This window comes from Oryzias latipes, chromosome 1 (assembly GCF_053564925.1).
Source record: "Oryzias latipes strain Hd-rR chromosome 1, Olatipes_Hd-rR_3.1".
NCBI classification, from domain to species: Eukaryota; Metazoa; Chordata; class Actinopteri; order Beloniformes; family Adrianichthyidae; genus Oryzias; species Oryzias latipes.
In genome coordinates this window covers 29,272,780-29,381,307 of record NC_136237.1, presented here as the reverse complement: position 1 = coordinate 29,381,307, position 108,528 = coordinate 29,272,780, and the positions used below count along the sequence as shown (strand labels likewise).

General features: G+C 38.7%; 3 protein-coding genes across 41 annotated transcripts; 2 read left to right on the top strand and 1 right to left on the bottom strand.

Moving 5' to 3' along the window:
- Positions 1–9,307: 9,307 nt before the first annotated feature.
- LOC105358519 (uncharacterized) lies at positions 9,308–53,573 on the top strand. 39 transcript variants are annotated; one of them, XM_078952879.1, is made up of 68 exons: positions 9,308–9,494; positions 10,874–10,925; positions 11,033–11,065; positions 11,794–14,546; positions 14,758–14,822; positions 15,020–15,168; positions 15,247–15,315; positions 15,539–15,583; positions 16,162–16,416; positions 16,646–16,702; positions 16,897–18,411; positions 18,757–18,980; positions 19,145–19,209; positions 19,478–19,626; positions 19,704–19,751; positions 19,943–19,999; positions 20,166–21,431; positions 21,698–21,754; positions 22,634–22,693; positions 24,225–24,281; positions 27,340–27,548; positions 27,653–27,717; positions 27,902–28,050; positions 28,129–28,182; positions 28,692–28,748; positions 28,991–29,272; positions 29,560–29,616; positions 29,861–30,394; positions 30,682–30,738; positions 30,983–31,432; positions 31,720–31,776; positions 32,021–32,197; positions 32,366–32,638; positions 32,909–32,965; positions 33,210–33,398; positions 33,824–34,041; positions 34,324–34,388; positions 34,472–34,617; positions 34,850–34,912; positions 35,269–35,307; positions 35,498–37,198; positions 37,368–37,415; positions 37,609–38,118; positions 38,283–38,536; positions 38,620–38,684; positions 38,803–38,948; positions 39,061–39,153; positions 40,227–40,280; positions 40,468–42,882; positions 43,047–43,300; positions 43,385–43,449; positions 43,568–43,713; positions 43,826–43,918; positions 44,986–45,039; positions 45,227–47,935; positions 48,100–48,353; positions 48,439–48,503; positions 48,622–48,767; positions 48,880–48,945; positions 49,136–49,195; positions 49,283–50,779; positions 50,944–51,197; positions 51,282–51,346; positions 51,465–51,610; positions 51,723–52,063; positions 52,224–52,288; positions 52,368–52,504; positions 52,693–53,573. In XM_078952879.1, exons 2-68 carry the CDS (start codon positions 10,892–10,894, stop codon positions 52,794–52,796), a joined length of 21,963 nt encoding a protein of 7,320 aa, XP_078809005.1. In that variant the 5' UTR covers positions 9,308–9,494; positions 10,874–10,891; the 3' UTR covers positions 52,797–53,573. The 39 variants fall into 39 exon arrangements, with proteins under 39 accessions (XP_078809005.1, XP_078808980.1, XP_078808976.1 ...); XM_078952854.1 differs by having other exon boundaries at positions 11,797–14,546; positions 32,021–32,638; XM_078952850.1 differs by having other exon boundaries at positions 22,637–22,693; positions 32,021–32,638.
- A 15,913-nt stretch (positions 53,574–69,486) lies between these two features.
- On the top strand, positions 69,487–71,875 carry LOC144994579 (trace amine-associated receptor 1-like). The gene has a single exon (XM_078952843.1). The coding sequence runs from the start codon at positions 70,240–70,242 to the stop codon at positions 71,329–71,331; it is 1,092 nt and encodes a 363-aa protein (XP_078808969.1). The 5' UTR covers positions 69,487–70,239; the 3' UTR covers positions 71,332–71,875.
- Positions 71,876–78,649: 6,774 nt separating this feature from the next.
- LOC101157273 (alpha-1A adrenergic receptor) lies at positions 78,650–94,199 on the bottom strand. Its single transcript, XM_004065868.5, has 2 exons — positions 93,119–94,199; positions 78,650–79,908 (listed from the first exon to the last, which is right to left on the bottom strand). Exons 1-2 carry the CDS (start codon positions 94,062–94,064, stop codon positions 79,358–79,360), a joined length of 1,497 nt encoding a protein of 498 aa, XP_004065916.2. The 5' UTR covers positions 94,065–94,199; the 3' UTR covers positions 78,650–79,357.
- Positions 94,200–108,528: the final 14,329 nt, after the last annotated feature.

Below are 108,528 nucleotides of genomic sequence, written 5' to 3'. Positions count from 1 at the left end.
TTTCTTGCAAGATAATCAAATATAAATCACATATGTGTACAAACAAACACGTAAACAAAACTGAATGGCAAATCCATTCACATTTTTAGTTCCATAAAGTTCAGCCCATGTTTTTCCACATGAAAATAATACAAACAGAACATTATTGGAACATTCTAGAACACTGTAACAATGATGGCTTGATCATTTTTTTGCTGACATTACATGTGTGTTGTCCACTGTGATGCACTTGTTCATTTTTATTATTATAATAAACACACCGCCAATTAATATAGTTTTGAAACAATTTTTTAATGGCAAAGGTTGATTCTATTAACATCTTGCCTCAGACAGATCAATCTGGTTGGACTGTGAGATCATATGTGCTATCTTAGATGAACCCACCCTTACATTGACGTGTTCTCCCTACCATGACAAAGGTGGATAAAGGTGGAAAGATTTCATGTAATCCATGGACACCAGTGAGGTTCACAAATCATTGAAGAAAAAAGGTTCAGCGCACTGTCTAGTGGGTCTAGATGACCCAACTCCCAATGTTAAAGTGCCTAGGATAGCACAAGGGTTACGTTGATTCATTGTTACACCCCTACTAGATTGAATATTTTAGGTGAAATTTTTGTTCATTTACATTTTTAGTTGTGTTAAAAAGAACCTTTACATAGATCAGTACTATTATTAAATTGTAGTGTTAGATCTCCATACAGGAACTTAAAAATTTTAAATTGTGCAGTAAGTTTCCCCACACTGCTTTGCACCAGAAGTTCATGAGGAAGAAAAAAAAGAATGTGAACTGAGTAAGCCTGCATCTTATCAGCAACCACTCAATAGATGGTAATTACATCCTTGAGTTTTGGCACAATCGGTAGAGGACATTTCTGAAAAGGAAATTCTCTTCCTTAAACCTTTTCCAACCTGTGTTGTGAGTAAATTCACAGCACTTCTTCCTCTTCTGCAATTGCTCCAGTGTGACACGTTTTTCTGTTTTGGATTTAAGAGCGTACCAGAAGACAAAAGAAAGACCTTTAATGTCTATCCCAGTTAAGGCAACTGACTTTTTTGAACACCAATATTCCCTGAGCACATTAACACTTTTTGGTTGAAGTACTAAAAAGGGATCTCAACAAATAAGTATGTGCTGCAATGACTTGGGCATTTCACATTAAACCTCTGAAAAAAACATTTACCTCATGCATGACAGACTTCTGACACACTTAAGGGTAGCAGCTTGTTTCACTTGTTCCTGTTGTTTCAGTTTTTTATTTACTTGTCTTGTTCAGTTCTAGCAAAGTATAATTTTTTTTTCGTTCAGAAAGACACAGTTGAGAAAACAGATAAGACCAGAAGGCATCTTGTGTGGGACAGATTTTACTGTTACTTGCAAATGGTAAATGGTAAATGGCGTATACTTATATAGCGCTTTCTACCTTCTTATGAAGGCCCAAAGTGCTTTACAGTCACAGTCCCATTCACCCATGCACACACACATTCACACACTGATGGCGGCTCTGCTGCCAAACACTGGCGCCAACCTCCCACCAGAGGCAAGGTGGGGTTCAGTGTCTTGCCCAAGGACACTTCGGCACATGGGCGTGCAAGGCGGGAATCGAACCTGCAATCTTAGGATCATGAGTCGACCGCCCTACCGCCGCACCACGGCCGCCCAACAACAAGGGGGGTTAAGAATCTTCAGACATACAATATTTATTTTAGTGTAAACCCCTTTTGTATTTGAGGCTAAGCTTTATTTAAAATAACTATATTTATATGCATTTCCTGTTGGACCGAACAAAAAAAAAAGAAAAAGATTAAGATAGGGGAGATGGAAGGGGGTGGGAGCAGTTAGTTAATACATACATGATAGTGTCATAAGTAAATTGCATGACTTAGTTCTCACATACACACACTAACAAATAGTAGGCACACAACAATTTACTGGTTTTAAGTGTATCTCACAGGGCGCACTGACTGAAATTTAGTTATGCACAGAGACACACAAGATTTGCATTTCCAACATTATTGGAGAGGGGTGTTAAAAACATTACCCACCCAGTCTGGTGACCATCCCCCTCTCGCTGTGTGCATACATGATTGTTTACTAAAGAAGTGCTATTAAAATTGGTGGACCAGAGTGATACAGACTACTCTATTCTCCAACAGTGGAATCTGAACGCCTTAATCAGTTCTTGCCCTCATTCTCTCCACTGCATTACTTATTGTGTGCACGATAAAATACCCATTAAAATAAAGCAGTTTGCAGCTGTAATCCCTTGCACAATCTGTTTTAGTAAATATTCATATCCAAACTAAATACTTGTTGCATGTCCAAATAATTTTGCACTCATTATTTGGGATTTTAGTAAGTAGAGGACTGTGCTATAAGTTAAAATGATTTTATATAGCATTCGACATTTTATTGAAACATTCATTCATCATCTTCTTTACTGTTATTCCCTTTTGGGGTCATGGGGTTGCTGGAGCCTATCCTGGCCACTTGGGCGTAGGCAAGGGATGCCCTGGACTGGTCGCCAGTCTGTCGCAGGGCAGAATATCCTCAATCACACATCCATTTGCTCTCACACTCACACCTATGGACAATTTAGAGTTGCCAATCAACCTATGAAGCATGTTTTTGGATGGTGGGAGGAAGCTGGAGATCCCGGAGGAAACCCATGCATGCATGGGGAGAACATGCTAACTCCACACAGAAAGGTCCGCCATTGATGTTGTGTTTTTCATGTCCCCCAGCTGGGACTTGAACCAGGGGCCTTCTTGCTGTGAGGCAAGAGCGCTAAACACTGCGCCACAGTGCAGCCCTCTATCTATCTATCTATCTGTCTGTCTGTCTGTCTGTCTGTCTGTCTGTCTGTCTGTCTGTCTGTCTGTCTGTCTGTCTGTCTGTCTGTCTGTCTGTCTGTCTGTGGTTAAGTTTTGATTTTATATTTATGGCACATTTGTCAACTTGATGTTAAGTTTTGTTTCGAATTAAATTGTGTCTTTGTTTTTTTTGCACGGGTTTATATAAACATTATGCTTCTGCCCAGTACCTTTTGGATGTTGCTGATTATTGTCTAAAAGTATTAAAAATGTTACGTTTGTAGAACCAAATGAACTTCAATCGACAAAAACATATTTTTGTAGCAAGGAAGCATCAGCTATAAGTTTTTTATAAGAACATTCTATATTAACCTTTTAAGACCCGGGCACATTTTAGAGCTAAACTTTTAAACATGTGCCCCATGTTCAACTTTAACAACTTGTCCCCCAGTTCCGATTGTTCAGGATGAAGCCCATTTGCTACACTAATCAAACATGTAGTTGTAGAGTTGGATAAACTATTTTTTTCTTTAACAGTCCTGGTACATCGCCTGTCTGTCCTAGGAGAGGATCCCTCCTTTATGTAGAAATCTTTGAGGTTTCTTCTTTTATTTACCTTACCAAGAAGGAAGGTCTGAGGGCAGAAATGCCCAGTTTAGCTTAGTCTGTATAATTTAGTTTAGCAATCACCTTTTGTATTTTATGACTGATTTTGTTTTTTTGTACAATTAATGGTGTGAAGCCCATTGAGACAACTGAGTTGTAATATTGGGCTATATAAATAAAATTGAATTGAATTGAATTAAAAATGTTGTCACAGGGCCTAAGTTCAGTAGGATTAACCACTGTGATAATATAACCACATGTCCACGCATGTGAATGCCAGGTCTTAACCGGTTATTATTGAATTTATTTATTAAATTTCTTAATAGTATAAAACATTCTAAATATTTTTATTTTATTTTACAGAAAGAGATCCTCTGTAAAAACCTTCCTCCTTTCTGACATTACATTGCTGTGCAGGGTGAGATTGCTCTGTTAAAATGGGCAACTTAGTTGCTCAATATGCTGAGAATTTTGATACATCCAGCTTTTTAGATACTATTAAATCTATTAAACAAAACAGATTTCTAATCTGATGATTTTGTATTGAAGAAAGAGAACTTGATTGAATTTTTACTTACGGTTACTGTTTGTCAAACTGATCTAATTTCAGTGTCAATGACTGCTTCAACAATTTAGGGTTGTATAGATAACCAGTTCAAACAGATGCCATTAATCCAGGTAACGTGTGGAGGACAGAGGATTCTCTTATACAGAAGACATGACAGGTCTGTGAGAGCCAGAAATCTTGCTTGTTTGTATGTGACCAGAAACTGTGAGCCTTAGCTGAAGACCACTCTGCTCTTACTTTTCCATTTTATGCTGAGTTGCCTCTACTGTCTTTTAAAACTATAAAACAAAAAAATAACATAAAAGAACAAATACAAAAGCAAGCAGAAACATTGTATTTATTAAATTCCAGAAGTACTATACTATATATTTGGTTGTAATAAATCTACATATTTACCACCGGTGTTTCCTTGTGCTTTGAAGCTTACAGTTTTTCTCATTCGCTTTAGTACAATTCTCAGATCAGAATGAAATTCCCAAAACTATTTGTTCAATCTTCACATCATGATGTCACTTGTGCACATCATATAAGCAGTTTCTCACTTCTTTGAACAAGTTGCAATTGCTTTGGTACATCCATGCACATGATTATGTACAATTCTCTGCTCTTTGCTACATTATCAATCGTTTATGTCATGTTGATCAAAATGTCTTATATAGTTCACTGTGCAATAGTCTTACTCCTCAAAACACCTAGTCATTAGTTCATCGTATAAGTCATTAACTGCAAAATGGTTGACCAAGTTGGCATAATGTGACAAACATATTTCGCTGCATTCCAAGAGAGAAAAATTCGCTGTGATGTGGATGAGAATTTGTGGCCTAACATACAGGAACGACAAGAGGTGTAGGAAGACCACACCAATTCCTACTGCACTGCCTGTCCTGTTGGACAGAATATTGTCCTATTTTTTTTTTCCCTTTGTGTTACTGTTTGCAGTGGGTTTTTTCTATGTTGGTATGACATGGTCTGTCAACAAATTATAATATGAACAATAATAGTGTAAATGTGAATCTTGTCCAGTCTCTTGCAATCAAACAAAAAAGGTGTAACTTACATTTTACAATAATTGTCATCCAAACTTTAGCCATAGTTTCCATCAGAACCTCCCTCTAAAGTACACAGTTATATTGACAACATGACTAAGTCATTTGACTGTCTTGTTCGTAGACAATGACACAAGGACTTGACATTCTGATGGCACTGACATGTTCAATGACATAAAGACTTAGTTTTGAGAGATGAACTAAGGATTTTGAGAAAGTTACAGGCTTTTGCAAGAAATCCATAGTGTTTTGCTGTTTGTACAAATTGTTTGGAGAAATGCACACACGTATTTGCAAACTTCAATTCTGATCTGAGAATTGTACTAAAGTTACTGAGAAAAACTGTAATCTAACACGACCATTTCTGGAACTGCATTAGACACTAACTGGACCGGCTAGACTTGAGTCTTAAACAGCCTGTAATGGAATTAAGTCTTTTGTCTTGTAGGAGTTTTTTGTCAGTCACCATAACGCGAAAGGTACCACTGAGCGATTGCAAGCATAGTCTTTGGTAAGAGTGACTAACAACGTGCCTCTGGGATAACTGGATTGGGTGTGACACCAGCAAAGAATTTAAATTGCATATTAACAAAAGGTGATGATATAAACAGTAAGGGTTTCGTAAAGTAATACATCAAGTGAGAATAAAGCAAGAGATAGCGATATACTTGTCCACATTGAATATATATATTAGTTTTATTTTGAACCTTTCAGTTATAAAATGTAAAATATTGCCATTGTTCATTTTTAAATATAAACACATCAACATTACAAAAAATATTCATAAGAAAAAATTTTGATGCCGTTTTAACACACTTTTAATGAAGCTTTTAATCAATTTGATGAAGCTCAATGAAGCTGATTGAAAAAAGTTTGTTGATGTTTTTAAACCAACCTGCCATTGTAGTTCCTTATTGGCTAAACACACCTGCTCCAGGTAATCAGCAGCAGATAAAGCTGGGTTTCTGGAAAACCAGCAGGAGACGGGCCCTCAAGTCCTAAATTTGGGCTTCCCTGTGAGGGGTCACATGGTTGCTGGAGCCTATCCCAGCAACTCTTGGCTAAAGGCCGGTACACCCTGGATGGTTTGCCTCTCTACTGTAGGGCAACACAGAAGCAGAAGACGGCACACTCACATTCTAACCTAGGGGCAACTCAGAGTCACCAATTAACCCCTTGAAGCATGTTTTTAGACTGTGGGTGAAGCTGGAAGGCTTGGAGAAATCCAACATATGCACGGAGATAACATACAAACTCCACACAGAAAGAATCCAGCGGGGAATTGAACCAGGGCTTTCTTGCTGGGTGGCAAGAGAGCTAAATGCAATGTTATCATGCGGCCCGGTTAATGTAAATTAAATAAAAAGAATTTAGAAATTTAAAGAAGATCAAGGTAAAGATTTGTGACTCGATTTTTACATTAAGTAACAAATGTCATGTGTCTTGTTTTAGTTTAGTCTCAATAAGATGACACACATCCTGGAATGGCTCTTTAGGGACAACAAACAAAAAAAAGAAAGAAAAACTATGTAATGTAGTCAAACCAGTTCTTTTTTTAGACTCACACCCAGAGACTGGTAGAATTTCCAAATTTAAAGGGACCTGCAGGATAATCGATATCATATAACAACAAGATTTTGAATCTTAAAATTTGAACATTTTTTGTTGTCTCAAATAAAATGAGCACAGAATAAGTAATAAAATACACATTATTTATTCATTCATGTTTTGCACAAACTAGGATTAAATCAAACTTTATTTATAAAACACAACGTTCTTTGCAAAATAAATACCAAAACAAAGACTTTCATATAAGAAAAAAAAAATCGTGAAAACATACACAATGCTCTCACCCCCCTACCCCTACGTCCTGCACATTAACCAGTTACTGTTTGGTAGACCCTGGACAGGTCACCAGTCTGTCATGGTGCTGTTGGTAAACATGTTTTACAGAAAATCTAAAAGTAGGTGCATTTGTCAACATTTTCTTGTGCACAACTCTAAAAAGGTCCTAAAATGGAATCTAAATTAAACACAAGCTCTCTTTTCAAGTGTAATCGGGAAACCAATGAGACCCAACCGAAAGAGAGCGACTGGAAACATTATTTGTTGAAACAACACTTGGAAATGCGGCCTAAGATTAATCTGTTTTTGGCAGTTATTGTAGCGTTTTCCCTTAAATTTAAACATCGGCTAAACTTGATGATTGTACGAATGTCGACAGCATATGTGTGTCTGTTTTGGGCAAATAAGTGGCAATCTGGGTCTCTAAGCATCTTACTTCTTATTCTTAGCACATTAACAATTCTGAAGTTTCAGAGACATCTCAAACATAAGATGTTATAAATATATATAAAATATATATCAAATTCCCTAAATAAATAATTGTGAACTTTAACTGTAACTTGTAACTGAATTATGATTTTGTTTTCAGTCAGAAAGAGCTTTTTTCTGAAACCGTGTTCATCTTATAGACATTGCAGTGAATGGAGAATTATGTTCTTGCATTATAAACCACCCACCCATTATCTGGTGACTTGAATTGGCTCCAATTATGTTTTTTCATATCAGCCCCAAACTGCCTAATTCTGTTGGTTGATACACTGGTGACTGGACCAGGAGATGGCTTCATTATAGTCAATAAGCTTTATTCTATTAAACACCACACAGTAGAAAAAAGGTAGTAAAGGTCACAATACTTTTCAAAAAACACCAGTACACAGTAATTTAAGAAGAGTTATGCTGTCTTTCTCTTTGTGCAAGCTGAGCAGAATTTCTTTTGACTAGATTTGAAACCTTGGCTAGAGCAGTGTATATCAAATAAACAGATTTTTTTTTTCTTTGTTTGTCAGTTATTCTGTAGACAAATTGTCAAAGGTGGTCAACTTTATTGACCTCCCTGTCTGACCCACGCCTCTAGACATCATATTAGTAAGTTGCTGGCACAATACCAATTTGGCCATAGACTGGTTGCATCCGAAAGGGCATAAAACCTCTTCAGATTTATCTTCTAATTGCTTTGGTTTGGGTTACCATAATTGGGAGTTGTTGAAAGAAACTAGTTTTCCTAAGTTAGGTGACTAAGGAAAATTAGATTTGATTAGAAGTACTGGTATGGAAAGGTCCCCTAACAATGTAAAAAATGTCTGGCATGGAGTTGTGGTTGATAAATTTAATTTAACTTTCAAATAAACAAAATATCAGTCTTTTGCTTTTAAAAATCCCAAGTAATTGCAGAAAAACTGTTCTCTTGTTTGCATGTACATTTGGATTTAGGAAATCAGACATTGCAATCTGAAGTATATTTTATTAACAACTAAAAATGATTTTACTGCAAGCTTATATGCTGTTTTCAAAAACTGCAAGGCTTTCACCTGCTTTTCCATGAAGCTATACACATTCCCTGTCTATAATGCTAAATGAAGGTGATGTGCTGTTTCAGTGGCTCAGCCATGAGGTTTAAAATTGAACTTAAGAAGGAATTTCTGCACCCCCAACTGACGCAAGTCAATCAGACTGATTCCTTTTCATGGTCACCGTGTTTTATGTTGCTCTGTTCAGTTGGTTAAATGGTTGGTTAGACATAAACTTAAGCAATGAAAACAAATATTTGGTTATTGTGAAAACAGTTGTAAAGTATCTAGAAAATGTAAACTGCTGTGGCTTTTTTTTGTGCAGCTGTCAGTCATCTTTTGCGTCATGGTAGGTGTGACGGAGTGAAGCGGCCGCACTGTAATGCATCTCATTGGATCTCCCTCTAAAATTAGATCTGTTTGCTGCTCCTCACTAGGATTATGAATTCAAATTCAAAGCACATTTGCATGAAACAAATTCATTTTTGCCACCTATACATCCTGCCATAACTCTGTTGGTCAGTGAAAACTAAGTCTGTAAAATGTGAAAAAAAAGAGAGGCTGATGTTGTGCAGTATTGCAAAGCCTAGTTAAAGTATTTTCAGTCAAAAATCTGCAAAATGTCCTTGTTTTTAGTGTAAATTTATTTCTAATAAGGTCTAAAGATTTTCAAATAATTATTTTTATTTTTCCTACAATTTGCATTATAAAATGTATAATTTGATAAACTTGAAATATATCATGTATCCTTGAAATAGAATAGATGCCTCAATCATTACTCACTTCATTTGACTAGTTCACATCATTACCTCCCCCACACACGCACAAACACACCTCATACACACTCTCAGACTGCCCTAAACCCGGTTCATTTCTTTTTTTTTAAATTTTTTTCCACAGGAAATGATGTACAACAAAACAAGTCTTACAGGTTTTGTTGCACTTTAAATAAGACAAATTCCTAGCCTCCCCTTAACAGAACCCTGCAAGCTGATAGCTGCTCACTACATCTTTGGACTTCAGGAGTAAAAGCACCAGTTGTCCTGTTCTTTGCACTTTGGTACCTATTCCTGTGAGCTTAAGGGGGCAACTACATACTCAACAAGGGTAAGACAAAACTTTAATTAATTTTAGCTTATTATTTTCTTTTGCATATGGATATCTGTTCAGAAATCAAACAAATCATAAGAGGAAGTTGTGTCAATTAATGAATTTAAGGTTTACTTTATTTTTATACTTTTACTCATTAGGAACAACTTTTTTCTTTCTTTTCCACTGTTTGACAAACTTCCACATAGAATATATATCACTTTTTATTTAAAATAGATAATTATCCCTACAAATTATCACAAAAAATGTAAAAAGAACTTGTTTAAACTGAAAGTTTTATTTATCTGGCTTGAATTTTTTTGGGTGTGGCTCCACCATTTGAGCATCTGAGCATCAGAGGCAAAACTGCTGTAACAAAGTTGATGCAATATATATGTATATATATATATATATATATATATATATATATATATATATATATATATATATATATATATATATATATATATATATATATATATATATATATATATATATATATATATTATTTTTTCTTTTTTTCCGGGAAAACATATTTAAAAAATACTTGCAAAATGCTTTTTCTTATGAAAATATGTACAGATGAAGAAAACCTAATATTTTTTGATAGATTTCTAATCTAAATTTCAGATAAAAATAAGTTTATACAAAACAATATTGCAAAAAATTACTGAAAAAATGTTTTGAGCTAAGTGGGGAAAATATCAAACATATGTATGTTTAATTCTAACATGCTCATTCTTACAAAAAAAAATTATAATGAAACGCACTAAAATAAATACATTAATTTAAAGTGTATGGTCAGGCAAACAGAACAAAATGGAGAGATCTTGATTTTCTTTATGGGAATGTTCAGTCAAATTCTTGGTATCATGTGGAGATAGATACACCTGTGGATGGAATCTTTGACTGCAACTGGAAATGCAAGACTGCTTTATCTGGTTGAGAAAAGGTTTTACAGACTTGTCTCACTGGAATTTGGGAATACTCTATTTAGAGAATGTCACAATCACAGTGTGTGTTTGTGTAAATGCTCTTCTAAGAGTCGGATATAAGTTGTGAGTCAGTCATTTTAAGGACAAGGTAGGGGCAAGCTTTGGTTGTGGATGAAAGGAGCATTTGTTTTTTGTGACATTTTTAAAAACTATCAGCTGCTATTTTCAAGTCCTCAAGAAGTTACTTTTATTTTCTTCTACATTATAGGCAGGTTGCTATGTGATCAAACTGTTACAGAACGGCATGAGCAAATGGCCCTTAATTTTGTCATATTAGGTTTTAGATGAGAATGTGGAATACTATATTCAGCAAACATAACAGTATGTTATAACTTTCTTAAAAGAGCTCAGCAAGTGTATATGAAAAAGTATTCAAAATTTAATTGGTAACTGTTTTAACAGGAAGTGGACTCTCTGTGGATGGAACCTGTTACAGTCATTCTCCTACTAGCAGGTAATTGTTGGCAGTGTTGCTTTTCTGTGCAAGTGTTGTATGACAGTATTCTAAAACTAAAATGTTGGTTTAGTTATTGATCAGAAATATTATCTTCTTCTTCACAGGGCTAGTTGGATCACTTCAAAATGGGGTATCAGGTAACATATCTATATATCACAGGACTTAATACATTGAATTTGAAGTTTATGATGTATAAAATACAATTTTATGACTACAGCTAAACTAAACTGAATCAAAACAATGTCTCAAGAATGTCAGCATTAATTAGCCTAAGTTGCTAAAACAAAAAAAAGTTCATTTTCTGTTTTTTAAATATTTTTCGAAAAAAATGAGTTCAGAGATTTTTTCAATAGGTATTATTTGATGCTTTGAAATTTAAGCAGTATTTATTGTACATTATTTATATAATTAATATTATATTGCAGTTCACTACATGTGTCACCAGATGGCAGCAATATTACAAGAACTTGGATGCTGGGCAAATTCATTCCTCACATTCCTAAATTGTTAGACACATCATATCTATGTCTAGAGTTATTTACTGCAGGTCTCCTGATTTTATCTAAAACCTTATTTTGATCTAGCATGGCTTAACATGCAATAGGATTTCTTTAACCTGAACATTGATTACGCTTTTTAATAAATAACAGTCAATTACTCCACCGCCAACAACATTTAAATCAAATTTTAATTCTTTATTTTAAGACAAAAAATGTATAAAAGTTATAAATAAAAACTAGCAGTAAAAACGTCCTACCTTGTTACAATTAAATATAAGGATTATGATTCTTTAAGCTAATTCTTCTATGAAGACATGTTTTTTTTCTAGAACTTGTCAACATTCTTTTTATCCCTTTATTTCCAGAAGCACAAACAACTGACTCACCAGACAACTCTACAGCCACCACAACCTCACTAGAAAATATAGGATCAACTGCTGTCATGACTATAATCCCGGTCACAACACAGTCAATGCAGGATGTCTTCACAAGCAACACAACAATGTTACTGGTCACTGCAACCATAGAACCAGGTCAGGAAGCCTTAACAGTTGCTTCAACAGACACAGGGACTTCAGCACCCACCCAAGAAAGCTCAACAGCTGGAACAAACACACCATCCCAAGAAAGCTCAACAGCTGGCACAACTTCACCACCAGAGACAGTTACTTCAGCCTCTGCCCAAGAAAGCTCAACAGCTGGCACAAACACACCCGCCCAAGAAGGTTCAACATCTGGCACAAACATACCCACCCAAGAAAGCTCAACAGCAGGCACAAACACACCCGCCCAAGAAGGTTCAACATCTAGCACAAACACACCCGCCCAAGAAAGCTCAACAGCTGGCACGAACATACCATCCCAAGAAAGCTCAACAGCTGGCACAACCTCACCACCAGAGACAGTTACTTCAGCCTCTGCCCAAGAAAGCTCAACAGCTGGCACAAACACACCCGCTCATGAAAGCCCAACAGTTGGTGCAAACACACCCGCCCAAGAAAGCTCAACAGCTGGCACAACCTTAACACAAGAGACAGTTACTTCAGCATCTGCCCAAGAAAGCTCAACAGCTGGCACAAACACACCCGCCCATGAAAGCTCAACAGCTGGCACAAATACACCCGCCCATGAAAGCCCAACAGTTGGTGCAAACACACCCGCCCAAGAAAGCTCAACATTTGGCACAAACACACCCGCCCATGAAAGCTCAACAGTTGGTGCAAACACACCTGCCCAAGAAAGCTCAACAGCTGGCACAAATACACCCGCCCAAGAAAGCTCAACAACTCGCACAACCTCACCACCAGAAACAGTGACTTCAGCCTCTGCCCAAGAAAGCTCAACAGCTGGCACAAACACACCCGCCCAAGAAGGTTCAACATCTGGCACAAACATACCCACCCAAGAAAGCTCAACAGCAGGCACAAACACACCCGCCCAAGAAGGTTCAACATCTAGCACAAACACACCCGCCCAAGAAAGCTCAACAGCTGGCACGAACATACCATCCCAAGAAAGCTCAACAGCTGGCACAACCTCACCACCAGAGACAGTTACTTCAGCCTCTGCCCAAGAAAGCTCAACAGCTGGATCAAACACACCCACCCAAGAAGGTTCAACATCTGGCACAAACATACCCACCCAAGAAAGCTCAACAGCAGGCACAAACACACCCGCCCAAGAAGGTTCAACAGCTGGCACAAACATACCATCCCAAGAAAGCTCAACAGCTGGCACAACCTCACCACCAGAGACAGTTACTTCAGCCTCTGCCCAAGAAAGCTCAACAGCTGGATCAAACACACCTGCCCAAGAAGGTTCAACATCTGGCACAAACATACCCACCCAAGAAAGCTCAACAGCAGGCAAAAACACACCCGCCCAAGAAAGCTCAACAGCTGGTGCAAACACACCCGCCCAAGAAAACTCAACAGCTGGCACAAATACACCCGCCCAAGAAAGCTCAACAGCTGGCACAACCTTAACACAAGAGACAGTTACTTCAGCATCTGCCCAAGAAAGCTCAACAGCTGGAACAAACACACCCGCCCAAGAAAGCTCAACAGCTGGCACAAACACACCCGCCCATGAAAGCCCAACAGTTGGTGCAAACACACCCGCCCAAGAAAGCTCAACAGCTGGCACAACCTTAACACAAGAGACAGTTACTTCAGCATCTGCCCAAGAAAGCTCAACAGCTGGCACAAACACACCCGCCCATGAAAGCTCAACAGCTGGCACAAATACACCCGCCCATGAAAGCCCAACAGTTGGTGCAAACACACCCGCCCAAGAAAGCTCAACATTTGGCACAAACACACCCGCCCATGAAAGCTCAACAGTTGGTGCAAACACACCTGCCCAAGAAAGCTCAACAGCTGGCACAAATACACCCGCCCAAGAAAGCTCAACAACTCGCACAACCTCACCACCAGAAACAGTGACTTCAGCACCTGCCCAAGAAAGCTCAACAGCTGGCAAAGCCTCACCACCAGACACTTCATCACCCGCCCAAGAAAGCTCAACATCTCGCACAACCTCACCACCAGAAACAGTGACTTCAGCACCTGCCCAAGAAAGCTCAACAACTGGCAAAGCCTCACCACCAGACACTTCATCACCCGCCCAAGAAAGCTCAACATCTCGCACAACCTCACCACCAGAAACAGTGACTTCAGCACCTGCCCAAGAAAGCTCAACAGCTGGCAAAGCCTCACCACCAGACACTTCAGCACCCGCCCAAGAAAGCTCAACAACTGGCAAAGCCTCACAACCAGACACTTCAGCACCCACCCAGGAAAGCTCAACAGCAAGCACAACCAAATCACCTGTTGAAACAACTTTAGAACCAGCCAGGGAAACTTCGACAGCTAGCACAACTACTCCACCAGTAACCACAACAACAACCACAACTGTTGCAACGACCACAATATCCACAACAGCTATTAAAACTACTACTACAACTACAGCCAAAACCACAACTACAACTACTAAAGCTGCCCCAATTCCAGAGCCTGTAATCAAGCTAGGATTTAAGGTGGAAGAAAAGTTTACTTCAGACCTTGAAAACACAAGTTCACCATCATTCAAGAAATTGGAGATTGAAGTTACCACTGCAGTAAGTTTTTCATCTATTCTCCATTTATAATAAAGTATGTAGTAAGTATACTGCATTGTGTATATATAAAATGCATATTCTGTATATATATATATATATATATATATATATATATATATATATATATATATATATATATATATATATATATGGAGGGTACACTTAGGTGAATGGAAAGTCTCATTATTTTTTCTTTTCTAACTTTTAAAAGCTTGACAAGGTCTACACGGATAAATTTGGATCCCTCTTCAATAGAACGGTCGTCACGAAATTTAGGTATGAAACTTGCCTTTCACCAGTTGTTGATTTATTAACCTTTGTCCCAAATAGTAATTTGTTTGAGCATTTAAAACCATTTGTCTGTTGTTCATAGCTTGTCTAATGATCAAATGTGTTGAAATTTGAAGTCATTTTTTAATTTTTCTTACTTTGAAAAACTATAATGGAAAATAAAAGTACACTTTCTATTGCAGCCAAGGATCCATTGTAGTGGATGCTGAGTTGATCTTCAATAATGTGACAGCACTACCAAATTCTAGTTCTGTGACTGAAACCTTGACGGAGGCTGTAACCAGTCAAAACTTTTCCCTCAGTGTCAACACATCTTCAATTTCAGCAGCCCGTAAGACTTTTTTTGCTCACATAAAAGCATTGACAATTTATATGGCACAAGATCATTAATGGTATGTTTTATTTCCAGCTGTCTTCACAGAGCCTAAACAAGAAACCCTTCCTGAAACCACAACAATTAATTTAACTACCCTACCAGGTACGACAATGCCAAAATCATGTCATAAATGTTTACTTACCAAGTACAATAAAATGAGTCATTCAACTGCAAAACAATTGATAAATTGTTACAGTCAGTTGAAAGAAAACACAAGGTAGTTTTACAAAGTAATTAAAAAAAAAGAAAATTAATTGGAATGTTATTCCCCTCAATATGCAGTCTGAAGAGATATGACTGCATATACTTACTTATTCCGTTTCAGAACTTACAACAGCCACAATTGAAAGTTCCACAGCTCCAACAGCAGGTAAATCTACACCATATCTCAAATTTTTCACATGCAAAACATTTTTTTCCTCTCTACTAAAACATGGCTAATAAAGGAGTTATCAAAACACATTTACCTCATGTCAGCTAATTAGAAAACACAAAATATTACTGATTATTGTTTGTTACAGAAATTATTGATTAGTTATTTAAATTAACAGATCAGATTATTTCCTCTCATTAATATAATATTGGCATTTTAATGGTATTGACATTGAATATACAGATATACAGAAAATTGACTTGAAATAAAAAAAAATGCTTAAGAGGAACATTAACTTATTAATCTAAATATTTCATCACCATCCACCTCAACCTCAACAACACTACAGGCAAACTCCCTTTTAACATTAGTAATATTGACATCACCAACAGTCAGTGCAACCCCACATTTTGAAACCACAGCTTCTTAAGCAGACAGTGCAATCTCACCATCAATAACCATGACAACACCATCCAGTACAACCCTCCAGTCTGTCTCTGTGAATTCATCACCAGAGACTAATACTTTGCTATCGATGAGGCAGACAACAACAGCCACTATATTTTCGTCAACAGTTGGCACGTCTTCACCATTACCCACTACAACTTCAACGCCACTTGAAACAGCCTCATTATCAACCACCATGGCTCCCCAACCAGCCACTGAAACTACACCAACAGTCACTGCAACTTCACCTCTAGTCAGTTCATCTTTACCATCAGCCACCACCATGGCAGAGCGTGTTGAAGAAACTTCACAAACAATCAACATGACATCACCAACACTCAGTGTGGCATCAGCATCTACACTGCCCACATTGTCTTCACCCGGTAATTGTTTGTGTTTTGAGTGTTTTGATATTGACTGATTTGTTTTTTGTTTTTTAAAAAGGGGGATTTGAATATTAAAAAATCATTACATTTAAGCCCTTTCACACATTTGTCATATTAAGTATATTACAAAAGTTATCTTTGAGAGAGGAAAACTATTGACTAAGGTCACTGATTTTATGTCTATTTTTTTACTTTTATATATTAAAATTAACTATTTTTCTGGCAGACACTGTAGTACCAACAACAGCCTCTACAATATCTGGGATTTCAACTTCCACATCAGGTATAATTGTGTCCTTTATACCTTCTTTAAGTCTGCATGCAAATCAGAACATACATTAATCTTATGTGCTAAGTCGCATTTTTGCAAAAGTGTCTAATTGTGTATAGATGTTTCATTTCTTTTTATTTTTACATTTAAATGTATAATTAAATACCTAACTTATTTTTAATCATCGTTCATAATCTCACTGCTAGCTAACCCAGCAACAACACCATCAAACATAACCTCACCAGCTGGGACAATCACTTCAACACCAATTATTTCAACATCGCAACCATTTGTTGAGACTTCACCTCCAGAAAGCTCAAGTTCAACATCAATAAGCACAACCTCAACACTAATCAGTGCAACATCAACACCAGTCAGTTCAACATCAGCAGAAGCCAGTGGGACTTCACCTTTAATCGGTACATCTTCAGCACCAGAAAGTCTAGCTTCACAACCAGCCATAGAAGTGTCAACAGCAACTAGTGCAGTTTCAACACCAGAAAATACAACATCCCCAACTAACAGTGAAACTTCACCATCAATCAGTGCAACATCAACACCAGTCAGTTCAACATCAGCAAAAGCCAGTGGGACTTCACCTTTAATCGGTGCATCTTCAACACCAGAAAGTCTAGCTTCACAACCAGCCATAGAAGTGTCAACAGCAACTAGTACAGTTTCAACACCAGAAAGTACAACATCCCCAATTAATAGTGAAACTTCACCATCAATCATTGCAACATCAACACCAGTCAGTTCAACATCAGCAGAAGCCAGTGGGACTTCACCTTTAATCGGTACATCTTCAGCACCAGAAAGTCTAGCTTCACAACCAGCCATAGAAGTGTCAACAGCAACTAGTACAGTTTCAACACCAGAAAATACAACATCCCCAACTAACAGTGAAACTTCACCATCAATCAGTGCAACATCAACACCAGTCAGTTCAACATCAGCAGAAGCCAGTGGGACTTCACCTTTAATCGGTGCATCTTCAACACCAGAAAGTCTAGCTTCACAACCAGCCATAGAAGTGTCAACAGCAACTAGTACAGTTTCAACACCAGAAAGTACAACATCCCTAATTAATAGTGAAACTTCACCATCAATCATTGCAACATCAACACCAGTCAGTTCAACATCAGCAGAAGCCAGTGGGACTTCACCTTTAATCGGTGCATCTTCAACACCAGAAAGTCTAGCTTCACAACCAGCCATAGAAGTGTCAACAGCAACTAGTACAGTTTCAACACTAGAAAGTACAACATCCCCAACTAACAGTGAAACTTCACCATCAATCAGTGCAACATCAACACCAGTCAGTTCAACATCAGCAAAAGCCAGTGGGACTTCACCTTTAATCGGTGCATCTTCAACACCAGAAAGTCTAGCTTCACAACCAGCCATAGAAGTGTCAACAGCAACTAGTACAGTTTCAACACCAGAAAGTACAACATCCCCAACTAATAGTGAAACTTCACCATCAATCAGTGCAACACCAACACCAGTCAGTTCAACATCAGCAAAAGCCAGTGGGACATCACTGGCTACAACAGAAACACCGAACTCAGAAAAAGTCACAACAGCTTCACCATTTGTCAGTTCAGCATCTACAACAGAAAGCCAGGCATCAACTTTAGCCATTACAACCTTACCACCTGACAGTACAGCATCTACTATAGTAAACACCACAATAACAACAAAGTTTACAACCACATCAGGTACAGTAATGAAGTCTTAAGTTGAAATATTTTTTTTCCGTTTATTTTTATTGATATATACTATCAGATAATAAATTACCAAAACCTTTTGAAAATCTCCTACCCTATTTATGGAAATTTTTAAAATGAAGAAAGCTACAAATACATGTTGGTCAATCCCTGTCATACGCCACATTTTTAAAAAGTAAAATGTAGTTGTATTAGCAGCAGATCTCAATCAACCTCCTGACAATACAACAGCTGGACACCAAAAACAACCACTAAAGCCTGACGAATACACAAAGCATCCTCACTTTCTTTTACCAAGACCTCACCTCTATCTATTGGTCTTTTTCCCCCCGCTAGCAATTAAACCATCAGAACCAACTATAACAACAATGGACCATACAACAACAACAGCTGCTGTACAACCAACAACAACAACTACACAGACAACAACCACAATAGCTGCTCCAAACCCGAAACAGACGATTAAATTGTTTTTTAAACTGGAGGAAACATTTACTGACGACCTTCTGAACAATACCTCACCAAAATTCATCAGTCTCGCAGCAAACCTTGAAAACCAAGTAAGTGTGCTTAGTTGTTTTTTTCGTTTTTCTTTCATTTTCTTTGTGCAAAATTAAGTAAAATTCCTGGGTTAAGAGTCGATGGTTAACTTGTTTAAATGAAAAGCATAACAAGGAGATTTCTGAAACATTGCTCATGTAAATCTCCTTTGTGTTTTTTACAGCTTGACGGCATTTATAGGTTGAAATTTGGAACACGATTTCTGAGAGTGATAATCAATGGTTTCAGGTAAATGACAATGTACCACATTATAGGTTAGATATTGTTTATTAACCCTTTTAAACATTAGGATGCAATGCACGAACTTAATACTTCAGTGATGGGTAATATTGTGAAAGGATTCAGCATTTATGTCTTTTAATTATTTGATTCATCATTGGTGTGACTCGATTTATTTCACACCGTCTAAAAATTTGTGAAGTAACAATCAACAGTAACATTTTTTGGTGGTTTATGTGTGACAATAACAACTGTTATTCCCTCTTATGTCTTGCAGGAAAGGTTCAATTGAAGTAGATTCTGAGCTAGTATTTAATAATGCAACCTCAGTGCCACAAACTGCTGAAGTAGCAACTACCCTGATTGATGCATACAATAGTTCCAACTTTAACTTCACACTGAACACAACAAGCATCTCTGCTTCAGGTAAGCTGTTGTAAAACCTACTGAGAAACACAAAGGAAAGCATAGATACCTATATTTTCTAATATTTATTTTGACAGTTACTGAGACAACCACAGTTTCACCTGTGACGTTGGATACTACAACAGGTAATTGGATTCATTTATTTTTTACTCTAATACTGTTATTCAATTCAGAGCTTGTTCTACATCAAAAAAATCAAAAAAGTAAATTACTAAGGTATCTTTAAAAGAGAAAAAATATTGACTACGGTCACTAATTTTTTTTTTCTTTTTCTTTTTTTACATTTATATATTAAAATTAACTATTTTTCTGGCAGAAACTATAGTACCAACAACAGCCTCTACAACATCTGGGATTTCAACTTCCACATCAGGTATAATTGTGTCCTTTATACCTTCTTTAAGTCTGCATGCAAATCAGACCATAAATTTATGTTATATGCTAAGTTGCATTTCTGCAAGTGTCTAATTTTTTACATTTAAATGTATAATTAAATACATAACTTATTTTTTAATTATCTTTCATAATCTCACTGCTAGCTAACCCAACAACAACACCATCAAACACAACATCACCAGCTGGGACAATCACTTCAACACCAATTATTTCAACATCACAACCATTTGTTGAGACTTCACCTCCAGAAAGCTCAAGTTCAACATCAATAAGCACAACCTCAACACTAATCAGTTCAACATCATCAACAGTCAGTGAAACTTCACCTTTAATCAGTACATCTTCAGCACCAGAAAGTCTAGCTTCACAACCAGCCATAGAAGTGTCAACAGCGATTGCTTCAACTTCAACACCAGATAGTACAACATCTCTAACTAATAGTGGAACTTCACCATCAATTAGTGCATCATCAACACCAGTCAGATCTTCATCACCAACAGCCATTGGAACTTCAGCATCAAGTAGTACAATTTCAGCACCAGAAAGTCTAGCTTCACAACCAGCTATAGAAGTTTCAACACCAATTAGTACTGTTTCAACACCAGAAAGTACAACATCCCCAACTAATAGTGAAACTTCACCATCAATTAGTGCATCATCAACACAAGTCAGTACAACATCACCAACAGCCATTGGAACGTCAGAATCAATTAGTACAACTTCAGCACCAGAAAGTCTAGCTTCACAACCAGCTATAGAAGTGTCAACAGCAATTAGTCCAGTTTCAACACCAGAAAGTACAACATCCCCAACTAATAGTGAAACTTCACCATCAATCAGTGCAACATCAACACCAGTCAGTTCAACATCACCAAAAGCCAGTGGGACTTCACCTTTAATCGATACATCTTCAACACCAGAAAGTCTAGCTTCACAACCAGCCATAGAAGTGTCAACAGCAACTAGTACAGTTTCAACACCAGAAAGTACAACATCCCCAACTAATAGTGAAACTTCACCATCAATCAGTGCAACCTCAACACCAGTCAGTTCAACATCAGCAAAAGCCAGTGGGACTTCACCTTTAATCGGTGCATCTTCAACACCAGAAAGTCTAGCTTCACAACCAGCCATAGAAGTGTCAACAACAATTGGTACAACTTCAACACCCCTAACTAATAGTGGAACTTCACCATCAATTAGTGCATCATCAACACCAGTCAGTTCGACATCACCTACAGCCATTGGAACGTCAGCATCAATTAGTACAACTTCAGCACCAGATAGTACAACATCCCCAACTAATAGTGGAACTTCACCATCAATCAGTGCAACTTTAACACCAGTCAGTTCAACATCACCAACAGCCAATGAGAGTCTATTACCAATTGCCACAGGTTCAACATCAGGTAATCTTTTGTTGAAGTGACTCATTTAAAATATGATCTATGTCAACTAGTTAAAAAAAAAGTCTCTTACTACAACAAACACAATAAAAACGGGGATTTAGTTCATTCTTAAATTCAATGACAATGCCTGTAGGAAAAGGGAACTTTACAATAAGAACCACATTTTTTTAATCAAGTCTCTTGGACAAACAAACTTAAATGTGTCTCTGGAATTTATTTTGTTTATATTAATCAAATGTTGTTGCTATTTTTTATGTCTTCGGCAGAATCTGTACCACCCACAACCTCACCATTAACAACAAGTATTTCAACTTCAACATCAGGTAAAATTTTGTCCTTCTTACATTTTACGAAATTCTGCTTGCAAAAACCATTTTAAGATGTATTTATGTTCTTTGTTAAATTACATTTTTTTGTAGATTTTAATATTTAATTAATGCATAATGCGTAATTTCACTACTAGTTAACCCAGCAACAACATCAAATATAATCTCACAAGCTGTGACAATCACTTCACTACCAGTCAGTGCAACTTCAACATTAATTACTTCAACATTGCAACCAATCATTGGAACCTCCCCGACAGTGAGCTCAAGTTCACCTTTGTTTACTATAACTTCAACACCAGTTCCAACAGCAGTCAGTGGAGCTTCGCCTTCAATCAGTACATCTACAATACCAGCCAGTTCAACTTCACCAACAGTCTGCTTAGGTTCCTCATCATCTAGTACAACTTTAACACCAGTTACTCCAACATCACCGACAGTTGAACTTCACCTTTAATTAGTACAACTACAACACTAGTCAGTTCAACATCACCATTTGTCAGTGGAACTTCGCAATCAATCAGTACAAGTACAACACCAGTCAGTTCAGCATCACCAACTGTCATTGGTAGTCCATCACTACAAGTTTGACAGAAGGTTATATTATGGAGAAGTGACTTTTTTTTCAAATTTGATCTCCGTCAACAATATTTTAAAAAAATATTCTACCACGTCAAACACCATGAAACAATAGATTCAGTTTGTTCTCAAATCTGATCACACTGCCTGAAGGAAAAATCAGCTTAACAATATTTTTCCTATGATTTTTTTAATCAAGTGTCTAAGAAAAAAAAACATACATAACAATATGGCGTATGTCACTAGAATGTTATTTATTTATTTTTTTTAAACAATTAAAAACTTTTTTTTCTTCAGCAGAAACTGTACCACCTACGACAGCACAATTACCGACAGGGACTTCAACATCCACATCAGGTAAAATTGTGTTAACTTAAAATCCACTTTTGCTTTTAGTTATTTTATATTTGTTGAAAGTACATTTTTATTAAAAACTATTGTACATTGTTTTGTATTTTTAACATGAATGCTAAAAAATATATATTATTATTATTTTTAATACTAGTTAACCCAGCAACAACACCATCAAACATAATCTCACAAGCTGTGGCAAAAACTTCACAACCAGTTAGTGATGCTTCAACACTAATGACTACAACATCACAACCAACTATTTGAAATTAAGGACCGCTGAGCTCAAGTCCAAAATTGTCTTTTTACAACCTCAACACCAGTCAGTTCAACATTGACAACAGCTAGCGCAGGCTGTTGCCATTGCTGCTGCTGCAGCGAGGGTCTTGGTGTGGGGGTGACAGGGCACTCTCCCTCTTCTTTTTACAGTCAATCATCCACCTTAGAAGAACATAAACACTCACTTGAGCACAGGTGTTAGCTCACCTTTGCACAAATAGTTTGCGTGACTAATTGAAATGTTTCACATGTGTTGTTATGAAGGCGTAAGTATTTGTGAACATTAGTTGTATTGTGTACATGTTGACATGTTTGTGTGTGAAAATTTATTAAGCCGACAGGTATATCTATAGCATTTGAGTATGTGTGTGGACAGGCTCCACCCCTTTTAGCTTTGCATTACTTCTAAACCTAATCGTAATGATTATAATCATCCAGCAACTTGTTGCTTTATGCTTTTTTTACCCCCTTTCTATAATCATCCTCCCCCCTCCAACATCTCTCTTTCTTCTTCCCTCCTTTTCTTTTCCGTTCGGTCCAACTAAAACATGTTACAAATATAAGTAAGATGAAGAAACTTTAGCCTAAATTACAAAAGGGGTCAATTCAAATATACACCTAGTGTGAAAAGATTCACAACCCCTTTCGTGACAGTAAAATATGTCTAACACAAGAGGCTTTCAGCTCTCATCTGTTTGTTCAGCTGTTGGACAAGACTAGAAAAAAAACAGATAGTGCAACTTCACCATCAGTCAGTACAACTTCAACACAAGTCAGTTTAACATCTGTAACATTAGGTTCAAGCTCACCAGCGATTAGTTCAACTTCAAAACCAGTCAGTTCAACATCACCAACATTTAATGGAACCTCTCCATCAATCAATACAATAACAGCATTAGGCAGTTCAACAGTCAGTGGGAATGTACTACCAGTTGCTACAAGTTCAAGACCAGGTAATGCTGTCTTGGAGTGACTTGTTAAAATCTGATAACAAGTATATCAATCAGTCCGACCATCCAACCACACAGAGAGAGTTTGCCAAGCACAAGTCCAACGTCACCATCGGTCACTACAGTCTTACCAACAATTACTTCAAAATCCCAACCATTCAGTGAAAATTCACCACAAATTTTTTTTTGGCTACATCAAACACTGTAAAAATGTAGATCTTTTAAAATATTTTAATTCCATTTGTCAATAAAAGTCAAGGTCATTTGTTTTTTTCACTATTTAATCAAATCATTCTTTTTCATTGCAGAAACTGCATCAATTACAACAGCACCCTCAACAACAGGGATTACAATATCAACATCAGGTAAAATTATGTCCTGTTTACTCTTCTTAAACTATGCATTCAAATAAAACAAAAAACATTTTTGTTATGTTGCTATATATGAAAAAGTGCCTAATAGCACCCAGACAGAATTTTAGTCAGATTTAGTTGATTAATGAATGGCTAAATGATCTATTCTGACTTTCATCACTAGTTAGTCCAGCAACACCACCATCAAACATAACCTCACCAGCTATAACCATCACCTCACCATCAGTTAGTGCAACTTCAACACCAACCATTTTAAAATCGCAATCAATCAAATCCAGTTCACTGCCAGTCAGCTCAAGCTCACCATCAATCAGTACAATTTCAACACCAATCAGTTCAGCCTCACAACCAATCAGTGAAACTTCCCCATTGATCAGTGCTGCTTCAACACAAGTCAGAACATCCCAACAACAAGTGAAGGAAACTGCCATTGCAACTTTACCACCAATCATTTCAACGTCACTATCAATCACAGAAACTTCACAGCCATTCAGCTCAAGTTTATCATCAATCAGTACAACATCAAAACCTATTAGTGAAGCCTCACAACCAGCAGTTGAAACGTCAGCATCAATCAGTACAACTTCAACACAAGTCAGTAAAACCTCCCAATTAGTCAGTGGGACTTTACCTTTATTTAGTACAACTTCAATACCAGTCACTTCACCCTATCAACCTTTCAGCAGAACTTCACTTTTACTTAGTACAATTTCAAAACCAGTTACTACAGCCTCAGAAACAGTCATTGGGAACTCACCTTCCATCCATACAACTTCAACACTAGCTAGTACAGTATCTCAAGCAGTGAGTGAAACTTCACCTGTATTCAATACAATTTCAATACCAATCAGTACAGCCTCAAATCAAGTAAGTGAAACTTTATCATCAATAAGTACAACTTCAACACTAGTCCTTTCAGCTTCTTCATCAGTTATTGCAACTTCAACACCAACTAGTACAGCCTCACAACCAGTCAGCGGAGCTTCACCTTCATTAAGCACAACTTCAACACCAGTCAGTGGAAAGTCACCTCTATTAAGTACAACTACAAAAACAGTCAGTACTGCTTTACAACTAGTCAATAGCCGCGGTTACATGGGCAGAATATCTTGATCGGATCAATGGTCGGGTTAAAATTCACCAGTGCACATGGGCACAGAAAACCTTTTTCCGATTAGAACAAACGTTCCCATGGCTCATACTCTCGTTCGGAATGAATCATTTGGGCATGCGCAGTAGTGTAAAAATCACCCGGATGCGGATATAGGTCCCGTTGTAAACAAACCGCTTCCACAGACATTTATGCAGCAGCTCGGTAACATACGAGACGATCTTCCAAACGTGCTTTTATTAATGTCATGAATATTATGAATTGCCTGTTCGCTCATCGTTATATTTAATCTGTGTGGTCAGTGCTTTTTTTGTGGAAGAATTAAGCTGGACGAAAGCTTAGGACAGGCTAACACGGGCTAACATCATTAGCCTGATGGATGGACACAAAATCCAGGACCGTGCGAGAAACGCAGCAATCTGCAGCTTTCTAAGGACTGAGCGACATTTATTTCTGCTCTGAAAGTTCACACAGACCGCCCCAAAGCCACTCTGTGAGCTAGCGGCCCGAGCTCTGTTCAAACACGGTTCCTCCTGAGTCCTGCAGCCGCTAACCCAGAGCGGCGGGACGGCTCGCAGTCTGAATTCTCCCACACATAACAAAACAACAAAACGCACACGTAACCCCCCCCGACACAACATTATTAATCCAGCTGCTCTGCTCACTCGGGTGCCAGTGGACCGAGTGAGCGCTCCTCCTCCGAATCTCCCCCGTGAGGGGTGTAAGAGAGGGGAGAGCCAGCGGGGCGAGAGCGGAGCGGCGCTTTTCACGGGGTGTCCGCAGAGCTGGTCGGTCCCGTATGCGCTCCAAAGCTTTCTCTCAGCGAAACACCGTCTATGCGTGACGTAAACCAGAGCAGCAGTGACACACGATCGGAATGACCGTTTACATGCTCCACGATCGGATAAACGATCGGTATAACCCACCTATCTCGATCGGAAAGAAATTCTGATCCGAATGAGTCTGACCGGGGCAGAGTATTCCGAACGGCGCGTTTACATGACGCATTTTCTTTCCGATCAGGCGTTCATTCCGATTAGTTTTGCCCATGTAAACGCGGCTAATGTAACTCCTCCAGCAGCCCCATTAAGTTCTTCACTTAGTTCCATTTCAATGGCAACCAGTACATCACCTCTTGTCAGTCCAACTTTAACACCAACTAGCTCAAGTTTAACAAAAACTACCACTGCAACTTTAGCAACAGTCAACCCAACTCAGCTAATTAGTACAACTTCACCATCAGTGAATCAAGCATCAGCCACCACAACTTCAGCAGCATTTACAACAACGACCCCATCAATGACTGCATCCTCACCATCAGTCAGTCTGTCCTCGTCAGCATTTTCAACAACTTCACCAACAATTAGTACATCTTTTCCACCTGGTAGTACGTCTTCACAATCAGTCAGTCTGACCACACCATCAGTAAATTTGACTTCGGCAACATCATTATTGCTGACTCCCACAGCAGGTAATCACATGCACCTCAACAGATGACTTGGTAAATACAAAATAAAAAGAAAAGAAAAAAAGCAGTTTTATATATATATATATATATATATATATATATATATATATATATATATATATATATATATATATATATATTTTTTTTAAGTAACCATTAAGTACAGTCATTGGCCTCTTTAGAATCTTTAAAACAACTATCACCTTAAAAACTAGTTTTGTCTCAGGTAACTGCAATAAAACTAAGGTGTTTTTGATCAGAGCAGTATATGTAATCTTTCATACACACAATTGTGGTTTTATGTTTTCATGGAGCTTGGACACTTTTTAGACGTATTTTTCACCAAACAATCTACAAACTCTGTATGTTGTTGAAGGCAAGCAATAAAAATGCTTCTCAAATATTTCAAAAAGAAAACTTTTGTTAAAACATGTTTTGTCTATAAATATGTATTCATTTTTTCTCAACAGAAACTAAACAAACTTCACAACCAGTTTCAACAACAGCAGCAATTCCAACAACAACAACAACAACTGTATCGACAACAACTACAACTGCTGCTCCACAACCTGAATCAATAATTGTACTGGTTTTTAAATTGGAACAGACATTTATCCCTGCACTGGAAATCAATACCTCTCCAGAATTTATCAGTCTTGCAAGGGGCATTGAACAAGCTGTAAGTTTGCTGAAATTCCGTCATCTCTTGGAGTTGAATTTATCCTTGAAGCATTGCAGTGGTAAAACCCTGTCAAACTGACAATAAATTTTCTTTTTCCACAGCTTTATGCCATTTATTCAGAAAGATTTTCAGGGTTGTTCCGGCGAGCGAGAGTCAAGTATTTCAGGTAAATAACATATTGTCTTAAATGGTAATCATAAAACAGTTGTTTAATATGGTTTAACGATTTAAGGTGTATCAAAATTAATATATTTTTTCTTAGTTTTATTTTATGTTTTTATGTTACATATAGTACCTTGGCTATAAAATAACCCTGTTATGAAAGACAATTAAAACGTATTCTCTTGCAGACGGGGTTCAGTTGTGGTAGATTCGGAGCTGGAGTTTAATAATGCTACTTCAGTACCACCAGCTAACGCTGTAGAGACCACCCTGGTGGATGCATACAACACTTCAACCTTTAACTATACACTGAACACAACAAGCATCGCTGCTTCAAGTAAGCTTTACTTGATACCTACTTAGAGGTTGCTTTAAAACTTATTAAGAATAAATAACTAATATATTTATTTATCAGGAATTGAAACAACCACCCTTGCACCTACAACACCAATGGATTTACCTACAACAGGTAATTGTGGGCTTGAATCACTGTTTATAGATTTGTTCCGTTTAAATTGTTATTATTGTTATTTTGTCAAGACATATTTCACAGACTCCAGACTTACGTATATATTATGATTCTTGTGCATCCTTTGACAAAAACATTGAACAAAAGCTTTCTGCCGGTGACCAATATTTCATCAGCAGACACAGAAAATTTCATAGCAATCAGTTCAACCTCAATTGTGGTCAGCCTGGGTTCAATTAGGATTTTTTTTTTTTTTTGTTGGAGTGCCTCTCTATAGTGTGGTTCAGTGTGGTTTAGGGTTAGCGTAATCTTATAGAAAATAATATACGAAAAGGTTGAACACAGAAGCAGTTTTTCTTTTCACAAGTAACCATACAGAAAACTGCCAATAAGTACATGGCAGCCCCGAGAAGAGAACTATGAAAGATGAAATTAAAAACTGGTCAGAGGAACTTTAGGGAATCATTTTCTTTCTTCTTTTTAATACTTTCTAATACTTTTTGTGGCAGAAAATGCATCACCTACAACAACATCTTCAACATCAGCGATTTCAACTGTTACATCAGGTAAAACTGGCACCCAACTTTTTTTTATTCAGATCACTGTTTACCAAATCATATCAGAACCTTTAATGTACTAATCACTATTATACAGTAACTGTGCCGGCTGCTTATTGCACGAGATTCATGTTCTTTTTTTGTCAAGATGCATGCCTCTACAAATGTTAAAAACCTAAGACAGATATTAAGAAAAAAATATTTAATTTATTTGGACTTTTTACAAACTATCTATAAAATTCCACCACTAGTTAATCCACAAACAACACCATTGGACCTAACCTCATCAGCTGCAACCACCACTTCAACACCAGTCACTTCGACCTTGCAACCAATCAGTGAAAGTTCACCACAAACAAGTCCAACTTCGCCATCAGTCAGCCCAGCTGTAATACCAGTCAGTTCGACAGTACAACCAATCAGTGAAACTTCACCACAGACAATTCCAACATCACCATCAGTCAGCATAACTTCCACACCAATTGCTTCAACATCACTTACACTACCACCAGTCAGTCTGGGTTCAACACAAGGTAATATTTTGTTGGAGTGACTTCTTAAAAAAAAAATTCTTTTAGCAAGTTGAATCTTATATCTTATATAATCTTATATAAAGAACATTAAAAGATATAACATGAGCAGATTCTTCTGACATATACATTCAGCACACAGCCTATACATAATGACCTTGAGATAAGAGATTTTAAATTGTTCATGTATTTTGTTTTAATGGAAAGTGTTAACATAAGCTACTAGAACTTTAGTTAACTCATTTCTATCCCATTTTGTCCAATTTAATAATGTTACATTTTTTTTGCAGAAACTGCTTCACCAACAACTGCATTTTCAACATCAGTGATTTCAACTTCAACATCAGGTAAAATGGCTTCAAATCACCTTCTTTTAAGTCAGATCCCTATTAAGCAAATCACATAAGAACCTATATGTCAAATGTCAATATAGACTAATTGTGTCTTCTGCTTATGCAAATCCATGTAATGTATGTTCATTTTCAAAATGTTAGCATTTACACATTCTTAAAAGCCAAGACACATTTCTAAAAATATTGTTCCAATTTGATATGAATGTTTACATCATATTTATTAAAATTCCACCACTAGTCAAACCACCAACAACACCATTGGATATAACCTCATCAGCTGCAACTATCACTTCAACACCAGTCACTTCGACCTTGCAACCAATAAGTGAAAATTCACCAAATACAAGTCTGACGTCACCTACAGTTACCACAGCTTCACCACCAATCAGTTCAACTTCACAACCAATCAATGAAAGTTCACCACAAACAAGTCCAACATCACCATCAGTCACCACAGCTTCGCCACCAATCAGTTTGACTTCACAACCAATCACCGGAGGTTCACCACAAACAAGTTCAACATCACCATCGGCCACCACATCTTTACTTCCAATCAGTATAACAACACAACCACTCAGTGAAAGTTCACCACAAACCAGTTCAACATCAGCCTCAGTCAGTACCGTTTTACCTTCAATCACTTCAACGGCACAACCAGTCAGTGAAACTTCACCACAGACAATTCCAACATCACCATCAGTCAGCATAACTTCCACACCCAATGCTTCAACATCACCTACAGTACCACCAGTCAGTCTGGGTTCAACACAAGGTAATATTTTGTTGGAGTGACTTCTTAAAAAAAAAAATATTTTAGCAAGTTGAATCTTATATCTTTTATAATCTTATATAAAGAACATTAAAAGATATAACATGAGCAGATTCTTCTGACATATACATTCAGCACACAGCCTATACATAATGACCTTGAGATAAGAGATTTTAAATTGTTCATGTATTTTGTTTTAATGGAAAGTGTTAACATAAGCTACTAGAACTTTAGTTAACTCATTTCTATCCCATTTTGTCCAATTTAATAATGTTACATTTTTTTTGCAGAAACTGCTTCACCAACAACTGCATTTTCAACATCAGTGATTTCAACTTCAACATCAGGTAAAATGGCTTCAAATCACCTTCTTTTAAGTCAGATCCCTATTAAGCAAATCACATAAGAACCTATATGTCAAATGTCAATATAGACTAATTGTGTCTTCTGCTTATGCAAATCCATGTAATGTATGTTCATTTTCAAAATGTTAGCATTTAAACATTCTTAAAAGCCAAGACACATTTCTAAAAATATTGTTCCAATTTGATATGAATGTTTACATCATATTTATTAAAATTCCACCACTAGTCAAACCACCAACAACACCATTGGATATAACCTCATCAGCTGCAACCATCACTTCAACACCAGTCACTTCGACCTTGCAACCAATAAGTGAAAATTCACCAAATACAAGTCTGACGTCACCTACAGTTACCACAGCTTCGCCACCAATCAGTTCAACTTCACAACCAATCAGTGAAAGTTCACCACAGACAAGTCCAACATCACCATCGGCCACCACATCTTTACTTCCAATCAGTATAACATCACAACCACTCAGTGAAAGTTCACCACAAACCAGTTCAACATCAGCCTCAGTCAGTACCGTTTTACCTTCAATCACTTCAACGTCACAACCAGTCAGTGAAACTTCACCACAGACAATTCCAACATCACCATCAGTCAGCATAACTTCCACACCCAATGCTTCAACATCACCTACAGTACCACCAGTCAGTCTGGGTTCAACACAAGGTAATATTTTGTTGGAGTGACTTCTTAAAAAAAAAATTATTTCAGCAAGTTGAATCTTATATCTTTTATAATCTTATATAAAGAACATTAAAAGATATAACATGAGCAGATTCTTCTGACATATACATTCAGCACACAGCCTATACATAATGACCTTGAGATAAGAGATTTTAAATTGTTCATGTATTTTGTTTTAATGGAAAGTGTTAACATAAGCTACTAGAACTTTAGTTAACTCATTTCTATCCCATTTTGTCCAATTTAATAATGTTACATTTTTTTTGCAGAAACTGCTTCACCAACAACTGCATTTTCAACATCAGTGATTTCAACTTCAACATCAGGTAAAATGGCTTCAAATCACCTTCTTTTAAGTCAGATCCCTATTAAGCAAATCACATAAGAACCTATATGTCAAATGTCAATATAGACTAATTGTGTCTTCTGCTTATGCAAATCCATGTAATGTATGTTCATTTTCAAAATGTTAGCATTTAAACATTCTTAAAAGCCAAGACACATTTCTAAAAATATTGTTCCAATTTGATATGAATGTTTACATCATATTTATTAAAATTCCACCACTAGTCAAACCACCAACAACACCATTGGATATAACCTCATCAGCTGCAACCATCACTTCAACACCAGTCACTTCGACCTTGCAACCAATAAGTGAAAATTCACCAAATACAAGTCTGACGTCACCTACAGTTACCACAGCTTCGCCACCAATCAGTTCAACTTCACAACCAATCAGTGAAAGTTCACCACAAACAGGTCCAACATCCCCATCAGTCACCACAGCTTCGCCACCAATCAGTTTGACTTCACAACCAATCAGCGAAGGTTCACCACAAACAAGTTCAACATCACCATCAGTCACCACAGCTTTACCAGCAATCAGTTTGACTTCACAACCAATCACCGAAGGTTCACCACAGACAAGTCCAACATCACCATCGGCCACCACATCTTTACTTCCAATCAGTATAACAACACAAACACTCAGTGAAAGTTCACCACAAACCAGTTCAACATCAGCCTCAGTCAGTACCGTTTTACCTTCAATCACTTCAATGGCACAACCAGTCAGTGAAACTTCACCACAGACAATTCCAACATCACCATCAGTCAGCATAACTTCCACACCAATTGCTTCAACAACACCTACTGTACCACCAGTCAGTCTGGGTTCAACACAAGGTAATATTTTGTTGTAGTGACTTCTTAAAAAAATATATTTTTAATAAGTTGTTATATAGATATATAGAACACTAATATATCAAACATGAGAAACTTATTCTAACAAATAGATTCAGCATTCAGCCTATATGTATACTCTGACCTATAGATAAGGGATTTTAATTTTGTTATGTTTTTTATTTGAAAAGAAAGTGTTAATATAAGCTACTTTAGTACACTCATTTATATCCCGTTTTGTCCTATTTAATAATGTTACATTTTCTTTGGCAGAAACTGCCTCAGCAACAACTGCAATTCCAACATCAGTGATTTCAACTGCTTCATCAGGTAAAATGGCTTCAATTCACCTTATTTTAAGTCAGATGCCTGATAAACAAATCATATAAGAACCTATATGTCAAATGTCAATATAGAACAATTGTGTCTTCTGCTGATGCAATTCCATGTATTGTATTTTCTTTTTCAAAATGTTAACATCTGCAAATTCTTAAAAGCCAAGATAAATTTTTAAAAATAATCTTCCAATTTGATATCAGTGTTTACATCATTTTTATCAAAATTCCACCATTAGTCAACCCACCAACAACATCATTGGACATAACCTCATCTGCAACCATCACAACACCAGTCACTTCGACCTTGCAACCAATCAGTGAAAGTTCACCACAAACAAGTTCATCACCATCAGTCAGCACAACTTCCATGCCAATTAGTTCAACATCATCTACAGTACCACCATTCAGTCTGGGTTCAACACAAGGTAAGATTCTGTTGAAATAACTTTATAAAATGTACTCACTGTTTAACAGATCAAATGATGTCTTCTCATACATCAACCATAGAAAGCTAGAGCAATAGCCATAGGAACTTAAGTTGTTCTTCTTTTTTCTTTTAAATAACATTACACATGTGTGTCAGAAACTACACAACCCACAACACTGTCGTCAACATCACTAATTTCAACTTCAATTTTAACACCTTGTTTTACTAAGTTCAACTTCTACAATAGTTATTTCAAAGCCAATTATTTCTACAACTATTGAAGGTAATTTAGGTCATGAAAAATAATATTACATTGGATATTTGATCATAATTTATGTATTCTGTACATGTTATTTATAAAATTTTGCAACTCATGTTTCACTTATGAACCAGCAGTACTTATTTAACGTTTTTATCATTCAGCAGTGACAACTCTGACAGCCACCACAGCTGCAACCAGTGGTACATCTGGCACCACACCTTCTACTGTGCCAATCACTACTGCCCCACCAACCAATCCACCTTCACCCAATGAGGGAGTTCTGTATATTACATTCCGTCTAAGTGACACATTTACAGCTGAACTCTCTGATAATAGTTCTCCGGGATTTAAGTCTTTGGCAAACAAAGTGGTCATAGAGGTAAGACTATGTACATTTAAACGTTTAGTTTTTTCATGACAAATCTTCTAATAACAAACAAACTTACCTCAAAAAAATTATTCACATTTATTAGGAAAATTAATAAATACATACAACATAATAAATTTTTAAAAATTGATTAAGATTTCATAATTTTATGTCTGTTTCACTCTTACTGTTATAAACCAAGACCTATTTAATAAATATGGGAATGTTTATGTTTTTACATGTGCTAGCACAACACATGAACACAACTTCAACAGTTTTGATCCTATATTTCAGGTAAACAGAGTATGCAGACTTATCTTTGGACAATCTTTCCTGCGGTCTCTTATTAATGCATTCAGGTGAGAGAATATTTACATTTTTCTCTTGTACAGTTTCATTATTTTCAATCTAATTGTGTGTGTTTGTGCGTTTTCTGTTACAGGAGTGGCTCAGTGGTCGCAGATATGACTCTGGTGTTTCAGGATAACAACTCAGTTCCCAATGAGAACAATGCAACATTGCAACTTGACAATGAGCTTACCAGCAACAAAACGTCTCTCAATATCATAGATGGCAGTGTTGTAGCAAGTATGTATTAAGTAGCTGGTTAAATGATTACTCAGAGGTCACATTAAATGTTTTAAAATATTACCTTTTTATCATTACGCCACTAAAAAATGTTGGTTGTATTTATTTTATCTGGTTGTTCCTCAGAAATAAGCAAAGCACAATGGAATTTATTCTTGCAGGGAAAGCCAGGACAAAAGCTTTTTCGTTTTATTAATTTAAAATTGTGCTGTTTTTTCAATTATTTTTATAGATTTGACAAAAGATGTTTTAACAACTGTTCCCTCTACAACCGCAACTTTAACACCCACAACAGGTAATAAATATAGACAGTGACACTGTGTTTCTTTGGTGATTGTTAACATTAAGGGTCAAAGTTATGTATAAATTACATCCTAAAATGGTTACACTATGTGTGATCATAGATTATTGTGAAAACAATATAGCCAAGCATATGACTCTCAATATTTATTTCATGTTTTTTTAGTCTCTTTTGTCTTACCAATGACCAATTTCTTTGGAGACAAATGTCTATAGAAATCTTTTAATGTTGGAAAAGCGAAAAACATTAAGAAAATGTTCTCGTTCATGACATCAATTTATTTCTACAGGTAGAGCCAAATAAAATGATTGATCTTTTTATATTTAAATTTGATCATTTTCTCTATCTAGCAGGAGCTGCCACTACTGGAATTCAACCATCCACAACAGGTAATATTAAAACACAACCAGTTATATATACTAATTGTAGGTTTATTTTCAAATATAAAATATGTTTTTGTTATTTATCATCTGAAAACTGCTTATAACAAGATTATCAGTACTACAAAGTGTCGCACATTGTATTTTTTTTGAACAGAACACAATTCTTTTTAAATGACCAATTTGCTTTCACCATTAGTTTTCCCAACACCAACACTGAGCAAAACATCACCTATTGAAAACACATCAACAGTTACTGCACCCTCACCTCCTGTCACTGAGACTTCAGCACCACTCAATCCATCATCACAAACCACCAGCACAACTACAGCATCACTTAGTCCATCGTCAGAAAGTGCCAGAACAACTACAGCATCACTTAGTCCAACATCCGAAAGTGCCAGCACAACTACAGCACGACTCAGTCCATCATCACACCCTGTCAGCACAACTACAGCACAAATCAGTCCATCATCACAAAGTTCCAGCACAACTACAGCACCACTCAGTCCATCATCACACCCTGTCAGCACAACTACAGCACAAATCAGTCCATCATCACAAAGTTCCAGCACAACTACAGCACCATTTAATCCATCATCACAAAGTGCCAGCACAACAACAGCGCCACTTAGTCCATCCTCACAAAGTGTCAGCACAACTACAGCATCACTTATTCCATCATCACAAAGTTCCAGCACAACTACAGCACCATTTAATCCATCATCACAAAGTGCCAGCACAACAACAGCGCCACTTAGTCCATCCTCACAAAGTGCCAGCACAACTTCAGCATCACTTAGTCCATCATCAGAAAGTGCCAGCACAACTCCAGCACCATTCAGTCTATCATCACAAAGTGCCAGCACAACTACAGCATCACTTACTCCATCATCAGAAAGTTCCAGCACAACTACAGCACCACTTAATCCATCATCACAAAATGCCAGCACAACAACTGCGCCACTTAGTCCATCCTCACAAAGTGTCAGCACAACTACAGCATCACTTATTCCAACATCAGAAAGTGCCAGCACAACTACAGCATCACTAAGTCCATCCTCGCAAAGTGCCAGCACAACTACAGCATCACTTAATCCATCCTCACAAAGTGTCAGCACAACTACAGCATCACTTAGTCCATCATCAGAAAGTGCCAGCACAACTACAGCACTAGTCAGTCCATCATCACAACCTGTCAGCACAACTACAGCACCACTCAGTCTCTCATCACAAAGTGCCAGCACAACAACAGCGCCACTTAGTCCATCCTCACAAAGTGTCAGCACAACTACAGCATCACTTAGACCAACATCAGAAAGTGCCAGCACAACTACAGCATCACTTAGTCCATCCTCGCAAAGTGCCAGCACAACTACAGCATCACTTAGTCCATCCTCACAAAGTGCCAGCACAACTACAGCATCACTTAGTCCATCATCACAAAGTTCCAGCACAACTACAGCACCACTTAATCCATCATCACAAAATGCCAGCACAACAACTGCGCCACTTAGTCCATCCTCACAAAGTGTCAGCACAACTACAGCATCACTTAGTCCAACATCAGAAACTGCCAGCACAACTACAGCATCACTTAGTCCATCCTCGCAAAGTGCCAGCACAACTACAGCATCACTTAGTCCATCCTCACAAAGTGCCAGCACAACTACAGCACTACTTAGTCCATCATCACAACCTGTCAGTTCAACTACAGCACCACTCAGTTCATCAGTTCAACCTGCCAGCACAATTTCTACACCACTCAGCCCATCATCACAAACTGCCAGCACAACATTTGAAGCATTTAATTCATTTTCAACCACAGTTAAAACAACACCAGGAAGTTTATTTTCCATAATAGTTACTTCAAAGCCAATAACTTCTATAACCACAGAAGGTAAGTTAGGTCATGAAAATTAATATTACCAGTTTTTTCAGATGATTACTTTTTAAAATGTATTTTATTTCTTTTCCATGCATTACATCAACTCTTTTTTAAAAGTGGAGCCATAAGAAATATATTCCCTGTTTTATATTTTAATTTTATCATTTACATTTTGTGGCAGGTGCTGTCACATCTTCCTCTACAACAGGAAATGAGCCAACCACAATAGGTAATATTACAACTGAACCAGTTATACATAATTATATATATGTCTTATTTTACATGTGAAAAACCCTATTGTCATTTATCATCTGAAAACTGCTTCTGACGGGATTTACATAACTTACATAACATTTGGCATATAGTAATTATTTAAACAGAATGAAAAAATAAATAACTGAACCATTTGCTTTCACCACTAGTTTTGCCAACAATAAGCAAAATATCATCTACTGAGTACACTTCAACCGTTGCTGCAACCTCACCACCAGTCACTGCAACTTCCCCTTCAGTCACTTCAACTTCATCTCCAGTCACTGGAACGTCCCCTCCATTCACTGCAACTTCACCTCCAGTCACTGCAACTTCAGCACCAGTCACTGCAGCTTCATCTACAGTCGTTTTTACTTCAACTCCTGTAACTGAAACTTCACCAAATGTTACAGCATCTTCCCTGTTTGTGAGCACAACTCCAACACCAACCGCTGCAACTTCCCCACCAGTCACTGCAACTTCTTCAAACATTACAGTGTCCACACCCATTGTCAACACTTTTCCAACACTATCCGGTGCAACTTCCCCACCAGTCACTGCAACTCCCCCACCAAATAATACAACTTCAACACCAATTACAAAAACATCACCAGAGCAAAATACAACCTTCCAAGTCGAAACTACTGTATCTGGACCCACATCTACTACACTTTCACCAGGTAACATGGGCTATTTTAAAAAATGAATAAAGCAGACCCCCCTTTTTCTATACAGTATATTCATTTTTCAGTTGAAGGAATATCTTTTGAACATTTGCCATTCCTAATTCATGAACATATATAAAATTTTAATATTTTATTCTTCTCTGCCATTCTTCATACAGCACCGTCAACCATTGCTACAAGTGGAGCATCGGTTCAGACTACTCCAATTCCAACTACTAAACCAGTCACCACCCAACCTGATGTGACCACCCCAACAACTGTTGCACCCACAACCGTTCTCCCAACAGATCCTCCCACAGGCAATGAACGAGCAGTGAGCATTTCCTTCCGTCTTCTTGACACATTTACATCAGATCTTGAGGATAGGAACTCTGCGAGATTTAAACAACTTGCTCAAGTATTGATCATCCAGGTACAGTTTTTTTCCCTACACTATTATTCTTTTATATATATATTATACGTTTCTTCATTATTTTCCATGACATTTTGTTTTAGGTAAACATTGTGTGCAGAAAAATCTATGGAGTCTTATTCCTTCGGTCTTATGTCATTACGTTCCGGTAAGAGTGCATGCTTTTACATTAAAATCTATGTATTTTAAATATAGTTTATTGTTTAATAAATCATTTGGTCTTTGCTTACATTTCAAAAAGTGACTTCTTCTCTGTTTTATCACAGGAGTGGATCAGTGCTCCCTGAAATGGGTTTGGTATTTAGAGACAACAGCTCAATTCCCACAATGGAAAATGCAACAACAGTACTTAACACTGAACTTACCAGCAACAATACCGGTCTGAACATTTCAGCTGGCAGTGTTAATGCAAGTACGTATGCAAGAATACCGGCTGACTTGTTTCCTCATTCATTTGTAATGTAATGAATTGTATGCCTCCACATTTTATATCTGTAAAAACTGACAAATTGTTTTTGATGCAGCCAACTACATTGATCCCACAACTACAACAACCACACCAACTGTCCCGGCTACAACAATCTTAACAACTCTCCCTGCTACAACACCCACAGCAGGTAATAAAATATAGACAGTTAAACTCTTTTTCTGTGGCATTAAACAGACTTTTTTAAGGTAATATCAAACAGCGCTAGAATTACCTTTTCCAGAAGATTTGACATGTGACATCATAAGAATGTTTTAATGGGAAAAATGTAAAGCACAATTTTATTTAATTAACCATTAGTTATTGCAACTTCACTTACAGTTTGTCCAACTTCATCATATGTCACTGCACATACAGCATCAGCCAACACAACACCAACAAGTAAAACTTCATCAATAATTAGTCCAACTTCAATACCAATTAGTACATCTTCACCAAAGTTTAATACAACTTCACCTGCAGTTAGTACAACTTCATCATCAGTCACTTCATCTACACCATCAACCATAGCATCTCTAATACCAACAAATCAAACTTCACCAGCAGCATCTTCACCAACATTTAATGCAACTTCACATATATTTAGTGGAACCTCAGCAACAGTCACCGTATCAGCACCAGTCCAAGAATCTTTATCAACAGTTAGTGCAACATCAGCAACAGCTAAAGAAACTTCACCAGTTTTAACAATCTTACCACAGCAAAATATAACGACACAGCAAGTTAAACCAACCACATCTATGCCAGGTAAATTGTGCTCCAAAGAAACTGAGAGTTCAATAAATATTAAGCATCAAAGTTTTGTAGAAAAGTAATTTCTAATATGGTTACACCATATATGTTTATTAATTATTGTGCAAACATATAGGTTTTCTTACCACAGAAGTAGAAATTATTGAACCTTCCCATTTTCCCAGTCTTCAAAAGTGCACATAGTCAAGCATATTACTTTAAATTTCTCTATCATGATTTTTTAGTCACTTAGGTCTTACCACTTCCAGCAGTATTTTTTTTGTTATATTTTTTACATTTTATTTTATGTAATTGTTGTTTTGATTTGAAACACGACATATTTGAATTTGAATTGAATTTATGATTCCATTTCTTTCTAATACATGACATCAACTTATTTCTACAGGTCGAGACATAAGAAATATTTTTCCTGTTTTATGTTTTAATTTGATCATTTTCATTATGTTGCAGGTGCTGTCACATCAAGTGCTCTCTCTACGACAGGAAATGAGCCATCCACAATAGGTAATATTAAAACACAACCAGTTATACATAAATTTTGCTGTCTTCTTTTACATGTAGAAGACGTCTTGTTCTTTTATAATATACAAACTGCTTATAACAGGATTTACAGAACTGCAACATGTGGAACACTGAACTTATTTAAACTGAACACCACATTTTGAATTAACCAATTTGTTTTCACCACTAGTTTTGCCAACACTAAGCAAAACATCATCTACTGAGAACACTTCAACAATTACTGCTACCTCACTTCCAGTCACTGCAACTTCACCTCCAGTCACCGCAACTTCACCTCCAGTCACTGCAACTTCACCTCCAGTCACTTCAAATTCACCTTCAGTCACTGCAACTTCCTCCACATTCACTGCAACATCATCTCCAGTCACTGGAACGTCCCCTGCATTCACTTCATCTTCAGTCCCTTCAAATTCACTTCCAGTCACTGCAACTTCACCTCCATCCACCGCAAGTTCACCTCCAGTCCCTTCAACTTCACCTCCAGTCACTGTAACTTCACCTCCTGACACTTCATCTTCACCTCCATCCAATCCAACATCACTTAAAGTCACCGAAACTTTATCTCCAGTCACTGAAACTTCCCCTGCTTTCACTGCAACTTCATCTCCAGTCACTTCAAATTCACCAACAATAACTTTAACTTCACCTACAGTCACTGCAACTTCACCTCCATCCATTGCAACTTCACCTCCAGACACTCCAACTTCACCTCCATCCACTCCAACTTCACATCCATTCACCGAAACACCACTTCCAGTCACCGCAACTTCATCTCCAGTCACTGCAACTTCCCATGCATTCACTGCAACTTCATCTCCAGTCAGTTCAAATTCACCAACAGTAAATTTAACTTCATCTCCAGTCAGTTCAAATTCACCAACAGTAAATTTAACTTCATCTCCAGTCACTGCAACTTCATCTCCAGTCACTTCAAATTCACCTTCAGTCACTGCAACTTCCCCTGCATTCACTGAAAATTCATCTCCAGTCAGTTCAAATTCACCAACAGTTACTTTAACTTCGTCTACAGTCTCTGCATCTTCACTTCCATCCACCACAATTTCACCTCCAGTCCCATCAACTTCACTTCCACTCACTGCAACTTTACCTCCCGACACTTCATCTTCACCTCTATCCACTCCAACTTCACATCCATTCACCGCAACATCACTTCCAGTCACCGGAACTTCATCTCCAGTCACTTCAAATTCACCAACAGAAACTTTAACTTCACCTACAGTCACTGCAACTTCATCTCCAGTCACTTCAAATTCACCAACAGTCACTACAACTTCGCCTACAGTCACTGCAACTTCATCTCCAGTCACTTCAAATTCACCAACAGTCACTACAACTTCATCTCCAGTCACTGCAACTTCATCTCCAGTCACTTCAAATTCACCAACAGTCACTACAACTTCGCCTACAGTCACTGCAACTTCATCTCCAGTCACTTCAAATTCACCAACAATAACTTTAACTTCACCTACAGTCACTGCAACTTCACCTCCATCCATTGCAACTTCACCTCCAGGCACTCCAACTTCACCTCCATCCACTCCAACTTCACATCCATTCACCGAAACACCACTTCCAGTCACCGCAACTTCATCTCCAGTCACTGCAACTTCCTCTGCATTCACTGCAACTTCATCTCCAGTCACGTCAAATTCACCTTCAGTCACTGAAACTTCACCTCCAGTCACTGCAACTTCATCTACAGTGACTTCAAATTCACCTTCAGACACTGCAACTTCATCTCCAGTCACTTCAAATTCAGCTACAGTCACTGCAACTTCCCATGCATTCACTGCAACTTCATCTCCAGTCAGTTCAAATTCACCAACAGTAAATTTAACTTCATCTCCAGTCACTGCAGCTTCATCTCCGGTCACTGCAACTTCATCTCCAGTCACTTCAAATTCACCTTCAGTCACTGCAACTTCCCCTGCATTCACTGAAAATTCATCTCCAGTCACTTCAAATTCACTTTCAGTCACTGCAACTTCCCCTGCATTCACTGAAAATTCATCTCCAGTCAGTTCAAATTCACCAACAGTTACTTTAACTTCGTCTACAGTCTCTGCATCTTCACTTCCATCCACCACAATTTCACCTCCAGTCCCATCAACTTCACTTCCACTCACTGCAACTTTACCTCCCGACACTTCATCTTCACCTCTATCCACTCCAACTTCACATCCATTCACCGCAACATCACTTCCAGTCACCGGAACTTCATCTCCAGTCACTGCAACTTCACCTCCAGTCGTTTTTACTTCAACTCATGTAACTGAAACTTCACCAAATGTTACAGCATCTTCCCTGTTTGTGAGCACAACTCCAACACCAACCGCTGCAACTTCATCTCCAGTCACTTCAACTTCTTCAAACATTACAGTGTCCACAACAATCGTCAACACTTCTCCAACACTATCCAGTGCAACTTCCCCACCAGTCACTGGAACTCCCCCACCAAATACTACAACTTCAACATCAACTACAAAAACATCACCAGAGCAAAATACAACCTTCCAAGTCCAAACTACTGTATCTGGAACCACATCTACTACACTTTCACCAGGTAACATGGGCTATTTTAAAAATTGAATAAAGCAGACCCCTTTTTTTCTACACAGTATATTCATTTTTCATTTGAAGGAATATCTTTTGAACATTGGCCATTCCTTATTCATGAACATATATAAGATTTTAATATTTTATTCTTCTCTGCCATTCTTCATACAGCACCGTCAACCATTGCCACAAGTGGAGCATCGGTTCAGACTACTCCAATTCCAACTACTAAACCAGTCACCACCCAACCTGATGTGACCACCCCAACAACTGTTGCACCCACAACCGTTCTCCCAACAGATCCTCCCACAGGCAATGAACGAGGCTTGAGCATTTCCTTCCGTCTTCTTGACACATTTACATCAGATCTTGGGGATAGGAATTCTGCGAGATTTAAACAACTTGCTCAAGTATTGATCATCCAGGTACAGTTTTTTTTCCCTACACTATTATTCTTTTATATATACATAATACGTTTTTTCATTATTTTCCATGACATTTTGTTTTAGGTTAACATTGTGTGCAGAAGAATCTATGGAGTCTTTTTCCTTCGTTCTTATGTCATTGCGTTCCGGTAAGTGTGCATGCTATTACATTAAAATCTATGTATTTTAAATATATTTTATTGTTTAATAAATCATTTGGTCTTTGCTTACATTTCAAAAAGTGACTTCTTCTCTGTTTTATCACAGGAGTGGATCAGTGCTCCCTGAAATGGGTTTGGTATTTAGAGACAACAGCTCAATTCCCACAATGGAAAATGCAACAACAGTACTTAACACTGAACTTACCAGCAACAATACCGGTCTAAACATTTCAGCTGGCAGTGTTAATGCAAGTACGTATGCCAGAAAACCGGCTGACTTGTTTCCTCATTCATTTGTAATTTAATGAATTGTATACCTCCACATTTTATATCTGTAAAAACTGACACATTGTTTTTGATGCAGCCAACTACATTGATCCCACAACTACAACAACCACACCAACTGTCCCGGCTACAACAATCTTAACAACTCTCCCTGCTACAACACCCACAGCAGGTAATAAAATATAGACAGTTAAATTCTGTGGCATTTAACAGACTTTTTTAAGGTAATATCAAACAGCGCTAGAATTACCTTTTCCAGAAGATTTGACATGTGACATCATAAGAATGTTTTAATGGGAAAAATGTAAAGCACAATTTTATTTAATTAACCATTAGTTATTGCAACGTCACATACAGTTTGTCCAACTTCATCATATGTCACTGCACATACAGCATCAGCCAACACAACACCAACAAGTAAAACTTCATCAATAATTAGTCCAACTTCAATACCAATTAGTACATCTTCACCAAAGTTTAATGCAACTTCACCTGCAGTTAGTACAACTTCATCATCAGTCACTTCATCTACACCATCAACCATAGCATCTCTAATACCAACAAATCAAACTTCACCAGCAGCATCTTCACCAACATTTAATGCAACTTCACATATATTTAGTGGAACCTCAGCAACAGTCACCGTATCAGCACCAGTCCAAGAATCTTTATCAACAGTTAGTGCAACATCAGCAACAGCTAAAGAAACTTCACCAGTTTTAACAATCTTACCACAGCAAAATATAACGACACAGCAAGTTAAACCAACCACATCTATGCCAGGTAAATTGTGCTCCAAAGAAACTGAGAGTTCAATAAATATTAAGCATCAAAGTTTTGTAGAAAAGTAATTTCTAATATGGTTACACCATATATGTTTATTAATTATTGTGCAAACATATAGGTTTTCTTACCACAGAAGTAGAAATTATTGAACCTTCCCATTTTCCCAGTCTTCAAAAGTGCACATAGTCAAGCATATTACTTTAAATTTCTCTATCATGATTTTTTAGTCACTTAGGTCTTACCACTTCCAGCAGTATTTTTTTTGTTATATTTTTTACATTTTATTTTATGTAATTGTTGTTTTGATTTGAAACACGACATATTTGAATTTGAATTGAATTTATGATTCCATTTCTTTCTAATACATGACATCAACTTATTTCTACAGGTCGAGACATAAGAAATATTTTTCCTGTTTTATGTTTTAATTTGATCATTTTCATTATGTTGCAGGTGCTGTCACATCAAGTGCTCTCTCTACGACAGGAAATGAGCCATCCACAATAGGTAATATTAAAACACAACCAGTTATACATAAATTTTGCTGTCTTCTTTTACATGTAGAAGACGTCTTGTTCTTTTATAATATACAAACTGCTTATAACAGGATTTACAGAACTGCAACATGTGGAACACTGAACTTATTTAAACTGAACACCACATTTTGAATTAACCAATTTGTTTTCACCACTAGTTTTGCCAACACTAAGCAAAACATCATCTACTGAGAACACTTCAACAATTACTGCTACCTCACTTCCAGTCACTGCAACTTCACCTCCAGTCACCGCAACTTCACCTCCAGTCACTGCAACTTCACCTCCAGTCACTTCAAATTCACCTTCAGTCACTGCAACTTCCTCCACATTCACTGCAACATCATCTCCAGTCACTGGAACGTCCCCTGCATTCACTTTATCTTCAGTCCCTTCAAATTCACTTCCAGTCACTGCAACTTCACCTCCATCCACTGCAAGTTCACCTCCAGTCCCTTCAACTTCACCTCCAGTCACTGCAACTTCACCTCCTGACACTTCATCTTCACCTCCATCCAATCCAACATCACTTAAAGTCACCGCAACTTTATCTCCAGTCACTGAAACTTCCCCTGCATTCACTGCAACTTCATCTCCAGTGACTTCAAATTCACCTTCAGTCACTGCAACTTCCCCTGAATTCACTGCAACTACATCTCCAGTCACTTCAAATTCACCTTCAGTCACTGCAACTTCCCCTGCATTCACTGCAACTTCATCTCCAGTCACTTCAAATTCTCCTTCAGCCACTGCAACTTCATCTCCAGTCACTTCAAATTCACATTCAGTCACTGCAACACCACTTCCAGTCACCGAAACTTCATCTCCAGTCACTACAACTTCCTCTGCATTCACTGCAACTTCACCTCCAGTCACCGCAACTTCACCTCCAGTCACTGCAACTTCACCTCCAGTCACTTCAAATTCACCTTCAGTCACTGCAACTTCCTCTACATTCACTGAAGCATCATTTCCAGTCACTGCAACTTCACCTCCATCCAGCGCAAGTTCACCTCCAGTCCCTTCAACTTCCCCTGCATTCACTGCAACTTCATCTCCAGTGACTTCAAATTCACCAACAGTCACTACAACCTTGCCTACAGTCACTGCAACTTTATCTCCAGTGACTTCAAATTCACCTTCAGTCACTACAACTTCATCTCCAGTCACTGCAACTACATCTCCAGTGACTTCAAATTCACCTTCAGTCACTGCAACTTCCCCTGCATTCACTGCAACTTCATCTCCAGTCACTTCAAATTCTCCTTCAGCCACTGCAACTTCATCTCCAGTCACTTCAAATTCACATTCAGTCACTGAAACTTCCCCTACATTCACTGCACCTTCACCTCCAGTCACTTCAAATTCACCAACAATAACTTTAACTTCACCTACAGTCAATGCAACTTCATCTCCATCCACTGCAACTTCACCTCCAGACACTCCAACTTCAGCTCCATCCACTATAACTTCACATCCATTCACCGCAACAACACTTCCAGTCACCGAAACTTCATCTACAGTCACTACAACTTCCTCTGCATTCACTGCAACTTCATCTCCAGTCACTTCAAATTCACCTTCAGTCTCTGCAACTTCCCCTCCAGTCACTGAAACTTCCCCTGCATTCACTGCAACTTCATCTCCAGTGACTTCAAATTCACCAACAGTCACTACAACCTTGCCTACAGTCACTGCAACTTCATCTCCAGTGACTTCAAATTCACCTTCAGTCACTACGACTTCATCTCCAGTCACTGCAACTACATCTCCAGTGACTTCAAATTCACCTTCAGTCACTACAACTTCCCCTGCATTCACTGCAACTACATCTCCAGTCACTTCAAATTCACCAACAATAACTTTAACTTCACCTACAGTCACTGCAACTTCATCTCCATCCATTACAACTTCACATCCATTCACCGCAACATCACTTCCAGTCACCGCAACTTCATCTCCAGTCAATACAACTTCCTCTCCATTCACTGTAAATTCATCTCCAGTTACTTCAAATTCACCAACAGTAACTTTAACTTCACCTCCATTCACTGCTACTTCATCTACAGTGACTTCAAATTCACCTTCAGACACTGCAACTTCATCTCCACTCACTTCAAATTCACCAACAGTAAATTTAACTTCAACTACAGTTACTGCAACTTCACCTCCAGGCACTGCAACTTCACTTCCAGTCACTCTAACTTCCCCTGCATTCACTGAAACTTCATCTCCAGTCAGTTCAAATTCACCAACAGTAAATTTAACTTCACCTACAGTTACTGCAACTTCACCTCCAGGCACTGCAACTTCACCTCCAGTCACTCTAACTTCCCCTGCATTCACTGAAACTTCATCTCCAGTCAGTTCAAATTCACCAACAGTAAATTTAACTTCACCTACAGTTACTGCAACTTCATCTCCAGTCACTGCAACTTCATCTCCAGTCACTTCCAATTCATCTTCAGTCACTGCAACTTCACCTCCAGTCATTTCAAATTCACCAACAGTTACTTTAACTTCGTCTACAGTCACTACAACTTCACCTCCAGTCGTTTTTACTTCAACTCCTGTAACTGCAACTTCACCAAATGTTACAGCATCTTCCCTGTTTGTGAGCACCACTCCAACACCAACCGCTGCAACTTCCCCACCAGTCACTGCAACTTCTTCAAACATTACAGTGTCCACAACAATCGTCAACACTTCTCCAACACTATCCGGTGCAACTTCCCCACCAGTCACTGCAACTCCCCCACCAAATACTACAACTTCAACATCAACTACAAAAACATCACCAGAGCAAAATACAACCTTCCAAGTCCAAACTACTGTATCTGGAACCACATCTACTACACTTTCACCAGGTAACATGGGCTATTTTAAAAAATGAATAAAGCAGACCCCCTTTTTTCTACACAGTATATTCATTTTTCATTTGAAGGAATATCTTTTGAACATTTGCCATTCCTTATTCATGAACATATTTAAGATTTTAATATTTTATTCTTCTCTGCCATTCTTCATACAGCACCGTCAACCATTGCTACAAGTGGAGCATCGGTTCAGACTACTCCAATTCCAACAACTAAACCAGTCACCACCCAACCTGATGTGACCACCCCTACAACTGTTGCACCCACAACCGTTCTCCCAACAGATCCTCCCACAGGCAATGAACGAGCCTTGAGTATTTCCTTCCGTCTTCTTGACACATTTACATCAGATCTTGGGGATAGGAACTCTGCGAGATTTAAACAACTTGCTCAAGTATTGATCATCCAGGTACAGTTTTTTTTTCCCTACACTATTATTCTTTTATATATACATAATACGTGTATTCATTATTTTCCATGACATTTTGTTTTAGGTTAACATTGTGTGCAGAAGAATCTATGGAGTCTTTTTCCTTCGTTCTTATGTCATTGCGTTCCGGTAAGAGTGCATGCTTTTACATTAAAATCTATGTATTTTAAATATAGTTTATTGTTTAATAAATCATTTGGTCTTTGCTTACATTTCAAAAAGTGACTTCTTCTCTGTTTTATCACAGGAGTGGATCAGTACTCCCTGAAATGGGATTGGTATTTAGAGACAACAGCTCAATTCCCACACTGGAAAATGCAACAACAGTACTTAACACTGAACTTACCAGCAACAACACCGGCCTGAACATTTCAGCTGGCAGTGTTAATGCAAGTATGTATGCAAGAACACCGGCTGACTTTTTTCATGTTTCATTTGTAATCTAATGAATTGTATGCCTCCACATTTTATATCTGTAAAAACTGACATATTGTTTTTGATGCAGCCAACTACATTGATCCCACAACTACAACAACCACACCAACTGTCTCGGCTACAACACCCACAGCAGGTAATAAAATTTAGACAATTAAACTCTTTTTCTTTGGCATTAAATAGACTTTTTAAGGTGATATCATACAGCGCTAGAATAACTTTTTCCAGAAAATTTGACATGTGACATCAGAGGAATATTTTAATGGGAAAAATGTAAAGCACAATTTTATTTAATTAACCAGTAGTTATTGCAACTTTACTTACAGTTAGTGCAACTTTATCATCAGTCACTGCACCTACAGCATCAGCCAACACAACACCAACAAGTAAAACTTCATTAAGAATCACTCCAACATTGAACTTATTTAAACTGAACACCACATTTTAAATTAACCAATTTGCTTTCACTCTAGTTTTGCCAACACTAAGCAAAATATCATCTACTGAGAACACTTCATCAATTACTGATACCTCACCTCCAGTCACTTCAAATTCACCTACAGTCACTGCAACTTCACTTTCAGACACCACTACTTCACCTCCAGTCACTGCAACTTCACCTCCATTCACTGCAACTTCATCTCCAGTCACTTCAAATTCACCAACAGAAACTGCAACTTCACCTCCAGTCACTGCAACTTCATCTCCAGTTACTTCATCTTCACCAACATCCACTGCAACTTCCCCTCCAGTCACTGCAACTTCATCTCAAGTCACTTCATCTTCACCTTCAGTCACTGCAACCTCACCTCCAGTTACTTCATCTTCTCCAACAGCAACTTCATCTTCAACAACAGCAACTTCAACTTCATCTACAGTCACTGCAACTTCACTTCCTGTCACTGCAACATTATCTCCATTCACTGCAACCTCACCTCCAGTCACTTCAAATTCACCAACAACAACTGCAACTTCACTTCCAGTCACTGCAACTTCATCTCCAGTTACTTCATCTTCACCAACAGTAACTTCAACTTCATCTACAGTCACTGTAACTTCAACTCCAGTCACTTCAAATTCACCAACAGCCACTGTAACATCACCTCCATTCACTGCAACATCACCTCCAGTCACTTCAAATTCACCAACAAAAACTGCAACTTCACTTCCAGTCACTGCAACCTCAGCTCCAATCACTTCAAATTCACCAACAGCAACTTCAACTTCACCTCCAGTCACTGCAACTCCATCTCCAGTCACTTCATCTTCACCTTCAGTCACTGCGACCTCACCTCCAGTTACTTCAAATTCACCAACAGCAACATCAATTTCATCTACAGTCACTGCAACTTCTACTCTAGTCACTGCAACTTCACCAAATGTTACAGCATCTTCCCTGTTTGTAAGCACAACTCCAACACCAACCGCTGCAACTTCACCTCCAGTCACTGCAACCTCACCTCCAGTAACTTCAAATTCACCAACAGCAACATCCACTTCATCTACAGTCACTGCAATTTCACCTCTAGTCACTGCAACTTTACCTCCAGTCACTGCAACTTCACCTCCAGTCGTTTCAAATTCAACTCCTGTAACTGCAACTTTACCAAATGTTACAGCATCTTCCCTGTTTGTGAGCACAACTCCAACACCAACTGCTACAACTTCCCCACCAGTCACTGCAACTTCACCAAATGTTACAGCATCTTCCCTGTTTGTGAGCACCACTCCAACACCAACCGCTGCAACTTCCCCACCAGTCACTGCAACTTCTTCAAACATTACAGTGTCCACAACAATCGTCAACACTTCTCCAACACTATCCGGTGCAACTTCCCCACCAGTCACTGCAACTCCCCCACCAAATACTACAACTTCAACATCAACTACAAAAACATCACCAGAGCAAAATACAACCTTCCAAGTCCAAACTACTGTATCTGGAACCACATCTACTACACTTTCACCAGGTAACATGGGCTATTTTAAAAAATGAATAAAGCAGACCCCCCTTTTTCTATACAGTATATTCATTTTTCAGTTGAACAAATATCTTTTGAACATTGGCCATTCCTTATTCATGAACATATTTAAGATTTTAATATTTTATTCTTCTCTGCCATTCTTCATACAGCACCGTCAACCATTGCCACAAGTGGAGCATCGGTTCAGACTACTCCAATTCCAACTACTAAACCAGTCACCACCCAACCTGATGTGACCACCCCTACAACTGTTGCACCCACAACTGTTCTCCCAACAGATCCTCCCACAGGCAATGAACGAGCCTTGAGTATTTCCTTCCGTCTTCTTGACGCATTTACATCAGATCTTGGGGATAGGAACTCTGTGAGATTTAAACAACTTGCTCAAGTAGTGATCATCCAGGTACAGTTTTTTTTCCCTACACTATTATTCTTTTATATATACATTATACGTTTCTTCATTATTTTCCATGACATTTTGTTTTAGGTTAACATTGTGTGCAGAAGAATCTATGGAGTCTTTTTCCTTCGTTCTTATGTCATTGCGTTCCGGTAAGAGTGCATGCTTTTACATACAAATCTATGTATTTTAAATATATTTCATTGTTTAATAAATCATTTGGTCTTTGTTTAAATTTCAAAAAGTGACTTCTTCTCTGTTTTATCACAGGAGTGGATCAGTGCTCCCTGAAATGGGTTTGGTGTTTAGAGATAACAGCTCAATTCCCACACTGGCAAATGCAACAACAGTACTTAACACTGAACTTACCAGCAACAACACCGGCCTGAACATTTCAGCTGGCAGTGTTAATGCAAGTACGTATGCAAGAAAACCGGCTGACTTTTTTCATGTTTCATTTGTAATTTAATGAATTGTATGCCTCCACATTTTATATCTGTAAAAACTGACATATTGTTTTTGATGCAGCCAACTACATTGATCCCACAACTACAACAACTGTCCCGGCTGCAACAAACTCAACAGCTGTCCCGGCTGCAACAAACTCAATAACTGTCCCTGCTGCAACAAACTCAACATCTCTCCCAGCTACAACAAACTCAACAACTGTCCCTGCTACTGCAAACACTTCTGCAACCACAGCGTCTTCCACCACTTCTACTACAGCAACCACACCAGCAACAGACCCTCCAACTTCCACAGAGGGAACCCTTAGGCTTAAATTTCGTCTTGTCAGAGTGTTTAACCCAGATTATGCCAACAAAGATTCAGCAGCTTACAAGGCTTTAGCTTTAGAAGTTATCACTGAGGTAATAATCCAGCAAAGTGCAACTTTCTCCTATTGCAAACTGCCAAATACTAATAAAAAAAACCTAATTTTAGTAAACAAAAGAAAACAGGCAATTTCTTGTTTTCTCTCTTTGTTTTAAAGTATTTGCATACATGTCTGACACTTTCACTGTCTTTCAGATTAACAGAATTGGCAAATTGCTGAACCCATCAGCCTTCAAACGGTTCATTATTAATTCATTCACGTAAGTTATTACAGAAACAACTGTTTAAATGTCATTTGACTAGGTATATTAAAGAATTTCTATGTATTTTTTACTACAGGAGTGGATCCACGGTTATAGACGGGTATCTTATTTACTCTAAAACGTTAGTTCCAGATGCAGCCACGACTAATCGACTGTTTGAAACTCAACTGCAAAGCTCAGTCTTAGATTTCATAAAAGGCAGTGCATCTGTGGGTAAGTAACAACAATATTCTTTATGTAAATGTTTAAAAACTTTTTTGGGGAACTAATGGGAAAACTATAAAAATGTAGGATCAAAATATCATCATACAGACTTTAGTGCTGTTTCTTTAAATTTAAAGAATATTAGGCCTTAAGAATCATCTGAATTAACCAAAGGATCTTTTATTCAATTGTTTCAGAGTCAACAACAACATCAAGCAGCCCTCCACAACCCACCATGGGCACATTGGCCTTCTTTTCACTGACTGTGCTCGCTGTAGCACAGATGCTTATCAGCATATAGAACCAAAGCTTTGACTTCAACCAACTTATCCCACAGTCTTTTTTTGAAATGTATACAAAAGAGCAGAAGAAAATATGTGTGTTGTGAATTTTGCAACTGCAGCATATGGTAAAGGGATGAATGCAATCAGTCAGAAATCACGACAAATTAACAGTATTTTTTAGATTTAATATCATATGCTATTTATATTACTAATCAGTTCTCTGTGATAAAAAAAGTTCACATTATGTATTATTTTTTTGTTTTGAGAATGAAAGCTATTTCATTGAAAAATGCACATATATCAATGAAAGTGAACAAAATATTTATTTCTTATTTAAAAGGGCTTTGCAGTTAACTATCTAGAGGCATTGTGCACTCTGAAAGAGAACAGGAGTTTAGATTTGGATGTAGACTACAACATAACTCAAACAACTGATGCTAAAAACAGGGATGCCTGGAATTCCCAGACAACATCTTAGAGTAACTGTTCTCTTTGCTTTTTTCAAATATTTATTTTGAAGCTACATCCATAAAAAAGAGATTAAGTGAGTAAATAATTTTAAATATGTTGCTTTTGCAGGATCAAAGCAGTTTTGAAAGAATGTGCACTGCCTTTAAATCAGGTATTTATTGCTTGTCGGAAATGTCAGTGTACTGTCATTCTAGTTATTTGTAAGCATTTTCTTCTTTAGCAGATTTTACTAAATTATTTCTGTATATGTCTTATTGAGGGGGGGGGGGTAATAAAACTGTATTATTAATCAACTGAGCAATTAAAAAAAGCATTCAAAAAACTTCTTTGCATTTGACTGTTTTATACTTTCTTTGCATTTTTTTTCAACAACATTCTTTTACAAGGTTGCAATAATAATGCAGTTTCTCAATTGACTACGATATCAGAGTACCTTTTATGACTCCATATCTGAAAAAAAACAGTCATAAATTTATTACAGTTCTTCTCAAATGCTAAAACACAAAGGCCAGTCCCTTAAACCAAATGACCAATTGTCCAAACACATTTACTAAATCTAGCCATCATTTTCCAATGGCATAAACACATTTCACATAAATACACACTTCACAAAACACAATCCTCCATTCTCATAAATCTTGACACATTGTTCTTTGCTAAAACACAAGTTGCAAAAGGACTCTGCTCATGTTCTCAAATGAAAGCTCATGTGATGCAAAATGCTTGCCACAGTCAGCAATATTTGAACACAATGAACACACCTGACGTCATTCATTACTCACAACAACTCAAAATTGAAGACACTTGTTTCTAATGCTGTGACCACATTTATAAAAAGAAGTTCAGAGAGCACAGTTTAATGAAGATTTCAAACAAATACAATGGATAAAGGATGAGTCAGGGGAAGTGGAATTCGAGTCAGAGGAGGGAGAAGAGCTGGCCATCGAAGAAGAGAAGCAGGCCAATGAGGAAGAGGAGTTCAAATCAGAGGAGGAAGAGGAGCAGGCCAACAAGGGAGAGAAGGAGGTCCAGGAGGGAGAGCAAGCTAACCTCGCACCATCATTACAGACGAGATGCGAGCAACAGTCTTTGACCATGTCATTGTCCATAGCATGACAATGGGTGAAGAAGAACTAAGAGTTTGTCCAAACTTTAGTAGGTTCACCGTGGCCACCATTATCAGGGCATTCAACCTGCAGAAATGAAGGCAAAGAAGCTGTAACATCATTGGCAAAGAGCCATCACTGAGGTTCCTGGCCCACGGGGGGTGGGGGTGGGGGGTGGGGTAATACTACTCTTTGTGTGGCTATTGGCTTGTGGGGGCTTGTCCACTGGGATGCTGTCCTTGGGTCCAAAACCGTCAAATTGGGCGGAAAACCGACCATTTTTCTTTTTTTAGATTGATGTTAGATACGGGAAGGGGGGGGGGGGGGGGGGGGTAGAAGGGTGATTTTAAGGGGGGGGGGGTAAAACCATGAAGCAGCATAAAGCAACAAGTTGCTGGGTGTTTATCATTTCGGTGAGGTTTAGATGTAATACAAATCTAGAAGGGGCAGGGCCTTTCCACACACACACTCAAATGTTATAAACACACCTGTTGGCTGCAAAGATGTCCACATGTCAACATGTACACAGTAAAGATAGTGTTCACACACACATACTTATGCTTTCAAACCAACTAGTGTGAAATATTTCATTCAATCACACAAAATATTAGTGCAAAGGTGAGCTAACACCTGTGCTTAACCATTGTGCTATCCTAGGCACTTAAACTTTGGGAGTTGGGTCATCTAGACCCACTAGACAATGCTCTGGACCTTTTTTCTTCAATGATTTGTGATTTTCACTGGTGTCCATGGCTTACATGAAATCTTTCCACCTTTATCCACCTTTGTCATGGTAGGGAGAACACGTCAATGTAAGGGTGGGGTAATCTAAGATAGCACAAGGGTTAGGTGAGTGTTTATGTTCTTCTAAAATGGATGGTGGAATGTGAAAAGAAGGAGGGAGAGTTCCCAGCCACCCCCACACCAAGACCCCCGCCGCAGAACAACCGCCCCCGGGTGATCACATCTGCCGCCCAGGCCAGGGCCAGCAGGACCACCACGGGGCCCCCAGAGCCAGAGAGCAGGGAGGCACGGGGGGACAGACAGCGCAGCCCCAGCCCAACCAGGAGAGCAGCTCCCCTCGCTGCGCCGGGAGGGCCCAACGCCGGGCCCCACCCGAGAAGAGTGCCCACAGCCCCAGACGAGCACCCCATCACCACCCAGAAGTTCTGGGCATCCCCCGCCCCACGCCAGGTACTCCCAAGGGAGACCCGCTCCGCGCTCCAGGCAGCCACCTACCCGGCCCACGGCTGGTCCAGCAAGCAGCAAGGCAGGGGCCAGCCGTCCCCGCCCAGGAGGGGGGCACCCAGGAGAAAAGGAGGCCCACAAGGGGGTTTGTAAACTTGGCCCAACCAGACTCGGCCACTGTTGGAAATTTGGTGAGGCCCAGCACTCAGGGGCAAGGACCAGAACCCACCCCCCAGGGACACGGACACCCCCGGCTCAGGCTCAGAATTCTGCACCGCATTAAAACAGTTATCATACCACATTAAAAAATAAAAGACCATAAGTATGGCAAAAATACAGTTAAGAAGAAAAATATTAAATCAAACCCTATATTGAAAAACTAATTTAAAATAAATATTATAAAGCACAAATCTCTTATCACACAAATAACACGCTAAAATAAATATAACTGCAGCACCATTGCACTAAGAACAGAACACACTAACAAAAATCTAACCTTTCTAGCCTTCCTTGATGCAAACTCGTCAATAACATCATCATATGAAATCTGCTCCCCCACTGAATGATTGATACTAACAACGGCAAGGTTAGTGAGTCACTCCTAAGACACTGTTGACCTTAGGTATGACTTGATCAACTTGAGTTTTGAAAAGCTCCTCTCCGCTTGAGCCACAGTGACTGGCAAGGTGAGTGCAATCCTGAGAGCAGTCCAAAAGTTGGGATATATTTCTGATAGATCCTTGTCAGATATGAAAGTGATAAACTCAAGGAGACTTAGAGTCGTTGAACAAGTCCTGAACAAGCTCTCTACACAAAAGCAAATCACGAAACACAACAGCAAATTGATTTGATTTGATTTGAAATGGTTTATTTCAAGCAATTCAGTAGAAATAATACACAACAGCAATATAAACATCAGTTATACATTCATACAGTAACTAATCAAACTTAGGATAAGTAGACATATTAATAAATATTGCTTGAAAGGGAGTGGAAGGAAGCGAACTTATATAATCCCACCCCGTTATACTGTAACCATTTTATTACATGATTTATCAATATCCGGTTCCCAGTTTTTATCAGACAGAATTAAAAATCATAAGTTATCGATAAAGCACATGACAAAGATGAATTACTTAAGTATTACGTCAAAAATAACTATTTTAGAAATCAACATGGCAAATGCAGACCAGTCATCTGAAATATATGCAGATTACTTATAAAAGCCATTCATATGAATAAAACATAATACTATATCAGTAAAGTAGACACAACACTGTTTCAGGAATTTTCATAGCAAAATTTCATCAAGTATCAAAAGTTAAAAACATGTGCAAAATTATGCTACATTAGGAAAGATTTTTGAATCAATTTATCAATTTTTGGAGAAAGTAAAGTAATATCATTAAAAGTCAATCAATTTAACAATTTTCAATAAGTGATTAATCATTTGTTTTACTTTTTTTAATATTTTTTTTTTTTTTTTTTTTTATATATAATAAAGAAATGCTGTAGGGGAAAAATAAAAAGGGTCCATAACTGTCGATTGTCCAAGGTTGGTATTTCTTCTTTTACTGATAACAGCTGATCTTCTGGGTTCAAAACAGTCAATAGTTCTCTTCGATGTTATGTCTGCAGACATTAGATTCAGGTCCATATCCTTCTTCAGCTGATATCAGCGACGGTGAAAGTTGAGGTCAAGTTGTCTGCAGGTCAGAACTCTGCTGTTATTCAGGTTACGTCAGACATACAGAGAAAGTGATGAATCCACGTGTCATATTTCTTGAAATTATTTGGCTCTTTGGTTTATTACTCCATGTTGCTTCAGACGACCGTGATCAAACACTTTTCAAAGTCCTTCATGGTGCTCACAACCAGAACCTTGGACCGGTCCTCTGGACCGAGCGGTTTGACGTAAATCCTGCAGCCTTTAACCCAAGTGTTCTCAATCTGCTTACGCTTCCTGAGAAGCCGTGCATGTTTTGAGATTTCAGCATTCCTTCTGGTCAGATGGTCGTTCAGATAAGCAGCCGAACCTTTCAGTTGTTTCCTTTGGGTCATCAAAGCTAGCTTGTGTTTGTGATTCACAAACCTGATGAGGATCGTTGGTTTATCCGTCTCCTTTCTCCTGGGGAGCAGGTGGCAGGTCTCGATGGTATTGAGATCCAGGGAAATCCCTTTAGATGTGAGAAATGAATGTATTTGCTGTATCAAAGACTCTGCACCGATCTCCGTATTAGCACTGCTAGCTACGCTAGCGCTAGCATTAGCAGTGCTAGCTCCTGCTGCATTCAGCTTCGCTCGAGGCTTGAATGGTTCTCCAGTGAGAATGACATTATTCATCCTTACTTGCTGTTCCACATCGTCCAGTCTTTTCTCCAGAATCTCGACCCGGTTTTCTCGCTGCTCGTTTTGAGCCCGAAATCTTCGGAACTCTTCCATCATTTCCCAAAGTGACGTTAGCTTAGCCGACACTTGTTCCATAAAACTTTTCAGCGTCTCTTGAATAATGTCAAGAGGTTTCTTTGGGGGCATGGTCAGCTCTCTTTTTTGGAGAAAATCAACCTTTTAAGTAATTTGAAGATAGTTGTATTCGCAGAGAGGCACGCCACGCGTCCTGCTGCTGTAACCCGGAACCGGAACACTGAAGCACAACAGCAAATACTGAAACACAACAGCAAATCTTGAAATCTACGGTGGCCGGGAGGTGCAAGACACATTTATATTTAGGACACAACCAACAATAAATCCCAAACTAATAAATTGCAAAGCATTAATAACAATTTCGGAACAAATTAACAAATACTGAAACACAACAACAAACCACGGAACAAATGACAGAGTCCTGAAACACAAAAGCAATTTCGGGTGAAAATTAACAAATACTGAATTACAAAAACAATCTCGATACAAATGAACAAATCCAGAAACACAACAAGGAAAGCGGAAATCGGCGTCTAACAGAAACGGAACGTCCTGAATCCTAGAAGTGACGTAATATAAAACTAATTGTGTATTATTTTTTACATTTCCTTATTACTGTCTTTTTTATGTGGACATTTTCAATACATGAGACAGTCCAAAAGCATTTCTTCAATTGTATTACTACAATAAAAATTACAACAACGTTTGGCAAGGTAAAGTTTTTGCTTTTCCGGTATTAAAGGTATTCCCTCTCCGTTAAGACCACTCTAACAAGAATGCTTCAGGACTGTTTCATGTTTTTAAAATGTCCACATAAAGAAAACAGTAATTAATAACATTTAAAAAATCAGACACAATTAGTTTTATATAACGTCCATTTTTGTTAGAAGCCGTGTCTTTGCTTTCATTGTTGTTTTTCTGGTTTCGGTCATTTGTAACGGGGTTATTTTTTTGTAATTCGGTATTTGTTTCAGAACTGTAATTTTCATGATTTGCTGTTGTGTTTCGTGATTTGCTGTTGTGTTTCAGTTCTTGATGTTGTGTTTCATGATTTGCTGTTTTGTTTCCGTATTTGCTGTTGTGTTTCCGTATTTGCTGTTGTGTTTCCGTATGTTCTGTTGTGTTTCGTGATTTGCTGTTGTGTTTCGTGATTTGCTGTTGTGTTTCAGTATTTGCTGTTGTGTTTCAGTATTTGCTGTTGTGTTTCATGATTTGCTGTTGTGTTTCAGTATTTGCTGTTGTGTTTCGTGATTTGTTAGTTTCTACTGGTATTTGCTGTTGCTGTATCTTAAATGTGAGCGTGTCTTGCACTTCTCGGCCACCGTAATTTAGCAATAAATGTCCTCACGAAGGCATCAACTCCGTCCACTAAACCAACTGTCGCATTAGTGACAACATTGTTTTGTGTTTCCATTTTTTATTTGGGCATTTCATATAAATAAAACCCCAAAAATAAGTAATAAAATGTCACCGTATAACTGACTTTTAAAAAAGTTTTATAAAGTAGATTCCACCCCCCGCCCTTGTCCCCCAACTGGCCACTTCACTTGGAAGCAACCAACAGTTGAAGTGTATCCCCGCTGCCCCCCCCACCCCCCTTCTTCACACATTTCCAGCAGGATCGCGTGCAGCTGCACCTAGGGGCGCCAATTCGCTACACGGCGGCGCTGTCGCAGTTTTTATTTTTATTTTTTCATCAAGCACTGAACCGCAGCCCGCGACCGTCACCCCCATTTGAAGATGATCCAGTCAGGTTTTGCGCATGCACAAACCCGGCGGCGCTTTTTGTGCTCACCTCTCAGCCAGCCTGCACCCTTCACCCCGTGCCCCCTCCCTTCTCCTTCTTCACACACATTTGCGTCTGCTTCTCAAAGACAGGAGAGAGCAGCTGCGGGCACCGCCAGGTTTCAGGCTGTTACAAACTCTGTGACATAAGTAAACCAATAGTGTTGCAGAAATTATTTTACAAGGGCTGAGCCGCCGGCGCCGCCCCTCTTCCTTTTTGCGCCCCGGGCCATCGCCCGTATAGCCTGTGCCTAAAACCGCTACTGGTTGTGAGTTATTGTTTAGTTAATGATCACTGTATTTAATTAAGCAAATGTGATTCAAGTGAGGTTTTTGTTTTGTTTTATTTTCTGTCTTTTTAATCTATGCATTTCATCATTTCTGTAATGAGTTTGATAGATATGTGTAAATTCTTTATTGCTTTGACTACAATGCTTGAAATAAATCAATAGAATCAAAACTCAAAAATCAATTGTGTTGTGTTGTGAGTTAATGTGTTGTGTGGTAAGTTAATGTGTTGTGTTGTGAGTTAATGTGTTGTGAGGTAATTCATTGTGTTGTGTTTTGAGTTAATGTGTTGTGAGGTAAGTTAATGTGTTGTGTTGTGACCCTTCTGGGCCACCGTACAATTTACTATAGATTTATACAACTCACAATACAATTTTCCCAACTCACAAATCTAAATGCCTAATCTAAGAACGTCCATTACTGTAAAGTTTCTAAAAAAAATCATTAGCAATAGTGAAACAAAGAACCTTCTCACAAATTAAGCATTGTCATTTTAATTGTTTTACTGTAGTGTGTAATGATGTGTATAGTGTTTACATTTATGAAAGCTTTGAGCTGCTCTTTTGCTGTGAAAGTCTGAGTTTTGAAGTGAGAAGGTGTGGTTGTGTTCATGTAGCTTTAGAAAAGGGTGTTGTGTTTAGACATTTATGAAAATGGAGGACACGTTCGTGAAATGGGTTGTAGCATTTGAGAAAAACTGTAATAAAGTGTTTATCAACAAGGGCAAACAGTACTATGGTCCTGCTTAAGTTCTTGAAAAATTGTGCATTAAATTACTTATTCATTGACTTTATATCATTTAAAAAAAACTATACCTAACCTTTTTGCAGAGAAGGAAAGGGAATGCGTTTTTATTTTGGGGGTACCTATATTTAAAGATATGAGAGGTTCTTTATACTCTACTAAAAAGAGAATCAAAGGTTTTTTGTATGCATGGGACAAGAAAAAACTTGACTTCTCACCTATCCATCCATCCATTTTCTTAACTTGCTATATTTTGGGGTCACAGGGTTGCCAGAGTCAGCCCCAGCTACTGTTGGCAAGAGGTGGGGTACACCCTGAACAGGCCACCAGTCTGTCACAGGGCCACACAAGGACTCCCTCATACACAGATCCAGAGACACTTTAAATTGACCAATAAACCTCTGAAGCCTGTTTTTGGACTTTGGAAGGAAGCCGGACTGCCTGTAGAACTTCCTACACATGGGGAGAACATGCAAACTCCACACAGAAAGGACCCAGCAGGGATTAGAACCAGGCCCTTCTCCCTGTAAGTCAAGGATGCTAATCACTGTGCAAATGCAGCCCACTTTTACCCATTTAAAATTTAAAAATGTTTTTTATAGCACATGAACAACCTTTATAGAATGCACAATTTAAGACACGAGACTGTTTGGTAATCCATTTACAGAAAAATTTGTTTTTTTGGATGGATTACACAGAATTTAAAAACTGGTTCTCATGGAGAAGTACTGACCATGCCGACCAATTTAGGCATCCTCAGACACTGGATGAGGGGAAAACTTGAACTCAAACCTGAAACTCTTCCAGCTCAGCAATATTTTGCAGAGGATTGAGCAAAAACTGAGGATTTGTGCCACTTATTTGCTCAGGTGCCAATGGTTTCAATGAACAGCAGGACAGACTGTTTTCTTTACCAATTCTTTTCGTAACTTCTCCGTTCCACAGGAGAAGTTTTTTTCTCATTCTCACACATGTACTGTCTTGCTCATACATTGGTGGAATAAATTACATAATGTCTAGTTTTAATTTGCTAATGTGAGATATAGAGTAGTTTATTCAGTACTACAGGGTTGTTTCCAGCTTTACAGTGACCTTAGTTTACTAGTCATTAGTAGAAAAGTCCAGAGACATCCAATCCCAGTCCTTGAGGGTTGCTGGTCTGTCTGTTTTTCACCAGCCCTCCATTAGAGGAACTTTTAATTAATGTCTCCATACAAGTAAAAAATATTTATAATCAAGTTCAGTAGAAGAACGATCAAATTCTTTGGTTTTTGCCCTACGATCCCTCATGGATCTCAAACTGTTCTTCCTGTGCAATATCCAGACACCCCTTTGCCAATTGATATTTCAGTAGTCTGTGCTTTTGTTGTCCACCTCTTTGAGAACCGCTTATTTCAAGTACAAAGCATCAAAACCAGCCGAGCTGCAGTCCATTGCAGTCGCCGCCATTGCAGTCCATTGCTACGTGAGATGTCAACCTTCCTCATCTACGAATCTCCTTGGTCCTTGGTCCTCACCTGCTCCTCGATTGCCTTCTAAAAGGTGCCCTAAAAGGTCCCCCCTCGGAAATGACAAAAGGTTACTTCTCTCTTACTATTGGTGCATAGAAAGTTTTGGTGTTAAGATTACGTGCAGGTTCCATATTTCACTGTCGATTCTCTGTTGGAATCTGTGCTTCTGATGGCTTTCTATGGTGCGGTGAATACACAAATAGAACCTTCTCTTTTAACTCACTACTTGATTTCACTTTCTCAGATTTGTTCTTTAAAAGCAACTTTATTCCCTTTATCTCAAACATTCTAAACTGATCAGTTCTGCTAAGTTATTTATATATTCATTGCCAAGACTTATACTGCTTTTGTCTTTATTTATGCATCGCTTCCTGAACCTGCGACCCCTACTCCCCTGTCAGCACTTCAATGACGTAAAACCCTTGACAAAGTTGGCTAGCTTCCAAGTTTCACAGTCTTTGCTCTTTCCTGCAGCTTCTCTGCAGATCGCGACCCTGCACTCCTTGAATTGGTGCCGCAACGACGACTGCACTCCACGTACCTATTTCGTGGACCTCCTCCGCGTTCCAAAGAGACTTCAGACTTAAATCAACCAATATGTTGGCAGCAGAAAGGAAATAGTTTCTTGGATTATGGTTGTTTGAATACTATATTTTGCCAGGTGGAAGCCTCAAAATTAGGATGTCTTAAGCTCGTATTTAGTATGCCAATGGAGCTCAAATTGGGATGTTACTTAAGCTCGTATTAGTATGCCAATGGAAGCATCGAATTCATTGCCGTACCTTAGTATTCAGATGAAAGCGTCAAATTTATGGATGTTACTTAAGCTCGTATCATGGAATGCCAGTGGTAGCGTCGGATTTTGGATGTTAAGCTTCATGTCGTTTAACAGGTTTGGTTCATGGTGGTTTAAATTTATAGTTCCTTACAGCGTCTTTGCGGATATTGGCTCCACGTTCAATTCGCCTGGCTCTTTTTCTCTTCTATCTAGATAGTATGTTCCCTTCGTGGCGCTGTACTCGAACGGGAGCTGCCCAACGGTCAATGGTGCCGGGGTCACACATAGCAGATCCACTAGATAGTGTGTTCCCTTCGTGGCGCTGTTCTAGAACTAGAGCGGCCGTATGGTCAATGGTGCCGGGTCAAACATAGCAGAAAGTTTAATACCCAAAGTTTTCTATGGAGATCTTTGTTTATCTTTGTTTTGTATCTGAACAGAGCCTTATGCCAAATGGAAAGAAATATGGAATAAATCTTCTGCCAAACTAAAAGAAATATGGAATACATGTTCTTTACTGCAAGAGTTGTCTAACTGAAATAAAATTATGTGAGCTATTTTTTAAATATTTTTTTCATTATAGTTTTATGTATGTATGTCCACAAAAATGACCTGACAGGAACCATACCTTTATCTAAAGCTTTGCTGAAGTGATCGCAATAATACACAGAAATAGCAGGTGGGTTGAACCTGGACAGGATTTGGAATGAAGTTGGACCACCTTCAAGCTGATTTGAGCTGAATCACTGTAAAAAATCTTTTTTTTGGTCAGATCGTGACAGATTACAAGTGAGTTTTGTTTTATTATCTACAAGTCCACTGATCCATAAGGAGAAGTCAGCACCTGGGCACATGTTTGTATAATTTAAAGACTACAAAGTTAAAAAAGAATACCACTGATTATCAATTATGTTCTTCAGAACATTTTTTTCCACTTCCGTAAAGCAGATAGGAATGTAGAACAATGATAATAATTATACATTTTGCTAAACAAAATGACTTTCTTGCTTTGTTCCATCCCTAGGGTTAAAATTAACAAGAGTCAAAAAATGCACTAATGGTAATGCAATAAGTAATCAAATTAGATTGATCAATTTAGTCATGCCTAAATCACTGTTGTCCATTTTATAAACAAAAGAGCAGATGTGCAGCAGTCTGTAAAGGACCATTTCATTACACATATGAATGAGTGGTCAGATAAAACATCAGTTATTAGGCTTTCTATTGCACCCCTCATTAAAATTTCCCCCATGTTTAATTAGAACACATCCGCCACACTTCAAGTACGCCTGTCACTGGCCCATACCCAAGATACTGTAGCTCTGCAGCGTTGGCTGTGCTCTATTGCATACAAGGGATAGACACTAATTGCTGTTTTACATGTGGGTAGAAAGTTACTCACACGGTTGCCATGACAAATAACCTTGGAGTTGTTTCAGAATTGTCCTTTAGATTTTTGACAATCTGCTGGCAGAAATGTAACATGTTATCATCCCAGCTATCGGTGTAAAATCACATGAAAATAGAAGAAGCCTGATTATCTCAGAAATAAAAGTTCACTGTTTTAATGTCATTACAATTATAAAATCGAAAAACTTAAATAGGCAATGACATTGACTTATACAGTGTCTTGCAAGAGTATTCATCCCCGTGGATGTTTGTAGCTCTAGTTGCTTTTATAAACCACTCATGGTCAACAACATTTGTCTTTCCTCACACAAAAATGTACTACAAAAAAAACTTTTATGTCAATGTGTAAACAGAATTCTACTAAGTAATGTCAATGAAACAAAAATATAAAATGAAATATAATTGTTTGCACAAGTATTCAACCCCTTCAAGTCAGTATTTAGTAGATGCATGTTTGGCTGCAATACCAGCAATAAGTCTTTGTGGATAAGTCTTAATCACTCTTGTAAATGTGCACACTAGAATTTTGTTCCATTCATCTTTGTAAAACTACTCAACTTCTGTCAGGTTGCAGGGATACTGGGCATGAACATGCCTTTTCAAGTCCTGCCACAGATTCTCTATGGGATTTAAGTCTGGGCTTAATTCTACCACTACAGAACATTTACCTGATTCCTTTTAAACTATTTGTGTGTAGCTTTTGCAGTATGCTTTGCATCATTGTCTTGCTGGAAAATAGGCCGTAGTTCTCTTGCAGACCAAAAAATACTGTCCTCCATTTCAGTATGTTTTGCAATATACATTCTACCCTCTAACTTTACAAGCCTTCGATGGCCTGCTGCTGAGAAACGTCCCCACCGCATGATGCTGCCACCACCGTGCTTCACAGTGGGGATAGTGTATTTTTGATTATGTGCATTGTTTGCTTTTTGCCAAAGATACTGTCTTTTTTGAAGGCCAAATAGCTTAATTTTTGGCTCATCAGACCAAAGAATCCTCTTCCACTTGATCATGGAGTCTTCCACATGCCTTTTGTCCACTTCTAATATGTATTTTCTTCAACAGTGGCTTTCTCATTGCCATTCTCAAATAAAGCTTTGACCAGTGAAGAACCCAGGCAGCAGAGGCTACATGCACAGTCTCTCCCATCTCAGCAGCTAAAGCTTGTAACTCCTTCAAAGTAGTCGTAGGGGTCTTAGGGGTCTTACAAGTCTCTTACTTGCACTGGTGTTTTATAACTCACTCACTTGGGACACACCCACAACAAAGATCAGGAGGTGTGGGTGAAATAAAGTTAAAGTGTGAGACTAATGGCACTAACTGGATAGACTTCAATTGAATTAGACCCTCTCACCAAAGAGGGTGAATTATTATGCAAACAATTATATTTCATGTCATATTTAGAATGAAATAGAAAAATATTTATTTTAGGACAAAACATCCTCTGACTGGAAATATCTTCCTCCATCCATTCGCTCTTTAACCTTATTCTTTGCATTTGAAAATGCCTGTTTAGAACATCTTCAACCCTCATTTAACTGTTTTTGATTGGATTTGATATCTTTCCTGCTTTTTTATCCCCTTCCCCTTAAACTAACTGCTAAGAGGTGTAATAAATGTCTGTGTGTTTGTCAGTGCGTGTGTATGTGTGCGTGTTCATTGTCTTGTACATTTTCAGTTTTTCATTGTTTTTGATATATGTAAAGTTTGCTCAACTGTCTCTGTCTTGGTAATTGGTTGTTTTGTTGTATGTCGAGGACCACCTTGAAAATGAGATGACACATCTCAAGCGGTTTATCCTACAAACAAATAAATGTGAAATTTGAAAATATTTTTGTTTCACTGACATTACTTTGTAGAAATCTGTTTTTACATTGACATAGAATGATTTTTTCCAGTACATTTTTGTGTGAGGAAAGACTAATTTTATTGATCACGAGTGATTTATGAAAACAACAAAAGAGACAAAAATCCAAGGGTTAAATGGTTTTGCAAAGCACTGTACATTTTTGAAGAGCATTTGACACCACTTTCGACCTACAAGCGTTTTTGGGTACAACCAAGCCCCCCACCTTCTGTTTTCCTTAACTTATAGGCAAAGTTGAAGTACCAAAAGTTGCAGTACTTCATGTGACCACAGGAGGCTGGTTTCAGAGTTTAGCAATTTCCTATTACCCTTTGTTAAAAATCTACAACTTTGCACAAACAACAAACATACTGTATGTAGGATACAGCCTATCATTAAAAACCTTTTGAATAAAAAAGAAAGAAAATAAATAAATAAACTGCTGTTTTGACCTTAATTTTTAAGAGGCTGGCTGTTGAGAAGAAGATACTTTTCACTATCCACACATTGTTGGTAAAAATTTGGGAAACTCCATAATAGAATAAGTTTTTTAAATATTTACTCAATATCACAATGTGAGGAAATACAATATTTATTTTTCTCACATTCTGTTGTAAAGGTTTGAAACCCTTTTTGTTGAGTTGTTCAGGACTTTTTATTTTTACAGTGTGAGAAGCTGCATATGGTAAAAAATAATGTGTTCATGTTTTTTGTTTATCATCCGGTAGATCAAAGTTGAACTTCAACAACGTTACTTTTTTAAAATTATTTTGTGCAATTTACAATAGTTTATTTTACCAAAACAAAGTGAAAATGTTAACCTCCCTCATTGCTTCAGTTATTAAAAATCACTTAAAGGGGAGTTGGCACCAAACTGTATTTCATTACCAGGGGTATTGTTGCATGCACTCATTACCTCCCACCTCTCTCATCGCTTCACCTCATCCAAAACCACGCTCCCTGGAACTGCTTTATGGTACACTCACAACAACATACAGCCACCTCTTTTTGGATCAGGTATGTCTCAGAGATTCAAGGGTTTCTCTATTTACCTGACTAAACTTCTCAATTTAATGTTATCTTAAAAGATAGTTAAAAAAGTGGGTTTTGTTTAGATATCACCAGTAACACATATTTTTGGTAGCTTCTTTGAGAAAAAACATGACCATATTATTTAGCGACGTGCTTTCTGTGGAGCTTTCGGTTTGCTGTAACAAAATTATCAATTTCTCTAAATATCTTGTGTACTACTCTTATTTCTGTTTAAGCATCATTCTATTTCTGCATTGCATCAAATGAAACAGTGAGATTTGACATTTCTATGCCTGTTGGAATACAGTTCGACAATGTTGCAAAAGGATTAAGCTCCTTTTTAAAACACAATTGTGAATTTTATATATATATATATATATATATATATATATATATATATATATATATATATATATATATATATATATATATATATATATATATAATTTTTGTTTGTTTGTTCTTGTTACGTGAATGATTAATGACAAGGACATGAACAGGAAAAATAACCCTTTGTTTGCAACAGTGAATGGCAAAGGTGATTCCTCCTTGACTTTCCTGTTAGCAATAAATAAAAAGCTATTTTCTCAAGATCTAGAGTAATTAATTAAACGTAATTTCAAAAAACCCACAAAATGAAACAAAGCAAGAAAGGAAGCAATTTTGTATTTCGAATAATGGATTTCATTAAGATTTGCGGTGATCAGAATAGTTCTGTTTTCTATTCCTCAGACACACTAGGTTTAATTTGTAATTATCCTCAGCTGTTTCTATTTCACTTAATTGCTCTTAAGTCTACTTAGTTGTTTGGCTTTTTGACTTGCTAGTTGTCAGATCTTCTGGGTCATCTATCTTTTTATTTCTTTTCATCCCATTTAAGAGTGCTCAAGCAAAATATCTGTGAGAAATTCTTTAAAATAAGATTTAATTTACATTACAAGTTAAGAAAAAAATAAAATAAAAGTTATGTGGTATTCTTTAAACATTCAAAATTGTTCACCAAAAAATGAAGCGCTTTGTAAATAGATTGATTCAATAACATCCTATGTGATGTGGCCCTTCTGATACAAAATAAACAAAAGTTCTGCAATCACAATACATTTTAAATACCGTAAATGGAAGCTCCAGCACAAAATAAATTTTATCCCAAAAACATGGCGTATTATTGTAGCTATTGTTAATAACTATTGCAAAGAAATGGGTTTGAATCAGTCAAAAAAAATTTTTCTTTGATACTGATTGCCTTTGGCAGTAAGTCAAGAGACAAAGTATAAAAAGACAATTTGTTATTCTCTTCTTCTTTTAAGTTTCCCGTCAACACTGCACTGTCCCTGTGGTGTTCATTAAAATCTTTTCCATGTTAGCTGAAACATCTGCTCACTTCACTGGCACAAAGAATTAGATCTAGTTATGTGACTCACCTTAATGTGCAATGTAAAGCAATTTTTCACACACACACACACACATATTCAGGACTCCAAAAAACCTATTAGAATTATATAGAAATCCAGTAAACAGTTTAAAATTGCTCAGTTTGCCAAATCTCTTTTGTACTTGTAATAGGCGTTCTGAAGACAAGTAATAAAGAGCTACTGCACATCTCCAAAGGTACAAGTCTATCCACTATAGATATTACTTCCTATATTTTGGAATTGCAGCAATGATGCAAATATAAAGAATCTGATCAAGTCAGCTCCTGTGTTTGAGGATAAGTCAAAGGTACGCTGTCAGAGTTTGTGTAGAGGTCTGCAACCTGTGGTTCTAGAGCCACACTCTTTTATCCCTCCATCGTAGCTCTTTGGCTCTTAATGACAAAATACATGTGTTATGGATTTTCAATATTGGTTAAAGGTTTGATCTACTGTCTGAGTGGTTTATTATTAAAAGAAGTACAAAGCACATATTCTAATATTCTGCTGCTCAACAGTGTCTAGTTGCTGTTCAGAGGCAAAGTTCTTGAAATATAGAAATTGCCTTTACATGTATTATTCTCAAAATAAATTGGATTGTAAACCAATGTTGTTATGTTTATATTTGAAAGTAAAAAGAGAAAAATAATGAAAATACACCAGAGCCATAATGACTGAAAATGTCACGTTTGACTTGACTTTTTTGTATTTTTAATTCAAGTCAATCTACAGCAGCAGGAGGATCTTACTTGACACGGGGTGTATTTTATTTTGAAAGGACCTTGATGTGCTGCAAAAATAACTTAAGGGAAAACTATATTTATTTATCACTATAGTTCAATTATTGTCAATATTTAAAAAATTACTCTTTAGAAATGAATATCTTAATGGCCAGAAAAACAACGTTTTTTTTTTTTTTTTTTTTTTTTTTATGTTGAGGTGGACCTTTACGGCTCTCGCTGGGTTTTGATCAGTAAGAAATTAGAGCAGTTGGTGTTTGGTAGTAGACCCCTGCTCTGGGCCAAAACTCACAGGTGACCTCCAACCCTTTTTTTATCATCTTAAATATATAATAATCTTTTAAATAATACACATTGACTAATTATTTATTTAAAAAAAAAACCTTCCTAAAGCAGTATTAAATAATATTAAAAACTGAAGCGCTTACACTGTTCACAGTTGGCAAGATGTGAATTTTAAAGAAAGTATTTAAAGATACAAAAGAATATTATCATAAAACAAAGTACAATAATTTGTGATTCAGAGCTGGTAAACCCTCAGACACTCTCTTCTGGTAATGGGCTCCAAATACAATTTTAAAAACAAGTTATAAACCTGCGATGAATCATCAGGTGAATCTCTACTTTAGACTGGTTTGTAAAGCACTTTGCTGTCAGTTAACTTTGGAAAAGTGTTTTAAGCTGCCTCTAAAGGCTTCACTGGCACCAACCTTATATTTTCTAACTGGATGTGTGTGTTGGACAGGTTTCATCTGACTATGGACAACAGCAGCCTGGATTGGGGCGAATATACCAACAGATCGGAACTTGAGTCCTGCACCACAATGAGGAACCAGTTCTCCCGCATTTTTTTGTACAGCTTCTTCACCATTGGTATTGTCTCCACGGTTGTGGGAAACTTCCTGGTTGTCTTGTCGATTGCCTATTTCAAGCAGCTGCAGTCCCCCACGAACTGCTTTGTCATGTCACTTGCAGTGGCTGACTGCTTTGTTGGCCTTGTTGTGATGCCGTACAGTATGATCCGAACCGTGGAGGGATGCTGGTACTTTGGCTCCCTCTTCTGTAAGCTCCACTCCAGCCTGGATGTCATGTTGTGTACTGCTTCAATTTTCCACCTCAGCTGCATTGCATTTGACCGCTTTTATGCAGTCTGCAACCCCCTAATTTACTCCTTAAAGATGTCTCAAAGCAGAGTGGCTCTCCTCATAACCATTTGCTGGGCTGTCCCGATGCTCATTTCTTTTGGCCCTATAATGCTTGATCTCCACATTGCTGGTGTAGACATCCTAATCCCTGAGGATTTATGCGTTTTCTTAGTCAGTCGTATTTATGCTGTCATGGCCTCTTTAGTAGCCTTTTACTTGCCCATGGCCATCATGCTAGTAGCCTACTGGAAGATATTTAAAGCTGCAAAAAGACAGGCTCTGCAGATCAGCGCCATGGAAAGTCAGATGGCTGCCGGTGTTGGCAAAGACTCCAGCAAGAAAAGACGGCACCGCATCACTATGAGGAGAGAAAGAAAGGCTGCAAAAACTTTAGGTATTATCATGGGAGTTTTCCTCATTTTCTGGATGCCTTTTTTTACTCTCAACATTGTAGATCCATTCATTGGATACACTACTGAAGTGGTTGTTTGGGATATTTTTCTCTGGCTGGGATATATAAACTCATCCCTGAATCCGTTTTTGTACGGGTTTTTCAATCGCTCTTTCCGCAGGGCATTCCTCATGTTCATTGGCTGCAGGGTTTGCTTGCCAGGGTCATCTCCAGGGATGGAGTTATCACAAACCAGGAAAGAGGCTAATGATTGCACAGATTAACTATCAAGTTATAGGAATGTAAAGCAACTCCTATGGCATAAAGAACAGGAAATAGACATTTTAGCACATTTTAGTGTGAATAACACCCAAAGTTGTATATGAATATATGCAAGCTTATGTATATGTTTGTGTTCTTTATTCAGCAATTTATTAAATTTTATATTAGATATTCACATGTAAATGTAACCTTGTATACCCCTTGTGCTATCCTAGGCACTTTGACATTGGGTCGTCTAGACCCCACAAGACTGAGCGCTCAGCCCTTTTTCTTCAATGATTTGTGATCTCCATGGATTACATGAAATCCTCTCCACCTTTATCCCCCTTTGTCATGGTAGGGATAACACATCAATGGTCATCTTGACCCCATAGGATAGCACAAGGGTTAAAGTACTTTGTTAGTATAGTCCTGCATATGAAAATACATGTGCTGAATGTAAATTTTCTATTATTTTAATTGAATAATTGATTACATGTGTTTGATATCAAGTGGTATTTTTCTTGGTTACATGTAATAAATAAAATACAAATTTGATTTCATGTTTTATTTTATTTATTTTTTTGGAATTAAAAAAATCACTCAGTGTACCAAGAATAAAAAAAGACCACAAATGGATCATTTAGATGTCAAAAAGAAACATGTTATCTTGTATCACAAAAGGGAGACAACAACTTCTCCGGTAAAAAGTATGAAATGTTAGTCCGTTGGAACTTTTTTGAAGCCAAAGGACCAGCAAGACACATGTTACACTGCCCCCAAGTGGCAAAAACAATTAATGCTTTGACAATATGCTCTGCAGGTGTAAAGCTGTTTCAACATTGTGAAACTCACCAGACTGTATTAATTTATTAATATCTAATCAAAGGCGAGCATTTAGAAAGCTACCGATGAATACATTTCAACTGTGCAACTAGAAAATACCAAAAGAAAAAAACTAAGTTTGAGTTCATTAGTGCCCAAAATGTTCCCATAAAAAACTTTTTTGTTTTAGTTTTAAAACCTGCATCTTACTAAATGCAGAAATTTATCCAGTACATTTTACTTCAATTTACTTAAAAATAGGGCCAAATGAATTGGATCAAACAAATACATGTTATTTTTTAAAAGTTTTTTTTAATTTTTGAAACCATGTTTTGTTTAAACATAGTTTACTTTAACCCTCCTGTTATGTTCATTTGTGAGGAACAGAGATGATGTTCCCGGGTCAATTTGACCCGGTGCATGCTTTATTAATTTAAAAATGTCTGAAACCCAAAAAATCTTAACAAGCAGTGTGAATATATCATCACTAACTCCATTAACAATAATTCTTTCAAAAACCTAGTGAAATGGTGTTCCTTACCTCTAACAGGTAGTGGTTCAATTATCAAATAATTCACTTGTTTTTCTTAAAAATATACATGTTCTAACTTTTTATTTTATTTTTCACTACTGCATTACTTTTGAAAGACTAACATATAAAATAAAATAGTTTTAAATAACATTGAAACATAATCTTGAAATTTTGTTTTACATACATGCACTGTGAACCAGAAAAAAACAAAATCACAATACAACAGATGAGCAATCCCAATATGAACTTGTGTGTGTGTGTCTGTGCATATATACAGCACAAGAGTGTCCAGTCATTACACTGTGCTTTGTGCAAATTAATTTTGTACATTTCGCACAGGTCATGCTTGTCTTGACCTAGATCCTGTCTCCGGCTCATCTCGCGCCCCCGGCCATCCCCCCAACTCCATCTGGATGAAGCTCGTCTGCTGGACTTTAAATATGTAGTTGTAGGGTTAGATAAACTAATTCCTCTTTATGAGTTCTTGTAGATCACCTGTCCCTCCTGGGGGAGGATCCATCCTTCATGTGGACACCCCTGAGGTTTCTTAGTTTTTTCCGGAATCCGTTTTTTTTATTAGGAGTTTTTCCTTACCACGAAGGGGGATCTAAGGGCATGGATTAGCTTTTAGTTTAGTCTGTTTAGTTAGTTTAATTTATTTTTTTCCTATTGAATTCTATGTATTCATGATCCTTTTTATTTTATGTTTTACTTTTTCAATTACCGATACGAAGCCCATCGAGACAACAGTTGTGAATCTGGGCTATACAAATAAAATTAAATTGAGTTGAATTGAATTAGATTGAATGAATTGACATGGTCACTGCCATCCTAGTGGGCCCTGGCACTGTCTTTATTATGTTTTCTGCAGACAGGTTTGTCTGACGCATATTTGGGGATGAAGACCAATGTATTTCACCATTCTTTGATATGAATGTCTTGCTTGGAGGAAAAAGAATAGCAATTCCCTCATCTGGTTCAAAATCAGAATCATTAGAATCAGAATTTAGCTCAAGATAGTCTTCTTCTGATCATGATCAGTGATGACTACCAGAGCCTCCAGGACTGTCATCTTTCTGCTTCTGCTGCTCATTTTCTAAAGGTCTGCCTGTGTAATGTTGGAAGGACTCCCATGCAGAGAATCTTTTATATGTTTTGACCCTCCCCTGTTGAGTGTCCACTGAATGTGGGTTGAGTTTTCCCGCGAGAACATAAATGGTTCCTGCCAAAAGTCATAACACCTATGCACCTGTGTGTGTGTGTGTGTGTGTCTATGTGTGTGATTGGGTTGAAATATGTCTCACAGGTGCAAATAAAGGAAAACTAATAATTATAAGACATCCTTGTACCTCCAATTTGAATGCCGGGTCAAATTGACCCGAACATCATCTATGTGATATAAACATGCAGGGAGGGGGGCTGCATATATGTGAGATGAACCATTTTCATAATATATGTTGATTACGCTAATTAAGGCAAGCAGAAGAAGTTTCATGCTGAAAAAATACTTTTAACTATTTTTCCTAGATGTTCAAACTTTAAAACGGGTCAATTTGACCCGGAACATAACAGGAGGGTTAACCTATTTTTTTCTCAAGTAGATTTATAATAAATAGGCAAAAAATATCAGGTTATTGATAATAAAAAGATCTTAAGTTACATTTTTTCCCACAGAATTACAGACAATATCAGTGTCTGACAAACCACTTTGCAGCCAGAAGGAGCACAGTTCAAGACAATGAAACTAGCTCTATTGAACAGGTGAAACAAGAACTTGTTAGAGCAAACATTAAAAAAAAGTAAATCTATCTTTGTGATGTCAGGCAGACTAATGAACAGACAGAAAATTTAAAGCTGGAACGAGCAAAGAATCTCTTGAACACGTGGATGAAATTCTTCACACAGCAGTCCTGGCACGGTTTCCCTTCTGGAGTGCAGCAGATTTCTTAATGATGGGCATGTGGAATTCTACCAATGGTACCTAATGGGGCTGATGGGAACGTAAAAATGTTGAGTGGAGGGACTGTACACAACCAAAGTATCACAGAAACCCAATTATTAAATCAGGGCTCATTCGGATCTTTCAATTTTATTTTTGTTGTCTATATTTTTTCAAGTTGAAGTTAGATTTGTGCTTTTCTTAGTATTTTAGGATTTACTAGTTAAAGTTGTCAAAGGCCTATAGAACAAGGGTGCTCACACTTTTTTGGCATGTGAGCTTCTTTTGAATCGACAATGTCTTGAAGATCTACCTATAAAATATACGTGTGTGTGTGTGTGTGTGTGTGTGTGTGTGTGTATGTATGTATGTATGTATATATATATATATATATATATATATATATATATATATATATATATATATATATATATATATATATATATATATATATATATATATATATATATATATATATATATATATTACATGTTTGTTACATGTTTATTTGAACATTATTGTTTATGTACTGATGATTAAAAACTACACAGTGAGATTATATAAAGATACTTTTTTATTAATAGATGAGGCGTTTTATTACAAAGACAGAAAGCAGCGACCACCGTATGTCATGCTCTGCTGTAAACCGTGCAATAGGGGGAGCGTGGCTTTTCAAAGGCGCTGCTGCTGGCTCCGTACGAAGCGCGTGCTACGTGAAAAACAGCTTCCTTGATGAGCTTGTGTTTATCGGGCGAAAACTCCAGAGCTGATAGCAGGAAGAGACACGCTGGACGGCTTCAATTAACACTCGGGTTGTCCGGAGTGATCTTCTGCCGGTGATTTGACGTCCCGCGGGGCAGAAGAGACTTCCTGATGACAGAGTTTGCGCTCAGTGCATTTAAACACGCATGTGCAGTGACGTATGTATCAGAGGATGTCCGATTGGCCAATCTACATGTCAATCAAGTCCTGTTCCTTGTCGGTGAGTATTTTGATTGGCTGGTGGATTTTTAAGAAGTACTTTTTTCTTTTTTTTCTTTTTTAATCTTTTCTGGCCCGCGATCTACTCTCTTGTCCTTGAAGATCGACCGGTCGATCGCAATCGACGTAATGAGCACCCCTGCTTTAGAATAATTTCCATTTGACTGTTTCCAAGACAACAACCAATCACACCTAAAAGACAACAAAACAAAACTGAACAAAGAAAAAGAAGTGGAATCTGAAATTTCTTGCCATTTTTTCTTTCTCATTTGAAACCTAAACCTGAACTCTTAGAGATCATTGCGCTGAAAAATTGGAGCAAATAGTTGTATACTAGAGTTAGTGTATTCTTAAATGTAAGTCACCACTAGATGCCTTTTTACTAAAACAATTTTAAACTTCTGCTTTGCAATTAAAATGTTATCTTTTTTTGGCTGTCTTTGAAAATGAATGAAACTGCAAACTGTTTAAACGTAATCAATATACGAGGCAGTGATTCAAGGTTTTAATTCCAGTTTGATTTAAGCCTTGAAAAGTCTAACTGATCTATTAGTCCATTTTCTGGTTAAATATTGACAATCGGACAATTTAGTTTGAAATGCCTGTATTTAACATAAACAATAATTTGAGAATAATTGGAATATAGACATTATAGTAAGAAATATCTATTTAAAATTAAGTAAAACCTGAGGAGATTGCGGAGTTTTTGTGTTTTTGTCAGACCATGTTTTTTATGCTTCTATCAGCTCTTCATCCAAGAACAGGAAAGAGTGAGTCGTAAGTCTTCATGTGTTTTGCAGACCTGAGGTAAGATAGTTACTATTTCATGCATACCCAAATAAAGAGTTTGAAGTGCAGTGACCTAATTTACAAATAGTACTTTTAATTAGCAATACATCGAATTGGCATTTCAATAGGGAGAGACCTTAAAAATGTGATTGAAATATTTTACAGTAAAACAGAAATTTCTGCATGAAATGATTCGGAGTCTTTGGTGGTTAGGATCTGGGCCAAACACACACTGAAATGTTATCGACACACCTGCTAGCTGCAAAAATGTCCACATGTCATTGTCACATGCAAACTATTAGTGCAAAGGTGAGCTAACACCTGTGCTCAGGTGAGTGTTTATGTTCTTCTAAAATGGATGGTGGAATGTGAAAAGAAGGAGTAGGAGCTCCCAGCCACCCCCACACCCAGACCCCCGCCGCAGCACCAGCGGCAGCCGGAACCCCCCAACGCCACACGGCAGCAGGCAGGGGACAACCGCCCCCCGGGCGACCAAATCCGCCACCCAGGCCAGGACCAGCAGGACCGCTGCGAGGCCCCCAGAGCCAGAGAACAGGGAAGCACGGGGAAAGAGAGCGCCGCCCCAGCCCAACCAGGAGAGCAGCCCCCCCACCGCGCCGGAAGAGCCCAACGCAGGGCCCCACCCGAGAAGGGCACCCATAGCCCCAGACGAGCACCCCATCACCACCCAGGAGTTCCGGGCATCCCCCCGCCCCAACCCCAGGTACGAGCCAGGACCCCTCAAGGGAGACCCTCTCTGCACTCCAGGCAGCCACCCACCCGGCCCACGGTTGGTCCAGGGAGGAGTGTAGATGCTACTTGGCGTCTATCTTCTTTGCTGGCAAAATGACGCTTTTACGCGTGGCGTTTTTCGCGTCGGTATGCACACTCACATTGGTGCCCTTTGTTTAGTCATGAGGCGTTAAACGTCAGCGAATATCGTTCGCGTAATTCGTCACGGTGTGTACGGGCCTTAAGACTTTAAAGGCAGGATTTTGATTGTGATTGGATATGGAGAAAGTGAGCACCACAGCTATTGGCTCAGAATGAAGACCAATTGATGAGTGATGTGTGGAATGAAGAATCCGCAACCCAGAGTACCTGAAGATGAGAGAGATCTTCCTTATTGAAACTGCACCAAATTTTCACACAGTTAGATATGAAGCTGGTAAAAGGAGAAGGACAGATGTATGCCTGTTGGTTCTGTTTTGGAAAAGAACCACTACAATTGTTTTTTCTTTTTATTTGGAGGTGGGGGTGGATTGAAGCAAGAAACTGAGAAGAATGGGGCATCTCCAGTGCAACAGATAATATACTTTGGTGAAAAATGACTCAAGATCAAGATAGAGGGCAGATTTATGTGTGGATCCAGTTATGGCCTTACCCAGGATCATAAGCTCTGAACATCCAAAAGAATGAGATAATAAAACAAACTGCAGAAAACGTGACTAAACTGACCTTCAACGGCAGAGACGGAAAGTTATACTGGAAGATATCAGCATTAAGTCGGTGCTTCTGGGCATTTCTGGAAGCATGCCGAAGTGGTTCAGTCATCTGGCCATACTTGCCCCAGGCGCCTTGCAGTGAGGTGTTTCAGATATGTCCTCCGTGGAAGAAGCCTTAAGGGCAGACTGAAGGCTGTCTTGCGAGATTTGTATCTCTCAGCTTTAATTCAAATGAGCCAAAGAAGTTTGTTGAGGTTGCTCTGTTGTCCTGGTAACCCATATTGTCTGTTTTAATTTCCTTTTATCTGCACTGTACCTAACATCTGCCCTAATATCAAATAACATGTCCATTGTTGCTTGGTATTTATTCTGTTTTACTTCCCTTATCAATTTAACCTGTTTTTTTATATGTTAGTCTTGGTTTCAGTAAAAAATTTCAAGTGACTGCAAAGTAAGAGCCTGACTCCTCCCCCTCTGGACAGAAAAAGATCAGAGTACTCTTGCTAGGATCAACCTAATAACAGGAAGCGATTAAGATTGATTGATAATGCCCTTTCTGTTCTTGCAGCTTCAGCTAAAAAGAGTTGGTTGTACAATTCCCACAGTATTGAGGTTTTGTTAGAAAATCTCTGACACATTCAGGTCTTGAATTTACTCTATTTTAAAATAAAAAAATGTATTGGTTGGATTTAATGGTAAGGAGGAACCAATGGGAAGAATTGTGCATGCCCTATCTTCAGGATAGGGCAGATTTATGTTTTAAACAGGGTGCTTTGGTGTATTTTGTCTGAACAAAAATCCTGATTTAATTGGACTTCTTTACCTTTTTTTTATTTAGCTTTTATTATTCATAATCATAGCATCAAAAAAGTACATGTATTTCACATTAGAGCTTATTTGGATTTACAAGTTTTACTTCATTGTTCCCCATGAATCCTACAAAATAAATCAAGTTAAGAATTTTCATTCTTCGATAACCTTTTTTGCTCACAAAACCTTCTCAAAATGTTAAAGAATGCACATGATCAAATTGAGTCCAGTGTGAAATTTCACGTTTGATATCACATTTGATACAAACAATAGAAATTGCACTCAGCAGTCTTGTCAATAAAATGCTTTACTGTCTTTAAATAAAAAAAAAATATAAAGCAAATCATTTTCCACATCACATAGGGTCAACACACTAACCTTTGAAACCAAAAAGACAGTTTTATTCAAACAAAAGGAAATAAAATTGAATTTTTTGTGCATTCTTTCTAGTTTTTCATTGTGTTTTTCTTTTGTACCTAATCCAAACACTGATTTTATGACACAGACACATGGTGCCTTAAAATCACAACAACCAGTCTGATAGGTTTGCTACTGTTGTGATCTCCACAACCTGGCTTTCACAAAATATTTCATTTTAAGAAAAGTCATAGTGAAGAATTTTAGATAATTTTGTGAAACTCTCAGAATGTGTGCCTGCTCACAGTCTTATTTGCACATTGTTTAAGAATGGCCACTTTGAAAATAAATAACTCTCTGCAGGGAGAACTCTAAATGTCGGTCTCTTTCAGGCCGTGACATTCTGCCAGATCATAGAACTGAAAACTGCCCTGCTCACAAGAATTGCAGATTCCCATTGAAACTGTGTCCACAGTGTCCCTCCTGCCCCCGCCAGGTGTGGCTCCTTTTCCTGTCCCTCCCTTGATCTTGTTGGACAGATTGTTGACTTTTTCCTTAAACTGAAAGGAGGAGTTCTGCAGAGGCGGAAAAAGGCTCCATCTCTTTAAACCGAGTGAACAACCTTTCTTCTTATGCAATAAAGAGCTGCTGCATGATTCATGCACGGCATAGCCAGGTGTGTATTCTCCCCTCTGATCCCTTGCCATTCCTTTCACAGCTGTCCGCCACCTCTGGTCATAGAAGCGGCGCAGGACCCTCCGCTTTTGATGGCACTGGCATTTGAGCAGTCGAATGAATGCTCGCTGGAACTCTTTGCTAGAGCAGGGGTAGATCATTGGATTGATGCAGCTGTTGAAGTATCCCAGCCAAAACACCACCTTGAACACAGTTTCAGAGGGCTTCAGTGCTGGGAAGACGGAACCTTGAAAGGGATGGAAACATGAGGATTAGCATCAACTGAAGCCAAATCTTTGCAGAGTAAGGACACTTTATACATTAGATTTACATGTTGGATAGTTCATTCAGATAAGTTCTTTTTTTTTTTAATCTAAATATTTTATAAGTCATAAAGAAACCATGATCTAAATTTTTTAAAAGTTTCTATTTTTGGAATTATTGATGATAGTGGGTCCTCTGCCATCAACCTCATTACCAGCAAAGCAACCTATTATGGTATTTTGCCAGATTTAGTTATTTATTTTTAAATCTTCAACAGCCTCATATTAATTTTTTGGGTAATCTTTTCTTCAAAGTTTGGTCATTTTTATTAACAAAAGCAAAAGGACATTTTGTTCATCAGAAATATGACTCTTAAGAGCTGAGGCCTGTAAAAATAAGAGGTAATGAAATATTAAGCAGCATATTAAACCTACTTTTTAAAACTGTTAAGGTGCATGGTAACAACCTGTCAGGGTCATCAGGTGACATTTTTAATAACAGACACTCTAAGAGGAAACACTTTTTAATGCTTGTTTGTGCCATTATAGCTCGTATCACAAACGCATTTACTTACACCAAAACGCAAGTATTGGTTATAAATTATGGGTTTTTGCCAATGATAATATATGAGAACTGGACAATGTGACTCCTGCCCCCTCGCATTCCAAATAGAAGGTACCCACTGGCTCCAAGAAGCCAAAATCCCATAGACTTCTACAGACGAAAACAATTCTATTACTTAGTCATTACTCAGTTCTTGCTAATCATATTTCTTTTTTTCATATTTTATTCTGAAGTGGAAATTATTCTAATTATAAACTGGCCAATCAGAGGCCTCCATTGAAGTTTGTGGTCTAACGTTGCACATTTGAAAGGTGTGACAGATTCTCCTGAGTCTGCTTTCAAATGGTAGGGGCGGCCTTGCAACAAGCTCACTCCTGATTAGCAGGAGTGGTTGCCACACATATGATGACTCAGACTGACTCAGAACAATCACTAATTACTGACGTCATCTGGCTTAAACATTACGGCATCTGTATAGTGAAAAGATGACGACTGAATTGACTTTGGGTTGTCACGGTGCCTCGGTCAGCCCCGCCCCCTCAGCTCTGCTCCTGACTTCCACCAGCTGTGACCACCTCATCTCATCAACCTGCCTACACTTAAGGAGATCCAGCCCATTCATCGACGCCAGTTCGTTAACTCCTAACGGTGACTACGCCTGGTCAGCCTGCTCAAGTCCCATGTCTTTGTCCTGCCTTGCTCTCATGTTCTGCCTCTCTGTCTCAGGATTTACCCAACGAAGGTCACCTGTGTGGAAGTCTGCCGTCACTCACCTGCCGTCCTGAACCGAGCTCGGAGCACTCCAGCCGCAGTGATCCCTCCAGCCTCGCCACGAGCCACGTCTGGATTCCCTCCTGTCAATGGATTACTCTCATCAACCCCTCCTGTGATTAAAACTCACTTACCAAGTCACTTACCTGTCTGATCATTCTGAGTTCCAGCGTCTGGGTCTGTCTCGCCTGAAAACCATGACAGAACGAACTGGCCAAAATCCAGACCCAGCTGACTCAGATGATCTGCGCCACGCCGTGAGCCAACAAGGAATCTTCCTGGGACGCCAAGTTGACGCTCTATCCCAAATCGCTTCGGCTCAACAAGACCTTTTTCGGCGTCTGTATGGTATGTCGCAAACATTATCAGAAATCACCAGTCAAGCTTCCATTCCTGCTCCTACAGTTCCGGCCGCAACATCCGGCAACAACCTTTCTTCCGCTGCCGTCATGACACCTGAGAACTTCCGTCTCCAACCGGAACCTTTCCACGGCGACACGGAAGCCTGCGGAGGGTTTCTCCTTCAATGCCAGTTACTTTTTCAGCAAGCACCACGATACTACCTTTCCGATCACAGTAAGATCACGCTAATCATCAATTCACTTCGCAGTAAAGCGCTACAATGGGCTCAGGCTTTCCTATCCGCCAATCCTATATCCCACCTACCTTTTGGACGATTCATAGATGAATTCAAATTGGTGTTTGATCAGCCCCGTAAGCAAGACGAAGCAGCACGCAAACTTCTTACACTCCGACAACGTAACCGCTCCGTTAGCGAGCATATCATTGACTTCCGCATCCTGGCTGTGGAGGCTGGGTGGTCTGACCCAGCGCTCCGAGGGGTTTTTTACCAGTCCCTCAATGAAGCCATCAAAGATCATCTATGTACCCAGCCGGAAGCTAACACTTTTGAGGAATTAGCTGCTGCCGCCTTACGTTCCGATATCAGGCTACAGGAACGTAATGTGAGTCGGAGCCATGCTGCCAAGAAGGCTACTACGCTAACACCCCTCGTCACTTCCATGGACTGTAAACCCGTTCTCCGGTCAGAGACTCCTCGCACTATCCCAGAAGAACCTATGCGTATCGGGCATTCAAAAATCACAGCCGAGGAGCGGCTAAGACGTCGCAACGAAGGTGCGTGTTTCTATTGTGGTGAAACAGACCATCAGATTAACCGATGCTCCCGTCGTTTAGACTCCAGAACCCCTCCGCTAAGAGACCGGCCGCGGGGGGACCGTTCCGCTTCGCTTAAGGATTTTTTGTTTGTCCCGGTCAAGTTATGTCATCAATCCAGAATTTTGGACTTTCAGGCGCTGGTCGACTCTGGCGCTGAACAGAGTCTAATCGATCAGAGTATCGTTGATCGTTTAACTTTACCCACCGAACAACTCCCATCTCCTGTCCATGCTGCTGGTTTAGGGGGACAGCATTTGTCCGTTATTTCACACCGTACCAAACCTGTTTTGCTTGTTACCTCCGGGAACCACCGCGAGTTCATTCAGTTTTTTGTCACTCGCACACCCCAGACTCCTGTCGTTTTGGGGTTCTCGTGGCTTAGACTCCATAATCCCCATCTTGATTGGAGCCGTGGTAATATCATGGGGTGGAGTGACTTTTGCATGGGTCACTGTCTCCAATCTGCGTTATCCTCCGTTTCCACGCCCTTGAGCTGTGAACCCGAAAATATTGATCTTTCTAATATTCCGGATTGTTACCATGATTTAAAACTCGTGTTCAGTAAATCGAAGGCTTCCTCCTTACCACCTCACAGACCTTATGATTGTGCCATCAATCTTCTCGAGGGCGCCACCCTTCCCAAGGGAAGATTGTTTAACCTTTCGGGCCCCGAAAAGAAAGCTATGGAGCTTTACATTCAGGAAGCCCTAGCTCGGGGTCACATTCGTCCTTCCTCTTCCCCAGCCGGGGCCGGGTTTTTCTTCGTCGAGAAGAAAGACAAATCACTCAGACCCTGTATAGATTTCCGTGAACTGAACCAGATAACAATTAAAGATAAATATTCTCTCCCTCTCATCAGCTCGGTTTTTGATTCCATTCAGGAAGCACGCATATTCTCAAAACTCGACCTTCGTAATGCCTACCACCTCGTGCGAATGAGAGAAGGAGATGAATGGAAAACCGCGTTTAACACTCCGTTAGGACACTTCGAATATCAGGTTATGCCGTTTGGTCTAACCAACGCACCCGCCACCTTTCAACGCTTGGTCAACGACGTACTCAGAGATTTTTTGAATCAGTTTGTATTCGTGTACCTGGATGACATCTTGATTTACTCCAAAGATCCCAAGAACCATCAGAACCATGTGCGTCTAGTCCTTCAGAGGTTAGCCGAAAATCAGCTATTCGTAAAGGCCGAAAAATGCCAGTTCCACTCTACCAGCATTCCTTTCCTCGGGTACATTTTTGAAGCTGGCAGTATTCGTCCAGACCCTGCCAAGATAACTGCCGTTTCCCAATGGGAACCTCCCTCGTCACGCAAAAAGCTCCAGCAATTCCTTGGTTTCGCCAATTTCTACCGTCGATTTATTAGGAATTACAGTTCAATTGCTGCGCCCCTCACTCGTCTCACATCAACTTCAAAACCGTTTCTCTGGGATACCACGGCTCAAGCTGCTTTCAGCACCCTGAAGAAACTGTTTGTCTCAGCCCCAATCCTCATTCAACCGGACGTTTCCAGGCAATTTGTGGTGGAGGTTGACGCCTCCGACTCCGGTGTAGGGGCCGTTTTGTCCCAACGAGAGGAGTCATCAGGAAAGCTTAAACCTTGTGCCTTTTTTTCAAAAAAATTATCACCCGCAGAACGCAACTATGATGTGGGCAACCGGGAGCTCCTGGCAATAAAACTGGCTCTCGAAGAGTGGCGTCATTGGCTGGAGGGAGCGGCTCAACCTTTCATAGTCTGGACTGACCATAAAAATCTGGAATACCTGCGCTCTGCCAAACGACTCAACTCCCGCCAAGCCCGCTGGTGTTTGTTTTTTGACCGGTTTAACTTCTCCATCACTTACAGACCCGGCAGCAGAAATATCAAACCGGACGCCCTCTCACGCCAATTCTGTGACACTGAACAGTCCAAGACGACCACCAGCATTCTCCCTGATACCTGCATCATTGGCAATCTGACCTGGGACATCGAAACCAGAGTTATTCAGGCGCAAGGTGAGGAACCTGATCACCCCACTCCTCCTAACGGCACTCTTTATGTCCCCACATCTGTCAGATCTGCAGTAATCACCTGGGCCCATACCTCTCGCATCGCCTGTCATGGAGGAGTCACCCGTACTCTCCATCTTATACGGAGGCGCTTTTTCTGGCCCTCCATGAACAAGGACGTCAGAGAGTACATCGCCGCCTGTACCACCTGCGCACGCTCCAAAACCTCCAACTCTCCACCTGCGGGGTTATTGCAGCCTCTTCCCACGCCTAACCGTCCCTGGTCTCATATCTCCATCGATTTCGTCACGGGCCTTCCCATGTCTCAGGGTAACTCTATCATCCTCACCGTAATTGACCGATTCTCCAAGTTTGTCCATTTCATACCTCTCCCTCAGTTGCCCACAGCCTCTGAAACAGCAGAGGTTCTGGTAAACCACGTCTTCAGACATCACGGCATCCCAGCTGACATTGTGTCCGACCGCGGACCCCAATTTATCTCACAAGTCTGGAAGGCTTTTTGTTCTGCCCTAGGTGCCACCGTCAGCCTAACATCTGGGTACCATCCCCAATCGAACGGTCAAGCAGAACGGGCCAATCAGGAGCTGGAAGCTGCCCTCCGCTGCCTAGCCGCCCAGAACACCTCTGACTGGTCTACATACTTGGTCTGGATCGAGTACGCCCACAACACGCATCCCTCCTCTGCCACAGGTGTGTCCCCCTTTGAAGCGTCACTTGGTTATCTGCCTCCTCTGTTTCCATCCCATGAATTAGACCTCACCGTGCCATCTGTTCAAGACCACCTCCAACGTTGCCAGCGCATATGGCGCCAAACCCAAGAGGCTCTCCGTCGCTCCAAGGACAATAACTGCCGTACTGCCAACCGCCACAGGGTGGCTGGTCCCGCTTACCAACCAGGCCAGAGAGTATGGTTGTCGTCTAAAAACATCCCGATCCAGGCCACGTCACGCAAGCTGGCTCCCCGTTACATTGGACCATTCACCATTGATCGCATCATCAATCCCTCATGTGTCCGTCTTCATCTTCCGGCAGCTCTCAAGGTTCATCCATCCTTTCACGTTTCCCAGATCAAGCCTGTTGTGGACAGTGATTTGTGCCCGCCTTCCGCTTCCCCACCACCCGCCCGGCTCATCGACGACGCTCCGGCGTATACCGTCAGCCGCGTTTTGGACGTCCGGCGCCGGGGGCGCGGCTATCAGTTCTTGGTGGATTGGGAGGGTTTTGGTCCTGAGGAACGGTCTTGGATCTCCCGTTCCCTCGTTTTGGACCATTCCCTCATTTCCGATTTCTACCGCGCCCACCCGGACCGTCGGCCTCGACCGCCCAGAGGCGGTCGTTAGGGGGGGGGTACTGTCACGGTGCCTCGGTCAGCCCCGCCCCCTCAGCTCTGCTCCTGACTTCCACCAGCTGTGACCACCTCATCTCATCAACCTGCCTACACTTAAGGAGATCCAGCCCATTCATCGACGCCAGTTCGTTAACTCCTAACGGTGACTACGCCTGGTCAGCCTGCTCAAGTCCCATGTCTTTGTCCTGCCTTGCTCTCATGTTCTGCCTCTCTGTCTCAGGATTTACCCAACGAAGGTCACCTGTGTGGAAGTCTGCCGTCACTCACCTGCCGTCCTGAACCGAGCTCGGAGCACTCCAGCCGCAGTGATCCCTCCAGCCTCGCCACGAGCCACGTCTGGATTCCCTCCTGTCAATGGATTACTCTCATCAACCCCTCCTGTGATTAAAACTCACTTACCAAGTCACTTACCTGTCTGATCATTCTGAGTTCCAGCGTCTGGGTCTGTCTCGCCTGAAAACCATGACATGGGTGATGTTAACAGTTCAAACCAGTTCTCATAGGGAAGGATTTTGGTCTGGCTCCAACCCATGTGACCCTTAACAGGAAAACTGCATACAGAAAGTGAATTTAAAGATATAAACTTGGGCAGTCCAGGATGTTGGCAAGCTCTTTAGTCTTATTTTGTTTTCTTTTATTAAATGTATATGTTACAATTTCTATTTTTTGTGCTTTTACTTCTTACCATTATGCTGGGTGTTCTTGCTTTTTTTTTCTCTCAATATTGTCCTGTTGTTGAATTTAAAAGAAAATACAAAATGTATCTTTTTTCACTTTATTTCTCATGCTTCTACAACAACATAAAGTTTATTATGGTTTGCGCAGTAGCGGTTCTAGGCACGGGCCGTCCGGGCGGTGGCCTGGGGCGGAAAACTGAAGGGGGGCGGCACCGGCGGCTCAGCCCTTGTAAAATATTATATGCACCACTATTGGTTTACTTATGTCACAGTTTGTGAGTTTGTAACAGCCTGAACCTGGCCGCGCCGCCGCCCTCGCCCCGCAGCTGCGCTCTCCTGTCTTTGAGAAGTAGACACAAATGTGTGTGAAGAAGAAGGGAGGGGGCGCGGGGGGAGCACGGAGCACCACCGCGTTTGCGCATGCGCAAAACCTGGCGGGCTCATCTTTCAGGGGAGGCGACGGTCACGGGCTTGATGAAAAAAATAAAAGTAAAAACTGCGACTGCGCCGTCATGTAGCGAATCAGCGCCCCTGGCTATAGCTGCACGCGCTCCTGCTGGAAATGTGTGAAGAAAGGGGGGGGGGGGGGGGGGGGGCTGCGGGGAATCAGTTCAATTGTGGGACGCTTCCAAATTAAGTGGCTAGGTGGGGACAAGGGCGGGGGTTTGAATCTACTTCATAAAACCTTTTTATAAGTCAGTCATAAGGTGACATTCTATAACCTACACTTTAATAAAGGTATAGAAAATATATTCTGCTTTTTTTGGGTTAATTTTGTGTTAAATGCCCAAATGAAAAAATGGCAACACAAAACAATGCTGTCACTAAGGTGACAGTTGGTTCAGTCGACGGACTTGATGTCTTCTTCGTGACGTGAGGACATTTATGCCAAACAAACGCCAAAAACATCTAAAATATGGAGAAAAAAAGGTCAAAGCCATCTGGTGCCCAATTTAGAAAGAAAAGAAGAAGAGGAGAAAAGAGATAAAGAAAAGGGTAAGTCCTCACAGCTTGATGCATGTCTTTTCTAAATTCTAATGCTACCTGCCCTACAACAACGTTGCCGATGAAAACTTTATTTTGGTCGATGACCAACACTGAAGTAGGCCCAAATGTTGCAAATAGCGTCATTTTTTTTTTTTTTTAGATTTTATTCTTAAAAATTTGCTCTGCCTTAACTTGTAACATTAGTTATGATTCATGTGTCTGTCTGCTCTGCTGTAACACAAAGGTTTTGTTGGGTTTTGCTGTTGTATACTAGTTCATAATGTTAAAAAAGCTGTGATGGTTACACAGCATGCTGCTGCTGCCATAAGATGCTAATGGGGCAAATAATTTGAGATTGGTCTTAAATTTAATAATCGTTTGTGGCAGCCTAAATGTTTTCCCAATGTTTTTTTGACATTTAACTGGGGATTTAGGGGTTAATTTTGAGCCTGCATATGAAGTTTATTTTTTATTTGTTTTACAAATGTGGGATTATATTTTTAGCCAATAGAATTTCCATAAATCTGTAGGTAGTTTTAAAAATGAATATTTACCATTTACTGCAAATCTATGGGGACAAAACATAATTCAACAGGTCATAACTGAAAATTTTCCAATCAAAGGATTGAAGACGGAAAACATGAGCTAATTTTTCTTCTCTGAAGTAGAGATCGATATAGAACATGACAATTTAAATTTCCAATTCATAAATGTTTTTAAAATATTTATTTTATATTATTTATTTAATATTGATTTAATATTTCTTAGCTAACTGTATTTTTGCCATGCTTATGGTCTTTTATTTTTTGTGTTCTGATAACTATTATAATGCTGTTCAGAATTCTGACATCTTTTGTATCCACTTCTTAATTTCAATGACAATATAACATGTCAGTTGACAAAGACAAACAAAGTTCTGTTGTGACTATAGGGGGGGGGGGGGGGGGGGGGGCGCCTGGGGAGGGTCTCGCCCGGGGAGTAATTCAGGGTAGAACCGCCACTGGGTTTGCGGATGGTTTTTCTAAGTATGTCGTCCTCTCTTACGACAACTTGGCAGGCTTTCTCCAGAGAACCATTTCTACTAATAAAGAAGAGACACTGCCTTGGGCACAATAACTAATAAATTGAAAAAAATAATGTTGATTTTTAATTTCAACTGTTTCTGTGCATTTCAGTGACAACATGTTTTGATGCCTTTCTCATATCCACCCTTTTATTATGTATTTTCTTTGGAATGCAATGCAAGAATGTATTTATGGAATGTGTTTTTTTTTACCTCATTATGTTTGTTTTTCTCATCTCCCCGGGCTTCTGATGTAACAGAGCATCAATCTCAAAAACAGAGCTAAAACAGTCCTAATGCGAACTCAGCCTTGGTACAAAGAAGTCTATCATCATTTTAGGTGGAAGCAGAACGAGGCTTGTGTGTAATTTTCAAAGTAATGGCTTCATGCTGTTTTAGCGTCAGCTACCTGCAGCATACTGTGCCCTATCAAATGCAGACAGCAGTAATGGGCCATCTACTGGATCATAAAGCAGAGTCCATAATCCAGTTTGTCATTTTTCATGCAGGTTGGCAGTTTGTTGTGTTCGAGATGTCTTTCTTCACTTGGATTGACTTTTTGATTGCAAATTCTATCAACCACTTTGAACGCAACACAAACAGGATTGTAAATATAGTTAAGAAATAAGGAGATATCCATCAAGATGATGCCACTTCAAAGTTCAACCCACTTTTGTCATATTTTTAGATTTTTCTGTGTGAAAGAAGCCTTTGGAAATCCTCTTTGATAGTGTCTTTTTTTGGTTAACATTGGCTAATATCTCAACAATGACTATAAAGTGAACAGGGTGAGCCCTATACCAGAGTCTAGGGACCCGTCGGTTATCTCTGACACTGCTTTGTGACAGGTCTTTTGTGTAAGCAGACAGAATGCTGAGCAGCCCTCAGTTACAGAGCTTTAGAGAATTGCTTCCTTCACATTTAATGTTTTGTGTGAAGGTCAGTATATTTTTTGTAAGCTTCTTTAAATGTGTCCCCTAAAGGCCACCCTGCAGTATAATTATTTCCAGCAACAGAATCAAGTCAGTTATACTGCAGTTGTGCAGTACATAATGTACTACTGTCGAATCTGCTCACATTTGAGGATTTTGGAGGCCAATAGTAGTTCTTTTAAGCTTTCAATACTATGTTCTAAACATTTTGATCATTTTGATGGCAAAAATTGGCATAATTTCCCTTTATCATTTTATTTAAAGTTTCAGAATGTTAACAATGAATGTTACATTTTTAATCTGAGTAGCATTGTTCTAAAATGACGTCTTGAAATTCAACCTTTTAAAGACACTGTCACTTATTTTACCAATATCCAAGGATTGTACGCAAAGGTACAAATTCCAAACTATCGAATCAATTCAAAGTTCAAAAATAATGTTTTTAATTGAACATTATTCAATGAAAAGACTGTAAGTCAAGATTTCATTCTAAAACTAAGGTTTTTTATCATGACCAGTTAAATGTGAGAATATCATGTGATCAGATGAGACAAAAATAGAACTCTTTGATATAAACACCACTTGCTTTGTTTGAAGGGTAAGAACTCAGAGTTACATCCCAAAACCACACTATACCCACGTGGAAGCATGGGAGTGGAAACATCATATTTTTTGGGCAGCTTTTCTGCACAGGAAACAGAACAACTGATTTGCAGTAAGCAAAGGATGAATGGCGCAATGTATGGTGAGATTTGAGCATAAAACCTCCTTCCATCGGTAAGAGCATTGAGTATAAAACATGGCTAGATCTTATAGCATGACAACAACCCAAACACGTCACCTTGGCAACAAAGTGGTGGTTACATAAAAAAAAACAAAAAAAACAAACATTTAAGGTTCTGCCATGGTCGGGCCAGTCTCTAATCCTCATTCCAATAGGGAATCTGTGGATGGTGTTGAAAGTCTGTGTTGCCCAGTAAAAGCCCCAAAACACAACAGCTCTTGAGAAGGTCTGCATGAAAGAATGGACCAAAATAGTAGCTACAGAGTAAGCAAACTAATTGAAGACCAACATATGATGTCTCTCAGTGACTACTAGGATTACATTAATATGTATTGAGGTTGTTTACCTTTCACCGTATCCCTTCAGGGGTCGCCACAGTGAATTCGTTTTCACTGATTAGCACAAGACATTTGGAAAAGAATTTTAAAGCTTAGTATAAATTACAAAAGGGGTTCATTTAAATGTACACCTTGTGTACATTTAAGATTCATAATCTCTATTGTAACAGTAAAATATGTCCAACACAAGAGGCTTTTAGCTCTAATCTGTTTGTTCAGCTGTTGGACAGGACTAGTTAAAAAAAAGGATAAGATTTTTATGCCGGATGCCCTTTACTGACACAACCATGTAATTTATCCAGGATGGAGACTGGCACAGGATGTATTGATGATGAAAATTAAACACACACCTCATCTTTCAAGTGGGACAACCTGCAGAGAGTAACTACGCCTTACAACACTCATTAAAATAAATTTGTCAGTGTTTTGTTAACCTTTCTTGATTGTTTTGGTGTATTAATAAAGAATGGACATGTGCTGTCCCATCAAACCTTCATCTAAGTCAGATGACAGCAAGAGGACTTTCATTGTCATTTATAAAATGGCACATTGGCATCCAAAATGTATACGTCTGCCAGGTAAAAGGTTACTCATTAATGATTGTCTTAACTGTGGAGAAATGTCAATCTGTCCTAGTTTGTGTGAGCAGGACGGAAAGTCCACTCTCATCAATCAGTCATGTAAACTCATCCCACAGAGACTCATCAGTGTGGACTCATTTGGTCCCAGAGGAGTCTTCATGGTTTGTTATGCATGCTCTGGGGACTGCATTCAACAGTATCTGTGACCAAAAAAAAACAAAAAAACAATGCATGCCACATAGTGTCTATTCTGAAGCTGAAGCTCCTGGGAGCTGTAAGTTTGTTTGGACTTTAGTCAAAGAAAAGTGATTTATTTTTTGTCTTATTTCTCCTTATATCTAAATAATATGAATACTGAGAATCATGGATGTAATTACTTAATTTAAATGTAACTAATTAAGGGGAACACTTTAAAAAATGTCTCCCTTCTCTCTGAGCTGCTTCAGAAAATATCACATTTGTATTCTGTGGGTTCATTCTTGAGAGGCTGTGTGAGTTTTTCTGTCACCAGGGCACAATGTGCTCACCAAGCCACATTATGTGATCGCTATGATAGCAGTAATAAAAATTCTATTATGCTGAGCTGATCTGAAGAGTCAGTTGTCGATTAAATCCAAATGGAACAACCGTGTCCTTATCGTGACGCAAGGTGACAAATGATGAAAATGAGGAGCTAAGCGCCCAGTCCTTGCCCCTGCTCGTCTTTTATAACTCGAAGAGGATCGATCTCACACCTCTGCATGCAAATGAACTCGGCCTTTTCTCCCTTATTGAGTGAATGACGTGATTAGTCGCAGCAATTTTTATTTCTAGCATTCCTCTCCCTCCAGGCGTTACTCTCATAATAACATGCTGTTGATGATATACTTGCTGTTTCCCACCCCCTCACTAAAATTACTTTTAAACGGTTAACAGATTCATACACCAGAAAAATATTATTTTGTGCCTTCAGGTCCAATAAAAATATGGTTTGTTTGTTTTTTTAAATATAGAAAGTAGCCCCAATTGACATTTAGATTTTTTCAATAAACTGCACAATTGCAATGCATGAGTTAAACAAACAGTGTAAAGTAGTAGTACTTTAGTGGCTCTTTCCCCCAGCCTATGTAATATCCTGCACAAAAAAAAAAAAACGTATGTCTAAATGGAAAGAGTCTGGTGATTTAAAATGTCTAAGTTGCATTTAATGTTTTGGATTTGAAGGAATATTCTTTTGCAAACCCATGAAACAGAAACCCAAAGTAATATCATTATTAAAATATTTTGATTGCTGTTTCTGGTCATCAGTCTGCTCATTAGTAAAGAATGCTTTCCTTGTTATTGCTGTTCTTTGACAAACGGTGCATTAACTATCTGAAGACCTAACAGACTGACAGAAAAATTCCAGGGTGTTTTTCCTTCTTTACTTTTATTTATTTATTTTAAGAAGATACTGGTGTCAGGGCACATATGAGGGAGTGGGGGATTATTTATTGGCATGATTCCTAACACAGGCTGCCAATGAAACACTAGGAGGGTCAATTTCAGACTTGGTTTTGCCCCTTTCCACATGTGGGTTTTGGTTCTATTGAAATATTCTGATGCAGCTCCCATTAAGAAAAATGCCTAACTAGGACCAGAAGATGAAAAAGGTATCCAGATGTGAAGCATTTATATATAGAAACTATTCAATTATCCCACATCCTTTAAACTGTATGAATAATTCATTGCATAATTGTGATATCACTGCAAACGTCATCTTCTAGGCTGAATGAAATGTGGACCCGGGAAGTGGGGACATTTGTTTTATTTATGTATTATTTTCCTTGAAGCTGGAATGTGATAAATTGATTTCTTTTACTATTCTTAATGCCAAAACAGTTCATGTTCTGTGCATAATGCCGGGGATACATTGCGCACAAAAGCTTTTAACGGAACCATAGGGGGACCAAAATAAAAATGTCAAGAACATACCGATTGGTAGGAAGAGGAAAAAAGGCAGCCAGCAGACAATAAACATTCCCACCACGACTGCGAGGGTTTTTGCCGCTTTTTTCTCTCTGGAGAACTTCATGAGGCGCACCGACAGCGAACTTCGAAACGGATGGTTCTTGCTGCTCTTGGAGCTGGCCGGGCGCGCGTCCCCCAGCACGCTGCGGCAGTGGATCCGCAGCACTACTTCCACAGACTTGTCTCTTTCCCGCTTGACTCCCGCTTCCAGGCTCTTTGTAGTCCTGCGGGCCACTACATACACCCTAAAGTACATGATGAGAATGACCAAAAGCGGGAGGTAGAAGGAAAAGAGGGAGGAGAAGAGCGCGTAACCGGGCTCCTCCGTAATCCTGCAGATGCTCTCGTCCACCGGCGGCGGCTCCTTCCATCCCAGGAGCGGACCCACGGAGATGACTAAAGACGAGACCCACACCAGCATGAGGATTGCCACTGCCTTCCTCTCAGTCATGATGCTCGGGTATTTAAGGCAGTGCTTTACACCAATGTACCGGTCGATGGAGATCATGCAGAGGCTGAGGATGGAGGCTGTGCAGCAGAGCACATCCACGGCTGCCCAAACGTTGCAGAAAACGCGGCCAAACATCCAGCATCCCAGCACCTCCAAAGACGCAGAAAAGGGCAGAACGATGATGCTTACCAGAAGGTCTGCTATGGCCAAGTTCACAATGAAGAAGTTTGTGACAGTCTGCAACTGTTTATTGCAAACCACGGAGAGGATAACAAGAATATTTCCAACAATTGCCACCAGAATAAACACGGAGAGGAAGATCCCCACGCCGACGACCTGCGGGTCCATGGTGAAGTTCCTGCATGTTGTGATGCTGATGTTTGGGGGCATGAGCTCCAGAGCAGACCCGTTGAAATACAGCCCATTGTTGCTTTCGTTGCTCGAATTAGAGTCTGTCATTTTGAAACGCCATATAGACAACTTTTGGAGCAAGTTTCCTCTTCAAAGCAACAAGGAGCACGACGTCTGCGCGCTCCCTCCGCGCACTTTCCAACAGAAAAACCGCGCAGCTTCCTTTTGGAGCAACATCTGCCACTGAGCGCACACAGGGTAGAGAATTAAAATACAGAAATGTGTAGCAACTCACGTTTACACCCTAAAGCACCGATCTGCCATAAAACAACACAAAGAAACACACATCTATGGGAAAAAAAAGTAAGTTCATTTGACTCTGTTTCCTGCCGTTGTTTTCCGCTCTGCAACAACTCTGATGAGAATGAGAGCTGAGGCAGCAGGTCTCAACCTACAGCTCCACCCACACACAAAAATCCTTTAAAGGAATATATCTATGTCCGTATTTTTCATAATGGCAAAGGGCTTTTTCAAATTACTACAAATATTTGTGTAAGCTGCAGTCTTTGCACAAAATGGGGAAAAAAATATAGATCTCCGCTTACTCCCCCTTTTTAAAGTTTGTTGGCATGGTTTCCTCCATCAGAATTCATCCCATCCTCTTCCTTTCCAAACTGAGACATGCCTGACACCTGTCTTCTGGAGATAAGTCACTAATTCTTCAAATAGCTCCACTTGGAGAAAGGAAAAAAAAGAAAAAAACTTTTTTATGTGTACTCTTTTTTTATTTTACTAAAGTTGTTTGACACGTTTTCTTTTCACTGTGAAAATAATGTCTCCCTTTGATGTATCTTACAACTAGATTAGCAATAAGGGGAAAAATAACTAACTAACCCTTGTGCTATCCTAGGCACTTTACCATTGGGAGTTGGGTCATCTAGACCCACTAGACAGTGCTCTGAACCTTTTTTCTTCAATGATTTGTGATCTTCACTGGTGTCCATGGATTACATGAAATCTTTCCACCTTTATCCACCTTTGTCATGGTAGGGAGAACACGTCAATGGTAGGGTGGGGTCACCTATAATAGCACAAGGGTTAAATGGAAAAGTTCAAAAAACAAAACATATCTGATAAGCCCTGGCCCCATCCAGTTGCACGGTTAGAGCAGATCATCAGCCACATCATCTCCACTGACCAGCATGCCTGTCCTGACCACTGATATTTGCCCTTGGGCTCAAACTGGGAAGTTTCCCAGACATTGTGTCTACCACTCCCAGGTCTACTGGACTCACAAAGGAGGACAGACTTGTTCAAACATTCAAGGATCTTGGAAGAGCATGAAGGGTCAGCAGGCAAAGTCACAGAAATGACACACAAACACATCCTGGAAAAATCCCGATCCAAACTGTAGCTATGGTAGCCACATAGAGTCATTTGGGGGTTCATTTCAGAAATTATATTAAATTATTAAAAAAGAATCCAAAGTAAGCTAACTCCAACCTGTGGATCTACTGTGTAAATACAAATAGAGAAAAGCAGATGAAGAAAACTACTTTTTTTTTCTAAGGTAAAATCTGACTGAATACTGTTGAAGCTCAAGAAAAAATGTATGAAGTTGCTTGGTACTTAGATGTTTTTTCTTACATTTAGGGTCCATTTAACTTAAAGTTTTTTCTCAGACTTTTTTCTAAAACCTAAAATAATAATCCTTAGCAATAAAATAAGTAATAAATAAAAACTTCCTAGAGGCATCCAGACCAGGTCTCATTTTGTTTTTCCTTAATTTTTCCTTAAAGTTCCACTTTGATGATCTTTTGATCTGTTTTAAAAGCAATCCATGTGGTCTTTTAATTATAATTACGCAGTTTTTTGCCAAAATCAAGAGACCGGTGTCACTTACATAGTTTCTTCAATCGTTTACTAGAAATGCACCTCTTGGTTGTGGAGAGGACCCATGGTGCGGGCCAACCCCGCCCCTCTTTCCCCTTTCCAATGCCAAGAGCTCTCTCTTTACACACTCTCCCACTAGCTTTAAGCCCCTCACACCACCAACCTAATATTAGCAGTGCAACAAAAATTGTGAGCAATATTGGAGCTCTCCAGCAGTATAGTTTTGAGCCAGAGTTCAACTCAGACGAGGAAAACAAAGTTGTACGTGGATCTAGTCGTCTACAAGCGGATCTATTGGAATGGAGCAGAGCAGGGAGCTTGTGGCCTGCCCAGTGTCTTTTCTATGTTACAAATGAGCTCTTTTTACAAAGGCTTTTTTTGTCTGCTCCTGATTTATGACTACTAGAGTAAAGAAATACTCAGAAATGCAATTGTGAGCTTAAGTTTCTTTATATAAGCCTTCCATCATGAGACAATACACAAGAACATGTAAAAACACACAAAAAAACTATTTTTATCAGAGGGGGTTTTTTATGTCTCTAAAAAATGAGTAATAAGGAATGTTATTAAAATTTCCTAAGATAAAGACAAAAATAATTCAGAGTATTTCTTTAAAGCAGATAATTGTAAATCTTTAGCTTGAGATGGTGTCACAAACAGACTCCTGCAACACACATCTAATAATTGCCAATACATCAGAGTGGACCACTGCGATTTTGATTTCTAGTTTAGTCTTCTGGCTGTGAACAGCAGGCCTTCTGGTCAGAGTCACTGAGTCCGCTCAGCTTTTAGAGTACATCATTGTTATTGGATTCATGAAAAAAAGCTAACATCTCATCAAATCCACCTGCTCTCTTTTATGAGAGGACTGAACCTGCATTCCTCATTGTGGGGAGCACAAAACTGTGTTTTGTCTTCATTTGCTTTAGTTTTCTCTGGGTATTTTTTTTTATAAATCTTTGTGTGTGCGCACAGTGCCATGATAGACCGGCAACCAAACTATAGTTGAGAAAGGCCCCAGCAACCCATGTGACCCTAATCAGGATGAAGCAGATTTATTGAGGAGCAATATATTCATTTATTTGCATAAGGGGCGGCCGTGGTGCAGCGGTAGGGCGGTCGACCCATGATCGTAAGATTGCAGGTTCGATTCCCGCCTTGCACGCCCATGAGTCGAAGTGTCCTTGGGCAAGACACTGAACCCCACCTTGCCTCTGGGGGTAGGCGGGCGCCTGTGTTTGGCAGCGGAGCCGCCACCAGTGTGTGAATGTGTGAGTGAATGTGCGTGTGACTGGGTGAATGGGTCTGTGACTGTAAAGCGCTTTGTCCTTGTAGGAAGAAAGGCGCTATATAAGTATACACCATTTACCATTTACCATAGTGGTATTCTGGCCTTGTGAACAAGTTCAAAGCACACCTATTATTTTGACCATTCTCTGCTTGTTTTCTGAGGTTTACACTTGGAAGACGGGAATTAAAAGGATCAAATCCAACTTTATTTGTACAGCACTTTAGCACAACATATGGCTGTCCAATATGCTCATCATGAAAACAAGTGACGTTAAAACCATAGACCCGAAACAGTAAAGAAAAACCATCAAATCAATACACAGATTTGAATTAGACAAAAGAAATCTATAAAACTACAACAAGTTAATAGACAGAGCGAAGAAAAGTCTCTAATTCAGATTTAAAAAGTAATGCTCTTCTGTTTTAGTGTCTTTCTGACTAGTTTTTATGACTAAAAAGATGAGAAATGTATGATGTTTTTGGGAAAGATTAGTATAAAACAAAATAATGAATGTGTCAATCATAACAACGATCCACAATCTTAATCTTGCTCGTTTGACTTGCACTTGTCTTTAAGAATTTATCAATAATTTTGGCAGAATGTGTGATACTTTCAGAGAAAATTCTATTCCTTTTTATTGTTAGGTTCCGAAATGTCATTTTTTGTATGAAGTATTTACAGACAGCTATGAAGAAAACATTTTTAAAAACCAAAACAAAGTCCATGTTGAGCTGAAACCTCCCCAGGTTTCTTGAAAAAAAAGGGTTCACAGGGGTGGGCTCAAAGTTTTTCTGATGCCCAATTTTAAATAGCTTACCAGGAGTTACTTTTAATTATTTACTGTGTTCATTTTTGTTTTAATACTCTAAGCACATGTGTCTTTTGTTTGTATAAAAATATTTTCTTGCAATTTCAACCGGATTTTGCTTTGTCACGCTGCTCTAAACCAAGTCAGTTTTATTACTTTTTACTGATTATGTGATCCTCTTAATACCAGAATCTTTAGGTGAGTTTTTTTTGTGACTAAATTTATACATGTATATATGTATTATATGTGCATGATTACAAGAGCTGTCGTAGGTCTATTCTATTCCGCTCATCAGGAACAAGTTCACAGCCTAAACAGAGACGCCCTGACTTTTCTCTCCCCAGCCACTTCCGCCAGCTCCTTTTGGGGAATCCCAAGGCGTTCCCATGCAACTTGAGAGTTGTAGTGTTTCCTGGGTCTTCTTTGAGGTCTGCGCCCAGTGGGACATGCCCAGTGGGACATGTCCTCCACAGAGAATCTGTCAAACATTCAAAACGTTTGACAGATTCTCCCGAGCCCGCTTTCAGTGGAAGGGGTGGGGTCTTCCAACATGCTAACTCCTGTTTAGAAAGAAATCTAGACTCAGTCCAACTCGGACCAATCCCTGCTCACTGATAATTTCTGGTTCCTACGTGGCAACTGCCAAATTGGAAAAAAAATGGTGACTTGATTGACTTAATTTCATTGGAACTGGAAGTAAGTCATTATATGGGTGACAGGACACTCACTCTGTCCACTTCTCATATACAGTCAACGGTTATGACCCCAGAAATCATGATCATACCTAAGTATTGGAACAAAGACTGAAGCAAAAAATAGACCAGTTAATTTACAGCTACGTTTATGGGACAAACCACCTCTCTCTGGTCAAGAACTATGGCCTCATCTTGTTGGTCCTGACCGTCATCTCAGCTGCATCAAACATACTTTTCTCTTTGATTTGTTATGAGGTTGAGCAACATATTAGCTGAAGCGAAAATCTATCAATATCCTTTCATCCGATTCTTAGAAAACTACTGTTTCAGCTTACTGTTACAGTTACTGTTATTGTTAATTACTGTTTCAGGCTTCAGCTGAAGTCCTCCTGAGTCATTTGATTCATGACCATTAGACATCAAGACACTGACCTAATTTAAAGGCTACAGTTTTCTCGCACTGTGTCAGCTTCCATTTCAACGTGACGCGAATGCAAATAATCATTAGCTTGTTATTTTAAAAAAAAGAAAACAGGAAGTAAAGGCCTTTCGTTGTGCATTAATGCCTCGCTGTTTGAACTGGGGGTTTATCATTTTCACCCATTGTTTCACTGTAAAATTAAAGGTGATATCATATTCCTTGCACCCTCTCTGCATTTAGAAGTGTTGATTTCCACCACATAACTGTACTTCAGAGTACTTTCATCACATCATGGCAATTTGGTGCATTCAAGGTACTGATTGAAGTACTTGCAACAGGACGTGTTTGTCACCCTTAGTGCTTTTTTCCCCCTTTTTCTTTTTAAAAGAAATAAAACTTGCAGGTGGAGGGAAGTGGTTAGAGTGGTATCCTATTCATTCTGAGTTCACCAATGACGAGAATGCACCTTGAACATAATGCAGACTTAAAATGATTGAAATATCAAAAACAATGTTTGTTTTACTGTAATGTTTTTGTTGATAAAATATTGAATAAGCCTGTTAATGAAACAAAAACAAATAAAAAAATCTGTGCATAAAAATAACAGTTTTGTTATCTATTCTTGTCATCTTGCAAAATTTGTTTTGAGTGTTTGATTTAAGCAATGGGTAAAAGTGTGTGGCAGGAATGATTACACATTGTGTGCTAGCCAAATCTAGTTTGTTGGTTTGGAGATTATCTCTTTTACTTGTTACTTTTTTGCTGTTGGGTTTTTTTCTTCTTTCTTTTTTTAGAAATTCATAAATCCTTAAGCTTTTTGAGAGTTGGTGCTTTTTAATCATCTACAGCAATTACTGTTTTACTTAATCGCTGTTTAGTCACTGTTTTCACATTTCCCATGTTTCAGCTTGAAAATCTTGTGAATTTTAAGTAGATTTATTTTTGTTAACCTCCTTCACTCGCTTCCTCCAAAGCCTCCATTCATGACAAGATTCCTAAATCTTGTTGATATGTGCTTATTTATATAATTACTTCTTTATTCCAAAGTTATGGGCTCAGTTAAACTATTACACAGAATCAGTTTATATTTGCATACAGTGTACATTCAACTACAGTGATGGAGAGTATATATTAGAAAAGAAAAAAAAAAACAGAATGCAAAATACAGTTAAAACCAACATAACCAATTTAGAAAGATAAACTTCAAATGAACAGGTTAGGGTAAGGTCTGATTTTAGAGGATGATGGGTTATTCCTGCTCTGAAAGCTTATTTTTTCATAAAAACCAGAAAAGATAATGGGAAAAATAACCTTGCATCCTCACACAAAGCCTAAGTATTTTATGCTCACATAATTTGACAAGTAATCCAAAGGGTTGACGTAATGTGGGATTGTCTTTAAATGCATTTTTTAAAAGAAAAAAAAATTAAATGATCAATGCTCAGATATGTCAAAACACATCCATTTGTAATGGTTCATGTTTCCTGCATGAACAACACCACTGATGACCATGGTTGGTAGTAGAGTCCTCTGCACATTTGGATTGGTCAGGGTTTGACAGCCTGAACCAGAAGCCCACTTTTACAATGCAGAGGAGTAGATTAATGACACACCTCAACAAGAAACACAGCGGGCCTTGTAAATTCCTGGTGGCCATATCTTCAGGCTTTCCATTACCCTCAGACAAACTATAAATGGAGCAGCATTAAATCAGTTGGCTTTCGGTTGTATATTCTTTTTACAAAATTCCTGGCTGTAAAGTTACTAAGTCGCTTTCTGTGGCTGAAAAAAAACCTTATAGAGACATAGAACACTGTGGCTTAGATTTAAGAAATTGTCAGTAAAATAATGATGTAATAGTTAAAACTTTACCTAAATAAAATGTCTTTCAGCAAAAAAAGGAAAAACTCCACCGTATCAGCGGATTTTTTTGTACATGAAATCATAAGTAAATAAATACTATGTTTTATTTAAAGATTTGTGACTCTGAGTTTGAAATTATGAACATCAAGTAAATCCAGCAATATTTGGAAAATTACCCTCCTCAAGCAACTTGCTCCAGAACTGGCAGCTTAATAGCTGGATATGTGATAAATCATAGATTATTACCATCTGTCCTGATACACACTACATGCATGCAATCAAACATGTGGCGTCTTTCATTTGAAGATTGGTTCTGACTTTTAAAGTTACACATTAAACCCTCCACACAACATCCCTCCAACACGAGCACACACTCAGGAGGTCATGGTTTGTGTTAATGGAAAGTGTCTGTGTGAAATAAATCTCAGAGCTCTGACAGTGCATGAAACAATCTTAAAGCGACCGATCAGCAAATTAAAGATAACACCAAACACCAGAGATTTATAAAACAAATAATGAAAAGGTAAAAAATGCTTTACAAAGATTTTGTTATGAATCCTGCAGCAAAGATGCTCCATAGGCATTTGTCCTTGAGGGTTAATTTATGTCAAGTAATATAACCGCTGAAGACTGTGATGGTACAATGAGAGAAGCAGTTAAGTTCACAGATTCAAACCTCGGTACAGTCATGATAGGCATCGACCAATGCGGTTAATGCATAATTAGCATGGGATTTATGTCTACTGTTTTGATCTCCAAACAATACGAAATAGCCAAGAAGTCAAAACACAGACCATTGTGTGATAACCATGTCTAAAGCTGGACAAAACACTAGATTAACTTTTAATTCAAACATTTGTGCTTAATTTGCATTTACAGCATCCACTGTGTCCCAACATAAGCAAAAAATGAAGAAATATGGATAGACTCAAATATTTACTGACTTTTATCTGAGATTTTCTTAAATATAGTTTTAGCATCAAAACAAAAAAAAAAGGAAAATAATATAATGACACTGTTTATAAATCTAAGGCTCAAAAACAAGTGACCTTAAAAATGTTTTATTTGAGCAAAATAAAAGAAATGAGTGAACTGTCAAAATTCAGGTAAACATTAACTAATAAAGTGCACATAAAAGCTTTGATTATGCTTTCTCATTGTAAAGAACATTTCAGAAGTGAAAGCTGGCAGCTCAGACTCTCTCAAAACATGTAAGGCACAATCAGCTTTGGTCTCTGAGCCACTTTAAGCCACAGTGGTTGGACTCAGAATGGTTTAACGGCTTATTTTAATGTAACTGGTCAAAATAGACTGCAGAGCAATGCTGACAAGGTGGACTTGTTATGATATTGTGTGACAACCTTATGGAAAGTATCTGTACTTAAGCCTTGTTACAAGAAAGGTCAGAAAAATCCATCATGAGTGAGAAGGAGCTGTCCCTGAGCCAGGAGGGAAGAAAATGTACTTTTTCTTTCACCTTTGAGTTCCAGCTTTAAGGTGTTGGAACAGAATGGTGGAGCCGTCTCATAAAGCCTCCATAAACTAATTTTTTGATAATTATAATTTAATTAACTTTGGATTTGTTGAGTTTCAAACAGATGGAAGCCCTCTTATTTGTATCCAACACTCTGCTGCATCATATTAACACTCCACACCTTAATTATTATTTCTACCACCTGTGCAATTGGAAAAGAAGCATCTTCTCCTGGTTCTGTTCCAGGAGTGGAAATGGAGATGCTTTAACCTGACCAAATTTATTAGACTAGAATTCTTGTCCCCCAGCTGTTTGAATGCTCCTGTTTCTATGTGTTGTCTTTGCATTTCTGCTGTAAACCTTAATTTTTGTGTTTTCAATATGTTTTGTGCAGTTTTTGTGATGATGGAGGAAATGTATGCTTAAAATTGCATTTCTGAGTTTAAATGCTTATGAATCAGGAGTAGGAGTTTGAATCAGGAGTTTGAAAAAGTTTGTAGCTGTGACATAGAAGCTACAATCAGCAGGCCACAAGCTCCCTGCTCCGGTCCATTCGGATGCAAACACTTGCAGACAAATGGATCAACGTTCGTCTTTGTTTTCCTCATCTAAGCTCCAGCTCAAAACTGTACGGCTGGATAGCTCTGATATTGCTCACCATTTTTGTGCACCGCTAATGTCAGGTTGTTGGTGTTAGTGGCTGAAAGCTAGAGAAAATGTAAACAGATGGATGACAGGATGCGGGTTTGCTACACACCAACAATCCCGCCTACAAATCAGCGGTGAATTTCTAATGAATGGCTGCTGCTCTTCAGAAACTATGTCCTAGAAAATGACACAGGTTTCTTGATTTTGGCTAAAAATGGCATAATCATCCATAAAAGACCACTGGGAAAACTTTAACAATAGATTAAAAGATGATTGGAGAAGAACCTCAGGGGAATAACATAAGTAATAACATTTTGTGTCTGATCAAGGATGTCTTTTGGAAACAAAAAGCTTGTGATGTTTCCGAACATATCTCTCAGAGCCCATGTATTGTCAATTATGATGTACGAATAATTTTCTGTTTGTTTTCTTTTGTTTCTTACACTGCATTGCAGCTGCAGCTGTCAGTTAAAGTCTTCAAGCTCAGAATAGATGAGATGGTGAAAATCTTCGATTCAATCAATAATTTACCCCCAAATACATATGGGAATGCTGCCCAGGTAAATAAATAAACAAACTCTGAAATCTTCTCTTAGATCTGAGATATTCCAGTCTCATTGCGGGACATGAAAGAGCTGCATTGATCCACTTTTTCTTTTTTTGGGGGGTTTGCTTTACATTTAGATGACATTTTTACATGGTGTCATGTCACACATCCGAATGTAAAACAACTTTGTGAAATCTAAAGAATCCATCTACATGTCCTGCTCTAGTGATGTTGATTTAATGAGAAATCGCCTATGATGGTGAGTGGATGGTGTTGATGCACAGAATGGAGGCAAGGCTCAGTGCTAAAATACCAACAGCTTCTGGAGAGATGGAAAATAGAATATTTATAGGTTTAATTTAATACTACCAAATACAAAGAAGCAAAATCAAAACAAACATGAATGAATGATATAGATCAAAATTCTGTATGTCACAAGTTTGTAAAAGTATCTCAATTTCAAAACTTGTGGTTTGTTAAACTTGTTAAATCCTGTCTTGTTGGTTGAGTTTGGCCAAAACAAACATATTTAAACATGAAACATTAAACATTGAAAATATTGTTTTTTGTGTGAAAATAAACAATTCTGTAAGATGCTTTTGGTTCCTTTAGGTGTCACACTTGTTTTTTCGATTAAAGTGCGTAATGTTCTATTTCCAGGTTATCCTGTTTGGCTATTTGATTGTTTTGTTGTGCACAGACCTGTTTGGTGGTAATTGTTCACACCTAGATTGATTAGCAATCAGCACAGCTGCTTCCTGTTCGATAATTATACCCTCCATATATTTAGCTCGCTGGTTTCACTTGCTACATCAGACCCTTGTGTTGCTCTCTCTGCTCTGTGAGTTGCTGTGTCACAGGCTGGGATTTATGTTCTTTATTTATTTTTGGCAGCTGCTGTTGTTGCTGTCTTCTGACTTTTGAGTTTGTTTGTTGCTTAAAGGTTTCCAAAACCTGGTTTAAGTCACTTTCAGTAGAGACCCAAGGATGAGCGTCATGCAGCATCATTACTGTTTCTCAAACGTCATGATGCATGGTGGCTATGGATAATGAGTTGAGCATCATTATACTTTGACCTATGATTGTAGTCATTAATTTAGGCAAATTTTTGTTTTTGCTGTTTTAACACACATAAATAACAGGTTTGTGTATTTCCGGGATTTTTTTATTTTTTTTATTTTTTTTTTTTTTTTATTTCAGTCATTATCAGTGATTCTAAAAGGAGGAAGGCTGCTGAAGCCTATCCTGGTGGAAACAACACGCCTCAATGCTGTTTGAGTTTAAAACCTGTTTGTGACATCCAACAAAAAAAACTGCAAACCCAGAGTCTGAAGAAAACTTAAAAGGGTAGACTGAGTTTTTGAGCTTACAAGAGTTTTGACTGAAAAATGAACATTATATGTAAAGTTCAACATGTAAAGTTCAGCTGCAGCCGCAATGCAGACAAAATTAAAGCCTTGAGTGGCGTAGTAGGGTTCACAGTTGCTATTAAATTGTGTCAAGATGTGAAAATTGCAGAATATCACACTATGCACGATATGGTCATCAAGTACTAGATCCTGTGGCCATCCCATAACAATTTTACAAATTTTTGGATATCCCCGGCACATGTTTTGGCTTTGTTAGTGGAGTTTTTAAATATAATTTTTTGTCACCATAAGAGGTGTTGGGTACATTGGTACAAATTCTGGTGAGATTTTGGGTATGTGGAGGGGGTGCTGTGTTTTTTTGCTCAAAATCACATTTAAAAAAAAAGAACTGCGAAAACTATATGGTTGTTGCAGTCCAGGCCTGCTGCGGGACATTAAATTACATATTATGACAGAGGTCAGAGGGCACACAAATGATCAAAGAAACATGAAAAACCAACAGATCATGTTAGGATTTAACTTTAAAGCAGAAATTCTGTGAAGTTCTGACTGGGGGACTCATTGTGTGGGTCCCTGTGTTTATTATGGTATGGCTAAAACTTTAATGAAACTCTGAGCTGTTTGTGTTTCCTGCTTCCTCTCAACAATAAATGACTAACTATAAATGTGCAGCCATTTTTATGGCTTTATAACCCTGCAGAGTTATTCATTGTTATTATTAGATTTCATTTAGCAAGTTTAAAATGTTGGATGAGTGGGAGGTACCAAGTCTGCTTATGGACGCGGTTTTATGATTTTGGAATTTGACTTGTCCACTGTTTTCCTATTTATAGATCTTTCCCCATTGCTGGTTCTTCATCTCTTTAAGATCAAAGCTGTAAAAGGTCAAAAATAGAAATATGCTTTACAACAAACTGGAATTGTTTGGATAAAACTTTGCATTTAAGATCTTAATGATTAATGATGTTTAATTCAGCTATGTTGATGTATGCAAAGTAAGGCTGGCAACTGAAATAAAGCTCTTTTTAGACTACAAAAGGGGTCATTGTCAGTCTGTTAACAAAAAAATGTTATTTGTGTCAAGTGAACATGAGGCTATCATCTCTGACATGTCCATTCTGCTTTTAATTACAGAAAGTAGTCTTTCCTGTGATGTCCTTAAGCTTTTTAAAGAAGATCTGAATTTTTTACCTCTCCAAAGTAAAATAACAGAATGCAATTACGTCTTAATTCGTCCAAACATATTTTGCTGAATTCATCCCACCGTTCTTTATCCATGATTGTTTTTTTTAAGTACAGACCAGGTCCTCATTCAGGACTTTCTCTGATTAGCTCTTCTGCATTATCCTTCTTACCAGCACGCATGATCAAACTGGTGGTCTCCTCCAACAAAGCAGAAGTTACAGTATTACCTGCACCAGCTGCCATAAGCTGCCTGTTACGTGCTACAGTAACAGGCACTGTAGCACGTAAGCAAGCTGTTCAGAGTGAACAGCTTGGTACAACCTGAATAACAATCCTCTCTTAATGTGGGAGAAGTTAGGTTGCTACAGATTGTTAAAAGCTCAGCTTTTAAATTAAATAAAGTTCTATTTGAGTAAGGACTGGGTCTACACAGTAAACAGTAGGCTTAGATTAATTTTAAGGAGTATTTTGCAACTGGAACTTCAGTGGCATCACCTATTAGTGAAGAGAACATGGGCCTGGTGTCTCATAACTATGCAATTCTTCATAAAAAGCTTTGAAAATCTCTGCATATGAACCCTGAGCCATTGTCAGATCTGATACAGTTCAGGTTTCCAAAAGGGTCAACATCTGCAGGAAATTTCTCGGTTCCCTGCAGTGCATCACTTCTCATTTTCAGAAAATAAATCAGTGAATAGCTGCACACATTTGCATCCATCAAATTACACATCAAGAAAGTCCACTGTAAACCCCCAAGCCTTTCTCCTTAAATTCCCACTCTGATCATCTTTGATCTACTGTAAAAGCGTTCCAAGTCGTCTTTTAGATACGATTATGCCATCTCATAAAAAAAACTGCTGTTTTCTAGGACATGGATTCTGCAGAACATTAGGTCATTGGAAAGTCGCTGCTGAATTGTGTGTGGGGCTGAAGGCACAAAGCAATCCCTTTCCCTCCAAACAACAACAACTGAGCATTCTGTTTACATTTTCTTCTGCTATCTTACGGCCCCTCACACGTCTAAGATAGCACTACCAGTGCAACAAATACTGGAAAGCAATTATTGAAGCAGTCCAGCTGTACAGTTTTGAGTCAGATTCCAGCTCGGACAAGGAAAACAAAGACGTGCACGGATCTATTTGTCTGCAAGTGGATGCATCAGAATGGAGCGAAACAGGGAGATAATGGCCCACTTAATGAATTATCTACTCCACTAATGTACTCATTTTCAAATGGCATTTTTGTTTGCTTACATTGTTTTGAATAAAGAACTACTCAGAAATGCAAGTTTGAGCTCTATTTTCTTTTCTTTTGTTATCAGAAAAATGCTACAAAAACATGTTAAAAACACTATTTGAAATGGAGTGGGTCTTTAATGAGCAGTATTCCAATGAGCTACCAAGCTGTCAGCACCCTCAATCCTACAGGCCTAATCCATTGTCATGGCTTTAGATCATTAGATCATTGCCCTCTGCGATTTTTCTCTTTCCATTCATCTTGTTTTTATATGTAAAAAAGATCTCCACAATGACCGTAACTGAAATTCTATAAGCTGTGGTTTTGCTCTGTGTCATGATTTGTGTGCTTGAATATGATTTTGTTTTCATTTTGTCTTGTTTTGATTTGCAGGCTGGTCGTGTTTCCACCCATTCACCTGTAGATCCTGTTGATCAGTCACAGCTGCCTGCACTTTAATGATTAGCACACAGTCTGTAAGGACCTCTCCCTTTGACTTCAGTGTTGGCCTGTCTTGTGTAAAGCAAGTCTTCTGTGTCGCTGCTCCTCAAGTCATGTATCTTGTAAACAAATTCGTGGGACTTTACTGCGGCCTTGCTTGTGATACTTCCTGCATGTGGTTTCTAACCTACTTGCCTGACAGTGACACTCTGAATATTAATACTAGTAGGTATTGAGAAAAATAAATAATCTGGAGTGACTCAGTGGGGACTGACATGGATGTTGTGAAAAGACATCACTTGGATGTATCTCTTGCACAGTGGTCTGTGGTGTGTGCATGTCTAATTCAGGTGTGTTACCAGATTTGATGTGCTGCAAAAATGTTTTGAGTGGCCAGATGGTCAGTCCAAAGGCTTCAGTTTTACATTTTCTAGGCCTTTAGGCAAAAATTCTAAGATTTGACTTTGGTTTTCTGGATGGCAACTGAAGGAATTATAAGTTCAGATGTGCTTTCTCACTGGTTTTCTTTTTGTATGGGGAATGGGAGCCTCTTGTGAAATTGGTAATGACTTTTAAACTTATCAATATATTTTGAAAGAGTTTTAGTCAAAGTCATCACAGGATTCCATTTTTCAATGCAATTAGACTTTAAATCCATATCTAGTAGACTCTTCCCAGCCCATTAGACTGGCTTCTTTTC

Coding starts and splice junctions, on each gene's coding strand:
- LOC105358519 (XM_078952848.1), top strand. CDS start 10,892: ATGGAACCTGTTACAGTCATTCTCCTACTAGCAG. Junction 24,282..27,339: donor GATTACAATATCAACATCAG/GTAAAATTATGT, acceptor TTTTCTCAACAG/AAACTAAACAAACTTCACAA. Junction 51,198..51,281: donor CTCAAGTAGTGATCATCCAG/GTACAGTTTTTT, acceptor ATTTTGTTTTAG/GTTAACATTGTGTGCAGAAG.
- LOC144994579 (XM_078952843.1), top strand. CDS start 70,240: ATGTGTGTGTTGGACAGGTTTCATCTGACTATGGACAACAGCAGCCTG.
- LOC101157273 (XM_004065868.5), bottom strand. CDS start 94,064: ATGACAGACTCTAATTCGAGCAACGAAAGCAACAATGGGCTGTATTTC. Junction 79,909..93,118: donor TTTCCTCTTCCTACCAATCG/GTATGTTCTTGA, acceptor ATCCCTTTCAAG/GTTCCGTCTTCCCAGCACTG.